This window comes from Durio zibethinus, chromosome 8 (assembly GCF_047325235.1).
Source record: "Durio zibethinus cultivar Kanyao isolate XHJ-2024 chromosome 8, ASM4732523v1, whole genome shotgun sequence".
NCBI lineage: Eukaryota > Viridiplantae > Streptophyta > Magnoliopsida > Malvales > Malvaceae > Durio > Durio zibethinus.
In genome coordinates this window covers 26581008-26725186 of record NC_143169.1, presented here as the reverse complement: position 1 = coordinate 26725186, position 144179 = coordinate 26581008, and the positions used below count along the sequence as shown (strand labels likewise).

The 144179-nt window shown below is 32.5% G+C and overlaps 10 protein-coding genes and 2 pseudogenes across 23 annotated transcripts; 2 read left to right on the top strand and 10 right to left on the bottom strand.

Moving 5' to 3' along the window:
- Positions 1–35996: 35996 nt before the first annotated feature.
- On the bottom strand, positions 35997–41624 carry LOC111278332 (myb family transcription factor PHL7-like). 7 transcript variants are annotated; one of them, XM_022865001.2, is made up of 9 exons: positions 41343–41409; positions 40814–40879; positions 39296–39445; positions 38940–39170; positions 38423–38499; positions 38220–38262; positions 37972–38029; positions 37014–37083; positions 35997–36755 (listed from the first exon to the last, which is right to left on the bottom strand). In XM_022865001.2, the coding sequence occupies exons 3-9, from the start codon at positions 39378–39380 to the stop codon at positions 36216–36218; spliced, it is 1104 nt and encodes a 367-aa protein (XP_022720736.1). In that variant the 5' UTR covers positions 39381–39445; positions 40814–40879; positions 41343–41409; the 3' UTR covers positions 35997–36215. The 7 variants fall into 7 exon arrangements, with proteins under 7 accessions (XP_022720736.1, XP_022720735.1, XP_022720738.1 ...); XM_022865000.2 differs by lacking the exon at positions 40814–40879 and having other exon boundaries at positions 41343–41480; XM_022865003.2 differs by lacking the exon at positions 39296–39445 and having other exon boundaries at positions 41343–41447.
- A 7211-nt stretch (positions 41625–48835) lies between these two features.
- LOC111278331 (putative galacturonosyltransferase 4) lies at positions 48836–53092 on the bottom strand. 2 transcript variants are annotated; one of them, XM_022864997.2, is made up of 9 exons: positions 52829–53092; positions 52645–52679; positions 52529–52570; positions 52366–52438; positions 52096–52268; positions 51117–51379; positions 50557–50914; positions 49729–50304; positions 48836–49384 (listed from the first exon to the last, which is right to left on the bottom strand). In XM_022864997.2, exons 1-9 carry the CDS (start codon positions 52929–52931, stop codon positions 49109–49111), a joined length of 1899 nt encoding a protein of 632 aa, XP_022720732.2. In that variant the 5' UTR covers positions 52932–53092; the 3' UTR covers positions 48836–49108. The 2 variants fall into 2 exon arrangements, with proteins under 2 accessions (XP_022720732.2, XP_022720734.2); XM_022864999.2 differs by lacking the exon at positions 52096–52268.
- A 2707-nt stretch (positions 53093–55799) lies between these two features.
- On the bottom strand, positions 55800–58541 carry LOC111278330 (Tetratricopeptide repeat (TPR)-like superfamily protein). Its single transcript, XM_022864996.2, has one exon. The coding sequence runs from the start codon at positions 58490–58492 to the stop codon at positions 56423–56425; it is 2070 nt and encodes a 689-aa protein (XP_022720731.2). The 5' UTR covers positions 58493–58541; the 3' UTR covers positions 55800–56422.
- A 3555-nt stretch (positions 58542–62096) lies between these two features.
- On the bottom strand, positions 62097–75852 carry LOC111278524 (enhancer of mRNA-decapping protein 4-like; annotated as a pseudogene). Its single transcript, XR_016344201.1, has 13 exons — positions 75255–75852; positions 75105–75155; positions 74868–75024; positions 74517–74735; positions 73991–74021; positions 68179–68276; positions 66374–67959; positions 65836–66195; positions 65154–65273; positions 64269–64427; positions 63379–63543; positions 63043–63171; positions 62097–62564 (listed from the first exon to the last, which is right to left on the bottom strand). The product of XR_016344201.1 is annotated as an enhancer of mRNA-decapping protein 4-like (transcript).
- A 10548-nt stretch (positions 75853–86400) lies between these two features.
- LOC149517715 (uncharacterized) lies at positions 86401–93282 on the bottom strand (annotated as a pseudogene).
- A 7642-nt stretch (positions 93283–100924) lies between these two features.
- Positions 100925–103357, bottom strand: LOC111278329 (ras-related protein RABB1c-like). 2 transcript variants are annotated; one of them, XM_022864994.2, is made up of 6 exons: positions 103207–103357; positions 102946–103085; positions 102771–102853; positions 102399–102603; positions 102221–102289; positions 100925–101347 (listed from the first exon to the last, which is right to left on the bottom strand). In XM_022864994.2, the coding sequence occupies exons 1-6, from the start codon at positions 103250–103252 to the stop codon at positions 101255–101257; spliced, it is 636 nt and encodes a 211-aa protein (XP_022720729.1). In that variant the 5' UTR covers positions 103253–103357; the 3' UTR covers positions 100925–101254. The 2 variants fall into 2 exon arrangements, with proteins under 2 accessions (XP_022720729.1, XP_022720730.1); XM_022864995.2 differs by lacking the exon at positions 100925–101347 and adding an exon at positions 101429–101588.
- Positions 103358–104917: 1560 nt separating this feature from the next.
- LOC111278328 (calcineurin B-like protein 3) lies at positions 104918–109456 on the bottom strand. Of its 5 annotated transcripts, none has more exons than XM_022864990.2 (9): positions 109337–109456; positions 108260–108414; positions 107452–107534; positions 107205–107264; positions 106946–107054; positions 106636–106688; positions 106107–106187; positions 105512–105624; positions 104918–105317 (listed from the first exon to the last, which is right to left on the bottom strand). In XM_022864990.2, exons 2-9 carry the CDS (start codon positions 108381–108383, stop codon positions 105260–105262), a joined length of 681 nt encoding a protein of 226 aa, XP_022720725.1. In that variant the 5' UTR covers positions 108384–108414; positions 109337–109456; the 3' UTR covers positions 104918–105259. The 5 variants fall into 5 exon arrangements, with proteins under 5 accessions (XP_022720725.1, XP_089621203.1, XP_089621200.1 ...); XM_089765077.1 differs by lacking the exon at positions 109337–109456 and adding an exon at positions 108723–109189; XM_089765074.1 differs by having other exon boundaries at positions 105260–105396.
- Positions 109457–113281: 3825 nt separating this feature from the next.
- On the top strand, positions 113282–115655 carry ALKBH2 (oxidoreductase, 2OG-Fe(II) oxygenase family protein). The gene is made up of 4 exons (XM_022864989.2): positions 113282–113835; positions 114525–114641; positions 114734–114923; positions 115211–115655. The coding sequence occupies exons 1-4, from the start codon at positions 113629–113631 to the stop codon at positions 115402–115404; spliced, it is 708 nt and encodes a 235-aa protein (XP_022720724.2). The 5' UTR covers positions 113282–113628; the 3' UTR covers positions 115405–115655.
- A 2997-nt stretch (positions 115656–118652) lies between these two features.
- Positions 118653–120853, bottom strand: LOC111278696 (trihelix transcription factor GT-2-like). Its single transcript, XM_022865322.2, has 2 exons — positions 120312–120853; positions 118653–119692 (listed from the first exon to the last, which is right to left on the bottom strand). The coding sequence occupies exons 1-2, from the start codon at positions 120671–120673 to the stop codon at positions 118834–118836; spliced, it is 1221 nt and encodes a 406-aa protein (XP_022721057.1). The 5' UTR covers positions 120674–120853; the 3' UTR covers positions 118653–118833.
- Positions 120854–122641: 1788 nt separating this feature from the next.
- On the top strand, positions 122642–125293 carry LOC111278695 (SNF1-related protein kinase regulatory subunit beta-2-like). The gene is made up of 4 exons (XM_022865320.2): positions 122642–122954; positions 123596–123774; positions 123885–124047; positions 124806–125293. Exons 1-4 carry the CDS (start codon positions 122781–122783, stop codon positions 125130–125132), a joined length of 843 nt encoding a protein of 280 aa, XP_022721055.2. The 5' UTR covers positions 122642–122780; the 3' UTR covers positions 125133–125293.
- A 393-nt stretch (positions 125294–125686) lies between these two features.
- LOC111278326 (oligopeptide transporter 3-like) lies at positions 125687–130052 on the bottom strand. Its single transcript, XM_022864988.2, has 6 exons — positions 129529–130052; positions 128846–128943; positions 127472–128041; positions 126978–127233; positions 126703–126885; positions 125687–126600 (listed from the first exon to the last, which is right to left on the bottom strand). The coding sequence occupies exons 1-6, from the start codon at positions 130024–130026 to the stop codon at positions 125983–125985; spliced, it is 2223 nt and encodes a 740-aa protein (XP_022720723.2). The 5' UTR covers positions 130027–130052; the 3' UTR covers positions 125687–125982.
- Positions 130053–136425: 6373 nt separating this feature from the next.
- On the bottom strand, positions 136426–142598 carry LOC111278325 (transcriptional adapter ADA2b-like). Its single transcript, XM_022864987.2, has 13 exons — positions 142145–142598; positions 141239–141294; positions 140286–140464; positions 139939–140004; positions 139673–139798; positions 139511–139586; positions 139054–139117; positions 138924–138970; positions 138664–138768; positions 138006–138228; positions 137493–137703; positions 137084–137350; positions 136426–136885 (listed from the first exon to the last, which is right to left on the bottom strand). The coding sequence occupies exons 1-13, from the start codon at positions 142195–142197 to the stop codon at positions 136694–136696; spliced, it is 1665 nt and encodes a 554-aa protein (XP_022720722.1). The 5' UTR covers positions 142198–142598; the 3' UTR covers positions 136426–136693.
- Positions 142599–144179: the final 1581 nt, after the last annotated feature.

The following is a 144179-nucleotide window of genomic DNA, read 5'->3' as shown; positions in this document are numbered from 1 at the left end:
ATAAGTTTATTTGAAGTAAAATAATATTAATTTATTAATATTTTGAAAATAAAAAAATAAGAGATTTAAAATATAAATTTGTTTACTAAACTAATTCAATTAGTTATAACTATTTGAACCATTATTTACTTTAAATTGTGATGACCATTTGTTTTGTCATAAAAATTATTTCTATTCATACAGTCTTATTCAGAATAAAGTAATGCTACTTTATTAACATTAAAAAAATTAATAAGTAACGGATTTAAAAAATGAATTTGTTGGACAAGTGCAAATAGTTATGACTATTTGAAAAATTATCTATTTCAAATCATTATGACCTTTTGTTTTATCACAAAACAATTGTTTCTATTCATACAATCTTATCTAAAATAAGATAATACTAATTTATTAATAAGTAAGAGATTTAAAAAATAAATTTGATTATCAAACAAGTTCAAATAGTTATGACTATTTGAACAAGTATCTATATCAAATTGCTGTAACTTTTTGTTTTGTCATAAAAAAAATATTTCTATTCATACAAGCTTATTTTAAATAAAATAATACAAATTTGTTAATATTTCAAAAATTAATAAGTAAAAATTTAAAAAACGTTTTCTGAGCACATTCAAATAGTTATGACTATTTGATCAATTATCTATTTCAAATAGTTATGACCTTTTTTTTTGCCATAAACAAATTGTTTCTATTCATACAAGCATATTTGAAATAAAATAATACTAGTTTATTAATATTCCAAAAATTGATAAGTAAAAGATTTTAAAAAATAAATCTGTTTACCGAGCAGGTTCAAATAGTTATATCTGTTTGAACAATTGTTTATTTAAAATAGTTATGATATTTTGTTTTGTCATAAAATAATTATTTCTATTCAAACAAGTTTATTAGGAATAAAAAATACTAACTTATTTATATTTTTAAAATTAATAGGTAGGAGATTTAAAAAATAAATTTGTTTGTTAAACAAGTTCAAATAGTTATGTCCATGTGAACAATTATCTATTTGAAATCATTATAACATTTTCTTTTGTCATTAAACAATTGTTTCTGATTGTGAAAAATTTTTTAGAATAAAATAATACTGATTCATTAATATTTTAAAAATTAATAAGAGATTTAAAAACTAAATTTGTTTATGAAAATGGTTCAAATAGTTATGATTATTTAAACAATTATCCATCTCAAATCGTTATGATCTTCATTTTGTCATAAAACAATTGTTTCTTTTCATACAAGCTTATTCGGATTAAAATAATACTAATTTAATAATATTCCAAAAATTAATAAGTAAGGGATTTAAAAAATAAATGTGTTTACCGAACCAACTCAAATAGTTAAGACTATTAGAACAATTTATTTCAAATCTTTTTGATGTTTTATTTATTCATAAAATAATTATTTCAGTCATATAAGCTTATTCAAAATAAAATAATAGTAATTTATTAACATTTGAAAAATTAATGAGCAAGAGATTAAAAAAATGTTTACCAAACAAGTTCAAATAGATTTAACTATTTAAACAATTATCTATTTAAAGTCGTTATGACCTTTTGTTTAGTTATAAAACATTTCTTTCAGTTCGTAAAAACTTATCCAAAATAAAATAATACTATACTAATATTTTGAAAATTAATAAGAGATTTAAAAGCTAAAGCAATTTTTCGAGCCAGTTCAAATAATTATGATCCCTATTTTCTCATAAAATAATTGTTTCTAGTCATACAAGCTTTTTTGAATGAAAATAATATTAATTTAATAATATTTCAAAAAATAATAAGAGATTTAAAAAAAGTATGTTTATTGAACCAGTTCAAATAGTTAAGACTACTAAAATAATTATCTATTTCTAATCGTTTTGACCTTTTGTTTAGTCATAATAATTGCTTTGGTTTATACAAGCTTAATTGAAATAAAATAATACTAATTTATTAACATTCAAAAAATTAATAACCAAGATATTTGAAAAAATAAACCTATTTACTGAACAAGTTCAAATAGTTATGAATATTTGAACAATTATCTATTTAAAATTGTTATGACCTTTTGTTTTGTTATAAAACCATTGTTTTAGTTCATAAAAGCTTACCCAAAAATAAAAAAACACTACTTTATTAATATTTCAAAAGTTAATAAGAGATTTAAAAAATAAATTAATTTACCAAAACAGTTTAAATAATTATGGCCATTTGAACAATTACCTATTTCAAATCATTATTACTTTTTGTTTTGTCTTAAAATAATTGTTTTTCAACATACAAGCTTATTCGAAATAAAATAATACTAATTTATTAATATTTAAAGAATTAATAAGAGATTTAAAAAAATAAATCTTTTTACTAAACCAGTTCAAATAGTTACGATTATTTAAACAATTATCTATTTCAAATTGTTACAACCTTTTATTCTATCATAAAACAATCATTTCTATTTATACAGGCATGTTTAGAATAAAACAATACTAATTTAGTAATAATAAAAAAATTAATAACTAAGAGATTTAAAAATAAATATGTTTGTCAAACTAGTTCAAACAATTAAGATTATATGAACAATTATTTATTTCAAATTGTTATGACTTTTACTTTGTCATAAAATAATTAATTTAGCTCATATAAGCTTATCCCAAAAAAATAATATTACTTTATTAATATTTCAAAAGGTAATAAGGGATTTAAAAAATAAATTAGTTTACCAAAATAGTTCAAATAAGTATGGCCATTAGAACAACAACCTATTTCAAATCGTTATTACTTTTTGTTTTGTCTTAAAACAATTGTTTTTCAACATACAAGTTTATTCAAAATAAAATAAAATTAATTTCTTAATATTTCAATAATTAATAAGAGATTAAAAAAGTACATCTATTTACCAATTCAATTCAAAAAGTTATGACTCTTTGAATAATTATCTATTTCAAATTGTTATAACCTTTTGTTCTATCATAAAATAATTATTTCTATTCATACAAGCTTATTCAAAATAAAATAATACTCATTTAGTAATATTCTAAAAATTAATAAATAAGAGATTTTAAAAACTAAATACATTTGCCAAACTAGTTCAAACAATTAAGACTGTATGAACAATTATTTATTTCAAATTGTTATGACCTTTTGTTTTGTCATAAAACAATTATTTTAGCTTATACAAGCTTATTCAGAAGAATAAAACTAATTTATTAATATTTCAAAAATTTATAGAAGATTTAGAAAATATTTTTATTTGCTGAACTAGTTCAAATGATTATAACTATTTAATAATTATCAATTTCAAATCATTATTACTAATTTATTAATATTTAGAAAATTAATCAATAAGAAATTTAAAAAGTAAATCTATTTACCAAACCATTTCAAATAGTTTTGACTATTTTAATAATTATCTATTCCAAATTGTTATAACCTTTTATTTTGTCATCAAACAACTGGTTCTGTTAATATTATTTCATTCAAAATAAAATAATACTAATTTAATAATATTTTGAAACTTAATAACCGAGAAAATTAAAAAATAAATCTAATACTCAAACGAGTTCAAATAGTTAAGACTATATGAACGATTATTTATTTCAAATTGTTATGGCATTTTGTTTTGCCATAAAATAATTATTTTGTTTGTACAAGCTTATTTAGATTAAAATAATACTAATTTAATAAGAGTTCAAAATAAATAAGTAAGAGATTTAAAAAATAAATTTGTTTACCACATCAATTCAAATGGTTAAGACTATTAGAACAATTATTTATTTCAAATCATTTTGACCCTTTGTTTAGTTATAAAACAATTGTTTCAGTTCATATAAACTTATTTAGAATAAATTAATACTAATTTATTAACATTCAAAAAATTAATAAGAAAAAGATTTAAAAAAATAAATCTATTTACTAAACAAGTTTAAATAATTATTACAATTTGAACAATTATCAATTTAGAAGCTTTAAAACATTTTTACTTGTCATAAAACAATTGTTTCAGTTAATACAAGCATATTTCAAATAAAATAATACAAATTTATTAATATTAAGACAATTAATAAGTAAAAGATTTAAAAATAAATATGTTTACCAAATAAGTTCAAATTATTCTGACTATTTGAGCAATTATTTATTTTATCTTGTTATGACTTTTTGCTTTATCATAAAACAATTTTTCTGTTCATACAAACTTATTAGGATTAAAATAATTTTAATTTATTAATATTTTGATAGTTAATAAGTAAAAGATTTAAAAAATAAATATGTTTGCTGAACAAGTTCAACTAGTCATGACTATTTGAATAATCAGCTATTTCAAATCATTATGACATTTTTTTTTATAATAAAATAATTGCTTCAGTTCATATGAACTTATTTGAAGTAAAATAATACTAATTTATTAATATTTTAAAAATTAATGACTAAAAAAATTAAAAAAGGAATCTGTTTACAGAACAAGTTCAAATAGTTATGACTATCTAAACAATTATCTATGTCAAAACATTATGACTTTTCGTTTTATCTTAAAACAATTGGCTCTATTCATGCAAGCTTATTTTTGAATAAAATAATATAAATTTATTAATATTTCAAAAATTAATAAGTTAAAATTTTAAAAAATAAATCTATTTTCTTAACTTGTTCAAAAATTTATGACTATTTGAACAATTATCTATTTTAAATCATTTTGACATTTTGTTTTGTCATAAACCAATTCTTTCTATTCATACAGGCTTATTCGTTATAAAATAATACTAATTTATTAAAATTCTAAAATTTAATAAGTAAAATATTTAAAAAAAATATATGTTTACCGAGCAAGTTTAAATAGTTATAACTATTTGAACAGTTATTTATTTCAAATCATTATAAACTTTTGTTTTGTCATAAAACAATTGTTTATATTCATACAAGTTTATTTGAAATAAAATAATACTAATTTATTAATATAATAAAATTAATGAGTTGGAGACTTATAAAGTTAATTTGTTTATCAAACAAGTTCAAATAGTCATGTCAATTTGAACTATTATCTATTTCAAATTGTTATCACATTTTGTTTTGTCGTAAAACCAATTATTTTTATTCATACAAAATTGTTCAAATAAAATAATACTAATTTATTAATATTTCAAAAATTAATAAGAGATTTAAAAACTAAATCTGTTGACCAGACTACTTCAAATTGTTATGACTATTTGAACAATTATCTATCTCAAATCATTATAATCTTTGTTTTGTCATAAAATAATTGTTTTTGTTTATACAAGCTTATTCAGAGTAAAATATTTCTAAACTAATAATATTCTAAAATTAATAAGCAATAGATTTAAAAAGTAAATGTGTTTGCCGAATTAGTTCAAATAGTTAAAATATTAGAACAATTATCTATTTCAAATCGTTTTGACCTTTTGTTTAGTCATAAAATAATTGTTTCAGTTCAAACATGCTTATTCAAAATAAAATAGTATTATTTTATTAACATTCAAAATTTTAATAAGCAAGAAATTTAAAAAAATAAATATGTTTACCAAACAAATTAAAATAGTTATGACTATTTGAACAATTACCTATTTAAAATTTTTATGACCCTTTGTTTTATAATAAAGCAATTATTTCAGTTCATAAAAAGCTTATCCAAAATAAAATAATATTACTTTATTAATTTTTAAAAATTGAAAATTTGAAGATTTAAAAAATAAATCAATTTATACAGCAGTTCAAATAATTATGGCCATTTAAACAATTATTTAGTTTAAATTGTTATGAACTTTTGTTTGGTCATAAAACAATTATTTTTCATCATATAAGCCTATTCGAAATAAAATAATACTAATTTATTAATATTTCAAAAATCAATGAGTAAGAGATTTAAAAAATAAATCTATTTAGCGAACTAGTTTAAATAGTTATGATTATTTGAACAATTATATATTTCAAATCATTATAAGCTTTTGTTTTATCATAAAATAATTATTTATGTTCATACAAGCTTATTCAAAATAAAACAATACTAATCTAATAATATTATGAAAATTAATAACTAAAAGATTTAACAAATAAATTTGTTTTCCAAACCAGTTCAAATAGTAAAGGCTATATGAACAACTATCTATTTCAAATCATCATGACCTTTTGTTTTGTCATAAAACAAATGTTTTTGTTTATATAAGTTCGTTCGAAATAAAATAATATTAATTTATTAATAGTTTGAAAATTATTAATAGATTTAAAATATAAATCTATTTACCAAACTAGTTCAATTAGTTATAACAATTTGAATAATTATTTATTTTAAATCGCTATGACTATTTGTTTTGTTATAAAACAATTCTTTCTATTGATACAATTTTATTTGGAATAAAATAATGCTAATTTATTAATATTCTAAAAATTAATAAGTAATAGATTTAAAAATGAATCTGTTGGCCTAGCCTGACCAGTGCAATCTGGAATAAAACAAGATTAATTTAATAATATTTAAAAAATTAATAGGTAAAAGATTTTAAAAAATAAATCTGTTTACGAAACAAGTTTGAATAGTTATGTATGTTTGAAAATTATCTTTTTCAAGTAGTTATGAACTTTTATTTTGTGATAAAACAATTCTTTTTGTTTAAACAAGATTAGTTGGAATAAAATAATATTAATTTATTAATATTAAAAAAATTTATAAGTTTAAGATTTAAAAAATAAATCTGTTTACCAAACAAATTCAAATAGTTAGGACTATTTGAAAAATTATCTATTTCAAATCATTATGACTTTTTTTTGTTAGAAAACAAATGTTTTTATTCATACAAGCTTATTCCAAAAAAAAAATAATATTTCTTTATCATTATTCTAAAAATTAATAAGGGATTTAAAAAAAGAATTTCATTTCTCGAACCAATTTAAATAGTTATAAATTTTTGAACCATTATATATTTCAAATTGTTATGATATTTTATTTTGTCATAAAGCTATTGTTTTTGACTACACAAGTTTATCCAAAATAAAATAAAACCAATTTATTAGTATTCTAAAAAATAATAAGAAAGAGATTTAAAAAATAAATCTGCTTATCAAACAAGTTCAAATAGTTATGACTATTTAAACAATTTTATATTTTACATCATTATGACATTTTGTTTTGTCATAAAATAATTTATTCTGTTCATACATGCTTTACAAAATAAAATAATATTAATTTATTATTAATCCATAAATTAATAAGCAAGAGATTTAAAAAATAAATATATTTACCAAATAAGATAAAATAGTTTGACTATTTGAATAATTATTTATTTCAAATATGACCTTTGTTTAGTCATAAAACAATTGCTTATATTTGTATGAGCTTATTCGAAATAAAATAATACTAAGTTACAAATATTTCAAAAATCAATGAGTAAAATACTTTTAAAATATAATAATTTACCAAAACAATTTGAATAATTATGCCTATTTAAACAATTAACTACTTTAGATCACTATTGTCATAACGATTTTTTGTCCAAGGGGACTCAATTGCTAGACTTGGTAAAAATTTTCGGAGTCGTCACCAATCTTTTTATAGGGTGTGATTGGCCACCCAAAATATCATTTTTTTAGTAAAAATCTTAAAATTAATTAAAACTTACTAAAAGAAGTTTAGGTCTACAAAATCAAGACTAGGTTCAAGAGTATGGTTATGAGCGAGGAAGGTATTAGCACCCTCACGTCGCCTGTTCAAAGAATGGTACCATTTAAATATGTGTAATTCTATAATTTTGATAACAGGGTCTTTTTTATTTAAGTTTAATTTTAAAAAATTTATTTTAAAACATTTTTCTCTATTTTGAAATTAACATTATTATTATTATTTTGTATTTTATAAATTCTTCAATGCTTTGCTGGAATTTATATAAAATCACTATTTAGAAAATATTTTCATGAAAATTGACCATTCATAAAATTCTCAAAATTTCATCATAAGATATTTTGTTTATTTGTTTTAAAAAGGATTTTAGGAACATCTTGACTCTTTGGTGAGTTCCCAAAATTTATTAAACAAATTTTAAGATTATCCTGACTCTTTGGTGAAATCTTAAAAATTTTAAACAAGTTTTAAGATTATCTCAATTTTGGCGAGCCCTAAATAAAATCATTTTTTTATAGGTAAAGGAATTAATTAATTAATTGTTGTTATGTTTATTTTTAAAAATTTTATTATTTATTCTTTAATTATTTTTTTATAAAAAGAAATTTAAATTATCCTGACTCACTGGTGAAATCTAAATATTAATCTCTAGTTTGAAGAAAATCGAACTCTTTCAATTTTATATATATATATATATAAAAATTCAAGATATCAATTATTACTAATTTCATTCTTTATTATTTTTTATTACTGTTTTACATTGTTTAAATCAATCTTTGCTTTAGTAAACATATTTTTGGATTATCCTAACTTTATGATGAAATCCGAAAAAATATTTTTACTTGCAATAATTAAAGAAAATTAAACTCTTTAAACTTTCTCTAAAAATTGCATTTAAAAGATTCATTTCAACAATTTATTTTTTATTTTTTATAATTTTTTATTTTTCAGCAAAAAATATTTTTTAAAATTATCCCAACACTTTGATGAAATTTAAATAATACTTTTGCTTGTAATAGAATTTATTTCCTTTAAATAGTTATTATTATTAAATTTTTTATTTATATCTTTTTTTGTCTTTATTTTATTTCAGTTTCATTTTTTATTCTATTTACTTATTTGTTTTTTGGAAAAATTATTACTAGTAATAATATAAAATAATAATAATAATAATAACATCATAAAAAATAACATAAAAAATAATATAAAAAATCAAAATCAAAACGAAAAATAAAAAGGAAAAACCTACGAAACGGGTCGGGTTGGCGCGTGGGTCGACGTGCGGATCCTGCGTTGGTTGAGTTATATCCAGACGCCCAAAACGATGTTGTTTTAGGGCACCTATAAAAGGCTTATTTTAGCTTTTTTCTTTATTTTTTTCTTTCTCCTCTCTCTCTCTACCCCAGAGCCTCTCTCTCAAAAACCCCAGCACCCCTCGCCAACCATCGTAAAACCCAATTTTTAGCGGGTCGTCGCCATGGACCAGTGGCCGAAAACTTCAACCTGCATCGAAAAATTTAAAAATTTCTAGATTTCGATGATGAACCCAGATTTCAGTCGTCGAAAAATTCAAATGGTTGTTAGAAAATTCAAACGGTTGCTGAAAAATTCAAATAGTCGTTGGAAAATTCAAATTTTCCCAGATTTTGGTGACCCAAAAAAATTTTAAAAAATTCCCCAGTGATGCTTTTCGCTTTCTAAACACTTCCCAAGCCTAGATTTTTTTTAAAAAATCTACAATTTCCTAGATCGAGAATTTCATTCTCGAAAAAAAAAATTTTTTTGTGTTTGCTATTTTTTTTTATTGTGTGTATTCCTTCTTATTATTCTTCTTTTTTATATATGTTCCATGCAGAGATTAGCTCTATTTATAGAAATTTTGAGATTCAAGATCCCAGATCTTTTGAGATCCTTTAGTGAAAAATTTGGGTGTCTATCCGGTGACTTTTGGTCACCAAATTTCATGCTACCATATTAGGCAGTGTCAGGGAAAATTTTGGACCACTTTGGCAACTTGATTTTGGCTACCAGAGTTGAAATCAAACAATTTGTTTTTACTTTTTTTCCCTTTTGTTTTAAATAATAATAATAATAATAAACAAAATTATATAATAAAAAAAAGAAAAAAATTAGTTCCTACAGCTGTCCCTCTTTACTTATTTCAGAGAATCAGGAATAAAGCAAAGATAAAAAGACACCAATTTTGTTCAGGTAGACATATAGAAAGAATGAAACATTGAACATAAAGTTTTTTTTTTTTTAAAGAAAATTTGAAAGGCTCCTCTAAACAAAGGCTATAAAACTTTAAATTCAAAAGGCTCCTCTCACTATAGGTAACAAACTTTAAGTTAAAAGCTCCTTTAACCAAAGGCAACGAACTTTAAATTCAAAAGGCTTCTCTCATCAGAGGCAACAAACTTTAAATTCAAAAGGCTTGTCTCTCCAAAGGCAACAAACTTTAAATCCAAAAGCTCATTTAACCAAAGGTAACAAACTTTAAATTCCAAAAGCTTCTTTAACCAAAGGCAACATACTTTAAATGTTAAAAGGCTCATCTAACCAAAGGCAACGAACTTTAAATGGCTCCTTTAACCAAAGGCAACAAACTTTAAATTAAAGACCTGAGAGGACTTACAGATTATGCCACTTGGTCTTACAAATCATGCCTAATTTTGATAGTCTTTTGACCAGAGGCTCTTGAAATTTAAAAAAAAAAAAACTCATCTGACCAAAGACAACAAACTTTAAATGTTAAAAAGATCCTCTCATCAGAGGCAACAAACTTTAAATTCAAAAGGCTCCTCTGACCAAAGGTAACAAACTTTAAATGTTAAAAAGCTCATTTAACCAAAGGCAACAAACTTTAAATTAAAATCTGAGAGGCAATGGTATTTGAAAGATTTCTCTAAACAGAGGGTTCATATCTTTCCTACTTTTGACTTTTTCTTTTATTGGTCTTGGATTGTCCTAGACCCATACATCTGTCATGTCACATGAATGCGTGAATGACATTTTCATGTTTTTGAAATGCCATGCAATAAATGATGATCATGATGCAAATGCACTTATTATGCAAATGAAAAGACCATCTTCTTTCTCTCTTTTTTCATTGTCATTTTTCTTTAATCCTTAAAATTTCTCAAAGTTTGTTTCCTTTTTTCTTCTCTTGAATCCTATGCATTCAGTAGTTGATTAAGTTCAGATAAAAAAATTTTCTCTTCATATCCCATATTCCATGTCAACCACTTTATGACTCATAGGCCACCCTTCTCATTGACCTTTGTTCTTTAATATTTTGCATATCATTTTAAATATTTTTTCAAAATAATATGTGTCTTTTATGGTCACTGTTATTCCTTCATCATCTTTTAAATTTTACGACAATTATAACATATTGCACATTTCTCTTTTTAACGAGAGGGATAAAAAGAAGGATAAACAAAGAGGTATTTTATTCAAAAAAAAGGAAAAATGTTTCATGCATTATCAAAAAGGATATACCAAGGACAATAAGTAATCACATAACAAATATTCAGATCATCATGAACTAATTCATCATGGATTCTTTTCTAAAGACTCCTAATTGGTGCCCTTGACTTTTTGAAAATGTACCAAACCAAACTAGCCCAAAACCATTGAGATCTTCTGGCTTATATTGAGAATTGAGCCACTCCATTCACTATCCCCTTTTATTTTTATGTAAGCTATCCTTTTAGGTTTTCAATTTAGATATCTTTTAAATTCATTTTTTTGTTTTTTTAAGCATAATACATTTTTACTGCATCGGTATTGACTGGATTTGGTAGATCATCTCCATCCATTCTTGCCAAGATCAGTGCCTCACCAGAAAAAGCTTTTTTCACCATATATGGGCATTCCCAATTAAGAGTCCATTTTTCTCGAAGATCCTATTGGTTAGGAAGAATCTTCTTCAATACTAATTCTTCCTCTCAAAATTATCATGGGTGAACTTTTTTGTCATGAGCTCGCATCATTCTTCTTTGATACAGTTGGCCATGGCAAAGTGCAACGAATCTCTTTTCTTCAATGAGATTTAATTGTTCATATCGAGCATGAACCCACTCGATTCTTTTAACTTAACCTTCATGAGAATGCATAAGGAAAGAATTTCAACTTCGATGGGTAACACTACCTCAATCCCATATACCAATGAAAATAGTGTAGCTCCCATAGATGTGTGTATCAAAGTTTGATAAGCATGTAATGCAAACGGTAGCTTTTCATGCCAATCTTTATACACATCTATCATCTTTTTAATAATTCTCTTTATGTTTTTATTGGCCGCTTCAACTGCGCCATTCATCTTTGGATAATAAGGTGCTGATTTATGGTGTTTGATTTTAAACTGAACACAAACCTCAATCATCATTTTATTATTCAAATTAAGAGCATTATCTAAAATGATCCTTTCTGAAAGGCCATATCAACATATGATCTCTTTCTTGATGAACTTGCAAACCACCATTCTTCTCACATTGGCATATAAAGCCGCTTCTACCCACTTTGTGAAGTAATCAATTACCACTAAAATGAATCGATGTCCATTTGAGGCTTTTGGCGTAATAGGCCTTATCACATCCATTCCTCACATAGAGAAAGGCCAAGGTGTTGACATGACATTTAAAGACATTGGAGGAACTTGAATCTTATCTGCATAAATTTGACATTTGTGGCATTTTCTAGCATAATCAATGCAATCTTTTTCCATTGTCAACCAATAGTATCTTGCTTTCATTATTTGTTTAGTCATCATGTGACCGTTTGTATAAGTTCCACAAACACCTCCATGAATTTCTTCTAGTAACTTTTTAGCTTCAGCTGCATTCACACATCTCACTAGTGTTTGGTCTCGACTTCTCTTATATAAAATTTCTCCATCTAGAAATAAACCCATTGCCAATCTTCTTAAATTTCTTTTATCATTCTCTGATATGTGCTATGGGTACTGTTGATACTTAACATATTGTAATATGTCAAAATACCATGGTTTTCCATCAACTCCTTCCTCAACATTTGAGCAATGAGCTAGTTTCTCTCACAAGCTCAATTTAATGGGTCAAATTTTAGCATTTTTATTTAATTTAAACATTGCTGCCAATGTAGCCAAAGCATCAACCATCCGGTTCTCTTCTCGGGGTAAATGATGAAACCCAATACTTTTAAATTTTTGATCAATTATGATACGTACTTTTAGCATAAAATCAACTTTGAGTCTCTGGTTTCCCATTCTCCTCGTAATTGGTATATGACCGAAACAGAGTCTCCATAAACTTTCAATGCATGGGTTTTCCTTTCAAGAGTCGCTTGAAGACTAAAAACACATGCTACATATTCTATCATATTATTGGTGCAATCAAAATTTAGTTTTGCAATGATTGCGTAGTAATCAAAACTACTCCTATACCATGCCTCAAAGCATTTGATGCACCATCAAAATACATCTTCTATATATCTTCATTATGCTTTCTTTATCTATGTGTAGTACAGACATTAAGTCTTCATCTAGAAAATCAAATGTCACAGGCACATAATCTTCATGAGCATATTTTGCAAGAAATTCAGTAATAGCACTTCCTTTTATTACCTTTTGGGACACATATAAAATGTCATATTCAAAAAGTAACACATGCCATCTTGCTATTCTTCCTGACAATGAAGGTTTTCAAAGATGTACTTGATGGGATCTAATTTTGCAATAAGCCAAGTGGTATGATACAACATGTATTGTCTAAGTCGACAAGCCATCCAAGCTAATGCACAACACATCTTTTCCAATGGTGAATACTTTGACTCGTAATCAGTAAACTTTTTGCTCAAGTAATAAATGGCATGTTCTTTCCTTATTGTTTCATCATGTTACCCTAAAACACATCCCATTGATTTTTCATTCACCATTAAATACAGGATAAGAGGCTTTTCAGAGACAAGTGGCATTAATATTGGCAGGTTTGATATGTATTCTTTAACTTTTTCAAATGCCATTTGAAAATCTTCATCATATTCTCTTAACCCGTGTTTTCAAAGAATCTTAAATATGGGATCACATTTAGCTGTAAGTTGAGAAATGAAATGAGTAATATAATTCAATCTCCCTAAAAATCCCCTTACTTTTTTTTGGGTGCACAAAGGTGGTAGCTCTTGGATGGCGCGTATCTTATCTGGATCCACCTCTATTCCTCTTTTACTAACAATAAAACCCAATAATTTTCCTCAGGTTGCACCAAAAGTGCATTTAGTTGGATTAAGCTTGAGCTAAAACTTTCTTAATCTCTTAAATAGCTTTCTGAGATTAGTTACATGATTTTCTTCTTCACGAGATTTAGCAATCATGTCATCCACATACACCTCTATTTCTTTATGCATCATATCATGGAATAAAGTTACTATGGCTCTTTAATATATTGCCTCAACATTTTTCAAATCGAAGGGCATGACTTTATAGCAAAATGTTCCCTATATTGTCATAAAAGTAGTCTTTTCCATATCTTCTTGTGCCATCTTAATTTGATTATAGCTTGAAAATTCATCCATGAATGAAAACAGAGAATGCCTAGCGGTATTGTCTACTAAAGTGTCAATATGAGGCAATGGAAAATTATCTTTTGGACTTGCTCTATTCAAATCCCGATAATCAATACACATTCTCACTTTGCCATCTTTCTTGGGTACTGGGACTATAATCACCACCCATTCGAGATATTTAGAGACTTCTAAGAATCTTACATCAAATTACTTTTTCACTTCTTCCTTTATTTTCAACAATATTTTAGGTTTCATCCTTTTCATCTTCTGTTTAATTGGTTTGCACTCAGGCTTCAACGGTAGCTTATGCACTACAATTTTAGTATCCAACCTCGGTATATCTTGATACGACCAAGCAAACACATCTACATATTCATGTAGTAACTTTATCAACTCCTGCTTTATTGGTGATGACATTAAAGTACAAATAACCTTTTTTTTAGTTTCTTCATCCTCCAAATTAACAACTTCAGTAGCTTCTTGATGAGGCATGATTTGCTTCTCTTCTTGTTCCACTAATCTCAATAATTCTGGGGATATTGCATGGTCTTCCACATTCTCTTCATCATCAAATTCACTAATATAAACAGAATTTTCAAAATCAAATCCTGGAATATTGTCATGATGATCTTCATATTCATTATTCAAATACCTAAAAATAAATGAAATGGACGAAATGTAGAAGGATGTATAGTAATGTAGGGAATTAAAATGAAAGAGGGCAAAAAAATGTGCTATACTTGTCATTTATTCAATTGAAAATGAGGAAACAAACACACATAAGACATTTAATGCTTTTAACAAAAGTATTTAGGTTAGGTTCAACACATTACTTTGGAGAAAATTTAAAAACACTAAGTAGCTCTTCAACATGCCAATTTTTCAGTTTTGCACCAGAAGAAGTAAGATAAACCCATGAACAGCTTGGATCTTCATTCTTCTTTTCTTTACCCAACATTTGTATCAAAAATTCAATGAAGATATCTTCCAACAATGGTGTGAACTCTTTTTCTATGTTGCTTGCTACATCTGGATAGATATAATCAGTTGAGATGAAAGTCTCATAAAGGGAAAGAGAAGATAGGCTTTTAGTTTTTACTTTTTACCTTAGAAAATGAGCCAACCTTTTTTCTCTTTTTTCTTCTATGAACTTCATTCTTCCTTTTCGAGTTGGCTTGTACTGTAGCCCAAACCTATCATCTTTCTTAGGCATCATCCATGGTTATTATATCCCTTACAAGTCAGCCTACACTTGTTGTCTTTTCCCTATCACTTCTTTAAGTGCCATCTTAGAAGCTTTGGATAAACATGGAATAGGCCCTTTTGATCCTTCACTCACATAGGTTGCATTAATGAATTCAAAGGATCTGAAAGAACATTCTGGAGCTTCCTCAATTGCTTCAACATATAATGCGGTAGAGGGTTTAGTCACCAATAGGAGTTCTTCACTAGCAACAATGACCACCTTTTCATCAATTATGAATTTTACCTTCTAATGCAGAGTGAAAGGAACAGCTCCTGCCATATGAATCCATGGTCTTCCCAAAAGACAACTATAGGAAGGAGCGATATCCATGACTTGAAAAATTATATCAAAAGTACATGGTCCAATTTGGATTGGTAGCTCAATATCGCCTATCACTTCATGACGAGTCTCAACAAAAGCCCTCACTATCATATGACTTATTTTCATGTAAAACATGTCAACTGGCAATCTAGATAATGTAGTCATAAGCATGACATTCAAAGAAGATCCATTATCAATGAGCACCTTTACTAGTGTATGATCCTTATACTTGTAGAGATATGTAAGGCCTTAGAATCACCTCTACCACCAGGTGGAATTTCATCATCACTAAATGATATATAATTTCCCACTATGATATTTCCCACTATGCGATCAAGTTTCTCCATAGATATATTATGAGTTATATAAGCCTCGTTGAGTACTTTGAGCAAAGCATTTTTATGAGGTTCAAAATTTAATAATAATGAGAGCATAAAAATCTGAGCTGGTAAGCGATTTAATTGCTCTACCACACTATATTCACTATGTTTAATAAGCTTCAAAAACTCACAAGCTTCTTTTTTTGTAACCAAATTTTTACTTTCTCAATCTAAAACTGGGGCTGGGTGAGTCTCTTAATTGTTAGGTGTTTTATCTTTTTTTTCTAAGCTCTTTTCCCCTTCTTTTGCTTTTTCTTTTGGTGCTCTCTTAAGTGCTTCTAGGGTATAATACCGCCTACTTTGAGTTATGCCCCTAATGCCAATTATGTTTGCTGTACTTACATCACATGAGCCATATTGAAGATAACCATTATCCAAACCTTATGATATGATATTACAATCATATTTCCAAGGGACTACCTTATCTGATTTGTACGAGAATGGGCTAGAGACCTCAATTGTCACCTTTGACATAGTTGTACAAATTGGTTCATCAATTTTAGCACTCAATTTTTCATCATAAAAGATCATAATAGGCTCAAAATTCATATGAACTGGCTTATTAACCTTAACACTTGGTTTCTTTCTATAGAATATGGTAACAGGCTCAAAATTCATTCGGTAAGGCCTATTTTTGGATGAGAATTTCGTCACAACATTCACTGAACTTTCTTCATGTTCTTCATAAAATTCAACCAAGAAAGAATCCATCACTCTTTGCAACTCCTGTTGAAATGCTTTACAATCTTGAAGCGAATGACCAACCATCCCTATATGGAATTCACAAGTGTAATCTGAATTATATGATAAATTTCCATCATTTGAGTTTTCAGGTATTGGATGAATCATATTTGCTTTCACAAGGGTAGCAAATATTTCATCCATAGAGGTTCTGATCTTGCTTACTTCTCTTTTAATATTCTGAATTGTCTTACTATTTAAAGCATTTATTGATCTTCCACCATGATTAAGTAACGGATTGGCCTCCACACTTAGTCTGACCTTAGTTGTGAAATTTAAAATTATATTATCAATCAAGCTTTGCACCTTACATTTGAAAGCTATACAATTTTCCAGGGAATGGCCTTGAATTCCATAATGATAGTCGTAAGAAGCTTCAGGATCATACCACTTCGGACATGGAGGTTTCAAAGGCTCTATGGCCTATCGAGCCACTAAGTGTTTCTAGAATAACTAATGGAACAATTTCGTGTATGTCATAAAAATTGGATCAAATCATTGTTGCTCTCGATTATTTTGAGGTTCCCTTCGATTAAAGTCTGTGGTATTTGCCTGAAGGGAAGGTCGTGGTGAAGGTGCTTAGAGGTGAACATTAACTTGGAAAGTAGGTGTCTGGGTTTGCATTAGTTGGTAATGGTATGGGTTTTGGGAAATATTAGAAATGATTGGGTAAGAAGGTTGGTATATAGGATACGAATGGTATGGGATAAAAGGTCTTGGTTTTGGTTTTTCAGTGGTGACAGCTTGCACTTCTGTTTTTTTTTTTTTTCTCGAATGATCCTTCTTTCTTTGATCCAAAAATATCACCTCCATCAATCTTTCCATTTTTAATGGCATTTTCTATTATCTCTTCCATAATCACCATATCAGTAAAGTTTTTCATGGCATGACCAATAAACCTGTCATAGTATAGTGCTCGAAGAGTATTGATGAACAAAATAGTTGTTTTTTTCTCAATGAAAGGAGGTTGAACCTGAGCAACAACATCTCGCCATCTCTGGGCATATTTTTTAAAATTTTCATTAGCTTTCTTTTTCATATTTTGTAATGACAGTCTATCTAGAGCCATGTCTGTGACATGCTTGTATAATAAATTCTTTGGCCAGATCTTTCCATGAATGAATATGACTCCTATCTAATTGAATATACCATATGGCAGCAGATCCAGTAAGACTATCTTGAAAATAATTGATAAGGAACTTGTCATTGTTTGTATGCCCAGTCATTTTTTGACAAAATATAGTGATTTGTGACGAAAGCATTTGGTTCCATCATCTTTTTCAAATTTTGGTACTTTAAACTTTGGTGGAATTACCAAATCTAGAACCAAATAGAGTTCACTAGCATCAATTGTACCAAAAATATTTACACCTTCAATAGCTCGTAACCTTTCTTTCAAGATATCTAACTTTTGTTGTGCTTTTGTATTATCATATTATTTGGGCATGCCTTTCTTTAGTTTTTCCTATTCTTCTGGGTCATCTAAATCTGGGACCATAATGGGTTCAACATGACTTGCTCCAATATTTAAACCAACATGTCCTTAACTACGTGGTTGAACCGTAAAGGGAGGTAAATTAAACTAAGCATATGGCTGCCTTTCAGGCTGTGTCATTTGTGGATGCATTTGATGAGAGGTTTAAGCATATGATTGAGTAAACCCTAGTGGATACAACAGACCTTCCCTATCATTGGAATTTTCTTAAGCTTAAGGCTCTTTCTTAGTAGTTACTTCTTCAACTACCCCTTTTCCTTTGGTCATTTTCCTCATCATGTCCATCATTGCAGCCATTTCTTTTCGAGTCTCTTCTTGAGCCCTAGTCGTTTGTTCTATCAACTCTTGTTGAGACCTAATCATTCTCTCCTGTAAATCAAATTGAGCTTTTTCTATCCTTTCTATTCTAGATGCTTGCTCGCTTTCCATGATTCTGACTTGTGAACGAGTGTTATAACGATGACGAGTGGTCTGATCTATGTTTTCTTGATGGCCTAATTATCCTTGCATCTAATTGAGTTAAAGAAAACTCTTTGAGATTTGTTATTTTGAGGTCTCTTTCTTCTAGTGCATTTTTTTAAATGAAACACAAATATGATGCATGAATGCATAAATACAAAGGATCTGCTTATTATATATCCAATATTTGTAAAAAATTCTAAGTCTAAGCTTGAACCACCATATCATAACTTTACATTATCCTTACTAAATATTTCTTTCATTACAATATTAAAATTTTCAAAAGAAGCGTCCTACATGCTTGTACTACTCATAAGCATTCTCTAGAAAATTGGTCAAGCGTTGGCTATGCTGTCTTGGGTAAACCTCTTTTTTCAATTGTTTAGCTTTTTGGGCCATGTCTCTTGCTTTGAAGTTGACTTCTCTTATATGTTCTACTAAGCGAATGGCTTAAAATTCTTTCAACTGATATTCTTTTTTCCAATACCATGCTCTATGTTCAAATTGATCTCATTCCTCTCTCAAAACTTGAATGGCTTCACGTCGATAATGCATTTGCTGTTTCAAGTCATCTACGAGACCTTGTAGTACTTTCTTTTCTTCCATAGATTGACTAAGCTCTTCTTTCTTAGATAATAAATTGGACAGAAGCTGTTCTGCAATCTTTTTGAATTTTTCAAGCTCTATAGTCGTTGTGGTGATGGACTTAGCCAGCTTTCAAAAATCTTTTCTTATTCTCTTTCAAGCCTTCAAGATTTTGCTTCACTCTCATCAGTCTTGTCTTTTCACTCATTAATCTCATGCTGAAGCCTCTTCTTTTCAAGTGTTAGCTTTATAGGTTAGATGGTGATCCAAGAGAAGGGGTGAATTGGATTTCTTCAAATTCTTTCCAAACAAATGATTTCAATATAATTGAATGGAAATTAAAACAATAAGCACTTTTGATGAAAATATAATGCAAACAATAACAATTAATGAATCTAAAATAAAATATAAACAACACTAAATTGTAAGGAGATAAGGATAGAGAAATCAAACAAAATGATTTATAGAGGTTCGGTCTTTCTTCACAAGGCACCTGCATCCTCTCTTCTTAGTTGTCCACACCAAGGCTTCAATCCACTATTCTTAAATTGAAAATACAACCTATCTTTTTCTTTCTAAGGATTAAGATAGAAATCTTTACCCTTTGTAGTATTTTACCCAATCTCACTACAAAGCTCTCAAGAGGATACCTCACTTCTTGTTCTCTTCCACCCTTGTATATCAAACTTAATTTCGTAAACAATAGAACAACCTTTCTAAGGCTAAGTGTTTGATAAGTTTAAGTACAAGAAAATGATGAATGAACAACAAAAAAAAATTGGATACAATAAATACAAAGATATGGACTTTGAAGCTCTAAAAACTCTTGATTCTTTGAGAGAATGAAAATGTGGCTTATTGGCTCTTGCTCTCTTGAGTCATCAATCTTTTTGGTGTGTTGGAGTGCCCAATTTATAGAGAAATTGAAGAGGTAGCCGTTGGAAGTGTTTGGGAGAAGAAAATAGTCGTTGGAAGCACCAAAAAGTAGCCATTGGAGTGTTTTCGCCTAGAACCGATCGATCCCTTGCTTGAGGGGATCGATTGGTTCATGTTTTGAACCATTTTTCACTTGAAAATCATGACCCGATCGATCCCTTTCCATGAGGGGATCGATCCTATTAGTGGTTGGGTGGTTATCTTCTATTTTGCACTCTACCCACTAATTTGATCATATCTTGTGTTATATAAATCCAAATCACAAATTGTTTGAATATTTAGAAACTAGACTTAAAGTGCTTTCTATCCATATAAAATTAATCATCTAATTCATTGAGTATGAATTATAGTGAATTTTCAAATTTACGTCTTATGCAGTTTTTTTTACAACTACAGAGTGTAGTAAAAATTCAAAATCTTTTCTTAGAAAATTTGGATTTTGATTTTGTTTATCCATTAGAAAGTAGACTCAAAGAGCTTTCCAACTATATAAAATTCAAATATTAAGACTTTGTGAATTAATACAAAAAAATAAAACAAGTTCAATGTTGGAAAACTTTGTTCTTGTAAAACAGCTTTCTTAAGTTAATCTATTTCTCAAAACCAATATTATTAAAATTGTATTAAGTCCAAAATGAGTAAGTTCACGTTAAAAACAACAATTGGAATTTCATTTAAGCTCAAATAAATAATCTTTAAAGATAGATTTGGTTTGAAAAATATGACAACAAAGAAAGGTTTATTTAAGCTTTGAAAATCATATTATTTATTTAGTACCAAAATATAAAACTTAAGAACATATACTAAATAAATCCTTTTCAAAATCTTGATCAAGTTTATTTAGCTTTAATGTTTTGTCATTTCAAAATAAGGATCGATTCAAGGCTAACATCAAGCTCCCATATTTCTTTTTCTTTTTCAAATTTGTGCTTCATAATCTTCATATCCTCAGGAATCTTTTCACAATGGGTGCCTTTTTGGTGGCATGGTTTGTTTTCTTTATGACCAACTATGCTTGTGACCCGTTGACTTCTCCATATCAGATATTTAGGTATGGCTTTGTTTGTATATCCCTCATGATCTACTCTTCGAGTCTACTTCCACTTTCTGATAATCTCTTTTATCTTTCCTAGAAATCCTGATTCCTCAAAAGAGAATTCCAATTCTTGAAGCCTATGAGTCATTGGGACAAATTACTCTGACCCTAATTGTTGACGAACCAATGCCGAAGCATAGCTTATACCTCCCCACGGTCCTAAAAGTGGAACCTATGGCTTGTCACCACACCTGTATAACATGGCTTCTCGTGGCATCCATGGAGCTGCTACATAACCTAAACACTAGTGAGATCTTACAAAATCAATACCCACACTTCCTTGGTCTTTGATTCTGGCCACTCAACATTGCAACATTCTTAAATTGGCCGACTTTTATTAATATAAGTAGGATGAAATTTACCCATAAGATGTTGAAAATGACTTTTTGCCCAAATGTAAAGTAACTATACACACCCTATGAAGCGCCTTCCTCTTTTTTGATAATGATTCAATGATCTAAAGGTCTCTGCTAATATAGAAGGAACAGGATTAATTTTATTATCCACTTGCTCGAAAAAGTCAATCACCGATACCTCAATATGCCCCAGAACGATCAAAAAGATGATCAAGCCATAAATTGCCAAAGCTATCATTCTCATGCCTCGTTCATCCTCTAAGTGTTTGATGATGTAATCATGTAAGATTTCCTACTGGATGCAATCACTTTTGCCTTTTGTTTGGATATACGAGTTCACATTATAAGTGGGAACCTTTATCATATAGGCGAGTTTCTTTCGAAATCCAAGTTTTTGACCTCGCCAATAGATTTTGTCTGGATTGGAAAGATGCAACCATAACAATGTAGTATATTCTTTGATCGTCGGGGTCATATCTATTTCATTGAATATGAAACATCTATATGCAGGATCCCAAAATTGAACTAAAGCTCTTATCAACTGATTTTTCATAAGCATCTTAAGCAGTGAAGCAATATGACCGCATTTTTCCTTCAAAGCCATCTTCCTAGAAGTTGTTACACAGAGCCAGATCTCGACCAACTCAGAGATGCTATTTTCTTGAAGTCCTAATTTGATTTCTTCAGGCAAAATTTCTTATTCATATTCTTTCAAACAATTTCCCATTCTACTTTGGGCTTCTAAGAATAGAGCTATCACCACATTAGTCTTTTCACACACAGTGAGCTTCAAAGTTGAGAACATCATGATGGTGTTTTTGAAGCAAGACTGAAGATCTTCTTACTGATATTGGCATATTGATAAGCACATCCCATATGCAAGTGTTTATAATGATGCATGATCATGAAACAAAAGGAGAGCAAAACAAAATAGGGTTAGTAATCACATTAAAATAAATATTCCATTATTTGTCCTAATTTAGGGTATAATCAAAAATGGTATGGCCCTATCTAAGGTTAGTTTCATAAGGTTCACTATATGCATGGTTTGGTAATTAACATAGACTAAAAACGTTCCCAAATTAATCTTCATTATCATCCACTCTAGACTAGTAAGGCCCCCGATCCTTACCCATAACGGGTTATCAACGGAAAGGGTTCAACTTGAGTGGAAATATTTCTCTAGCCTAAGTAGAGGCATTATAACTTCATGAAAGCGTAAGTACTCTACTCCCTCCTAAAAAGGGATATATTCAGGAGCCTGGGTATAGAGCTCATGCATGAATGCAAATGTGCACGTGTGTGAGGGAACGTAACAATTATTAATAAAATTAAAAATATAATTAGCAATAACATAATAACATATCAAAACCAAATGGAACAAAAAAAAAATTATTTTGAGATAAGAAATTAAAATTAAATATCAAAAAGACCATAATAGAGTCGCCAAGCTGTCATAACGATTTTTTATCTTAGGGGACTCGATTGCTAGACTTGGTGAAAATTTTCGGAGTCGCTACCAATCTTTTTATAGGGTGTGATTGGCCACCCAAAATATCATCTTTTAGTAAAAATCTTAAAATTAATTAAAACTTACTAAAATAAGCTTAGGTCTGTGAAATCAAGACTAGGTTTAGGAGTACGGTTACGAGCAAGGAAGGTATTGGCACCTTCACGTCACTCGTTCGAAGAATAGTACCATTTAAACATGCATAATCCTATAATTTCGATAACGGTGGCTTTTTTATTTAAGTTTAATTTCATAAAATTTATTTTAAAACATTTTTCTATGTTTCAAAATTAACATTATTATTACTATTTTGTATTCTATAAATTCTCCAACATTTTGGTGGAATTTATAGAAAATCACTATTTAGAAAATATTTCGAGAAAATTAACCATTCACAAAATTATCAAAATTTCGTCATAAGATATTTTGTTTATTTGTTTTAAAAAGGATTTTAGGAACATCTCGACTCTTTGGTGAGTTCTTAAAATTTATTAAACAAATTTTAAGATTATTCCGACTCTTCGGTGAAATCCTAAAAATTTTAAACAAGTTTTAAGATTATCTCAATTTTGGCAAGACCCTAAATAAAATCAATTTTTTTATAGTTAAAGGAATTAATTAATTAATCGTTATTATCTTAATTTTTAAAAATTTTATTATTTATTCTTTAATTATTTTTTTTATAAAAAGAAATTTAGATTATCCTGACTTACTGGTGAAATCTAAATATTAATCTCTTGTTTGAAGAAAATCAAACTCTTTCAATTTTCTATATATACATACATATATATATTTAAAAATTCATGATATCAATTATTATTAATTTCATTCCTTATTATTTTTTATTATTGTTTTACATTGTTTAAATCAATCATTCTTTTAGTAAAAATAATTTTGAATTATCCTAACTCTATTGTGAAATCCGAAAAATTATTTTTACTTGCAATAATTAAAGAAAATTAAACTCTTTTAGCTTTCTCTAAAAATTGCATTTAAAAGATTCATTTAAACAATTTATTTTTTATTTTATTTCTTATTTTTTTTATATATTTTCTTATTTTTTAGCAAAAACTATTGTTTTAAATTATCCCAACACTTTGGTGAATTTTAAATAATATTTTTGCTTGTAATAGAATTTATTTCCTTTAAATAGTTATTATTATTAAATTTTTTTATTTATATTTTTTTAAGTCTTTATTTTATTTTTATTTCTTTTATTTCTATTTATTTATTTGTTTTTTAAAAAAATTATTACCAGTAATAATATAAAATAACAATAATAATAATAATAATAATAATAATAATGATAATAACATCATAAAAAATAACATAAAAAATCAAAATCAAAACGAAAAATAAGAAGAAAAAGAAAAGAAAAAACCTGTGAAACGGGCTGGGTTGGCGCACAGGTCGATGTGCAGATCTACGCGGGTCGGGTTCGGTCTAGACACCCAAAATGATGTTTTTTTAAGGCGCCTATAAAAGGCCTATTTTAGCTTTTTTCTTTATTTTTTTCTTTCTCCTCTTTCTCTCTACCCCAGAGCCTTTCTCTCTAAAATCCCAGCACCCCTCATCAACCGCCATAAAAACAAGTTTTCGGCCAGTCGCCGCCATGCACCGATGGCCAGAAACTTCAATCGGTGTCAAAAAATTCAAAAATTTCAAGATTCCGGCAATGAACCCAGATTTCGATTGTTGAAAAATTCAAACAGTTGCTGAAAAATTTAAATTTTCCCAGATTTTTGACGACCCAAAAAAAATCTAAAAATATTTTAAAAAATTTCCCAATGATCATTTTCGCTTTCTAAACACCTTTCCAAGCCCAGATTTTTCAAAAAAATCTACAACTTCCTAGATCGAGAATTTCATTCTTGAAAGTTTTTTTTTATGTTTGCTATTTTTTTTTATTTTTTGTTTTCCCTCTTATTGTTCTTCTTTTTTGTGTTCGTTCCGTGCACAGATTAGCTCTATTTATAGAGCTTATGAGATTCAAGACCTCAGATCTTCTGGGATCCTTTTATGAAAAATTTAGGTGTCTATCCGGTGACTTTTGGTCATCGGATTTCATGCTGCCATGTTAGGCAATGTCAGGAAGAAATTTGGACCACTCTAGCAACTTGATTTCAGCTGTCAGAGTTGAAATCAAAGACTTTTTTTTTACTTTTTTTTACCTTTTTTTCCTTTTGTTTTAAAGAATAATAATAATAATAATAATAATAATAATAATAATAATAAACAAAATTATATAATAATAAAAAAAGAAGAACAAAATTGGTGCCTACAACTATGTTATGAAATAACTGTTTCTACTCATATAAACTTATTCGAAATAAAATAATACTAATTTATTAATATTTCAAAAATTAATAAGTGAAATAATTACAAAATAAATATGTTTACTTAAAAAGTTCAAAAATTTATGACTATTTGAACAATGATTTTTTCAAACAGTTCAGACCTTTTGTTTTATCATAAAACAATTATTTCTATTTATACAAGCTTATTTAGAATAAAATAATAATAATTTATTAATATTCTAAAATTTCATAAGAAAGAGATTTAAAAAAATAAATCTTTTTAATGAAACAGTTCAAATAATTATGACTATTTGAACAATTAGGTACTTCAAATCTTTAAGACCTTATGTTTTGTTATAAAACAATTGTTTCTATTAATACACACTTATTCGAATTATAATAAAACTAATTTATTACGAATGAAAAAATTAATAAGTAAGAAATTTAAAAAAATAAGTTTGTTTATGGAAACAATTCAAATAGTTATGACTATTTGAATAATTAAATAGTTCAAATAGTTGACTATTTGAACAATTATTTATTTTAAATTATTCTAACTTATTGTTTTATCATAAAATAATTGTATCCATTCATACAAGTTTATTTGAAATAAAATAATATTAATCCCTTAATATTATGAAAATTACTAAGATGTTTACAAAATAAATTTGTTTACCAAACAAGTTCAAATGTTATGACTATTTGAATAATTGTTTATTTTAAATCGTTTTGACCTTTTGCTTTATCATAAAATAGTTGTTTCTGTTCATAAAAGCTTATTCAAAATAAAATAATATTAATTTATTAATATTCTGAAAATTATTAAGTAAGAGATTTCAAAAATAAATCTATTTATTGAAGCAATTCAAATAGTTATAACTATTTGAACAATTAACTACTTCAAATCATTATGAAATTTTATTTTGTTATAAAATAATTATTTCTATTCATACAGGTTTATTCAAAATAAAATAATACTAATTTATAAATATTTCAAAAATTAATAAATAAGAGACTTAAAAAATAAATCTGCTATCAAATAAATTCAAATAGTTATTACAATTTGAACAAATATATATTTCAAATTATTATGACCTTTCTTAAGCAATAGAACAATTGTTTCTATTCATACAACTTTATTTAAAATAAAATAACACTAATCTACTAATATTCCAAAAATTAATAAGTAAGATATTTAAAAAAACAAATCTATTTACCGAACAAGTTTAAATAGTTCTAACTATTTGAACAATTATCTATTTCAAATCATTATTGCCTTTTGTTTTATCATAAAACAGTTATTTTATTCATATTAGCTTATTTAAAATAAAAAAAAACTAATTTATTAATATTCTGAAAATTAAGAAGTAAGAGTTTTAAAAAATAAATCTAATTACCAGAACAATTCAAATAATTATGACTATTTAGACAATTAACTACCTTAAATCATTATTACCTTTTGTTTTATCATAAAATAATTATATCTGTTTATACAAACTTATTTAGAATAAAATAGTACGAATTTGTTACTTTTCTGAAAATTAATATGAGATAAAGAAATAAATCTATTAACTAAAAAGTTCAAATAGTTATTACTATTTAAATAATTATTTATTTTAAATCATTCTAACCTTTTGTTTTGTCATAAAATATTTGTTTTTATTCATACAAGTTTATTTGGGAATAAAGTAATACTAATCCACTAATATTTCAAAAATTAATAAGTAAGATATTTAAAAAATAAATATATTTACTGAAAAATTTAAATGGTCATAACTATTTGAACAATTATTTATTTCAAATCATTATGGCCTTTTCTTTTATCATGAAACAATTTTTTATATTCATATAAGCTTATTCGAAATAAAATAACACTAATTTATTAATATTTTAAAAATTAATAAGTAAGAAATTTAAAAAATAAATATGTTTACTAAAACAGTTTGAATTGTTATGACTATTGGTACAGTTAACTACTTCTAATCATTATATCTTTTTATTTTATCATAAAACATTTATTTCTGTTCATACAAGTCTATTCGGAATAAAATAATTTTAATTTATTACTTTTCCAAAAATTAATAAGTAAAAGATTGAAAAAATAAATATATTTATCAAAACAATTCAAATAATTATAACTATTTAAATAATTATCTATTTTAAATCGTTCTGACCTTTATTTTTGTCATAAAATAATTGTTTTTATTCATACAAACATATTCAAAATAAAATAATGCTTATGCATTATTATTCCAAAAATTTATAAATAAGATATTCAAAAAATTGAATAAGTTCAAATGGTTATAACTATTTCAATAATTATCAATTTCAAATCGTTTTATTATTTTGTTGAGTCATAAAACAATTGTTTTTGTTCATACAAGTTTATTCAGAATAAAGCAATACCAAACCATTAATATTTCAAAATTTAATAAGTAAAATATTTAAAAACATAAATATATTTACCGAATAAATTCAAATTGTTATAACTATTTGAATAATTATTTATTTCAAAGCATTATAACATTTTGTTTTGTCATGAAACAATTGTTTTTGTTCATACAAATTTATTTGAAATAAAATGACACTAACTTATTAATATTCTGAAAATTAATAAGAGATTTAAAAAATAAATCAGTTTACTAAAACAGTTCAAATATTTATTACTATTTGTACAATTAATTACTTCTAATCGCTATATATACAAGCCTATTCGAAATAAAACAATTCTAATTTATTACTTTTTCAAAAATTAATAAGAGATTAAAAAAATAAATCTGTTTATTGAAGCAATTCAGATAGTTATAATTATTTAATCAATTATCTATTTAAAATTGTCCTAACCTTTTTGTTTGTCATAAAACAATTGTTTCTATTCATACAAGCTTATTCAGAATAAAATAACATTTATCCCTTATTATTTTAAAATTTTATAAGTAAGAAATTTAAAAAATAAATTTATTTTTCAAACAACTTCAAAAGGTTATGACTATTTCACCAAATATCTATTCCAATTTGTTCTATCTTTTTTTATCATAAAATAATTGTTTTTATTTATATAAATTTGTTCAAAATAAAATAATACTAATTTATTAGTATTCTGAAAATTAATAAGTCAGAGATTTAAAAATGAATTTGTTTATCAAACAAGTTCAAATAGTATGATTATTTCAACAATTATCTATTTCGAATTGTTTTGACCTTGGTTTAGTTATATAACAATTGTTTCTGTTTATACAAGTTTATTCAAAATAAAATAATAATAATTTATTAATATTTCAAAATTAATAAGTAAAAAATTTTAAAAATAAATCTCTTTATCAAAACAGTTCAAATAATTATGACCATTTGAATAATTAATTACCTCAAATCGTTATGACATTTTATGTTATTTACCATAATTAGTTTTGTTCTTACAAGCATGTTCTAAATAAAATAATATTAATTTATTAATATTCTAAAAATTAATAAGTAAGAGATTTAAAAAATTAATCTATTTACCGAATAAGTTTAAATAGTTACAACTATTCGAATAATTATCTATTTCAAATCATTATGAGCTTTTTTTTTTGTCATAAAACATTTGTTCCTATTTATACAAGTTTATTCGAAATAAAATAAGACTAATTTATTAATATTCTAAAAATTAATTAATAAAAGATTATTAAAAAATGCTAATTTATCGAAACAGTTGAACTAATTATGACAATTTAAACAATTAACTACTTCAAATCGTTATGACTTTTTATTTTGTCATAAAATAATTTTCTATTCATACAAGTTTATTCATAATAAAATAATATTAATTTATTAATATTTTAAAAATTAATAAGAGATTTAAAAAAAGAATCTGTTTACTGAATAAGTTCAAATAATTATGATTATCTGAACAATTATTTATTTCAAATCGTTAGGATCTTTGTTTAGTCATAAATTAATTGTTTCTATTCATAAAAGTTTTTTCAGAATAAAATAATACTAATCTATTTATATTCTGAAAATTAATAAGTAAGATATTTAAAAAATAAATCTGCTTATCGAACAAATTCAAATGGTTATAACTATTTTAACAATTATTTATTTCAAATTATTTCAACCTTTTGTTTTGTCCTATAACAATTGTTTCCATTCATATAAACTTATTTGAAATAAAATAATACTAATTTATTAATATTATGAAAATTAATAAATAAGAGATTTAAAAGATAAATTTGTTTACTAAAATAATTCAAATGGCTATGACAATTTGAACAATAATTTATTTCAAATCATTTTGGCCTTTGGTTTTATTATAAAATAATTGTTTCTATTCATACAATTGTATTTGAAATAAAATAATACTAAGTTATTAAGATTCTAAAAATTAAAAAATAAAATATTAAAAAAATAAATATGTTTACTGAAATAATTTAAATAATTATGACTATTTATACAATTACCTACTTTAAATCACTATGACACTTTATTTTGTAATAAAACTATTATTTTCTGTTCATACAAGCCAATTAAGACATTCGAAAAAAAAAATCTTGATTCACAACCTAAAACCAAAAAACTAGAAAAAGTTTGCATGGAAACACAATTTAAAAATATTTTAAACCACACATGCAAGTGATTGGGGAAATCCTGCAAGCACACAGGCCGTTCAAGTAATAATAAAGACATGTCAACCCCACAAGAATTAGTTAAAGGCATTCCTAAGCTAAATACCCATTATCCCCATACCCATCTAAAGTTGGCTCAATCAAACAAAGAAAAACATGGCATTAAACAAACTAAAAAAATAAAATCAACCAAAGCATGTAACACAAATATAGTATGGTATAAAATTACAAAATGTAAACTAAATAAAATAAAGTGCAAAATAATAGGTAAATTGAAATGCAATGAACTAAACAAGAATTAAAGTAAAAACATATTTGAAATGCAAGCAATAAAAATAAAAATGCAAAATCTAAGCTAGAACATAAAAATCGAAAGTATAGCAAAATCTAGAAACTGAATTAGAAACTAATATTCTAACTCTAAATGATGCAAACTAAAATTAACATGAACTAGAAATTTAAAGTTTGACTAAGGAACATGATGAGAAAGTAAAGAGAAAATGAAAATTTTCAAAAAAGTCACATGAAAGAACTAAAAAATTAACCAAACAGCAGCTATGCTAAAACAAAAGTTTAACGATTCACAAAATAAAAATGCAGATTTAAAATTCTCTAATGAACATGAGCTTAAATTGAACTAAAGTAAGATCAAACAACAAGTTTACTAAAGATTTCAACAAAAAATTCGTAGCAAAATAAAAGAAAAATAGCTCAACCAACTAGCAAACTAAATAGCACTAAAAAATGCAAAAAATAGAGCATGCACTACAAATGTGATCCAAACAGCTATCAAATGCAAAAAAAATAAACTGGATAAAGCAAGAATCAATAAGTAAAAAAGTAAAACTAAGAATTTAGAATGAAAAGAAGGCAAACAACACACCAAGGAGAGAGCAACTCCATGACAAAGTGATTGATCACATCTAACCTACACCTATCATTTGCATCCAGATGAATATTCCAAGCTTGATTAGAATGCTGTGGTGATAGTTTGAGGATGAATTTTTAATATGTTGTAGCTAATTGAATTAGGAAACTATGAAAAAAAATTGAACAAAAACAAGCAAGATTTGAATGAGATATCATAAAAAAAACCACAAGTAGGTTAGAACTGGCAAATTTAAAAACATATTATCAATGAAAAATTAGTAGATTTGAGCTAGAAATCAATAAAATTTGTAAGTTTCATTACCAAATCATAAAGAACACTGAAAAATACTTAAGAAAATGTAAAAGTACAATCAAAATCAATGGAAAAATATGAAAATCAAGGGTTGTTTGGTCGTTACAAAAATAAAATACAATAAAGGCAAATGCAAAAATTAAAGAATAAGAAAAATAAAATTCTAAGCTAAAGTCTCTCTACAATGGCTGGCTACTCTCCTATTTATAGGCAGGTAAGTGCTGAATGAAACCCCAAAAAATCTCTCCAAAATATCCATAATGAGGTGAGCTTCTAGAGACTTCTTTCCTCCTTACTTTCATACTTGGTGTATGGCTGTTTGTAGGCTTCTTTATTCTTCGTCAAGTGCAAGCCTTCATAATGCTTTTTGCCACTTCTAAAATGTCAAAGTTATTACCAATGAAAGCTCTCCAATATGCCATGTCTTCACCTCTTGAAGTTTTCCTTTGAATGCCACAATGTGATGTCCAATTCTGATGCAAATAAAGGTTGCATTCCACGCCACTAGTGCACCATCATTTCCTTGTTAAGCCTCTTGCATGCATGTATGTTTTCATTTTTTGCTACAAAAAATTCAAGTATTCCATGAGCAAATTTAACAATAAAATGATTAAAAAATGCTGAAAATAATGCTAAAAAAAATTCAAGAAAGAAAATTAATGACATTAGTTTTAGGTTATTTTCACAATTTGCATCAAAAATCCTTCAAAATATATCTAAATTGACCAAATTTCTCATTTTCTCTATTTTTACCTATATATGAGAAAAATGTGCATTTAAGAATAATTTTACCAAAAATCTTAAAGAATAAACCAAAATATGAATTAAACTGCACCAAGCTAAAATTTTAGTGCAATCAACAAGCCCTAAAACCGTCAAAATCCCAAAAACCACTAAAAAGTCCAAAAATTAAAAACTGCAATCAAAGCCCCAAAACTATTGAAACACCACCGTTTGACCCATCCATCTCCGTCTGTCCCTATCCAGACATCCTTGTCCATTCATCACAGCCCATCCGTCAGTTGATCTCGATCCATCTATCCCAATCTTTCCATCCATTCTAACACATTCACCTTTATCTATCCAACTACCCCCGTCCATCCGTCTATCCCCCTATTTCATCATCCTCATTCGTCCATGGCCATCCCTATATGTTCGTCCCCATCTATCTTCTTTCATCATTTGACCTATCTTTCTATCACTAGATAGTCGAATAGGCAAATAGACAGACAAATGGGTAGAGCCAGATAAACAGGTAGAGCCACACGAATAGGTGGAACCAAACCAATAAGCGAAGTTAGATTTACGGAGTGGGATAAACTGATAAAGTCGAATGGAGCCAAACAAACCAACGGAAGGATAAAGCTAGACGAATAGAATCGAACGAACTGGCCTAGCCAAACAAATAGAGTTGGATAGAAAAAACCAAATCAACTAGTAGAGCTGAACTTATTGAGTAGGATGGACGGGCAGAGCCAGACGGATAAAATAAAATGAATGGATGGAACCGGATGGATAAATGATCAAATGTAGTAAAAGCTAGACGGGCGAAGCCAAATAAAGCCAGACAAATAGGCCAAGCTTACAAAAGGACTGACTGAGGTGAATGAATGAACGGACGAAGCCAGATGGACTAATAGATGGAGCCAAACAGACAGACTTAGCCAGACAGACAAATAAAGCCAGATAAAGTCGATCAAAAAAAGATAGATTGATGGAGCCAGATAGAGTAGGGCAGATAAATGGATCCAATCGAAGTCTTAAGGATAGAGTCAAACAGACAAAGTAAAATGAAAGCAGATAGGATTGGACAGACGAACAAAGTCCAATGGACTGTGCCAGATAGAGATGAGCAAATGGACAAAGTTAGACAACCGTACTTGAAAGGACATACAAACGAATCCATACAGTCGAACAGAGTTCGATAAAAAAATGGGTAGAGCTGGATAGACAAACGAGGCCTCACAAAATGAGTCAGATGGATGGACAGAGCCTCATGGATGAAGTCGGATGGATGAAGCTGGATGGATGAGCGGGCGAAGTTGAATGGACAGACGAACAAACACACGAAACCAGACATTTGTAATTGGGCAAACAGTGACGGACAGATGGACCAGAATGTGACCCTAGGTTTATAGTTTAAGGTTTAGGTTTTAAGGTTTAGAGTTTAAATTCCTAGGTTTAAGGTTTGAAAGTCTCATATTTAAGGTTTATGGTTTGAGATTTAAGGTTTTGGGTTTTGAGTTTCAAGTTTTAAGGTTTTTAGATTAGGGTTTTAAAGTTTAGGATCTCGAGTCTCAGGTTTAGATTTTAGGATTTTTGGTTTATGTTTTTGGATCTTGGGTTTAAGGTTTAAGATGTAATGTTTTAAGGTTTAAGGTTTTGTGTATAGAGTCTAGGGTCTTTGTATTTAGGTCTCGAGTTTAGGGTTTTAAGTTTTAAGATTTTGGTTTTAGGGTTTATAGTCTTGGTGTTAGGGTCTAGGTCTCTAATCTCGAGTCTCTAGTCTTGGGTTTAGGGTTTTGGGTCTCTAGTCTCGATTTTAGGGTTTAAGATTCAAAATTTTAGAGTTTAGGTTTTAGGATTTAAAGTTTTGGTTCTATAATTTTATGTTTTAGGGTCTCGGGTTTGGAATTTAAAATCTAGTGTTTAAGGTTTAAAGTTATAGGGTTTAGGGTTTTAGGGTTTCATGTTATAATTTTGGGGTCAAGTAGTTTTAATGTTTAGGGTCATGTGTGATTTAAGATTTGATGCTTTGGGTTTCAGGTAATGATTTTAGGGTGAAACAATTTTAAGACTTTGAAAGGGTTAACAGGTTTGGTGTTTTTAGGGTTTCAAGTGGTAGATTTGGGGTGGAGTAGTTCTAATATTACTGGTGTCAAGCTAGCAAGTTTGGTGGCTTTAGAATTTCAGGTGATGATTTTGGGTTGGGTCAATTTTAAGATTTTGTACAGGGTTAGTGAGTTTGATGTTTTTATGGTTTTAATTGATGATTTTTTGGGTGAAGCTATTTTTGGGTTTCAGGTGTGGGTTAGCAAGTTTGGTGGGTTTAGGTTTTTAGGTATCAGTTTTGGGACGGAGTAGTTTAAAGGTTTTGGGTGATAGGTTATCAACTTCGGTGTTTTTAAGGTTTTGCTTGGCGATTTAAGGCTTGGGGTCTCGAGTATTGGGTTTAAGGTTTATGATTTAGAGTTTTAATGTTTCAAAGTTTAGGGTTTAGGTTTTAAGGTTTAAGGTTTAAAACTTGGGGTCTCGAGTATTAGGTTTAAGGTTTAGGATTTAGAGTTTTAGTATTTTAAGGTTTAAGGTTTATGTTTTAAGATTTAAAGTTTAGGTTTAAGGTTTATGGTATTTAGGTCTCAGGTTTAGGGTTTGAGATCTAGGATTTGAGTTTTAGGGTTTAACGTCTAGTGTCTCGAGTCTTAGGTTTAAAGTTTACATTTTAAGATTTATGATTTAGGATTTAAAGTTTTGGGTTTTGGGTTTTAAGTTTTGAGTTTTAGATTTTAAAGTTTAAGATTTAGAGGGTAAGGTTTTAATGTTTAATATTTACGATGTTGAGTCTCAAGTCTTAGCTTTAGAGACCACTTCAAACCCTAAAATTGCTTTACTCTAAAATTATCATCCGAAGCTCTAAAAAAACTAAACCCGTTAACCCCTCACTCAAAACCCTAAAAATGCTCCATCTTAAAATCACTATCCAAAACTCTAAAACCATCAAACCCGTTAACTTCCCACCAAGTGTCTTCAAAAACTAATATATGAAATTAATACATTAAGCACATAATTCATATTATTTGATAAAAATATTTATGTTTATTTATGTTTATCTATGAACGTTAAAAGAACCCACCAAAATAATATTTAAAAATTAACAAATACTAACATTGCATATCTAAATTTTAAAAAAAAAATAGATATCATATTATTATTTTATATCCCATTTTTTTTTAATTTATTTATATCATGTTTTTGTCTTATTCTTGATTTTTCATAACCAATTTTTAAATTCTTTTTTTTTAAGAAAATGATAAATCAAAATGAAAAAAATTATAATTTTATCTACTAATAATTTAAATATTTCATAAATAGATTTATTTATACAATTTAATTTTTATAAACTACTGATATAAAGTATTAAAAAGACAAAACAACATCCATTATATAATATGAATAACATAAAATACAATTGCAAACCAACAAACTAAATTCATTTATTACATTTACGTATTCGTACAATATAATACATTAGTGTTTACATGTCATGTCATGCTGACACAATATAAGACATTAGTATTTATGTCATATCATGCTGACTCATTTATCATGTGCTAACACTAACCCTTGATAAATCAAATCATGCCAACTCAATGAATCCAAAATTTCTAACCTATCAATACATAAATATATGAATCATACTTACATAACATATAATTATAAAAATAAATCATACAAAACACAATTCATATCATATCAAATCGGGTCATATCATGAGTTGTCGAACCGGTTCGATAGCTCTACAATCAACCCATCCACAGATCAAATGGAACCCATGCTAGTTGACAATAAACAATGAAAGCCATCAAAGTCCAAGACCGTCAAGCAAAACACAACGATCAGGGTATTTGATAGACATTGCAGGATATGCGAGCCAAGACGCCACCATTTTTTCACAATAATTTCTCATTTCTAATTAAAATTCTGGTACACTATATGAAAGCTAGAAAAATTACTATAAAGAGACAGATTTACTTGAGCCTAATTATCGCGTAAATCAGACATTAACAAGTATTTTTTTACCTAATCGGAAATCTCCTGGAATACACAGCCAAAATGAAGTGGAGTAAAATATAAGCACATAAAACTACAGCTCGGTTCCTGAAGCCTTCCCCAATTGATCTTCATTTCCAATCGCCACCCCAGATGAAGGATCAAATTGCTTTCCCATGAAAACTGACTGCATTTGTTGGTGGGAGGCACTAATGCTTGACTCTAATATCTGGTGTGGAAGTACCATCTCAGGTTTAGCAAATGCTGCAGCCATGCTCACCCGTTGCTTCTTCAACCTCTCCCCCTTAGGACTCCCTGCAGGGGAACCAACATGGCAACCGGAATCCGGGGTCAAAGGTTCATGGTGAGATGAGAAAGACTCGTCAACAGAGTGGCTCTTGGAAGGGGCTCGTTCTTTGGCAGCCTTATCTTGTAGAGGGAATTCTGAAGTTGGGGCTGGAGTTGCAGGGTCAGTCTTCTTGTCAGATTCCACGCCATTGTCACCCAATGCTGGGACTGAAGTTCCTGAGCCAGGTGCTTCCGCAAGGACTCCACTAAGACGTTGTTGCTCTTCAATAATTTTCTTTAAATACTTTCCTTGAGCCTCTATCCGCAACTGTAGCTGTCTCTGCACCTGTTGTACATCACAGGTACAGAAATTGTAGGCTTAGAGCTTAGAAATATGTGTTTTGGGAAAACTCAACAGGTAAATACAACACCTGAAACTTTATGCACAGAAATATAGCACATTGTTATAGTTTAATAAAGAACACACAGAAAATAGTGAATGTTGTTGACAACCCTCAATACCATGCTACTCTGAAATAGCAAGCAGAGCCCAGTAATAACATGATAATTAAATTAATACTAATTTTGCATTGAGAATACATGCCTCCAATTGTTCATGCAAGCGCTTTTGCACCTCCATCTGCAACTTTAGAGCTTCAGTAATTTGCACTCCACTGCAAACAGGAAAAAAAAAAAACCCTCTCAACTCTAGGCAATTCAAGTTGATCAATCAATTTAAGATGAAGAGATATTTCATCATTTAAAGAATAAAATTCCTTGGATGTTTAACACACTCTGGGTTTTATCCATTGGTGGGATAAAATATGAAATTATTAAAATATCCATTTTGATTTTGGACACAAGGCATAGGAACAAGAGATGGCAAGAGGTAGGCTGCCTCCTACTTTTGAACTACTCAGAACGAACAAGAATTGAGGTAACCAACCCAGGCAGCCAATACCCAACTAAGTAGCTGAACCGCATATTCATTAGAGAATGATTTGTGCACCCAACTCCAAAACTAAAATTTAATGAACATTAGTTTTATGCATTTTATTCATCATTAATAAAAATAAACTAAAGTAACCAGAAATAAATTATTATATTGAACAATTAAAACTTCAAAAAGTAATCTATTAACATTAGGTAATAGAGAAATAAAAATAAAATATTACAACTAAAACTTACAATATTCATCACTAATGGCGGGTTGGGATAGCAGGCAACCTATAGTCACTACAGAAACCCAATATGGATTATCGTTTTACTTTACTGATTTATAGGGTACCCAAACCCTATTTAATCACATTAGATGGTGTCCGGTGCTGGGATAACAGTATCCTTTCCCCTTCCCTAAGATTATTTAGCAATTTTCATATGCATGACAACTTCCAACATGTTTCTTTATTCCTGCAAGTCTTACGGTTTTCTTCTGCATGTCAATATGAACTCTTCCATCTTAAACCTCAAGAAACATGTTGAAACTAACAAGAACTATTCTGACAATTGATATTTTAAAAAAAATAAAACAAAAAACACAAACTGAAAAAGCTGTCACTTACGATGGACCATCCAAATTAGAAAGCATATCCCCAGTTTCTTTCTTGTCAGGCTTTTTACCTTCATTAACACATAGAATAAACAAGCAATATTAAGAAGAGAAATTTCTTACGAAACAACTCAAGTTATAATGAACTTGAAGATTTCAATGCCGCATGAAGAATGAACTTAATGGGAGGAGAACAATTCTAACAGTACCAGTTAATTTCTACATAAAAAATAAAAATTATAAAGAAACAGATAAACCTACCGTCAGAAGAAGAATCAGGAAGATATTTTGCAAGTCGGTATTTCTGGATGCATCACAAAAGTAGAGTCAACAAAAGCCACAAACAATAATTGGGAATATTAAATGAACCACTCAACAAAAACCCCACTCCTCTTGAGGCAACTCCGAACCAATGTGCATAAATAAGTACACTTCTTCATTAGGTTGAAAAGAGAACTATATACCTGTAAATGGCTTTTGACATGGTATATTGTCAAACCCTGCACACCCATTACTCTGAGAACTCCTTTTGGTGTAGCTCCTGAGAGGGGAAAAAAAGAAAGAAACTTGATCACCATTATACACTTTTCCACATATAAATGTTCAAATTTTAAGGTATTTAAAATTTCTGAATAACCATGTTCATATAAAAAATATAGCCACCACAGCAATCCTTTTTATGCAATTTACCAAGAAAAGTTTTTATAGATAATTCTCAACAGACACGAGATTAGATGAAAGAGAGATGCTTCAAGTTACAGAATCCCACTAACATTTTAAGTTTCCAGGAATGTAGAGAATTAATTTCCTGTTGTCTAAAATACCTTGTTTCATTAATCTTGCACCAAAAGAAAGGCAGCAGCATTTACAACCTTTAACAAACCATTTTTTTTATCTAATGGCCGACTAGTCAATCACAAGCACATACATATTCAGGCTAAGAATTAATTATTAGTTAGGGTGATCTTTGATGAGACTCACGATCTGGCCCACCAAGTTGGGCTACAGCATCAACAAAACGTTCATGAAGGTCATGCGTCCAGCGCAATCGTTGCTTTGATGCAAGATTAGGGTTGTTGGTGAGACTGTTCCCTCCACTTATGGGATCCATTGGGCTAGCACCACAATCTAAATGCTGACCATGAGCTAATGAGTTGTTACAAACTAAACTTGAGCCAGGAACAGTCTTCGGTTGATACATTCGCTGTTCATCTACAAACAAAAGGGAGTACACAGACTCATAAAGAGCAAAATAACCGAAAAGTGTTGATAGATTCCACATTGGTCTACAATCATAGTTAAGAAAAAGCCAAAAGCATAATAGATGCAATTCTCACCATCTGAACAGAAAGGAAAGAGGAAGGGCCAGGAAAGCATGAATGGAAGAATTATTAGCCCCATTAGCCAACCAACACCATACATGCATTCTCTTCTTCTTCTCTAGTTATTATTTTAGTGTTTTGCTGAAGAGTGCCTTTCCAAGGTTACTATTTAAAGAAATATCATCATTAAATGCATTCAGAATCATCAAATTATCTATCAACTGCTGCAGATAATATGAAAATATTTTCATAATAGCATCTTAATATCGTTTGCTAGCAAAAAACCTTATTGTCATTATAATTTTTATGATATGACTGAAACTAAAGTATACACTTACCAAGACCATGGTTGAAATCAAAAGTAAAAGCAAAGACACAACTAGAGCAAGCTGTGAAGAGTCATAAAATATATCCATAGTAGAGGAGGGGAACCATAATCTCCTTGCAATCAGAATCAATTCAAATTTTCATCACCATTTCCATAAGCACTGAGTCTTCCTTATTATACACTAATATTGCATATAATTATCCATTTGGCTTTTCCTAATGCAACAGAGAGCACAGCATCTCAAACCTAAAATTGCTACCCCAACTTTCTCCAACAAACAAGCTAAATCATAATCTTTTAAAGAAACCACTACCAGAATATATGTCCATAAAACCTTTTTTATAATGTTTTGAAGCCAGCTCTCAAAGAATCTAGGAAGTGGAGATGTCTCATAGAAATGAAAACCTAATTTTTTTTCCCTATTGGAAGAAAAGATTAGGCACAAACGTCTTTCAGTCTTTCACTTGATGTTCTTGAGTTCTGCTTTTAATAATGATATGCATATCTGAACCGTTATAAACTAAAGATTTCATTTGTTTGACATGCAAAACTTTTATACAGTGAAATCAGCATTTATGCCAGTAAATAAACAAAATGGTTAAAGATAGTTGCATCCTATTTTAAAAATTCAGTATGAATCAACGAAGAGCAATAAAAAAAGCCTTCTTTGTTTTTTGGGTTTGTGGTGGAGAGGAATGATGATGGGCGCTCTTTAATTTTGAAAACCAGGTTGCTTCAGCTTTAGGCTGCATGTAGAAGCAAAGAGTTCTTAAAATTCCAAATCTTTGTAAAACATCCTCTTGCAATCTAAAGGGAGATCTAAAGGGCAAAGGATTATGTAGAATAAGGTCTAAAACATGAAAAGGGCTGGCCTGGGGAAGGCACAAGCAGCCGTATATAACATTAGCAGTTTATAAGAGGGAAAAAGATGGTAGAATATTCCCACTGCCATACTATTAACCCCGTCCCTAAGAGGGAAATGAGTATTTGAAAAGGGAAAGAGAAATTAACATAAGAGTGACAAAAAAACTGGAGTGCGGTGGTTGTACAAATAGAAAGGGGTGTGGAGCTGAATGATATTGTATGCATACAACACGTAACTGAAATGAGAGATGAGAAAATGGATACTATACAATAAAAGTGAAGAAGAAAAGATAGGATTTTTTTTTTTTTGTTAGGCCAGAAAAGAGAAGATGTTGAGTTACCGTTGATTAAAGGCATTGGGAGTTGGGGAGCAGATTGTCCAAATATGCTTGATGTAATCCTCTATCCTTTAAAACCACAATTATCATCAAATCACAGGTTAAAAAAACATAATTCCTAATTCTGTTCTATTCTATTCTATTCTATTATACTAAATCTCTAAACCAATTGGGAGTATAGCAAACCGAAAGCCCAAAAACCAGGAGGAAATATCGTTTTATATATGTAGTAAATATTCCTTCTTCTTTTTTCATTTACTAATAAAAAAGGAAAGGAAAATAAGAAATGCAGCGATTAAGATGTCAGAAATAGAAATTAGGGAAATTAGTTAGGGTCATGTGGGTGTTTGTACATATATATGGAAAGAAAGAGGAATTGAAAACAATTTTTTTTGTTTTTGTAAAAAAAATAAATAAACAAGGTAACCAAATGGAGCGCAAAAGGCAGAGGAAGCTGAGAGGAGGACGTAGAAAGAAAGTTGGAGAAGAAGTAACAGCTAAAGTGCAAAGAGAGGGAAAGAGGAGAGCATACCAGAAGCAGATCTAAAAGCATCCCACACCTTAAAATTTCGCCCCTCACTCTTCGACGACGTAAATATAATTTAAATTTTAGTAATTTTCATCGAAAATGATTAGTAATCTACAAATATTTGGAGGCCAAAGTCGAGGGGAAAGAAAAAGTCCAAAGAGGCAGAGAAGAAGCTTACACCCACCCAACCACCCCACAGGCCAGGCCCCACAACTACGATTTCTTCTTTCTTTTTTTTTCTTTTTTTTTTTTTTGGCTAAAATGCTGTATATACAAATAGTATGTACCGTACGTAAGCAGATAGATAATTTAAGTAAGAAAAAAAATTATCTCTATTCTCTATATTTCTGTATTTCACTATTTTTCTTTTTTCTTAATTTTTGCAGTCTTTTTCATGCCATATTTACCAAACTCCTCGTTCTCGTATTCGTATAGCACTTTGTTTTCCATTTAATTTGTGCAATTTATATTTGGCCTTTACGATTCCCTCCCTCATTTATTTTTACTTTATTTTCTTTTAAAGAATTTATTATTTTTACTTTATTGTTGATTCCTTGTATAATATATACACAAAGACAGAGGTTAGGTGCTTAAAACTTGCTATAGGAAACTCGACGGAACAAAACAAAGAGCAGCCAAAGCCATGGTGAGCAAAACAGGGTAGCCATCCCTAGTTAACTGACTTAACTATAGTTGTAGTTGTAGGTAGGTATTACCCTTGATCTACTTCTCTATTAGTATTATCAGCATTTTTGTGCTTTCCTTCTTTTCTCTCTCTAGTACTTGCATCCTCGCCGCATGCTTATATTAGATGTCTTAAAACTTGTTAAGAAAAGAAAATCATTTAACTGTTACATATGTTTATACGATTATGATAATACCGAATTATACAGGTAAAATACAAGGCAGAATTGCTTTAGTAAGTAGTATTATTTATTTATTTATAATTACAAAATTCAAGATTGACATGTAGCGACCGGCCTCTCACGGAATCTACCAGTCATATTCCGTCACTTGTCCGAATGATTATGGTAATTCTGTCTCTTTAGTCTTGATTGTTACGTGAATGAACGACGATTTCAATTCTTTTATGGATTTTCTTCGCCCCGCCTTGTTAGTTTCTTTTTTATTTTATTGTTCCTACTATAATCATTCTTAATGAATAACTAATCATTATCAACATTCTAAACTAATCAAACAGATGCAATGACTCCATTCGTCTAACCTTCCTAAAATCCTAATCATTGACGAGTACGATCTCCCGTGATTTAAATGATATTTCTTAAATAAAATTTATGAAATTTTTTATTAAAAATAATTAAATAAAATTTTAATAAAAATTTCAAATCGATAGATTTAATCTTAGAATATCTTTATATATTTGTCTTGCAGTGTGCGTGAAAGAAAAAATTGCGATTCTGCTCACATGATTTGGTATTCTTATTTGTTCATCATTTATTTCTTCTGCAGGAAGTTTGTAATCTGAGGGAAGTGCTCAGATGGTTGATAATTCCCTAAATACCCATGGAGATGAGATTCTTTACGTTGGCGGTCATGTTTATGCTGAGGATAGCTAATCCAAAAGTCCATTTAGGATGGCCAACTGCATATTTGTCAAGAATTGGAGGAAGAGGTATGATTATGTTATTCTATTATGCTTAAGATTTTTTATTGTACATGGAAGCAGAAATTTATGTGTTTCAAAAGTTCAGTTATTCTATTTTGTGCCAATGTTTTATGCAATGATTTGCTTACACAGTAGTCTATTGAGGATGACTATAATCAGAACCATAAAGTAGAGCAAAAGGGCACCATTGAACTTGAAGTAATGTTAATTATTGAACTGCTGCTGTTGAAAATGACGTTAAATTTGAAAAGTAAATTTGGACTATGGATAATACTAAGTGGTATCTAATAATTTTAATCCTCAAATGCTGAGTGCTGAAAATGGTTTTTTAACTACAGTATGATGCTTTAATACATAATCATAGTCATCGTGCAACTCTGATAAAGCTTATAAATCAAAAAGAGGTTATGGTGGATCTTTTTAACCAACTACATCTGGCTTTGCAATGGCGAACCAAAGGACGTCCAGCTCAGGTGACTTTTAATAGAATGGCCTTTTTCATTTTTTTTGTTCAAAGGAGGTCAACGCCCTGTTACATGAAAAGGAAAAAGGGGATGCTTGATTCGAATTCAAATTCTAATATCTTTCTTAAGGTTTCTTTTATCACTAGGTTAAGAAGTGAAAGATAAAAGAATGGCCTTTGTGATTTATGCTTGGATCCCTGCTTCTTCTACATGCTACAGTGTAATCCCTATTTAGTATAATTTGCTTTGTGAAATATTTGATAGAAGATACCTTTTTACTCTTCATACTTTAGTCTCCCCCTTATAAAGTGATGTTCTAAAATTTTGCGTGTCAAACTAATTTATACCTATTTTTCTATCATAAATAATCTCCTCAAGTGGCCACGACATTTACACTCTCTCTGGCTTTTGCAGTATTTCATGTATTTAATCAAAATTCCACTGTTAGAAGCAGATAGAGAGCTGAGCAATCGTGGTCGTTGATTTTTAGTTTTAGGCTATGTAAGTGATTATTAGTATCATCTACCACAACCATAGCCGAAGAACATTTTAATTTACATTAAAATGTTACATGTCCTTCTTAGGCTTTAATTTTGACTGTGATGTTTTCTAGCTGCAAAGTTATTATGCTTGTTGAATGCTAAGAATTTTGGAACTTAATAGAACAGTTTTTAATAGAACAGTTTTTTAAAAAAGAAGTACAAATCTGATGCAGCTATTATCATTTTTATGTTGTTAAATTGTTTTTTCTTTAGCAAGATTTTTATGAAAATATCAATTATTTTATTATTACATATTACAATAATTTATGTATATCGATTGATAATACAAAGAATTTCACCACAAAAAATATTTGATTTTGATATGAATCATAGGATGTCTTAGTGTCACGGATCGAGAATTAAGCTCTAAACTCACGCGACTCTGGGACTCAAACATCCACACATCCGACGCTCCAGATCAACCTACCTATCACAGTTCACATCTTTATGAGGTATTATTCGCTCTGACCCCCTCACCTCAAGGTTTTATCCTACAAAAAGTACCTCATAAAAAAGAGATGGTGTAAACGCTTATATACCACAATGATTTTTCTATTATGTTCGATGTGGTATTCAGGACTTCTCCTTAGGTCCGTGACATTCTCCCACACTTAACCTTGTGACGCCCTCGTCACGAAGGCTGGTCACATTGCCTACCTCCCTTGAGGCGCTTGGTGTGGATCGAACAGTTTAGGGCTGACTCTGATACCACTTGTCACGGGTCGAAAATTAAGCTTCGAACTCGCGCGGCTCCGGGACCCTATCATCCACTCATCGACATCCCAAATCAGCCTACCTGCCACGGTTCATACCCTTGTGAGGTATTGTCCGCTCTGGCCCCCTGACCTCACGATTTTGTCCTACAAAAAACGTCCCACAAAAAAGATATGGTGTGAACCCTTATATATCTCAATGAGCTTTCTATTATATTCGATATGAGATTCAGGACTACTCCTTAAGTCTGTAACATTAAAACTTACCTTAATAAAAGAAAACAAATTATTTGAGTTTATTTATTCGATATTTAAGTTTGTTTATTTAAACTTATTAATTAGTTCATTTTCATTTCAGAACTGATTGATTGTCCTTCATTACAATAAATAAATTTATTATCAGATATTTTCTTTAATTTTATATATAATTCTAAGAAAAAATGACTTACTAAAATTAAAAATATTCTTTTATTTCAAAATTATATATCCTTTAATAGATTAACTACGAGTCTCATCAAATTTGATTGAAAATGAAAATTGGACATACTTTCTCTTCAAGTTTGACCAATTACCAATTAGTAAAAAAAAAATTTCTAAGTTTTTTTTATTAGGTAAATAAAATTTTTTTTTACATTTTTCTATTTTAATGTATTCTTCATGAGTAAATGGAGATGCATAAATTATAAAGGTGGAATGACAAAAAAATTATATGCATAGATAGAAAAAGAAAGACATTTTTTTACATTTTTTTTATTTTTTTAGTTCAATTTATATGTCATAATAGATCTTAATTTATCTTATAGATTTGAATAAAGATATAAAAAAGAAACATACCAATAAATTAAATACAAATTCTTTTTTTTTTTTTTGGATAGTGCATGGAATATAAATTAAAAAAAAAGGTTATATCATTTTTTTTGTTATTGAATAGAAGTATTTTATGTTATTTTTTCATCTCTATTCATTTTTTATGAAATTTGTATAGTAATATATAGATAATTATAATCTAAAAAATCTATAGGATTAAACAAATAATGGCATAAAAACACCTATTGTTTTATTTTTGAAAGTAGATGTCATTGGCATTCAACTATAGCTTTGAGTAAACTTTTTTTTTTTAGGGGAAACTAAAAAAAGTACTTTTACATCATATATATATATATATATCTAATTATATATTTATCTCTTAAAATACTTTTTAAAAGTTTTGATTTATTTTTCTATGGCAACAAAAAAATTTTAAACTGACAGTAACCCGTAGTAGGTATGTTACTACTTATTTATTTTTCTTACATGCTTATACAAAAATAATTATATGTTATAATTGGAAGTATTCATGGCCCGGATCAAATTGAGTTTAGATTGGGCTCATGCATAATATTAATAATTTATATACTTACTCAAATCTGATCTAAAATTTCAAGTCCAACCCAAATTGAAAAACAAAAAAATCTCAAATTCACTTATTAAACTTAATTTATATAATAAAAAATAAAAAAAATATTGTTAAATTAAATTTAATGAAATTATATATAATTCACATAAAATTAAAAATAAAAATTATATATGTAAAAATTAAAAATAAAAACTATATAAAAAATTAAGTTTAATAAAATACATATAATTTTTATTTTTAATTTTTATATTTATGTGAATTGATTTATATATAATTTACATGTACAAAAATAAAAAATTTATATATATATGAATTCAGGTAGAGTCAGATTAAACTTAAATTTTAATTTTTTTATCTAAAATTGATTCACAATTTAAATGAATCTAAAAATTATGTCCAAATCCATTTAACGAGTTTAAATTTTTTATCTAAATTTTTTCAAAATTTAGACCAATCTTCGAGCTTAAACAAATAGCCTAAACCCTTGAAAAAGTTTAGTTATAACTTACAAATAAAAAAATTATTATTATATTTCATTTTTTATATTTTAATTTGTTTAAATTATTTTTTTAAAAAAGAAAATAAAACTTACAACAACACGTAAGATAGTGATAGATCTTGACAATTAATTTTGAAGAGGTCAATTAATACTATATTTTAATTTATTTTTCATAAGATGTATTTTATTATATTTATTAATATAAATATATATAAATATACAAAATATAAAAATAATGAGCTTATAAAATTATAAGAAAATATTACTATGACACATTAAACGTTTAATAAAATAAATTTTAAATTAACAATAAAAATACTAATTACACAAATTTTCAATGAAGCATAAAATCTTCCTTTATTCTTTTAATAGATTAAACATGAAATAAAAAGTGCACAAATCAATCATTTTTATAGGCATAATTCAATTGTTAAAAATATATTTTTTTATCAAAACAAGAAAATTAAATACTTTTAAAAAATAAAGTTAAAATTTTTTAGATTAAAAATTTATAGTATGTTTCTAACTTTTTAAAGTGATTCTAATATAATTTTTTGTGTTAAAAATATTACAAGATAACATGAAACAGAAACTAGAGTAATTAAAAATAAAATATAATACAAATAGAAAAAATTGTAATTAGTTAGAAAGAAAAAAAAAAGTGCATGATGATTTGGTATACTAATAGAGAATTGAATAAATAAGATTAATCATGGGCAAAGAAAATAAACATTTAATACTTGATTGGAGTAGATAATATTTAAAAAAAAAAGAAAGTAGATATGGCTTTTATTAAAATAGCATAATTATAATTTAAAATTTATAACAAAATTTTTAATTTTAAAGATTTTTAAATAATGATTAGTGGTACAATAAATAAATAAATAATAATACAATTTTAATTAATGCATAAAATTAAGTTATGAAACCATAAAAATAAATAATACTAATATTTTTTAATTTGAAGGAATCAATTGAAATTTATATAACATAAATATACATATCATCTTAGGTTTTCAAAAGTTTGGCCACCTCAATGTTCCACTACCGTCCGCCTTTGGCGCGAGATGTGATTTTGTTATTGTTTATATTAGAATTAAACCTATTATTTTGTTAATTTTAAGATTAATCGTTTTCTAATGCTATAATTGAAGATTTACTTTTAAGGGAAGATGAAGCGTGTATTTTACTTGTCGTTTAAGCACATAAATAATAGACATGTCATATTTTAATTGGGTCTCATTACATGTGGAACAAGAAGTCAGGTACTAAGCATGCGACTAACCCAAAAAAAATTAAGAAAATCAAGATTTAAATCAAATTATAAAATATTTTTTTCAACCAAAAGATAAAAGTAAAAGATGCAAAAAAAATTATCCAAAATAGAAAATCTCTATTCTTTCTGCTTTCTTCTTTCTTTTTCTTCTCTTCATAATTTTAATCTCATCTCAAGCATCTATCCCTTTGCATGATTTCTCCGATTGTTGATACCTCTCCTGCGGCGAGTTCATCACCAGAAAGGTTTGTGAGTTCTGATAGCGGGTTATCTTTCTTTTTTTTCATTTTCTGAGTCCAACCCCTTTTTCTCATCTTTCTTTTTTCGTTTTCTAGGTTCAACCCCTTTGTCTTGCTGCTTCCTATTCCTTCTCTCTAGCCTTGTCTCACGGCCCCAATCCAGCATCACTAACGTGATTTGATCCACCTCCTATTACTATTTCTCCTTTCCTTCGTACGCTTACGTTCAGAACCTAAGTTTTTCCATCTTTGGGGCAATTTATATATTTATATCGTAAAAAATTAATAATTTATATATTTATATAATATTTTATACAAAAATTATATATCAATATCATAATTTATATGAATATAAAAATATAAAATATATTATTTTTATTTTATTAAATTTATATAATTTTTATAAAAATTTTAATCCATCTCCTTTATTTTTTTGTATAGTTTATATATATATATATATATATAGAGAGAGAGAGAGAGAGAGAGAGAGAGAGAGAGTGAAACTGGAAATTTGACTAGTTCACCGTATCCATACCACATGACATGGGTCAATAGCTAACCGTTAATGTTTATTTAATTAATTTATTATTTACTACCACTAATGAAGGAATCCTAACCAATCCGCGCAAGCTGAGCTGTGAATTCTGATGAACGAAACAACACTGTGATCATAATACCGATAATTATACAGCTGCAATGCAAGAGATGAAATTTTCTAATATTACAATGCAAAAAGAGAAGAAAATAAAAAGCAGCATCTCGATTACCAATCATATACGAATACACCTGCATTTCCACCTAAGTAGCTAAAAATAGCCATATCAATGTTACTTGTCACACATTGTGGCAAGAAACCAAAAAATCAAAAAACAGAATTGACAATGTATACAAGAAAAATTCAACCCGATACCTCCGAACAGAATAACCAACAAAGTGATGTAGACTCGCAAATATGCATACCCAAAATAGGTCACCACGAAACTTTAATGTTAAGGATATCCCATGTAGACTTTCTACGGATTGATGTTGCAATCTCGCAAATACGTAAGATCATAATCTATATATTTTGCCCAATAGTTTTTATACTTGGATATGCCTATCTCCAGCCATGGTTTCAAGTTGCCATTATAGTGTATAACAGCAGCTCGCTCAATCTCCCTCTGCTTGACATTAGGATTGTAACCAAGCCCGAGCACATGCCAATATCTGTCAAGGGGAAAAGTGCGTTTCCAAAATGTTATGAGGCCAGGAGGCAGCGTCCCCAAATTCCACAATTGCCTGTCATGATTCTGCAAATAAAATTTCTTTCAAAATAATTTAAAGAAAAAAAGATAATACACCAGCATAACACCACATACTCTTTAAGTATAGGGTACATCCACAATGAACTCAAAAAAACTTAAATAAAACTCACAACCTAGTCTTTTGCATTTATGTCAGCACTCAGAAACAAGTGAAATCATATTCATGACAGCGGCTGAAAAAAATTGTCAAACAAGCTTCCACTTAACAAGGGTAATTATGTGATCACTAATTAAGACTTGCAAAGCGAACAAAATAAACTAACTTGGTTTCTAAGGAACTCTCATGCCTATTTTATTATCTGATCAGCCAGGATTTAAAGATCACTTACCAGCTTCTGCCATCTATGATATAACTCTGTGATGTTTTGCCGCCTCCACTCCTCCAAATCAAAAATATTCATTCCATATGCCCATCCACAAGCATGTGGGTCAAAGTTGTTTGAGATTAAAGGATTTGAGAAGTTAAGGTACCGATCAAACCGATGGAAGCTTTCTCCACAAGTCTCAACAGCACCATTAACATTGCCCTTCAAATCAAGAGACCAAAGACCACTAAGGTCCTTCTGGACAACAATATCATCATCTAGGAACAACACTTTATTGAGCTTTGGGAAGATCTCAGGTAGGTAAAACCGAAGATGGTTCAGGATAGACAAATATTTTGGGTTCCGGAACTTCAAATTTGAATCAGAACTAGCCCGATATGCCCTGAAGTAATAATCAATCATGGAAGGAGAACCTAACTGCTTAAGGACTGGACTGTAGCTTGAGTTTAACCATGTAAATTCTTCAATGCTCTGCACCTGTATAGTGGCTTTCCCTGGTGGATTACCTAGAAACCACATCTTCATTGCCGCATAATTAAGCCTATCCGTAACAATGTGGAAAACATGACTTGAAGGGTGCTGCCAGGAATTAGGTGAATTTGATGAGTTCAACTTGTCAACCAAAAGCAGGGGCTCAAATGTCCTTATTTACATATCAAGTTATTTTATAAACATGCATGCACGCACATGTGCTCCAACATACTTCCCATGGGTGAAAAATTAAAAATAAATGACAATGGCAATCTTAAGATTAAAAGTGATAAACCATTTCTCTTTCTACTAGCAACCAAAGGAAGTACAAGCTGAGTCTCTATAGAAGAGAACATTTACCTTAGCATGGGAGACAGTTGAGTTTACAACAACTGCTGCTGCTAAAACATTATCCGAGAAAAGTGCATAATGGTACAGCCAGGGGTCTTCTAATTTCTCTTGATTTAGAAAGTTCTGTTGTGAAGAATTCAAGGAATAATACTCGGTAGTAAGACGCAAAGGTAGGCAATGAAGACCCTTGGGAAGTGTTTTTGCATTTAATTGTGTTAAGAACATGGTCTGTTTTTTGTGCACTCGGAGTTGCTCTTCAGTTGAGTGGAGCATAGCCCGAAGCTTCTTGATCATAGCAGCACAGTCATCTTGAATCTGCTTAACTTTTTCTAATGATTGCTCCATTGCTTTCAATTTTTCAAAGGCACTGCAATAAGATCCACATTAACAGATTAAAGCAATGTGGAAACCACATTCTACACCTAAAATCCTTCAAAAGCTTGGGTGGCTGAAAATGAAAAAAGAAAGAAAAAGGAAAGCATGCCAAATAGAATTTGACAAATGAAAAGAAATTAAGATTTAAAGTTTAAACAGAGTGCAGCAGTCATTCGGTCAGAGAGAAGACTTACATTTTCGGCAGATCAGTGTCATTGGCTGCATCACCAAGAGCACGTGAAACTTCCTTAATCCGCAATCGAAGCTCCCTTGTAACATGTGGGTTGTTCTTAATGGCTGAAAGAGAGAGGTAGACTTTTGCACGGATGAGCTGGTCCTTGAGGTGGCGTACCTTAGCATCTGCTGGTTCAGTCAATCTGTCAGATTTGTTATCTGAATGCCCTTTCTGATCAATCTTGCCAGACGACTGAGTGGGTTGTTGCTCAAGTTTTATAGCCTATTGATAGAGTAAAGAGGGTAAAATTGTTAACTAAGTCCATATTTAGGTTCAAAGTTTCCTTTTTTTATGAAACCTGGAAATGTGCACCATTGAGAAACTGGTTTTAACTTAAGAGAAACAATTATTTTTAAATACAAAGCAATTATTGGTAGAAAAAAAGCAGTACAAAGTGCCAACAATCTAGAAAGGGTTAGTGAATAACATCTCTTCGAAGTTAAAGCTTACACGACCTTTATCAATGAAGTATTAGTTTTGATATGCAATCCAAAATTGAAGGAAACCTTTAACATCAAGACATGGAAAGAGAAATTATAAGGTAGAAGTAGAAGATTAAGGGTAGAGTCACATCTCCCTATTGCTAACAAGTAAAGCACCTTATATAGCCAATGTTTAGAATTTATAGAAGGGGAAAATTGGCATTTCCATTGTAACCAAACGAGCTCTACCTACTGATGCACAAACAGTGTCAAAATCCTTACAAGATGAGAGGCAACCAACCAGAGAAGTAGGTTATAATAAAATTAAAAGAAACGGGGCTATACAGAATTCAAAATCAACAGAAACCGGGATGAAAAGCAACATGCTATAGCAATATGAAAAGAAGAAAAAGTGGGCCGATTTATAGTTGTCGAAAGCTAAAAGCAAAGCTCTGAACAGGTTCAGAAAATGAAGAAATGAAATGAAACACAAAAAAAAAAAAAGGAAGAAATTACCAAGTGGTTAGATGCACTGGAATGGGAATCGAGGGTAGGGGTGAGATTCGCAGAAGCAGGATCGGTGACCTGTCTAATTGCTACGGGGTTGTGTAATTGGGTTTGACGTTCTTCATTTGTAGCAGAAAGCATTCGTGTTGATTTATGCTCCCTCGTCTTTGTCGTTTGGAAATCTAACACCATCAATTCACATTCGCATTGCCCAAATTAAAAGTAAAAAAATTTGTTCTTTAAATGTACAAAGAAAAAGGAAAAAGAAAAATCATTTACCTTTGGAAAAGGAATTGGTAGAGTGGTCAGAATATACGATTCCAACCGGTTCTTTGAGGACGGTGGAAGTTTCCTATGACGAAAAATTAGAGATTGAAGGCGTTAGATCTGAAAGCAATCAACGAAATGCCTGCCCTGGGCAACAAATCTGCTATATTACTACCTGGGGAAGAACATTGAGATGCCTAGTATCGCCGGACAGCGTCTGCAGAGAAAAAAAATTATTGTGGTTCACACTATTATTATTGTGAAACGCAAGGAAAGACGAAAGAAACTTACAAAAGCTGCAATATCATCAAGAAAGTTGCGTCTTGCTGCAGAAATTGCCGTTAAATTTTTCAAAAAAAAAAAAAAAAGAAAGAGAGATCAGCGTCAAAAAAGGGAAACAGGAAAAATGAAAGGCAAGCCCATAATTACTTTTAAAAAAAAAAAAAAGGAAAAAGAGTAACAGAAATATACATACAAGAAGAGAGGCTGAGGAAGGTGCCGACCCTATCAGTGTAAAGAAAGATGGGGGCAATGACGGAAACCGACAGCAAACACAACACTATATGCCTAACCTTCATCTTTTTCCTTTATATTTTTACAATAATTTTCGCATTTCTTTAACACAACAACAAGCAATAAAAGAAAATAAAGAAAACAAAAACCCCTGTTCCTGTGTGTTTAGTAATTTGTTTGCAAAGATGAAAAGAAAGTACAACAGAGAGAGAGAGAAGAACGGCTCTAGTTCTAGTTCAGTTGTGGATTAGATAAACGATCTGGATGATGAGAGAGGAGAGAGAGAGACAGATGCCCTTTCACATTATTTACTGTATATATGTATTTATTTATTTATTTATTTTTGGATGAGGAGTAGCACTATTTTTTTTTTTTTTTTTTAATTGGTCAATGGTCAATCATTGCTGTGGCATGTTCGTGTCGTGTTGGACAACTTTTTTATGCAAAAATTTGTAAGCTAATTTTTGGTTCCACGTACTTCCAGGTATTGAAGAAGCAGGGCTTAGCTTATGATTCCTGATTCGGGTGATTTTGGCACTTCAACCAATTGCAAACCCCGCTGATACGCGTCATTGTTATTGTGATTCTCTCATTTTCCTTTTCTCCTTACTCGTTGCTAATGGAATTTTTAAAACTATTTCGATTAAATTTTTATTTTAAAAGGTAGAATATATTTTATATGATTATCAATTCAAAAAAAATGATATATTAAAAATGTATTGTAAATATCAAATCAGCTTAACTAATCACTTTTCATACTTTTCTAAACAAAAATTGATAATTTGATTAACACTATTATTGGAAGCAGTAGTATTTCATATTTTATTTGGGGGTTTCTTACTCCCACTTTGATTTTTCAGTAGCATTTCATATTCAAGTCCTCGTCTACTGTCGACTAATATCATCATCATCATCATCATCGAAAGCTTTCGGTATTCGAAATTAAAAAAGTGATTAGGTCCCCTCAAAAAAACTATCAGGTCATTTATATATTTACAACATTCTACATTGCATGTTAATATTTACCAAGATAATCATAATATTAATATAATCAAAAAAATAATCGGTTGAATCGGAATCCAATTATAATCAAACCACTACAAAGTACACTAACAAACGTGTAAATATTATTAGACATTGGTAGTAGTAGTAATATAAAACTTCATTTCGGCTAAATAAAAACGTAAGAGTTGCCTTTTTTTCGGCAATGGGGCTAACAACTCTCACTCTTGACTTATTTGTCTGTGTTGCTGCGTGCCATTGAGTTGGGTGTCTAACTGTAGTGAGCTGTCAGTATTTGTATCGATATCTATACGTGGCATTAAAAACAAAGGTGTCGGCAGACTGCTCACTTTTTTTTGTTACCATGCTTCTCTATATCTATTTTAGAGAGATATAGAATACTCAAAATTAGATACGATAACGGTGAGTTTGAAATTGATTTTTGTATGTTTTGATTTTAATTTGATTTTATAAAATATATATTTGTTTTGTTTGAGTTTGATATTAAAATATTATTTTTATATTTAAATCATATATATATATATAATGATTCAATCTAAAGTTAATTTAATAATTTTAATTTAATATAATATTAATAAAATATTTTTAGGGTTTACGTAGATAATATTTGTAATTGTTGTACGTCATCGCAGTAAAAATCTCCCGCTCCTCCTCCTCCTCTTCTTCTTCTTCTTCTTCTTCTTGTGCCGTTCCATTTATTCCAGATTTCTGTCAAGAAAGGGATATGTTCAAGTCAACTCAGAGATGGCAGCCCCAATTTAACATGCTTTCCCAGGAAAAGGACATCTTCTGAACAACACATCCCTATGCTTTAATTTCCAATATAATCTAACATTTTACAACAAAAGCTAAAAAATGAAATACATATGCAGCATGCGGCTGTAATTTTTTCACAACAATAACGATCCAAATGATAGTGTGATTAGAGTTTTGCTGAATGTGGGCAAGAAACTTGGAAAATGGGATGAAGTGAAAAGTGTGAGATGAATTCAGATTGCAATGTAAAATGAAGCCCAAGGACTAGCATCACACTATGAAATAGGAACTAAAAAACATCCATATACCGGAGCCTGAAGCCTGTAGTGGTAGGGCTGGACGGAAAATGTGGAAAAATGACAGAAATGGAATGGACCCAATATGCTGTCCATCTCATGTCGCTCTAAACTACAAGCAATATAACATATTAATAGGAAATGTATTTCATCTATAAAAAAAAAAAAAGAACATATTATTAGATGATAATATAGTGAAATAAACCATCTTGGTTGTAAATCTGAACCCTTTTTTGTAACTCTTGATGTTCAAGGGAAGGTTTGTTTCCATACAAGTGATTGGTCTTGTGCTCACTGAAAACTGCAAACTGAAAACGATGATGATTAAGCTTCACTCCGCTCACACGCTACGCCATTTTAAGCTGAACCGTCTCAACCACAAATGCATGCACGCGGCAAACATTCTGCCTGTCACGCATTTCGCAGTTTTGCCACTCTTGCTTCTCACTACCAGCATCAACGAAGCAAATTGCAAATGGGTAGTTTCCTGGTTTTGTGTTATTTTTCCCCCTGCTGAATCCTCATCCTTTCATCTCTCCATCCTATTTTTAGCACCAGAGGCCGCTTGCCATAGGCCACTCTCTTCGTTCTATTCTTAATCAGATTTCTCCACTCACACCTCCATTAATTTTGCTACAACGTTAATGGCAACTACTTTGTTTGCAAACGTGAGACGATAATGCCAGCCTGACGGAATTGAAGGGATATCAACCTGAACTTGAGAAAATCTTGCACAGAAAGAGGGATTTTGCCTTGCTTGTCGAACTCACAATTGGGTCTTGAACGTTACATGAATACAAGGTGAAGCGATGATTTATATCTAATTTGTGGCAATTTTTTTCTTAAAGAGTTATGAAGTAAGGAAAAGTGAAAAAGAGTTTCATAATGTTCATTTATAAGGAAAAAAAAAAAAAAAAAAAAACCTTATCTATTTTCCCATCCTGGCGAGTCCACAATTTTCCGCTTAGCTTCCTATTCATATCACCGCTACAGATGTAAAACTCCAGATATGGTATTCAAATTCATCACCAGTATAGGAAATTGCATAGTTCACTTTGATGATTTACTTTCAAAGTGAAGGACCCTATTTTATCCAACATCTAACCACCTTTCAGATGATTATCCTGGGTTTCCACATTTGCTTTTAAACATTATTGAGCTTTCAGCAATTAACTATATCTGTACTTGACAGTTAAGGGCACGTATGAAGTTTCACTCTACCTCGAGCGGTTGAGTCCGAATCTAATAACCATCTCATTTTATGGTCTAACAGACGTCCTTTTCCCTTGAATTTTGCGTCCTATAATATCATCATGTCAGGACAGGACTTGCTTAACCACCGACTTATTTTCATTGCAAAGCAGGAGAACAAGGTCATGTCAACATTCTGTCTACTCGTAAGCTCGAAACAGAGATCGGTGATGGGTCAAGAACCAGCATCCATATCAACATTCATTTTTGGTTCGTAATAACCACCTGCATTACCAGTAGTCACCACAAGAACAGGAGCCATCATAGAAATGATGGAATCGATTGGTATCCCTTACAATGATTTCCCTTCTCACCACTTGCGACACAAATTTAATTGCTGAATGGCAGTCACCACAAACTCTGATATTCTTCTTGATACGAATTGTGGATCCAGGAGGAGCGTTGAGAAGTGCAAATGCCAGCGCAAGCTTCTCGCTGTGGTACTGCAACTTTACTTCCCTCTCCTGCTGGTCCATATAGAAAAGCACATGGCTGGTGTCCGGGACATATCCGATTTGCTTGATCCTCACACTAATCTCCTCCCACATCTTACGGATTTCCTCTATCTGCGGGTGGGCATCATCATTTGCCACAAACACATGGAGTGTATTCTCAATTTCCACCCAACTACAGGCAGGCTCCTTCTTTACCCCGCTCTCTTTCATCATTTTTCTCACTTTAGCAGCATCACTCCATCTACCAGCAGAGGCATAAATATTAGAGAGCAAGACAAGGGGTCCTGAATCATGGGGATCAAGCTCAAAAACACGTTCAGCAGCATAAGTGCCCAACTCCATGTTCTTATGCATCCTACATGCGCCAAGCAAGGCTCCCCAAACAGCTGCAGTGGGTTTGATTGGCATTTCTCCTATAAACCTCTTGGCTTCATGAAGATGACCAGCTCGACCAAGAAGATCAACCATAGTAACATAATGTGAAATCTGAGGTTCTATGTTGTAGTCCCTCATCAATTTGAAAAAGTATTGGCCTTGGTCCAAGAGTCCAGCACGACTACAAGCAGTAAGAAGGCACAGAAATGTTATGTCATTAGGCACAACTCCAGTCCTCAGCATTTCTTGAAACCATTGCACCGCTTCCTTGCCAAGCCCATGCTGGGCATATGCAGTAAGCATGGAATTCCAAGAAACCACGTCACGTTGTACCAACCTATCGAAAATCCTTTTAGCATCTTCGATGCTACCAGATTTTGCATACATGTGGAGAAGGGTATTCCCCATAAAAGCAACGATCTCTCCACCGGATTTGATCACATGAGCATGAACCCATTTGCCTTGTTCCAGACATCCCGTGGAGGCACAGGCACCAAAAATGCTGGAAAAGGTGAAATGACTGGGTTGAAATTCTTGCCTAAGCATCTTCCAAAAGAGCCAAAGTGCATGGTCAGCTTGGCCCTTCCTAGCATAGCCAGCAATCAAAGCATTCCATGAGACATCGTTCTTGGTATGTAGGGCGTCAAAGACGAGGTGGGCCTCATCCATGCAACCACAGCGAGCATACATGTCCAAAAGGGAGCTGCCCACGTAAACGTTGGACTGGAAACCACACTTGAAACAAAAAGCATGAAGTTGGGTACCGTGGTAGTGGATGTGGGGTGTGTTAGTGAAGGCAGCGGAAGCCTTTAAAAGGCTAGACAAGGTGAACTGATTGGGAAAGAAACCCAGGGAAAGCATGTGAGGAAACAAAAGGAGAGCATGGAAAGGGCGATCACGCTGAGAATAGGCAGTGATCAAGGTAGTCCAAGTAACCATGTCTTTTAGAGGCATTTCGTCGAACAACTTGCGGGCATCGTCCAAGCAGCCACATTTGCCATACAGGTTAAGGATGGTGTTGAGGATGACTAGATCATGTCGGAAGATGGAGTCGAGAAAGTGGGCATGAACGATTTTGCCTAGTTTGAGCTTTCTCAAGCGCGTGCATTTTTTGAGCAAGAGATGGTAGAGAGTTGGGTGGGGTTCCAGAGAACCCCGATCGAGGAGGTCCAAAACGTGAAGGCCAGTTCCTGAAGGATGCAAACTCCTACAGAGAAGGTCCTTGTCTTGGATGATGCAAGAAGAAGAAGAAGAAGAAGAAGAAGCCCATGGCATTTGTTTGTGAGGGAGTAGAGCGGGTGCAATCGCAACCGCAGAGGTGCTAAATTGGGAACAAGCATAAACTACTCTACAATTCAATTTCATCACCATTTTACGATTATTATATATAATATAATAAATATTTATACAAGCAGTGCTCTTGGGAAAGCCATTGACGACTTGCTGCTTAGGAGTTGCTCCGTCCATCATCCACGTTTCATTTTATACTAGTAAATTCCCCTCGCGTAACGCTGCGAGGAATTGTAAGAAAAAGAAAATTTTTTATTTGCTCTATTTATTGTAAAATGACAAATATTTAATTATTAAATTATTTAAATCTAATATATATATATATTATATATAATAACATATATATATATATATATATAAATAAGTTTGTCACATAAATACGAATAACTCTCTTAGATGACACATAAGATAATTTTTTAAAAGAATAAAATAATTTTGATTAATTACAAATTAAATAATTTTAAATTTATTCAAATTATAATAAAAAATTAAATCAATTTAGAGATATATTTTTTAAAATTAAAAATATGAAATATGAATTTTATTTTCTTAATCGATAATTTTAATTGTTTATCAAATAACCTTATTTAAAAAATTATTTAATTATAAAAATATTTTAAATATGTTTAAAAATTACAAAGATTAAGTTTACTCAAAATTTTTAATAATCTTGTTTTATTTTGATTTAAAAAAATTATTTTAAAAAAAAATTTATATAAGATATTAAAAATTCAAATAATTTTATATAAGATTTTGAAAATTTAAAAAAATTTCATCTGAAATTTTTAAATAATAAAATCATCAAATTAATTATATCCATTTGAACTTTAATTATCAAAATTATATTTCAAATAAATGTAAAAATTTTAATATTATCTTTATTACATATTATTTTCATTTTAAATTTTAAAAAATTAATTTAAAAATTATTTATTTAATCCTAACTACCATTAAAGAATATTTTTACAAATTTAAGACTACAAATGTAATGTGTTATATATTAATTTTTTTATTTTTTCAATAACTTTTTTTCAAGGTATATTCTATTACTATTGTAATTTATTTTTTTTTTATGTATAACTTTTTTTTCAAAATATATTTTATTGTTATTACAGTTTTCATTCTTATGAAAAATCATATTTTTTCAATTTATTTTTTTTCACATATTTTCTAATATTTTTCCTATTTTACAAAATAATTTAGTTAAAATTACTAAAGTAAAAGTATGTTAATGTTTCTTTTATTATTTAATTTATCATTCAATAATATGTATTTTTATTTTTTCAAGAAAAGCATAATTTATTTTTATTTGATATAATCTTACAGGTATATAAATATTATTGTAAACAAAAATTTTTTAAAAAAAGATATAATTTTTTCTTATTATTTTCATAAATTTATTTTTTAATGACAAGTTAATATATATAAATTTTATATATACTATAAGTTTTAAAGATTTAAATAATTTTGAAAAAAAACTAATTTATAAATATATTTATATTAAATAAATAAAATTATTTTATACATTGTACGAGTTATAACCTAGTTCTCTTTAATAGTAATAGTATTTATCCATTTCATTTTGAGATTTGTTTTCAATATTTTTCAATAAAAACACTATTGATGAACAACATATTTACATTCTCTCAATATTTTATTATAATATTTTTCATTTTATGTATTATTATATTTTTTAATTATAGAAAAAAGTGTTATGTTATATTATTATTATTACTATTATTTATCGTTTCATTTATCTAAAAATCTAAAAAAAATTCTTAATTTTGATAATAATAAAAATTATTATTATTATTATTATTATTATTATTATTATTATTATGATCCATTGAAATTAATTCTTTTATTCGAACAAATTGTAAGAACTCTCTTTACACTTTGTTAAAGTTTACTATTATTTTTTTTCAATTTAACAAAATATTAAAAGAATATTATTACGAATAATTTTCATTATTGGAGAAATTTCAAATGATTATTTTTATAATTAATTTTATTTTTTTATTTATTTTCTTCCTTTTCTCTCTCTACCAACAGTTTCTTCTCCTTTTCTAAAATCTAGAAACATAACCTTTAATCTTACTGGATTCCAACCTTTTTCATTGATCAACCCACCATAAAAGCTCCATTACCTTCCTCATTTCATAACTTTTTAGTTTTCTATTGATTATCTTTCAAGAAAACTCGAAAAAATCTAAAATCTAACAATTTAAACTCTCAATCCTTTTTTTTTCTCTCTATGATCTCTTTTCTCTATCCTTTACCTAACACATTATTTTTCTCCGGTTATTTTGCCTTTAAAAAGCTTTCTCCTCTACAAAAAGTCCAAAACTCAAAAACCTAACCATAATTGCCGCCATTATCGCTGTTAGAGGTGGATCACTCTTTACTCGGATTTCTTTTCCAATTTTGATTTTTGGTTAGATGTTTTTTTATTGTTGGTTGACTGGTGGCTGATTAATGTTTTTAGTGTTATTTTAAATATTTTCTAGTTTCAAAAAAAAATGAAATCTAGGTTTTATGTTTTTAGTATTATTTTGTTGTGAATCTATTGCTGATTGGTTTTTTTTTTTATTATTATTTTTGGAATTCGAAATATCAAAAAAATTACTTAAATTTATAAAAAAAATTCTTTTAAATTTGTGTTGTTATTTTTGTTATTTTGTTGGTGTTTTTAATTGTATTTTTTACTTTTAAATATAACTATTTTTGGAATTCAAACATGTTCGACTTTTTGTTTATGAGAAAATTTTAACTTTTCAAATATATTTGTATAACATTGATCTGTGTTTTTTTTATTGATGTGCTATTGATTTTGTTGGTTTTTTGTTTTATTTTATTGTTGTGTTGTTGATTTATTGATTTCGTTGGGGCTTTTTTTTTTTTTTTTTATATATATTGATCTGTGATTAAAGTATCCGTGATTAGGGGTAAAATAATCTTTTCTTGTAACATTAGAATGGCTTCTTATCTCATTTTAGTTTTGTTTTAATCATTTAGGGAGGGACTGGCTCAGTTCACTCGTCCTCTATAACAGAGCTTATTCAACAAAACCAATCCCACTTCCTAGTTTCAACCCTCCATTTTTTAGATTTTTTAGTATTGTCCTTCTCACTTCTTCAGGCTTAGGATTATTTGCATGGGTCATGAAATTAATTTTAACGAGATTAAAATTTATAATAGAGGTAAGATTAATTATTTTAGTAGTGAGATTTAAAATAAATAGTTAGATATTTGTATAAGATCATAACTTATATAAGATGTCAAAAATCACTTTTATATCATATCATGATTGAGTAGAGATGTCAAGGAATAAAATTTATATGCTAAATAAAAAAAATTTTGTTTTAAATATTTTAATATTTCTTGATGGTATAAGTATAAAAAAAACTCTTAAACTCTTTTAAAAAAATGAACAATTGACAAATTATTAGACTATTTCACTTATTAAAATACATGCTAAACTACTCATTTAGGATTATTTTTTTAGCTTCGACAATGATAAAACTCGATGATTCTTTTGTAATTTTGGTAACTTTGTTGAAATTAATGAAACATCTCTTTTGGACACATAGGGGTCAAGTTAATATACGTCCATTATGCTCTGTATTTCATTGTCTATTATTGAGATTAACTTGTTACTTATTTAAATTTTGAGCTATTTTGATTGACTTATGTAGAAGCATCCAAGTAAGACAATCTTCCGAACTAACCAGCGAATAGCTATCTCTTGGAGGAGCTTACCTCCATCACACGAAACATTGAAGAGTGCATGAGAAGAATCCTAAGTAAGAACATCGAAAACTTAACTATTGCACACAAATTGAACTCATACAAACTGAATTTATGAACTATTTCCTAGATTTCTATACAGAACAAATTATTCTAGCAAATTTGCACAAAATATCGAGATGAGGCCAGAAGGCAATAATCATTTGCAGCTCAACACACTGTTTATGACAAACATAAGAACTCGGGTGCCGGCGGATTCTGATACAGATGTGCTAGGCAAGCTATGTAGATGATCCACAATCTGACAGACCAGCCTAAAGATGGGTAGCACGTGTAGGGCAATCATTGGATATGAGGGGTTTATGGCAACAGGTACATCAGTCATCCATGCCAGCTTTCTAGATGTTTCCTTGTTGACATCACAAGCCAGTTGCTGGAAAAGAGCCAGCAAAACTCCTTGGCGCAGTGCGCATGGTTTCATCGACAAAATCCCTTGTAGATCAACCTAGTGAATTAAGAGCAAAGTAAGGTCTGAAAGTAGAGATTTCTGTTATGCGCATAATGGCTTCCGGAAAGTAATGTCATCACCAATTAGACTAAAAAGAATTCAAAGTGCAAGATCCTTCAGCTATTCATAGCTAAGGAAAACAATTAAATTTCCATGTTATCAAATCGCTCCAAATACACATATATACAATTAGCATGATCCCTTTCCTGGCCTGGACCAGCAATCTTGCATGGTTTATCCAGTCATCAATCCCAAAAGGCTTAGAAAGTAAATGCTTTATGTTGGCATATTCTGAGGCAAACATTGGTTAGATTTATTACCACCGCATCAAACCATAGACGAGGGTCTCTGATGTGCAAAATTTTGCTATAATGAAACAATATTTACAGATTGTATGAACACATGCATGTTATTAGCCACTTACAATGAGAGTTCGACTATTCAGTGGTGTATACAAGCAAGAAGCAGAACTTACCTGAGAACACAACCAGGAAACTATCGAGACATCCCTTCTGTGTAGGGCTGCAGTGAATGCTTCATCATATTTCCTCTCAGCTATCATTCTTGCTAGTTCTTTTGTTGGATCCATATGTGCCTCAGGCAGCTACACACATATAAACCTCTCAGAGTGAGGCAAAAAAACATGAATGCTTCACAAGTTGTAAATACAGTCAGATTTACTCTTTATTTATAACAAATTACATTTCTTTGCATCAAAGATTTTCTTCTTCTTTCTCTATTTCCTGGGTTTTTTTTTTTTTTTTGTTGGGGGGGGGGGGGGGGGGGAAGAGGAAAAGAAAGAGGAGCATACCATCTCATGCAGATAAGCCAATGGTCCATTACTCAACTGTGTCACCAAGGAATTTCCTGCCTTGGAGTTGGCACCTGCAGCTGCTATAGCTAGTAGTTTACGTTGCCTATTGGCCAATTCTCCACTTCAGGCATGTGTGATTGAAGTTGCCGAGTTAATAGCATCCTGCAAATATAAAGCAGGTCATTTTAAAAAACTTTGTTTTTCCGGCAAAGTCTATAATACGGGGCAAAATTTTACATAAATGTAAAAAGCCGCCTTTGTACATTTCATCATATTGCACATCAGTAAAACCGGCTGGTGACAACACAATATTCCCTAAACAATCATCCATCAGAGATGTTCATGGCAACAGTGAAGTCCATGCTAAAGCATAATAATTAGCATAAATATTAAAGGCCATCCTTTTGTGGTTTAATTCTATGAATGTCAGAATAAAAGCACCAGGTTATGATACTATATTCCTGGTAATCTTCCATTCAAGTACAAATCCTTATATTGGGCATAAAGACCTACCTTCAGAATTTATCTTGGTAGCATACAATTTAAACTGGCAACATGATTTTGCAGAAACATATGGTTGGGTAAAGACACATCTATCACTGCATACAACTCATTATGCAACACCATTCAATCCATAGCTATAACTAAATGGTAAAATATTCTACCGCTGCTCATCCTAGAAAAGATATTGACTTCAGCCAGGAACTTTTACCAAGCCTAGTAAAAATGACATAAAATGAGAAGTATATTTAATTAAATTTGTTCGTAGTTTATACTACCAAGAAAGGTAACATTTAACATTTTTAACACATTAAATTGGGAATTAAGTTATGATCAGAGAAACCACTGAGCTTGTTGTCACTAATCTACCATATCTGTAAAGCAACAGCAAGGTGACAATGTGAATTTTCAAACTGCTGCTGAGCAGCAGTTGTATGTTTTTTTAGCCCTTTCTGAAATGTGACATCAATTTGCTCGAACAGAGATTTGCATGACATCTCAAATGCAGGAATAATGGAAGATTCCAAGCTAGATCTCAGTGCATCCTGCAAGGTCAAATCCAGCGGATGACCAATAGAAAGGCAAATCTGAAAGACTGAGTGTAGTGACACCAAGAACAATAAGAAATAACTAGAGATTTTGGCATTCATCTGACGGTTTCTAAAGCCAAAAAGATAAGGAATATCCTTCTTAGGAGACATTGGGCAGAGTTGTCTGCTCTCCCCCCCCCGGTTGGGGTTTATCAACTTTAAATCCAAAAGAGGATAACATCTGCCTTTTGCAGCCGGGTAAGTTCAACCACACGCATCCCACATAAACTAGAGGGCAGATAATGGAGCTAAGCTTAAACTTAGAAAAACAGGAACAAGAATTTCATACAGAAGGGAGTTTACAGTTACTACCACTCCATAAAGGAAGCTTATCCATTGAGTAGAGTACAACTGATCTGATGAATTTGGTGATATTGGACACTACATGTAACTGCATTCTTACAGTAGAGGTAGACATCCGTCGGAAAGATTATGAATTTCTTTTAGAACTGTCCGTGAGACATCTGAATGTTTATTTGTCAAAGAAGAATACACCAATTTAAATGCTTATGAATGAACCTTTATCATCTAGAAATAAAGTATCCTTCATCGTCAAGCTCCATCGTCAAGCTCCATATAAGGGAAAAAGAAATCCACGGGAAGGTTCAAATGAGTTCAATAATGAAAAACAACAGCCCATATAACTACTGTAAAAAAAGGGATATAGGAACAAGATATCACCTGAAGTGCTTGCCTTCTAGAAGCATGAAATTGTGCTTGGATCTGCCTGGCAACTGTAGCTTCAAGCTTTGAACTAACTGGCTTCTCTAGTTGATTCACTGCCCTCTCTCCAACTCCTTTCTGCAAAATATCCAATTAAAAATCCCATTGAGAATATAACAACCACTGTTCCAGTGGCAGTTGGGAATTGTATACCATATTTTACTAAATTTAAAGGAGAGAATTCAAAATAAAGAATGAAGCAGATTGATGAAAGAAAGCTACCACAGCAACAAGTAGTGTAGAAATATTTGAGGTTTAACCAAAATTTACCCAGAAACAAGGAAAAAGATAGGATAAGATAGAAGGAGATCTTTACATATTTTTAAGAATAAGACAAGGGTCCGGTTAACACCTATCAGCTCTTTTTAAGATTAGTTAAATTACTGTTTAGTAGTTAGGTAGGCTTTTATTTAATGCACATAAAATTCAAGAGAAGACAATACATTAACTACAAAATTCTTTCTAGAAATATCACCTTAACCAGTGCCAAGAGGCACCAGTTAACATTTCCCATAAGACAAAATTTCTGCATTACCTCTCATGGCTTCATTTATAATGGTGCATCTGTCCAAACAAATAAATACTTCACTCCAATGGGACACCAAACAATCTGATAGGTCAACACATTTGGCTTTTTAACCTGGAATGACTCAGTAATAGCTGAAGATATACTTTTCTTCAGAGTGGGACCACTGGCACGAGCCACAACAGGGCCAACTGCAGCTATTTCCTTCTTTAAGGATTTCTCAAACATAGATGGCAAGTCTTTATTTATACAATTGGTTATCAAATTTGTTATCTGCTGCATGCGGTCTCTTTCTAACTTCTCATGTTTTGCGTTTTCATCTTGGAAACGAGCCCACAAAGCATCTATATTTGCCTTTACAACTTTCATAATGCTCCTGCCCAAGGATGCTTCCAGTCTTTTTCCTTCTTTGTTAACTGGAGCAGAGAAAATTACATTCATCTGCTTCTGTATTTCCTTTTGCACGCTAACTACCTGTTTGATGCAACGAAATCATTATATTAAGAAGATGATATCACAAAAGTTAACACCCCCCCCCCCCCCCCCCCCCCCCCCCGCATTTATAAAGAGGAGATTCTTTAATTTAAAGAAAGAAAAAAAGAAAAGCAATTCTTCTTCAAAAAGTTGTTTAATTTATTTTTAAAAACACTACCTGCTAGAGCACATCCTGCATGGCCAGCAATTGTGGAAAAACATCATCAGCTGACAGAGCCCTGGAACTGCAACCTGGTTCATTAGATGAATCTGTGGAATTATATGGGCTGCCAGATACTTGAGAAATTTTCCCCTTCTGCTTTTTCCCTTTAGCATAAGCTAGATATGGTGAAAGAGTGATGGCGGTGTCTGTTTCACCAACCTTTGGAGGGACATTTTTCATCACATTCTGGTCTTCCCAATCACCAGCATTAGTAAGTCTATCTGCTTGTCCCGAAACACCAACAATATGAGCTTGTTGAGCTCCCTCAACACCATAAGTTTCTGCACAAAAATCTCTGGCCATCTGAATGCCAAGATCTGATGCTTGAGAGTAGAAGGCCTTTTCTTTGTTATCTGCAACGGTAGTATGAGAGTCTTGTGGACATTCAGTTTCATTAGTTCGACAAAATCCTGTCTCACCAAGAACTTCAACTTCTACCTCTATGCTTTCAGCATCATTCTTGACAACTACATCTTCGACTGTCACCTTGCCCGCATCAATATCCTGACGAATCTGAGCATTCTCTGACGATGAAGCCACAGTAGACAATATCTCTGATGGCATTGCCAGAAGGGTTGGATGTTTGAACACCACATGAGGATCAGGAAAAATTCAAAAGTCATTTTGGGCAATATCTTCACCTTTCTGCAAGTGTTCATCTGATAAGGGCATTTCAACCTTATTCTCTTTGACTGCATCTACTTTGCGGTCAACAGAATGTTCATGTGCTGAGTGGTTACCAACATGCTCAGCACTTGATGGACTTCTAAAACCAGATGACTTTCGTGATAACCTTGGACTTAATAGAAGCGGAGGTGATTCAGTGTGCATATTTTCGGCACTACTACGAGACTGCAAAGCACTTGGCTTACTTTCCATACCTGACACAGCACTCTCAGATACAAAAGTACCCTCTGAAGAAGCTAATTTTTGTGGACGGCTTGCCGTGGAGGTTCTTTCAGAGCTGCTGGAGTGTATAGGTGACATTGGAATTGAGGAGCTTAGAGTCATCTCAGTTGGTTTAAATCCATGAGATAATTCCACATAAGCAGAACCATCAGAGTTCACGGCATCAAAAACACGAGCAACATTGGAATCTGTTTTCTCTAGGTCTATGTTTTCCAGGAGTGGTGGCAAGCATTGAGACAAGTCCAGAGCATATCGCTGAATAGCCTGTGTTTGAACGCAGTAGACTTGGACAGTATGTTCTCCACTTGGCAAACTATCACTTGTTCCAGTGAGACTCAAAATAGGCATTGTGACAGTGAACTCAGCCATGTAGTCTATGCGGGTTGCTGCTGGATTAGGCCCACAGTCTATGTGCACAGCATATATAGCATTCTTCTTGGCATTTGAAAGCAGAAACAAGCCTGCACAGGGAAGTGCCACAACTTGATTAAAGAATGCATTGCCAACCTTGGACTCAGCAGAACTCCTCAATTCCAATGTCTGGGAACACTGCCATGATTCACCATCACTAGGCAACAGCCACCCTCCTCACTTGCAGAGGGCCATATCTTCATTTCGTGGTTTAGTAGGCCCTGTAAATGAAAAAAAAATGCAAATTAGACATTTTGCAAGATGAAAAGAGAAATGATGCCACATTACTAGCAAAAACACGTAAAAGGAACATAACCAATAAGTATACCAATGTCCAATATCACACCACATTACTAGCAGAAGTGATGTTTCGTAAACATCCATAAGCTTAACATGGTCGTAGAAAATGTTCTATAAAAATGAAAAGAACAGAAGCATACTCCTGTGATAAAAACAATGTGATCAGGGCGATGTAAGGCAGTCAAGAATGCTGCTGAGTTAACAGGATGACCATCATGTGGTCTCAACACTACAAGTGATAAGCAGAAATTTAATAGTGGTCACGGTCACGTTTTCGGTCGCATCACGTTTATTATGTTTTCAGATATAATGAAAATCATTGCAGTTACTACAGTCATTGCGATCGTAATTTTTTTTTTTTTGCACAATTTATTATAAAATGTAATAATTATAATTATAAAAACTCTTATTCAATGATTTTAAAAATAGTTTATGACACTCTATGTTTTTTATTTTCTAAAAAAATTATTCACAATTTTATTTAGATTATAAAAAGCATTCATATTTGGTTTATCTACAAAATTTTTTTTGGCCAAGTTCATATTCAATATTAATTCTAGACAAATCAAATATTAATAAAACATAATATGTTAAATACCAAGCATCTATATTTAATAAAATTACAAACTTAAAAATATAATAATTTCAAATTTCATCAACTAAAATTATTGATATATATTTCAAAATTTACCACATGATAGAATGACAAGGAGGATCAAATTCTCTATCTTCACTTTGAGAGCCAAGTTGACTCCATCTCCATCCCCAAAGCCTTTGTTCTTGATACATTTGAGGTGGAGGATATATTTGAGGATGATACATTTGTGGTGGAAGATACATTTGCGGTAAATGATACATTTGAGGTGGAGGATACATTTGAGGAGGTAAAGGATACATTTGAGGTGGATAATAACCATATGGAGGTGGATAACCATGAGAAGGTTGAAAATTAAGTTGTTCCGGTGGATAGGAATGTCCTTGAGTACTAGCAGATGATTCACTTTGGTCTTTCACCTAAAGATGAAGAATCTCTAGAAATATCATAGTGGTATTTCTTGGCTTTTCTTTTTGATCGAGTTGTACGTGCACTTTGACCCTTACTAGATTCAGCAAATGGATTTACTCCATATTCTGTCATATTAATGAAAAGCCTATCAATAGTAGCAAGGCCAAATTCTCCTTCAAGTGGGCTGTAAGGTTGATTTGCATCCATATTATCACCAAAATTCGCGCCATCACCATCACCATTATCATCATTATCTAGACTTAAACCCCCACCATCATTACTCTGACTTGGTGTTGGACTTGAACTTGAATGAGACACATTCCTTTCTTGAGATTAGCGTGATTGTTCAACATTCATTTCATTATCAGAATTATTTACGGATAACCAATCAGAGTTTTGACCATCTAACAAAGGATTTTCTTTCTCTTGCAATCATTTTGTTAGTGGATCATCATCTTCAAAAATATGGTCAAGGCTAATAGGATTAAAACTATTATTTATCTCATCAATGCTCATTCTTTTCTGATGTCTCATCTTCAGCCTCATGTTGTAATAAGTATATACAAGTTTCTGAAGTCTTTCAAACTTCAATCTGTTTCTTGCTTTAGTGTAAATATAGCTAAATGTGCTCCAATTACATTCACAATTTGATGCAGATATTGTTTGACTAAGCAATTTGATTGCTAGTTTTTGTAATTCAGGAGCACAAGTACCATATATCATCCACCACTCAGTTGTATAAAATTATTTAAATTAAATTTAAATGTGCTATACAATTAAATAATATAAATAAATTATAATTATTTAATTTACTATTTACCTAGATTCATTTGCTTCCAAGCTCTTTGTGCCTGTGGGACTACATCGATTGAAAATACAATAATAAATGAATAAATAAAAAATAATTCAATTTTTAATACATAAAATAAATGTTAAAGTTATAAAATAGCATTAAATACTAACCTGATTAATCATTCTGATTTGAGTATCTATCAAAGGTTCTAATCTTTCAATAACTGCTTTTATACCTTTTAATATTTCTTTAAATACATTTGCAAAATGTTTCACTCCAAATTGAAATTGTGGATTTAGATAGTAACCTAAACATAATTCATAATAATATTACATTAAAGTAATAAAAAAATAAATATATAAGCAATTTAAGTATAAAAAATAAACATATTTTTTAAATACCATCTATATTCTTGGTTTACTTACTAGCTGAATGCAAGTTAGAGTGTGTAAAACTCCATCTATTGTCAATAATCTTTTCGTATTTAGCATAATAATGACAATTTTGTTGAATTGCTTGTTTAGCTCTATCCACAGCCTCATAAATAAAGTCAATTGTTGGTTTTTCATCATCATCCACAAAGCGCAACACTTTTACCAAAGACTCATAAATTTTTATTATATCGCTTGCTTTTTTTCAAAAATCTTTTTCCAAAATGATTTTTTTAACTTCATAAGTAGGTCCTGATTTTTGTTGTCCCCATTTTGAATCTTTAAATTCTTATATATTCATCAATAAATTTTTAAAGTAATATATTTTAAATTAATATTTTAAATAATGATATCATAAAAAGATGCTAGATTTAAATAGTTGACTAATTATTAAGTACTAACTTTTGAATTGAACATCTCTCTTAAAATTTGCTTTTGCATCGTTATTTCTTCTAACTGTATGAAATAAGTGGTAAATCAAGCAAGAGCATGATGAAGCGTTTGCTTCCCTAATGTATATTTCTTCATCAAATTAATAGTCCAAATGTGATTGTATATAAAATAAGTCACTTTCTTTACATCATCCAAAACTTTTGCCACATTTTTTTTCTTCCCAATATCTTCAAGGCACAAGTCCAAACAATGAGCTGAACATGTTGTCCAACATAAATGTTTTCTCTTCTCCATTAGTCTTTTTTCTGTGGCCTTAAGTGCTGCCTCGTTATCAGTGACTATTTGAATAATGTATTTTTCTCCAATTTCTTCTATAATTTCATCTAATAATCTATAGTAAAAGTTTGCATCACTACTACGAACACTTGAGACATCTACAAATTTTTAAAAAATAGTCCATTTACTATAATAAACAAGGAAATTAATAATATGCATTTAATTCAAACTATTGATCCAACCATCACACATCAAAATGACACCTAATTCATTTCAATGAGCTTTTAATCCATTAACTCATTCATAAACTTGTTGATACTCATACTCTAAATACACATCTAAGACCTCATAAAGTGTTGAAAATTTTACATGTTGGCCAACTTCTACTGCCATAAAAATCAAATTATGCGACCATGGAGAATTTGCCAACTGAAAAAGAAGTCGATCATATATAAATAATTTTGATACTAATTCACCCATCTTTCTTCTTAATGTCTTTAAAAAATGAATCACTTACTTTTGGTTGCTTTGAACTCTTACTTCTAACCAATTCAGGTATAGCTCCCTTTAATGAAAATTCAGACTCATTTGGAGTTAATTTCCTTGTTCTTTCTTCAAAATATTCAGCAACTGATCCATGAGAGCTTCGTCCATCTTCATATATGTTACTCCAACCACTAGTTCTTTGTCTGAATTCTTGTCTTCGTGCCACTCATGTTGTGATTGGATACTATCTCGCACAACTTGTCTAGTAGTGATGTCTTTATCAATAAATCCTTCATAATTATCTTCCCCCCTTAACTACGATAAAAATTTATTTTTTCTCCTTTTGTTGTCAACTTTTTTTTATTTTCTTTTTTGAAGAAGTTTCATCATACTTTCTCTTACTATACCTATTAATAATATAGTTAAAAAAAAAAAGAAAAAATTAGTTGCACATGCTTATGTAATTTTATAATTTTTATTGAGAAATTAATAATAATATTTTCAAAGGAATTATAAAACCATAACGTACCAGTAACGTTGGGGCATGGTGCAACATTGCCAGTTTTATGAGCAATGTGTTCCTTGAAACGTGTTATTCTTCCTTTTACAACTTTACCACAAAATTTATATGAAACATTTTCTCTTGTATTTGGCATACGTGTTCCAAAATGCCAACCTATATGATCACTTGGCGCACCCTCTACTCCTTTACTTGAGAAATCTTCACATAATGGCATACTTGTTATTTTGTATAAAAATAAAATAAACTTATATTTAAAAATATTAATATTACTTATTACATCATTAAAATTTGATTTTATGCTAAATTTTTTAATTTTTAGTTTTTAATCTTAAGAATATTATTAAATAAGTTAATCATTTTGATACACTAATTGATATAAATTTTTTTATCACAAATAACTTTCAATAATTATATAATAAATACAATCTTCAATAATTACACAAAAATAACAAGAATTAATCTAATATCAAAAGAATTGACAACAATATAAATATCAAAACAACAAAAAACAATTATTAAATTTCATATATAAAATTATAAATTAATATATAACACAATCAAAATATAATATTTAATTTTAATTAATTTTCGTCTAACTTATACAAAAAAATTTATCAAAATTTTTCATCTAAAATCTCTATATATATCGTATTAAATTATTAATCCTTTAATTTTTTTTAATCATAAATCTTCAATCCTTCTAATTAGATTTTATCTAAAAAAATTTTTAAAATTAAAATGTTTCAAACTTATATTTTAATAAAATTTTAAAACCTATATTTTTTATTTTTTAGTTTTTAATCTTAATAAGAGTAATAAATCATAAAATGCTAAATTTATTAAGTAACTTAATCTTTTTGATACATTAATTGATATAAATTTTTTTTATCATAAATAACTTTCAATAATTATATAATAAATTCAATCTTTAATAATTACACAAAAATAATAAGAATTAATCTAATATCAAAAGAATTGACAATAATATAAATATCAAAACAACAACAAAAATATTAAAATTTAGATACAAAATTATAAATTAATATATAACACAATCAAAATATAATATTTAATTTTAATTATTTTTTATCTAACTTATACAAAAAAATTTATCAAAATTTTTTATTTAAAATCTCTATATATATTATATTGAATTATTAATCTCTTATTTTTTTTAATTATAAATTTTCAAAACCTCTAATAAAATTTTATCAAAAAATTTTTTAAAAATTAATTACAAAATTAAATAAAAAATTCAACCCTCACCCCCCAACGCCCTACCCTACCCAATCCCAATCCACCCATGTGCCCCAATATCCCCCAATTTGTTTAATTTTAACAGATCCATCTAGGAAATGCAGCTTGCTCTCTTCTGTTCATTTTTTTCGTGCTTCCAGAGCTTGGCCTTCCAAAATTTTCTTCTTCTTTCTTTTTTTTTTCGTCTCTTATTTTCTCTCGCATCCTTTCATCATTATCACTTGCTTAGTACCTACAAAATACCTCGTTTATCTCTCTCAAACTCTCACAACAGACATCATTTTACAAAAAATTTGTAAAAAAAAAAAGGTAATTTAACTTTCTTTTCTTACCTTATTTGATCTTGAATGTTGATTGAGAACTTGAGGTTGATTTAAATTTGGGTGTCGAAGTGCTGATTGAATGATTGATAAATAATTCATCTATTTTTTAGCTCATTTTTAGATTAATTTTGATACTAAAGATCTGAGATTCTGAGTTTGATTTTTTTATTTTAGTTTTACTTTTACTTTTACTTTTATAGGCTTATTGCTTTATTTTTCAATGTTGAAATTTTGTTTTTTTTTCTTAAACTATTAGATTGTGAGTAGAAAAATGAAATAGCGGCAATAATAGTTCATTATTGCCGCTATTTTTTGTTACACCTTTATTTTGTGATCATTACGCACTATTTTACTGTGAATGAATTTTTCAATTGTATTTTGTCTAATAACGATAACGAGTGATGGTGCTATCACAATTTTGTGATCGTTATTCTATTATTAAATCGCTATTTGAATATTAGGTGGTAAGGCCTTTTGATCTTCCCAAATTTTCCCCTATCATAGAAATTTGGGTCTTCACGAAAATCAGTGCCAAAAAGAAGAATGAAATAGAGCATCCACTCTGGAACTAAGCACATAAGCCCAATGGAACAATTGACACAAGTCAGACCAAAATTTTAGTTTTTTAAGCCTTAAAAAGGTCATATGTAACAATAACGTAGTAATGGCTGTCAGGAACTTAATTTGCAGTATTCCCACATCAATTATAATCAGAAAAGAACACTTTCCAAGAATATTAAATTGGATAACCAAAAAACTTCTACACATTCAAAATGGCCCAACATGTATGAATACTGCCATCATGTTACTTGGAAATAAAACATGATTAGGTTTACATGTCAACTTCTGCCATGATAGGAAAGCCTTTAAAACTCAAGGAGATTGTCCGTGTTCAACATATGTCATTCAATCGTTTGAAAAAGCAATTACAATAAAACCTAAAAATAGAGGACATGAAATCGATAAATAAGGAAAATAATTTATACGAACCATGCCATCTATTGAAGCTAAAGCTAAACGGGTGGTCAACCATTGGCACATTGACAACTCTATAATCTCACCATCATGTTTACCAACAAAATGAACCCTATCAATAAGCTTATCAACATAGCACTTAAGAGGTTCCTCTGCTAAAAACCTTTCAAGTTTTCCAAATTTCATGGTATCAATTTTCAAGGTACGATTTCTAATAGCAACCATCATAATTTCCTGTTAGATAATATTTGTTGAACATTTAACTCAAGGAATAAAATATATGGCTAGAGAAAACAAATAAAGAAATACAAAGACATGGCATAATAATTATTATTTGATAACATAAATTATAAACCAATTTATTACTTGTTTGTGAGGATGCCTGCAGACTCGTGGATGTATTGATTCTTCTTGTCTGGCAATCTGAATGGCAATAATAACTTGGCCAAAAATTTATGGCTTATCTTCATCATCAGGGCCTTCATTGATCTTTCATACAAAAACTCGACCATCAACATTTGCACTGCATAAAGTAAAGATGAGCATGTTATGATAACAAAAAATGAAATCAATCTATTCCAAGAAATAAGTAAAAAAGAGTACCTGGCAAGAAAGTGGACATCCTCAGTAAAAAAAAACCATATATGTTACTCTCTACATTTGGATAAACAAAGTAATTAAAAAGATTGAGCAGGTAATAAGATATTATACAATAAAACTTCATAGAAAAAAGGTAAGAAGAAAAAAAAGTACTTGAGTGTGGCCACGAAGCAAGGATCGGAGAGTGGTGTTGATGTTAAGGATACGAATATTTCCAAGCTTGAGACCATAGCAAATGTAATTCGTATTAACAACAATCTGACGACCAAGAACAAGGTCAAGATCAGAAGCATACTTGGTAATGAGAGTGACCTCGAGTTGGGGTTGAACTTCACCTAATAGTTTGACATGAACATCATAAAGGAGATTGGTGCCAAAAAGATGCCTGCCCTTGGGGGCCTTGCTGCTCAACAATCGAATGAGAGTGGGAAAAATGACAGATGGGGTAACATTCATATTAAGAAGTAAGGCAGAAGAAAGAAGAGTAGAGACTTACGACTGAGTTTGAGTTTGAGTAGGTATGCCAAAAAAGGCCATCAAAAGGTCACTTCCCGAAATAGGAGTGGTGAGTGATGAGGGTTGGGCTTGTTAAGGAATGGGTCGATTGATATTAAGCTGTGGCTGATGAGGATGAGAATGAGAATACAAAGGGTGTTGGTGCTGAGAAGATGGGTAGGGATGGTAGTGAAGGTGGTGAAAAAGGTAGGGCCTAGTGGAAGGAGGATAGGTCGAGTATGACGTCAGATAGGGATGAAGAGAAGGCATGGAAGATTGGGCTGAGAACGATGGGGATATGGTCAGATTTATGGTGTTAGTGTCACGGACCTAAGAAAGAGTCATAAATCTCATATCAAACATAAAAAGAAGGTCATTGGGGTATATAAGGGTTCACACCACCTTTATCTTGTAAGGTACTTTTTGTAAGATAAAACCGTTAGGTCAGGAGGCCTAGAGCGGATAATATCTTACAAGGATGTGAACAATCGTAGGTAGGTTGATCTGAGACGTTGAAAGGGCGAATGCCTGGGTCCTGAAGCTGTACGGGTCGAAGCTTAAGTCTCAATCTATGACAAGTGATATCAGGCTAGCTCTAAACCGTTCAATCTACGTCAAGCACTTTGAGGGAGGTAAACAGGGTGGTTAGCCTTCGTGGTGAGGGTGTCACGAGGTTGGATGGGGAAGAATATCACAAACCTAAAGAAGAGTCCTGAATCTCACATTGAACATAATAAGAGGGTCACTGAGGTATAAAAGGGTTCACATCATTTTTTTCTTGTAAGGTACCTTTTATAGGACAAAACTATAATACTAAGGGATCAGAGTAGACAATACCTCATACAGGTGTGAATCGTAACAGGTAGATTGATCTGGGATGTCGAATGAGTAAATGCTCGAGTTTTGAAGCCGCATAGGTTCGAAGCTTAAATCTCGATCCGTGACATTAGGACTTGGATTTAGAATTATAGGAGTCACTATTGCGCTCATGTTTTGAGGAAGATGATGGTGATGATGCTGCAGAATAGAGCTGGAAGAGGGCTTAAATAGTTTGTTCATATCTAACCCTCTATTTCTGCCTCCACCTCTACCATTACTTTATGATTATGGATTTGAAGTCCTATAAGAAGGCATCCAAATTTCAAATCCAATAAAGATAAAGTGACTACATTAAGGAAGCCGAGAAAGGGACTTGTTAAGAGTTTACAATAAGTGGGATATGATGAAATTGCATGGTGATCATATTGACATGGTGGAGTCAAGGGCGCGAGGTGAAGCTGAAGTGGCTAAAAAGACTGAGGTAGATAAAAGGGTTGTGTTGGTTGGAAACACTGAAATAAAGAAAAAAGTTGGTTATGAAAGGATGATGAAATATTTGAGTCAATCGCACAACAAAAAGCAACAAAAATGAGTATGCTGAAGATGATTATGGAAGCTGACAGAATATAAATAATTGGTTGATTTCTAAATTGTTATTACTATGTGCTTAATTTACATTGGACAGATTTTAGAATTATGATGTCAGCACATGTATCACCTTGTACACGCTATTGAAGAGTATGAATGAAAATTTACAATTTCTTTCTATTTCCTCAAACTCTCTGTTCTCTCTATTGCGATTTAATCTTTCATTTATCTTATTTCCCTTCCTTCAACCGACTCGTTACATAACAAATTGGTATCAGAGCTTCTTAGATCCAATCTGGGTAAGCAAAACAAATTCAAATTCATGGCAAAAGGCATTAGGCTTACTAACTTACAAGAACAAGTCTAGGCTCTTCAAGAAAAAATGAAAACAAAACCAAAATGGTGGGAGGCTCAACGGAGTAACATTGAAGCTACGCTAGTCAAAAATCAGAGTATTCATTTTATGCTCGAATAGAAAAGTATTCTTGAATCTTAGTTAGTTGAAAATCAAAGATTTATTACCCAGGTCCTTGAGCTATTATCACCACAGGGAGTAAAAACTGGTCAATCTGAGTCAAGAGGTGCTAGAAGTTCCATCAATAATCAACCTACTCCATTGTCTTAGTTCAAAAAATAAGGTAAGGCCCTTATTTAGATTACTGCGATAGATGATCAAGGTAAATATACTTACAAAAGTGATGAACTTAGAATTTTAGCTAAAAATCAGCCTGAAAACAAGAGCTATTTTTTTTTCAAAATAGTGCTAGACAATATAAAGACGGTGATTTTGATGCTAGGAATAGCTCTAATTCTATAGGAAATGTATATGCCCCAAGACCCAAAATAAAACTTCATGTATTTAATGGTAGCAATCCGATAGGGTGGCTTAAAAAATATCAAATATATTTTGCTATATTCTCCATTGTGACTATTAGAAGCTTGAAATTGCTGCTATGTATTTTACTGGAAGAGCTGAAGTGTGGTTTGATGGTTATGTTATGCAACGGAATATGGTGACTTGGCAACAATTTACTAGTGATCTGTGTCTAAGGTTCTGTGATAGAACTTTTTCTAATGTTGTGAAAGAATTTAATAAGTTAAACCAAAAAGGGTTAGTGGATAAGTATCAAGAGAAATTTAAGGAATTAAAACCTTATATGTTGCAGTTCAATCCTTATTTAACAGAAAAATATTTTGTTTCTAACTTTATCAGTGGGCTTAAAGAAGATTTAAAGCTTAGGGTTAAAGCAAATGAGCCTAGTAACCTTATTGCTACATATAGACAGGCCAAGCTACATGAATTGTCCATTGTATTTGAAAACAAGAAGTTTAGACAGTTTTTCAAAACCACCATTACTTCTAATATTAAACCTTACCTGAAACCAATACATTCAATTACCAACCAAACACTAAAAATCACCCAAAATGCTTCACCTATAACCAATAAACAACAACTGATAGAGCAAAGGAAGGCATAAAACTTATGTTTCAAATGTGGTGAATGATTTTCTCATGGACATGTGTGTAAGTTCAAACAACTTAATGCTATTAAAGCTAATGAGATGTCTAAAGATAAGGATTGTGGTAATCTTGATAAAGATGTGGAACTAAAAATGATAAAAGAGCTAGATACTACTGAAACATTACAAATATCCATAAATGTTATAAAAGAAAGTGTGGGGTATAGTACTATCAGAATTGTAGGAACTATAAGAGGGAAACCACTAACCATCCTTATAAACAATGGCAGTACTCACAGATGGCATTGAAGTTGAACAAACTAAACGACTAACCATTACAATAGCTAATGGTGAAAGACTTTACAGTAATGTCGAGTGCAAGAAGTTAACATAGGTGATGTAAGGTCACATGTTTACACATAATTAAGGGTCTTGCCAATGGGGGGTAATGTATGGTTCTTGGTGTTGATTGGATAAAAAAGTATAGCTCTATGGTATTTGAATTTAATAACTTGTCAATAGCATTTCAAAAGGAAGGGCAACAAGTGATATTGACAAGAAGTCATAAACAACTAGAATTCAAACTTATTTCTGGTCAAAAGTTACAAAAACTAATAAGGTAATTTTATATGATCAGTATGGAAAGTAGAGAAGATGAAAAAGTTCCAACAAAATTATAAGAACTATTGCTTACATATTCAAACATTTTTGTTAAACCAACTAAGCTTCTACCTAAGAGGTCTCATAATATACCTTTTAATGAGGGAGCTCAGCTTGTAAACCTTAGACCTTACAGGTTTCCTCATTACCAAAAAATTGAAATTGAAACACAAATTTCTAAAATGCTCTTCTCATCAATCATCCACACTAGTAGGAGTCAATTTACCTCACCTTGCTTATTAGTTAATAAAAAATATGGTTCATGAAGGCTTTGTGTTAATTATAGGCAACTCAATACAGTGATAATCAAGGATAAATTTCCAATTCTAGTAATAGAGAATTTGCTTGGTGAACTCATAAGAGCTAAATTTTTTTCTAAAATTGATCTGTGATTAGGCTATTGGCAAATTAGAGTTTAAGGTAAAGATATTCCAAAAATAACTTTCAAGACACACCATGGGCATTATGAGTTTAATATAATGCCATTTGGGCTTACTAATGCTCCAACTATTTTTCAGTCCCTGATGAATGCTGTTTGTTCTCCTTATTTAAAAAAATTTACGCTAGTTTTCTTCGATGATATACTTTTTTATAGTACCACATTGCAAGAACATGTGTTACACTTACAACTTGTTTTTAAAATGTTAAGGTGTAATCAGCTGTTTGCAAAGAAAACAAGTGTTTTTTTTTTATCAGAAACAGGTTGAATATTTTGGTCATATTATCTCTGTGTATAGAGTGGTCCTTTTAAGGTGGAATGCATGAAAAATTGGCCATTACCTAGCAACTTGAAATCCTTGATAGGGTTTTTGAGGCTGACTAGTTACTACAGGAAATTCATCAAGGGGTATGGAGTTATCAACAAGCTTTTAACAGACATGTTGAAAAAAAATGGGTTTAATTGGATGCCTAAAGCAATGGCATCTTTTCAACAACTTAAAAAAGCCATGAGTACAGCCCCAGTACTAGCCTTACCAAAATTTTCAAAACCATTTTGCTTAGAGATTAATGCTTGCTTGATTGGTATATGAGCGATATTATCCCTAGAATGAAGGCTTGTTGCTTACTTAAGTAAAGCTTTAAGACCTAGACATGCTAATTTGTCCATATATATGAAAAGGAGTATTTGGCCATTTTAATGGCTGTTACTAAATGGAGGCACTATTTGGAAGGAGAGCCGTTCATCATTAAAATAGATCACGAGTCCCTAAAATATCTGTTAGAGTAGAAGTTGTCCACAACCATACAAAAAAAAAATTAACTAAGCTATTAGGCTTGAATTATACCATTCAGTATAAGAAGGGTACGATGAATGTAGTGGCAGATGCCTTATTAAGGCAACATGAGGAAAGTGGAAGCTCGTAATTTTTAAACTCCATAACCATTATTCCAAAATGGATTACTAAAGTGAAGCAAAGTGATGAAAATGATGCACTGGCTCAAGAAAAAATTACTCTTCTTACATTTAAACTAGTGATGATCCTCAATACTCATTCACTAATGGAGTGCTTAGGTTCAAGGGTAAGGTGTATCTGGGAAGCCAAAAACCAATACATGATCAGGTACTACAACTATTGCATGATTCTCTTCAAGGTGGACATTTTGGGGTGCAAGTAACTTACTACAGACTGAGGCTTTATTTTTACCGACCATGAATAATGAAGCAAGTACTAGAATATGTTCAACAATTTGAAGTTTGCCAAAGAAACAAAGATGAACATGTTGCTTATCCAAGTTTGCTACAACCTATAACTATTCCTAATCAAGTTTAGGAAGTGATTACTATGGATTTTGTGGAAAGTTTACCTTAGTCACAAAGATTCAATTGCATCATGGTTGTTATTGTTAAACTCACTAAGTATGCACATTTTTTGCCTTTAGCTCATCCCTATACTACTATAGATGTGGCCAGACTATATCTTAACCAAATTCACAAACTTTATAGGACCTTAAAATTAATGATATTTGATAAGGACAAAGTTTTTGTTGGTTCAGTTTGGCAGGAACTAATGAAGCTGTTAGGAGCTTCTGTACATCTGAGCACAGTGTATCATCCTGAGTTTGATGGACAATCTGAAAGGTTGAACCAACGTTTAGAACAGTATTTATGTTGCATGTGTTTCTTTAGACAAAAAACGTGGGTTCAGTGGTTATTTCTAGCAGAGTGGTGGTATAATTCGAGCTACCATTTTACTTTGAAAATGACACTCTTTCAGGCTCTCTATGGTTATCCTCCCCAATGGTTTACTTGGGATGTTAGTAGCAAAGCTAAGGTGTCTACTGTTGAGGAGCTGTTAAAGGAAAAAAAGAAGTTAAGCAAGCTACTAGTGGCAATTAAAAAAAGCACAACACAGAATGAAGTTTTATGCTAACAAAAATAGAATTGAAAGAGCATTTAAGGCTGGGGATGAGGTGCATTTGAAGCTTCAACCATACAGGCAGACTTCTCTAGTACTTAAAAAAAACTTGAATCTTTCAACAAGATACTATGGTCCATATCCTATAGTTGTCAAAATTGGTAAAGTAGCTTATAAACTCCAACTTCCTGAGACTTTAAAGATACATCTAGTGTTTCACGTGAGCCTTCTGAAGAAAAAAATTTGAAGTAAGGTTGTGCCTCGGATAGCTCCTCCTGAAGTGGGTGAATATGGGCAACCATTAGTTTATCCTACCGAGGTTTTTAACAAACGGGTGGTTAAAAGAAACAAAAATGTTGTCACTCAACTATTGATAGAATGGTGTAATCTTGGACCAGAGAATGCTACTTGGAAAGATTATTCAGTTCTTAAGTCCCAGTTTCCATCATTTGATCCTTGGGGACTAGGATCAATTAGAGAGAATGGCAATGTAATGAAATTGCATGGTGATTGTCGTAACGGTTTTGAGACCGCTAGACGTAAAAACGAGTTGTTTTAAAATTGAGAAAAATAAAAAAAAGAGGGAGTCGCCATCAATCTTTATTAGGGTGTGATTGGCCACCCAAAAGTTTATCTTTTTAATAAAACTATAAAAACGGGTTGTTTAAAGTTTATCAAAAAGATATATTTCGGTTTACGAAAAATCAGGTTGGGTCCGAGAGTCGGTTACGCGTGGGGAAGGATTAGCACCCCCACAACGTCCATAAATTGGTACCATTCAACTATGCACTATTTTCAATGTCGGATAAAAATGGTTTTAATTTGAAATTTAACATTAATTTCCTTTATTTAAAAAAAAATTTTTTTTTTGCTAAAATTTTTATTTAGGAATATTGAGAAAATCTTTAAGTTAAAGAATTATCTTAAAATTCTCCAACATCTAGGCAGAATTTAAAGTAACCCTTTTCGCTTAAGATTTAACACAACAATCCTTAAAATGAAATAACACTCTTTACAGAAAATTGTTGGTGACTCTCCAACATCTAGGCAGAGTACCATGAGTAAATTAAAGAGAGAATAATGCAAACAATTATTGATGATAATACGATAACGTATGTATGCTAATGAATGTCATGTAAAATGAAATGCAATTTAAGAGTTGGATTCTTAAATATAATGAGACCACCCCGACTCTCCAACATCTAGGCAGAGCTTAGGTGCAACTGTTTATATTTAAGATCCCAATTTTATTATACTTTTTTTATTTATTAATCTTATTATTAATAAAATGCAATTTAAGAGTTGGATTCTTAAATATAATGAGACCACCCCGACTCTCCAACATCTAGGCAGAGCTTAGGTGCGACTGTTTATATTTAAAATCCCAATTTTATTATACTTTTTATTTATTAATCTTATTATTAATATGAATTATGAACTCATGTGAAAAGACTTAATGAAGTAAAATTTCCTAAATACCCCATCATCTAGGCGGCATTCGGAAACAAATTGCTTCCAATAGAATTTTCACACGCGTCCTTAGGATTTTTCGGACTTTGGACTTCAAGGATTTTGGATTTCGAGCGGTTTTGGATTTAATGGATTTTGGATTTTTAAGGGTTTTAGAAACCTAGGATTAAGAAATAGCGCTTAAGGTTTCGTTTTTAAGAAAAATACGAACATCTCTAAAAATCCCCAACATCTAGGCGGATTTTTGAAGCAAGTTCGATTTTAATAATTTTTGAAAATTAATTAAAAATTTCTTATATTTATTTATTATTAACAATAATTCCACAACATCTAGGCAGAATTATTGTTTTTAGAAAAATATTTTTATTCCCTCCAACATCTAGGCAGGAAAAATTATTATTATTATTTTAAAGCATTTTAATATATTTTAATTATTATTTATTTTTAATTTTATTATTATTAAAATGATTAAACATTTATTCTAACAAATTTATAAATTTATCATGCATAAATATAAAAATATATTTAAAATAACAAAATAATAATAATAATAATAAAAAATTAGAAAATTCAAAAAAAAAAATTTTTTTTTACCTGAACCGGACCTGTAAACGGTCCGATCAACGGTCCAATCAACGCTGGTCCGGGCGGTCTGACCGGTTCGACGGTTGGATCGGCGGTTCGATTCGGTCTGGTTGGTTCGACGGTTCAATACCGGTTCGGTTTTGTCTGGCGGTTCAGTCCGGTCCAGTCAGACCGAGCAGAGCGAATGAAGGCAGCAGGTCGCGGGTCTGACGCGCGGACCCCGGGTCGGGTCGCGGGTTGACGCGCAGATCTTCGGGCTTAAAACGACGTCGTTTTGGGCCTTTAATGAAACGACGTCGTTTTGATTTTGGCAGTTTATATAAAAGGCTCAAATTTTTTTTGGGTCAGTTTTTCATTTTTCCAAAAAAAAAAAACTTTTTTTTTCTTCTTCAGCAGATCGTCGGTCAACCGTTGGTGCCGCCGCCGTCCGTCGTCGCCGCCGGTCTCCAGTCGCAGTCTCCGGTGGTCGAAAAATTCTAAAATTCTCCCACAAGCTCTTCTCGACCCCCTGAGCGTAGATCTGACCTCCTTTTCACCAAAAGAAGTCTCAAAATTCCTAGATCTGCCTTCACAGTTTCGGCCAAAAAAAAAATTTTTTTTTTGCGTTCTTTTTTTTTTTTTTTTTTGAAGCTGACCTTTCTTTCTCTTCTTCGTGCAGGAAGCTTGGTACTGAGGTTCCTCTCCGTAGGCGAGGACTGTGTTTTTTTTTTTTGTTTCTGTTTTGGTTTTTTTTTTGTGGCGGTTCTGTTTGTGGTTGTTTTCGGTTGGTTTTTGTGTTTGGGTATTTTGGGTGTTTGGGTGGGTAGATCGAAATTTTTCGTTCCTGAACCCTCAAGCTGGAAAAAATTTTTTTGTTTCAGAGCTCTCACCTGAAAATTTTTTTTTCGTTTTCTTTCCCTTCTTCTTTTTTGAGTTTATGTGTTGATTTTATAGAGTTTCAATTAAGTGGGATTTTGCTGGCTGTAGGGTGGTTAGTTGGTAGCTGTAGGGTGGCTGGCAGGAAGCTGGTCGGGGGGCTGGTTGGGTTGTTGATAAGGAATTGGTCAAGGAGTTGGTCAAGGCGGCTCGGCATCGCACCAACTCCTTGACTTCTTGCTTTTTTTTTGTTTGTTTACTTGTTTTGTTTTTTTTCTGTTTTGTTTTTTTTCTTTTTTGTTTTGTTTTGTTAAATATTATTATTATAAAAAATAAAACAGTAGACCCGGACAAAATCGATGTCTACAGCTGCCCCTCTTTGCACGTTTCTGAGAATCAGGAATAGGGCAAAGACAAAGACAACGATTTTGTCCGAAAATAAATCGTGTTATCTTTTTTGGTTTTACAGAAAATGGCTCCTCTTAGCAGAGGCTCATCAACTTTAAAATTCTTCTTGAAAAAGCTCCTCTCAATAGAGGCTCCACAACTTTAAAATTTCATTTTGGAAAGGCTCCTCTCAGCAGAGGCTCAACAACTTTAAAATTTTTTCTTGAAAAAGGCTCATCTCAGCAGAGGGTCAACAACTTTAAAATTCTTTCTTGAAAAAGCTCCTCTCAACAGAGGCTCCACAACTTTAAAAATTCTTATTTCGGAAAAGCTCCTCTCAACAGAGGCTCCACAACTTTAAAATTCTCATCTTGGAAAAGCTCCTCTCAACAGAGGCTCCACAACTTTAAAATTCTCATTTGAAAAAGCTTCTCTCAGCAGAGGCTCAACAACTTTAAAATTTCTTCTTGAAAAAGCTCCTCTCAACAGAGGCTCCACAACTTTAAAATTTCTTCTTGAAAAAGCTCCTCTCAATAGAGGCTCCACAACTTTAAAATTCTTTCTTGAAAAAGCTCCTCTCAACAGAGGCTCTACAACTTTAAAATTCTTTCTTTTTGGAAAAGCTCATCTCAGCAGAGGCTCAACGACTTTAAAATCTTTTCTTGAAAAAGCTCCTCTTAACAGAGGCTCTACAACTTTAAAATTCTTTCTTTTTGGAAAAGCTCCTCTCAGCAGAGGTTCAACAACTTTAAAATTCTTTCTTGGAAAAGCTCCTCTCAGCAGAGGCTCAACAACTTTAAAATCTTTTCTTGAAAAAGCTCCTCTCAACAGAGGCTCCATAACTTTAAAATCTCAGCTGTTTTCAACTTTGAGTTTTCATCTTTGAACAAGTAAATTTCTCTCTTTTGAATTCCTTTGTTTGATCATTGTCTTTACCAAAATCTTGTTTTTTCATTAAGAAAAGGAAATTTTCTATCTTTGTTACAACTTTTCATGGATGCATGTACTGAGTGCTCATGATACAATGCATGTAATGCAATCAAAATCGTTCATTGTAGTAAAAGGTTCTCGAAATCTCTCGCTTTCGGCTTCTTTTATCCGAATTCTTATATGACCAATCTGTCTTCAACATCTGACCATAATATTTTTTCTTCAAAAGTCTGTAACATCAATGTCTTGTCATGCTTTTCTCATCCTTTTTCATTTGCCTTTGTCAACTTTAAAAGTAATGCTGAGATCTTTCATGTTTATTTTTCTTTTCATCATTTTAAGTTCAAGACAAATAAAATGCAATCACACATTTCTCTGATGGACAAAAAATATCAAATAAGGATAAAGGAAAGGATAGGCATTATTTTAAATGAAGGATAATGTATTTCTTATGGCTGATAACAAGTGTATGTCAAAGTGTTTGAATTGAAATAAAGGTGTCAAAAGAATGATCACAAGATAATCATGAACAAAATATTCTCAGATTCTTTCTCTAAAACTAAATCAGATGACTTCCTTGATTATTCAGAGTTCATCAAACTACACTTGCCCCTGCATTGTGAGATCTTTTCTTGATGATGCTTTTGCTTCACATCTAAGCCGCCTTTTCAGGTTTTCAACTTAGATAAGTCATTATTTTTTTTTCTTTTTTTTAAGCAAAATATTTCTTCACAACATCTGAATTTATTGGGGTAGGCAAATCACCTCCGTCCATTTCTGCCAAAATCAATGCCCCGCCAGAAAAAGCCTTTTTCACCACATACGGGCCTTCCCAATTTGGTGTCCATTTCCCCCGATTATCATGTTAATTTGGAAGGAATCTTTTTAGCACTAAGTCTCCTTCCCTAAAGCAACGGGGACGAGTTTTTTTGTCATGTGCTCTCATCATCCTCTTTTGATATAATTGACCATGACAAAGTGCTGACAGTCTTTTCTCTTCAATAAGGTTTAACTGCTCGTAGCGATTTCAGACCCATTCTGCTTCCTCTAACTCCACCTCCATCAGGACTCTCAGTGAGGGAATTTCCACTTTGACTGGTAGCACAACTTCCATACCATATACCAAAGAGAACAGTGTGGCTCCAGTAGACGTTCTGACTGATGTTCTATAAGCATGCAAGGCAAAAGATAACTTCTCATGCCAATCTTTGTAAGTTTCAGTCATTTTCTCCAGGATTCTCTTGATATTCTTATTCGCAGCCTCCACTGCCCCATTCATTTTTGGACGATATGGTGTCGAATTACGATGGCGGATCTTGAACTGAGTGCATACTTCATTCATCATTTTATTGTTCAAGTTTTTGGCATTATCAGAAATAATTATCTCCGAAAGCCCAAATCTGCATATTATCTCTCTTTTCATGAACTTACATACCACAGATCGGGTCACGCTAGCATATGATGCAGCCTCTACCCATTTGGTGAAGTAATCAATCATCACAAAAATGAATCTGTGCCCATTCGAAGCTTTTGGAGTGATGGGACCAATGACATCCATGCCCCACATTGAGAATGGCCAGGGAGGAGCTAAAACATGTAATGTTGATGGTGGAGCATGAATCTTGTCAGCATAAATCTGACATTTATGACATCTCCTAGCATAATCAATACAGTCACTCTCCATTGTCAACCAATAATAGCCAGCCCTCATAATTTGTCTAGCCATCATATGACCATTTGCATGTGCCCTATAAACTCCATCATGCACTTCTTCAATAATCTTTTTTGCTTCAGCTACATTTACACATCTTAAGAGCACTTGATCTCGATCTCTTTTGTAAAGGATATCTCTATCAATGAAGAAATGCATAGCTAATCTTCTAATAGTCTTCTTATCATTTTTTGTTGCATGTTCTGGGTACTGCTGGCTTTTAATGTATTGCATGATATCATGATACCATGGCCTTCCATCAATTTCTTTTTCAACACCTGAGCAATGTGCTGGTACATCTTTCACATCCAGCTTGATGGGTTGGATTTCAGTATTTGTATCTATTTTGATCATTACAGCTAGAGTAGCTAGTGCATCAGCAATTTGGTTTTCCTCTCTAGGTAGATGCTCAAACTGAACTTCTTTAAATTGCTTGACCAACTCGGAGATGTAGTTATGATACCGAATCAACTTAGAGTCTCTTGTTTCCCATTCACCTCGTAACTGATAGATGACTAAAGCTGAATCTCCAACCACATCTATCACTTTGATCTTCTTTTCAATTGCTGCTTGTAAACCCATAACACAGGCCTCATATTCAGCCACATTGTTTGTGCAATTAAAATTTAATCTGGCTGTGATGGGGTAATAATGTCCATCAGGAGATATCAAAATTGCCCCAATACCATGACCCAAAACATTAGCAGCTCCATCAAAATACATCCTCCATGATTTTTCAACAGGTTCATTTTTTTCAATGGCCATCACATCCTCATCAGGAAAATCTAATTTCATTGGCTCATAATCTTCGACTGCACGATCAGCAAAGAATTTAGCTATTGCACTCCCTTTAATAGCTTTTTGAGTCACGTAAATGATATCATATTCTGAAAGCATAACTTGCCACCGTGGTATTCTTCCTGTCAACGAGGGCTTTTCGAAGATATACTTAATAGGATCTAGCTTTACTACGAGCCAAGTAGTGTGATAAAGCATGTATTGTCCAAGCCTTCAAGCTGTCCAGGTTAATGTACAACACATCTTCTCTAATGGTGAATACTTTGACTCATAATCAGTGAACTTCTTGCTCAAGTAGTAAATTGCTCGTTCTTTCTTATCAATTTCATCTCTTTGCCCCAGCACACATCCCATTGAATTTTCATGCACTGTCAAGTACAAAATCAAAGGTTTTCCTGGCATTGGTGGCACCAACACAGGTGGATTTGATAAGTATTTTTTGATCTTATCAAAAGCTTCTTGGCATTCATCATTCCATTCTCCAGGATCATGTTTTCTGAGAAGCTTGAAAATAGGATCACACTTATAAGTGAGTTGAGAGATGAAGCGAGCAATATAATTTAATCTCCCTAAGAAACCTCGCACTTCTTTTGAGGTATGAGAAGGAGATAAGTTTTGAATGGCTTGTATCTTATCTGGATCAACTTCAATTCCTTTTTCACTGACTACAAAGCCCAATAGTTTTCCTGATTTGGCTCCAAATGTACATTTGGCAAGATTCAACTTCAACTGAAATCTTTTTAACCTGTCGAACAGCTTTTTGAGACTAACTATATGATCCTTTCTTTCACGAGATTTTGCAATCATATCATCTACATACACTTCTATCTCTTTATGCATCATGTCATGAAAAAGAGTCACCATTGCTCTTTGATAAGTAGAACCAGCATTTTTCAACCCAAAAGGCATGACTTTGTAACAGAATGTTCCCCACATGGTCATAAATATAATTTTCTCCATATCATCTCGAGCCATCTTGATCTGATTATGGCCTGAGAAACCATCCATAAAGGAAAATGTGGAGTGCCTAGCAATATTATCCACTAGAGTATCGATGTGAGGTAAAGAAAAGTTATCCTTAGGGTTTGCTCTATTCAAATCTCGATAATCAATACACATTCTCACTTTTCCATCCTTCTTAAGAACTGGCACTATGTTGGCTACCCATTCAGGATATTTTGCCACTTCTAAAAATCCAGCATCGAATTGTTTCTTCACTTTCTCTTTAATTTTTAGCAGCATCTCTGGTTTCATGTGCCTTAGCTTTTGCTGCATCGGCTTACATCCTGGTTTTAAAGGTAACTGATGCTCTACAATATCAGTGCTAAGTCTTGACATATCCTGGTAAGTCCATGCGAACACATCTATATATTCTCGTAGCAGCTCTTCTAGCTTCTGTCTTTCAGCTGGTAAAAGAGATGTACCAATTTTGACCTCTTTTTTATTCTCACCATCTCCCAAATTTACTGATTCAGTAATTTCTTGGTGGGGTTCAATTGGCTTATCTTCATGTTCTATTAATTTTAACAAATCAAGAGGCAGTGTATAGTTATCTGAATCTTCCTCATTATCAAGTTCATCAACATGAATTAAGTTTTCAAAATCAAATCCGAGATTAATGCCATGATTATCCTCATGTTCATTGTTTGAGACCCTGCAAAGGGTAATATGGAGAGAATATTGGCACACAAAAATGGAATGGCAAGAAAATGTAAGAAAGAAAAGGATGAAAGGTAAAACGAAAATAAAAATGACAGAAAAAATACGGATGCATCTTCTACGTCTTTTATTAAAATGACAAACATAAACACACCATAAAAGATCTCCTAATACTCGTAGAAAGTAATTAGAGATTTTAAGTTTCACATTACTTTTCCAAAGTTTTAAAGGTAACAGGCAGCTCTGTAACTTTCCAATTATCCAACTCAAAATCTGAAGGACAAGGGTACACGAATAGCTCTTCACTTCGACTCTTCTTTTCTCCATCATCCACCATTTGAATGGCCAGCTATGAAAATTTTTCCATGAATCCTGCACTTGGGGCTCTCGGTAAATCTGAATAAATGTATCCTCCCGAGTGAAAAAAATCATAAAGGTATGGAATAACTATCGGCTCTGACTCCAGCTCATATCCCTTAAGATTAGCTATCCTCTTATCTCTTTTCTCATTCATCATTCTTACTCTGTCCCCTCTTGTTGGCTTATATCCCAAGCCAAACCTGTCTCTCTTTTCATATATGGCCGATGGCTTCGTAATTCCTTGCAGGTTCTTCCCAAGTCTGACTTCAGGTCGCCATCCCATCTTGGTAAGCTGTTTGACTACCATTTTAGTAGTCACAGATAAGTGTGGTGAATATAATTTAGATCCTCCAGCTATATATGTTGCATTGGCAATCTCGAAAGATCTATAAGAGCATTCTAAAGCTTCATCTGTCGATTCCACATAAGGAGTATTTATCGGTTGAGTTACCAATAAATCTTCTTCTCCTACCACACATGTTAGCTTCCCTTCAACAATAAATTTGACTTTTTAATGTAATGAGGATGGGACAGCACCTGCCATATGGATCCACGGTCTACCCAATAAACAACTATATGAAGGAGAGATGTCCATGACTTGAAATTTCACGTTGAAAGTACATGGGCCAATCTGCAATGGCACTTCTATATCTCCCAACAAGTTCTCTTCTGGTTCCATCAAAGGCTCTCACTATCATATGACTAGGTTTCATATAAGATCCATCAACAGGGAGTTTTGCCAGAGTAGTCGCAGGTATAACATTGATGGATGAGCTATTATCAATCAAAACCTTAGCCATTATATGACTTTTACATTTCACAGTAATGTGAAGAGCCCTGGTACTTTCTCTACCTTCAGGAGGAATCTCTTCATTACTGAAAGAGATATAGTTTGAAATCGTCAGATTGCCAATAAGCTGTTCCACATATTCAACAGAAGCATTATGAGACACATATGCTTGATTTAACACTTTCAGTAAAGCATTACGGTGTGACTCTGAACTGAGCAATAATGACAATAGCGAAATTCTAGCTGGCATCTTGTTAAGCTGTTCTACCACGCTATACTCGCTATGTTTTATTAACTTTAAAAATTCACCTGCTTCACTCTCAGATACTGGCTTCTGCCATTCTTTTTCTAGGGTTGTGTCAAGATCACTCTGACTTTCATTTTCTTCTCCTACCTTGGCTTTTTCTTTTCTAGCTTTTTCTAGAGCTTCTGAGGTATAACACCTCCCACTTCGAGTTATGCCTCCTACACCCGTTATGTTGGCAGTATCTGGGTTGACTACGACATCATAATCGTACTTTCAAGGTACTGCTTTATCATTCTGATATGAAAAAGGACCAAAAACTTTAATTGTCACCACTGGTCGAGAGACGGGTTTTTCTAGCTTCGATGTTGGCTTCTCATCATAATAGATAGTTACGGGTCTACGCCCAAACTTATTCTTTGAATCAATGGTAGACACTTTCACCAACTCTTCTCTCTCTTGGTAAAACTCTATTCGACCTTCATCCATCAATTTTTGCACCTCTTGACGGAATTGGTGACAGTTTTCGATAGACTACCCCAGAGCACCTCTGTGATAATGGCAGCTTTCAGTTGAGTTAACCGCTTCAGAGTAATTTTGAGGTTCTATCGATTTCAGCATGTCAGCTTTGACCAAGGTTTCAAACACTTTAGTCATATGAGTTTTGACCTCTTCTATTCTTCTTTTCACGTAACTTGTTTGCCCATCAATCAAAGCATTTATTGATGGTCTGGTATGATTTGGTAGAGGGTTTCCATTGACATTTGGAGTCCCTTGTTGGCTGGTATCAAAATTTAATACTCCTTCATTGATTAACCCCTGCACTTTATGCTTTAAAGCAATACAATGCTCAGTGGAATGACCTGGATTCCCATAATGATAATCACAATGTGCATTGGGGTCATACCATTTGGGAAACAAAAGTTTCAAAGGTTTAATAATAACAGGAGCAAGCAGATGTTTTTCAACAAGTCGAGGATACAAATCTGTGTATGTCATGAGAATTGGGTCAAAATGAGGTCTTTCTCGATTGTTATTATTCTGTGAGTTTCTTTGATTGCTGTTTGGGTAGGTTGGTCGAGTAAATGGTCGAGCTGGAGGTGCTGGGGTGTAATTGGATGGCTGAGGGCTAAAACTTGATCTGGGTAACGATTGTTGGGGGGCTCGGTAATGGTATGGTTGTTGAGAGATTTGGTTTATGGTAGAGTAGTAATGGGGGTGTGGGTTATATGAAACAAAAGGATGGTGTGGGGGATTTGTGTGAGTGACAACATGTGTCTCCTGCTCTTTCTTCCTTAATGTAGCTATCTTCTTTTCAGACCCTTCAATTTTACCACTTTTGATAGCATTTTCTATCATCTCCCCTGAAATTACCATGTCAGAGAAGTTTTTCGTGGCATTTCCCACCAATCTGTCATAATACGGGGCCTTTAGTGTATTGACGAATAGCACGGTTATCTTTTTTTCAGTCAATGGTGGTTGTACTTAGGCTGCTGCATCTCTCCACCGATGTGCATATTCTTTGAAGGTTTCCATCAACTTGTTCTCCATATTTTGTAATGATAGTCTATCAGGGGTTGTATCCAAGACGTGCTTATACTGAACAAGAAAAACTTTGGTCAAGTTTTTCCATGAACTAATCTTATTTTGATCTAATTGCACGTACCATTTAGCTGCTGAACCAGTCAAACTATCCTGAAAATAGTGTATCAATAGTTTGTCATTATGGGTATAACCCGTCATCTTTTTACAAAACATGGTGATATGAGCAGATGGACACTTTGTCCCATCGTATTTCTTGAAATCTGGGGTCTTAAATTTTAGTGGGATAACCAAGTCAGGCACTAGGCTAAGCTCATTGGCGTTAATAACCCCATAAGTGTCATTACCTTCAACCGCTTTAAGCCTCTCTTCAAGCTGGTCATATTTGTCTTGAATTTTTAAATTTATAACAGGATCTGACATTTTATGAGACTTCTCTTGCTCAACAAGGTCGTCAAGATTTGGTATCATGATGGGATCGACTGGGATGGGTCCCGAATTGGCATTCAAGTGGGTCGACTGCTAATTTGCAGAATGATTAACATATGGGTATGGCTGCACACTTGGTGGTTGTATGTGTATACCCCGAGGAACTTGAATCTGAACTTGAGGTGGATTGAATCCAGGAGGGTATAATGGCTCTTCCACATTAACCTCATCTCCTGTCCTAGATACACCAGCGACTCATTTTCCTTTCATTGATCCAATCAACAGTTGTCTTAATTCAGCCATTTGTGCTTCAATTCTTTGTTGTATTTCCATCACTCTTTCTTGTATCTCCTCTTGTACCCTTTCGACCCTTTCAAACCTAGCTGTATTCTCTTCTGCCATGGCTCGAGTCTGGGAACGAGTATTATATCTATGCGAAATTGACGGGTTGTGGTTCCTTGGCTTTGCTATCCTTGAACCTTAGTTTATCAACCATGAATTAGATCGCATGATATAATGTCGTTGATATTATTGTTAGTATGAAAATGCATGCATGAAATGAATGAAATGCAAGTTAGGGTATTATCTTGGATCGATCGAAACAAAAAGAAACTTTCATTAACCATGGGAGTCTTTACACATCATCCAATCATTCTTGCATTAAAGCCATAAAAACATTTGATTTGAGCATATTGCTCCCTAGCTTCATGAAAAAAGTGTAATAATCTTTGACTGTGGCCTTGGATTGGTACAATCTCTCGTTCCAGTGCTTTCACATTTTCAACCATGTTGCCTACTTTTTGAACAGCCTTGTAGATTTGAGCAGTCAGGTGTTCGATGTATTGCTGCCTCCCTAAACTTTCTGCTCTCCACATCTCTCGAGCATCTACCTCCATATTACAAGTGCGAGCCCAATAATCTTCTCTATCTTGCCACTCAGTCAAAATCTCATTTATGTGCCTCTGATTGCTTGTTAATTGAAGCTCCAAACTCATTAATTCATGCTCTAAGGCTTTTTTCTTGCTTTGCAAATCGGAGTTCTTGCTTTGTTCCCTCATTAGCTCAGCTTTTAGCTTTTCACTTTCTCTTTGGTGCCTTGTTACCTTTTCAAAGGCCCCTGAAAGTTTTTCTTTCCATTCATGTTGCTCTTTGGTGAGTGTGAAGATCATTTCTTTGTTCTCTCGAGCTCTGTTCTTCCAATATTCCACCATGTCTCGTAGTTCTTCCACATCCTTCTTGGATCCCTTCAAAGGTCTACTATCCAACCTTAATTTCTTATTTTCTTGATGCAAATCTTGCAGATCCTCTGTCAATACTTTTCGTTCTTTAGTCAACTTCTGTACTGCATCATTTTTCATCATCAAATCATATCTTAATTGGTTAACTTGATCCATCATAGCCACATTTTCTTTCTTTAACCTTTTCTTTTCAATCTCAAACTCTCGTTGAGCGATCTCAAGAGTCGATAATACCGATACTGAAACAGGAGCCGACAACTTCTCTGAAACATCAGCTAGTAGAGGCCTAATTTCGTTAACTCTTTTCATCCTCCACGCAAGGTAACCTTCAGCAACATTATCAGTGAGTCTAGCTGGGCTCATTCGATTGACCTGCTTTCATGCTTTGATGATTTCACGAACCCTTTTCATATAACCGGGTGTTCCATAATCAAACTCGAGTGAACCAAGCCTATGAGTCATAGGGATGAACTGTCGTGAATCATATTGTCTTTGAACCATAAGGGGCGCGTAACTCACTGCCCCCCATATTCCTAACAGAGGTACCCATGACTCATCTCCACAACTATATAAGATAGCCATCGGAAGCATCTATGGTGCCCTCCATGTTACATCTTCGCTAGTGAGCTTTAAAAAGAATGCCAACCACTGACCTTTTGTCCAATCTTTTCTCCATTCTTTAGTCATAAACTCCTCGATAGGACTGAAATGCACGGAGAATGGTCGAAATGATGTCTTTTTTTTTCCCCAAAAATGGCTTCTGAGCCAGAGAAATAGTAACTGAGCACACCCCATAAATCGTCCTTCACCCTTTCTTCGATAAAATTAAGTGATCTAATAGTTTCTGCCAAAATAGTTGGTGAAGGGTTTATACCTTTATCTAATTGCTCAAAGAAATCAACCACTGATGCTTCTATATGTCCTAAAACCTTAGGGAATATCATCAATCCATAGATGGCCAAAGCAAACACATCCGACCCCTGATCGGTATCAATATACTTTCTTATGTACTCGAGCAGAAAAGCTGATGGAATGATGTCAACCCTATTTTTTTCTTTCTTGTGCTTGTCTATCTCTTCAACCTCCACTTGCATGATCTTGGCTAATTTTTTTCTATATCCAGTGGTCTTATGCTCTTTCCAATAGATCTTGTCTTGATTGGTAGACTCTATCCGGAGTAAAGAAGAATATTCTTCGATCGTGGGAGTCAAATCTTCTTGGTTGAATACAAAGCATCGATAAGATGGATCCCAGAACTGTATTACAGCTCTCATTAGCTGTTCATCAACCTTCACAGACATAAGCAGTGCCACATCCCCGTATTTTTTGGAAAAAGATTCTTTTTTCTCTATTCTCCACTGTTTCCAAATGGCTTCCAATTCTGATATATTATTCTGACTGAGATCCACATGCACTGACTGTAGTAGCACCGATATGTGACCATCTACTAAGCAATCTCCTTCTTTCCTCTGAATACCTTCTGAATGGCTCTTGACCTCTAAGTAGCTCTTACACACAGATGACATCCTTTAGGTTTTTTGAAAGTTTTTTTTTTTTAGATTGGTCCAAAACAATACCCTTTTAAAAATGGTACCTATATGATGCATGCAACAAAATTGAAGACAATAAAACAAATCAATAATGTAAATAAAACAAATAAATAAAACTAAGTAAATGAATGAACAAGCATAACAGAATATACATAGTGTCCTAATTTAGGTAATCTTTTCACAAAAGGGACAGTATGGCTCTATCTTAAAGTTGGACTTTACGGCTCATTATATGCTGGGTTAAGATTTGCATGTCTAAAGGTTCCCAGACTATTCCTCACATCATCGTCCATTATAGACTAGTAAGGCTCCCCGATCCTCACCCATTACAGGCTACTAACGGAACGGGTTCAATCTGAGTGAAAGTGTTTCGCTAGCAAATGCGGAGGTTATCACCTCACGAGAGCGTAGCTACATCACTTCCTCCTAAAAGGACGGAGCCCGGGTATAGAGCTCATGTATGCAAGTGAATATGCAAAGTGTGTGCAAGGTAATGTATTAATCATGAATAAATCAAAAACCAAAATCAAAAATGAAGTAATAACTAGCACATAATTTATTTCATTTATTAACATGACTGTTTTTAGAAAAAAAAAATTAAAATAAAAGAAATTAAATTAAATATCAAATAAAATCAATTAAATCCAATCATTGTCAATAGCGCATAATTAAAATTTTGGCCTGACTCTCAAATAATTCTCCAGTGGAGTCGCCAAGCTGTCGTAACGGTTTTGAGACCGCTAGACGTAAAAACGAGTTGTTTTAAAATTGAGAAAAATAAAAAAAAGAGGGAGTCACCACCAATCTTTATTAGGGTGTGATTGACCACCCAAAAGTTTATCTTTTTAATAAAACTATAAAAACGGGTTGTTTAAAGTTTATCAAAAAGATATATTTCGATCTACGAAAAATCAGGTTGGGTCCGGGAGTCGGTTACGCGTGGGGAAGGATTAGCACCCCCACAACGTCCATAAATTGGTACCATTCAACTATGCGCTATTTTCAATGTCGGATAAAAATGGTTTTAATTTGAAATTTAACATTAATTTCCTTTATTTAAAAAAATTTTTTTTTTTTGCTAAAATTTTTATTTAGGAATATTGTGAAAATCTTTAAGTTAAAGAATTATCTTAAAATTCTCCAACATCTAGGCAGAATTTAAAGTAACCCTTTTCGCTTAAGATTTAACACAACAATCCTTAAAATGAAATAACACTCTTTACAGAAAATTGTTGGTGACTCTCCAACATCTAGGCAGAGTACCATGAGTAAATTAAAGAGAGAATAATGCAGATAATTATTAATGATAATACGATAACGTATGTATGCTAATGAATGTCATGTAAAATGAAATGCAATTTAAGAGTTGGATTCTTAAATATAATGAGACCACCTCGACTCTCCAACATCTAGGCAGAGCTTAGGGCGACTGTTTATATTTAAGATCCCAATTTTATTATACTTTTTTTATTTATTAATCTTATTATTAATAAAATGCAATTTAAGAGTTGGATTTTTAAATATAATGAGACCACCCCGACTCTCCAACATCTAGGCAGAGCTTAGGTGCGACTGTTTATATTTAAAATCTCAATTTTATTATACTTTTTATTTATTAATTTTATTATTAATATGAATTATGAACTCGTGTGAAAAGACTTAATGAAGTAAAATTTCTTAAATACCCCATATCTAGGCGGCATTCGGGAACAAATTGCTTCCAATAGAATTTTCACACGTGTCCTTAGGATTTTTCGGACTTTAGACTTCAAGGATTTTGGATTTCGAGCGGTTTTGGATTTAATGGATTTTGGATTTTTAAGGGTTTTAGAAACCTAGGATTAAGAAATAGCGCTTAAGGTTTTGTTTTTAAGAAAAATACGAATATCTCTAAAAATCCCCAACATCTAGGCGGATTTTTGAAGCAAGTTCGATTTTAATAATTTTTGAAAATTAATTAAAAATTTCTTATATTTATTTATTATTAACAATAATTCCCCAACATCTAGGCAGAATTATTGTTTTTAGAAAAATATTTTTATTCCCTCCAACATCTAGGCAGGAAAAATTATTATTATTATTTTAAAGCATTTTAATATATTTTAATTATTATTTGTTTTTAATTTTATTATTATTAAAACGATTAAACATTTATTTAACAAATTTATAAATTTATCATGCATAAATATAAAAATATATTTAAAATAACAAAATAATAATAATAATAATAATAAATTAGAAAATTCAAAAAAAAAAAAAATTTTTTTACTTGAATCGGACCGGTCAACGGTCCGGTCAACGCTGGTTCGGGCGGTCTGACCGGTTCGGCGGTTGGATCGACGGTTCGATTCGGTCTGGTTGGTTCGGCGGTTCAGTACCGGTTCGGTTTTGTCTGACGGTTCGGTCCAGTCCAGTCAGACCGAGCAGAGCGGATGAAGGAAACAGGTCGCGGGTCTGGCGCGCGGACCCCGGGTCGGGTCGCGGGTTGACGCGCGGATCTTCGGGCTTAAAACGACGTCGTTTTGGGCCTTTAATGAAACGACGTCGTTTTGATTTTGGCAGTTTATATAAAAGGCTCAATTTTTTTTTTGGGTTAGTTTTTCATTTTTCCAGAAAAAAAAAAAAAACTTTTTTTTTCTTCTTCAGCAGATCGCCGGTCAACCGTTGGTGCCGCCGCCGTCCGTCGTCTCCGCCGGTCTCCGACCGCCGTCTCCGGTGGTTGGAAAATTCTAAAATTCTCCCACAAGCTCTTCTCGACCCCCTGAGCGTAGATCTGACCTCCTTTTCACCAAAAGGAGTCTCAAAATTCCTAGATCTGTCTTCAAAGTTTCGGCCAAAAAAAAATTTTTTTTTCTGCGTTCTTTTTTTTTTTTTTTTTTTTTTGAAGCTGACCTTTCTTTCTCTTCTTCGTGCAGGAAGCTTGGCGCTGAGGTTCCTCGCCGTAGGCGAGGACTGTGTTTTTTTTTTTTTTGTTTCTGTTTTGGTTTTTTTTTATGGCGGTTCTGTTTGTGGTTGTTTTCGGTTGGTTTTTGTGTTTGGGTATTTTGGGTGTTTGGGTGGGTAGATCGAAATTTTTCGTTCCTGAACCCTCAAGCTGGAAAAATTTTTTTTGTTTCAGAGCTCTCACCTGAAAAAATTTTTTCCGTTTTCTTTCCCTTCTTCTTTTTTGAGTTTATGTGTTGATTTTATAGAGTTTCAATTAAGTGGAATTTTGCTGGCTGTAGGGTGGTTAGTTGGTAGCTGTAGGGTGGCTGGCAGGAAGCTGGTCGGGGGGGCTGGTTGGGTTGCTGATAAGGAATTGGTCAAGGAGTTGGTCGAGGCAGCTCGGCATCGCACCAACTCCTTGACTTCTTGCTGTTTTTTTTGTTTGTTTACTTGTTTTGTTTTTTTTCTGTTTTGTTTTGTTTTGTTAAATATTATTATTATAAAAAATAAAACAGTAAACCCGAATAAAATCGATGTCTACAGTGATCATATTGACATAGTAGAGTCAAGGTCACAAGGTGGAGCTGAGGTGGCTAAAAAGGCTAAGGTAGACAAAAAGGTTGAGCTGATTGGAAACACTGAAATAAAGGAAAAAGTTGGTTATGGAAGGATGATGAAATATTTGAGTCAATCGCACAATAAGGAGCAACAAAAATGAGTATGCTGAAGATGATTATGGGAGCTAACAGAATATAAATAATTAGTTGATTTTTGAACTGTTATTTTTATGTGCTTAATTTGCATTGAACAGATTTTAAAATTATGATGTCAGCACATATATTGAATATAACCATATTGTATACGCAATTGAGGACTATGAATGAAAATTTACAACTTTTTTTTATTTTTTCAAATTCTCTCTTCTCTCTGTTCTGGTCTGGTCTTTCATTTCTCCGATTTTCCTTCTTTCAACGGCTCATTACATAACATGGGAGGGTTTCATGGATCTGACTGCTTGGATTCAGATCAGAATCGAATTTCAAGATATCTAATCACTACCAAAATCTGTCTGTCATGAGGGTGACCCAGACACGACGATGACTCAAAGACGCCAATAAACTTAAAAAATAAATAAATAAAGGCTTTCAGTTTTATTAGTATAATAATTTATTAAAACATTTCTGAATTGCTGCAAGGTCAATAGCACTTGTACACACTGACACATACATTAATTTGTATTAAGTATGCAATTTCCTCTTAATCTCAAACTCAAAGCAGTGAACCAAAATTTAAAAAAAAAACACAGAAACTCGCAATCAAAGCCACATGGACTCTACATAGGTATTATTAGGTACTTGCTTCAGTTCGTTTTTATTACTTATATTACTTTTCACTTTTCATCCGATCCTCTCCTTGTCTCTGCTTCGCTTCCGGTCGCCACCTCCCACTATACCTACTTCTCTGCTGCTTCTATTTCTATTTGCTTGCTTTCTTTTCTCTTGCTCTCACTCCTTCCCTTGGCTTGCTTCTCTTCTCTGAGCAACCAATCAATAGTAACGCATCATCACTGGGAAATTGGTGATTAGCTTCCTAAGCTACCAGAACTAGCTTAGAAGCTATACCGCAACACAAACCCTATCCACCTGTCATTCCGTACTTGTGTATTACAAATGGCTAAAGCACTCTTCCCCCGTTCTAAAAAAAAAGAAGCAGCACTCTTCCTACTCTTCTCAAGGCTCACCCACACACCTGATCTCATCGCTTCACCCTAGCAAATTCTGCATTCACAAAAGATAAAATCTCAAACATTTTGCATAATCTTAGACATTACAAATATATCTTTCCCATCAATGCTTGAAACACAGAACGAAGCTCCACTTTTTCATCTGCTACACAACACTACATTCCTGTGCTGAAACATGTTAAAGATTCACCCGATCATAATAAACATATAAATATCAACTTACTCTATGAAACAGGCCTGACAAAGGCAAGCTTTTATGCAACTAATATTCAAATATTAATACAACATTAAAAAAAGAATCAACTCCCCATATGTTTACAATTTCTCTTCACCATAGTTATCCACCAATGAAACTACAATAGCTATCAAATTTACAACCACATGGAGAACACATCTAGCAGGATTATACAAATTTCTCTCCGAATGGACATGTATAAGAAATCAGTCGCAATATTCAGCATAAACAGATTATAAAAATTAAACAAGGAACTAAAACTATTAAGAATGAAGTTAAACAAACAGGCTGTATTTCATTTTCTACAATGAGAACTCGAATTTCAATTGCAGCAGCCTCCACCTTGAGAAGAAGTACCATCTAGGCCTCCTGATGGCCCCGGAATTCCACCATATCCAACTTTTATGCCATAAGACTTCAAATCAACATGAACAGAAAGTTAACAACAGAATTGACACATTCTATCTATTCAAAATGGAAAAGAAAATGAAACAGAACAATGCTTCTTCTTTTTGTTCATATTCAAAGATAAGGGACTATTTAGTCTGCATCCTGTGTTGCAATGTCAAATATTTCCTAAAGAAGATGACTTTGCAACTTGCACTTCCACACTGTATTCAAATTTCAAAATGCTCCAGTTAGATTAGTTGAAACTCCTGAAAGAAAAAAATTGATGATGGCATCAAACCAGCCTGGTAAGTATTTTCTTTCCAACTTTAATTCTGCATGAGGTTTATGCTTATCTTATCTAATGGCTGGAGCACCTGGACCCAATCAATATGCATATACCTATGAAAGCAATGACAATAGACAAAGTGGAAGCATACTCGTTTCATGCACAGAAACAGCGACCTCATTCCTTTTTAGCAGTTGTGAATTTTAAAAATTTACTAGAAGTATGGCACAGAAACTATTTTCTTAGTAACAAGTATGTTTGAAAAATTGCTGAAGCCATATGATTAGGGGAGGCGATGATGCAAATGTAATAGACTATTGGTTTTTGGAAATTATTGCATTGGCTAATAGAGCTTAAAATTGCCAATTAGCAGAAAATTTTCTAATATATTCATCCCTTCTGTATTTCAAACTACCGTAGAAGTTCATAAACTGACCAACTCTTTTATGTACTAAGCAGGCATAAATATCTATATCCTATATGGTTGGAGATAGGTGTAACTGAATAAGTGATTAATTTGATTAGGAAGTAGAAACAAAAACAGCAGTATTCAAAAAGAAAAAGAAAAACAAATGTGAGAAGATGTAAGAAAGTGGTTAGGAAGAGGTAAACCTCATTTGAGACATCAAAAACTCCATCCTGAATCTTTTTGTATATGGTTGCAGCAGTTTTTATAAATGCCTGCATAAGAAGAGAGTTGACCGATTAAGTTAGAAAGCGGTAGAATAATTGGCATATAAGATTGACATGCATATAACAAGAAAGAAGAAAGTTGTTAGGTATAAAAGACCTCCTCGACATTCTGAGCAGTTTTAGCAGAGGCCTCCATGAAGATCAAACCATGGTCCTTGGCAAATTGCTCGCCTTCCTCAGTGGTTACAGCCCTTCTATGAGCAAGGTCACATTTATTGCCAATGAGCATAATGGTCATGTTAGCATTAGCATGCTGCCTGGCATCCTCCAACCAGCTAGCCAAGTGATTAAAAGTTTCCCTCCTGTATGTAGAGAGAAATGTTAGTCTTTACTCTTTAACAGTAATAATATTAATTATGAAGTAGTGTTGTAAATGGTGATGGTGAGATAGTAACAATGATATGATAGAGAAGAGACTGGATAAAATAAAATACAAAAAAAAAATAAAAAGTGGTGGGTGGGGGGCTACCTGGTAATATCGTAGACAAGCAAAGCACCAGCAGCCCCTCTATAGTAGGACCTGGTAATGGATCTGAAGGATTCTTGACCTGCCTGCCCAAGTTTTAATTTTGAAGGGAAACAAAAGTCAAATCAAATTATACGTGGGGCACAGAAAAGATGGAGAAGAGAAAAAGGAAAATTACGGTGTCCCAGATTTGGAGCTTAATGGGTTTGTTGTCGATGGTGATCATCCTGGCCCCAAATTCAACGCCAATGGTAAGATCATGCACTGGCTGAAACCGCTTGTCGGTGAACTGAAGAAGAAGGCATGATTTCCCCACTCCTTGGGAAGATGATCAGATGGCACAGACAAGAATTGCAGATTCATCAATATTTGTACCAAAGCAAATATGCAATAATAATAGAGATGAATAGAAAACCAAATGCTAGCAATATGTATGTACCAGTGTCCCCGATGATGATGTACTTGAAAAGGTAAGCGTAGGACATTCTGTCGAGGGAAAAAAAAAAGCTGATGTCTTTGGATGATCTGAATTTAATTTTTATCAAGTGAAAAAGGCTCGAGGCTGAAGGCCCGAGCTAGCCCATACATACCTAAAATTTGTTTAATTTTTAGATGTATTAGGTCAAAATTTTTTTATTTTATAGTTTTTATTTATTAATTTTTTTTACAAAATTTACCTAATTGAAAAAAAGAAACAATAAAAAATTAAATAGAGATGACAAGTAAATATTTTTATCGGTATAAAATTTATTTAATAAAAAGTTAAAAAATTAAAAATAACAAACACAAACACAAAAAAAAAAATTATAAATAAAAGCTCATGCAAAGAGACACATGTACATCTATGGAATTTAAAATATTAATTTTTAAATTTAGTTTAAAATATAAATAAATATAAAATTAAATTAATAATAAAATATATAATTTTATATATATATATATATTAAAATACGTTATGAATCAAGCTAAATCTTTTTAAATATGCTTATGCTCTGATCTTATTTTTCAATAACAATTCGATTCATTCTAATTTGATTTTGATTTTAAAAAATTAATTTTTATCTAAACGAAATGAATTTAAACTTATCAGATGTGAATTGCTTTAACATTTTTATCAATTGATATTTTTTATTATAAAATTTATTTAATAAAAAAAAAAGATGAAAGAGAGAAAAGCTAAATGGGATTTATACTTCAATCAGTCTTTTTTTATTTTACAAAATTAATTGAATATAAAAAATGTAAAAACAAAAAAGGTAAAAATTAAAAAGAATAAAGAAAAAGGAAAAGAGAGCTCATTAAGGTACTTTATGACATCTAGCTGAGCTTAAAATTTTAATTTTTAAATTAATGTATCAAATAAATTTTGTTAATAAAAAATTCAAAAAAATAAAAAAATATAAAAATAAAAAAAGGAAAAAATCATTAACATGTCATTCGAAAATTAAAATTAGATTTAAAATATTAATATCTTAAATAAATATATAAAATAATAACTTTATTAATATACTAAACATATATAACTATAAATTAAAGAGATAATAGAATATATGATTTTATGTATACTAATTAGGGACAGTGCACCCTAAAATAGCTTTTGAGCCACCCTGCTTTCTATAAAATGTGAATCCAACTTAATTAAATACTGATTTTTATAAAAATGTTCATATCAAATCCAAATGAATTAAAACATATGAAATACTATTTGTTTTCTCATCTCTATCAACTGAATTATTTTATTATAAAATTAATCTAATAAAAAATATCTATAATTAAATAAATAAAATAATATAAACACCTCCAATAACATTATTTTCTCGCAACTTATAAAAAAAAAAAAAGCAACAAGAAAAAAAAAAGTTGCATCCAATCAGATTGACCATGTCGTTATGTTTGCTTTATTTTATTGCTGATTTGGCTTGACTGCTACTTTCACTTTCATGACTAATAAGGGAGGCGACTTATCCGTCCTTTCACCCCATTTTCCTCGTCCCTTCATGAGCGGTTTCTCTCTCCTTTCCTTTCTTCCCAAAAGGACTTAAAATACCCCCTCCGAAATTTAAATGGCGAGGCCAGATGTCGGCACAAGCTTTTGCATGCATGATGTGGCTAACAACACAATTATGATGGCAGGCAAATCAACACAGTAATTTCAAACCAAAGATTCCAGCTTTACCAAGTAAGCACCGCATTTTGGTTGTTGTTTACAATTAGGGAGATTAGAAGACTTCCCCCTTTCATTTTCACCAATGAGATGATGCAAAATAAACAAAGCAAATTAACAACTATTAGTAAGAGTAACCCACTATTGACTTCAAAATACAAAGCTTAATCTATCCAAAAAAATAAATAAATAAAAAGAACACCATGAGTTCACATTGAAACACAAAAATTCGCTCTTCTCTCAAACTCTGAATGACCCTTCCCTTTACACGCTGCTCTACCCCGTAAACCTCACTGCACCTACAACAAACTTCAACTGGGCCTCAAGCTCAGGTATCATCCACTTGTGAGTGAAAAACAAAACTTGGGAACGTAGTGGTGATGTCTCTGTTCAGCAAATTATCAAACTGATGTTACATTAAGTCCAAATTGAGGAGTAAATTGAAAGAGTTTATCACATTCCCTCCTTCCCTCAGAAAAATTAGAACCAAAAAAAAAAAAAAAACCAATTATCAACATGGAGAATGTTATATCACTACTTAAAGAGTTTATCTTATAGTAAGTGCTAATAACTAACATACTTGAGATATTGAAGAGTCATGTTCTTCAAAAGAGAAGGATGCCGCAAAACAAGGCTTCGCCACTCTTCCTTGTCAATCTTTCCATCATGTTTAGTATCAGCTTCCTCAAAGGTCTAAAATAAACAAATTTACGAGAAATATGGTTACACCACCACACATGTGAATCAATTAGTTCATTAAGTTAAAACTAAAAACAGCACTGAGGTGTGTGCTTATGGTACTTCTAAACATCAGTCAGATCTGCAGCATAATGCAATTGATTATCTATTAAAACAAAACCAGCATAAATTTCAAACCTAATCGCTGTTTTATGAAATGTAACTTAGCAGCACAAATATAATGTCTCCATTAATGTTTCCGTTTAAATGTGACAACTCTGTGTATCTAGGATAGGTAACATTCTTCATATTTGTTCAAGGAAGAAGTAACAACACGCCAGAAAACATATAACAAGGAACAACATCTCCCACTAGCAAGATATAAATCAGAGAACACAAATACAGAAGGGCAGCCTCGATTAGCTATATTAGAGGAATAGCTAAATAACAACATGCTGGCTAGACCAACAAATTAAAACAATCAATTAAGGAGGCACCTTGTCAATGATACTCTCGACAACATCATCTGAAAGATTCATACCAGATTCAGCAAGCGTGGCCACCACCATTTGCTTTACCTATACATTAAAGATTTATGGTCACCTATACAGTATTTTAGAGATGTCTAAGAAAACATAGAACATACTACATTGAAAGAAACAACTATGTTGGTCATATATATTGCTTCATTACACAAATTTGCCTTGTTCAAAAATAATACTATAGAATAACACGTTACTTCGTTCCAGACATTGCTGAACCTAGTGCAAGAACATAACTAAAAATAACAGTAACATTATCACCAAAAAGAAATTCCAGTAATTCGCTCTAAAGTCAGATTTCTGGTGTCTACGTATAACCTTCAAAAAATGAATTACAATATGGAAATCTACTTAAAAATTACAAAATAAAAAATCTTAGAAACTTTTGTAGCTTGTAATAATTTCAAACTGATTCTTTAGAGTAATGATTAATGCATTTAGCAAAGTTCACTGTAGTTAACAAGTCTCAAAAATAATAAGATACCTCCTGTCTCTCTATGAACCCTTGCTGTTTGAGATCGTACAGCTGGAATGAAACTGCAATTCCAATATACATTCATAAATGCAAATCACCATGAAATCAGGAGGTAAGCTAATCTAGAAAGTTCCAGAGATGACTAAAAGTATAGAACTTAATTATATATCATAATGTAGGCACTCCACTTCAACGGCACTTGCATGCCAGCCCTCCCCAAAAACCCAAGAAGGGTTTATATCATAAAGTATAGAACTCATATATTTTCTTAAAATTAGCTCCAAATGCAATAAAGTCTTTGAAATTTAAGTAGACTTACACTCAATTTTATCATCAATTGGTGCATTGGGATGAAATACAGACAAAGCACGGGCAAACTCTTCAAAATCTAGTATTTCATTGTGCTTGGTGTCAAACAAGTCAAATACCTACAAAGTTTTAATAGAAATCTCAAGCGTCATGAGTATGTGTCTAAATTATATAAAACATACAGAGCAAGACCTATCAAAGGGGCAAAAATCCAGGAGGAAAAAGCAGTAAAGCAAATTAAGACTCAATTTTTCACAGCAGAAAGATACCCGATCTGCAAATAAGCTTTCCTTCTTGTTTGTCTTAAACAATGCCAATTGAAACTCTTCCTGTAACATAAAATAAGTAAAGAGAAAGAAAACTAAAATAAAAAACACATCAAGCATTCAGAAAGAAATATTTCTGCTTAAAGGGTTGCCTTCAGATTATATTGAAATGAAATAGAAAGTCCATTTTCATGCTGAAGCACAAATACTGTAACAGCACAAGCATATGTAAAAATCTGTGATTAGTTACCTTGTTGATCAGCCCATCATCAATCACCGCACTGCTGATCTTTTTAAAAAGCTCATACAGGGCTTCAATTTCACTTACACTAACTGCATTTGAAGGGAAAAAGTAAATATCTAGGCACTGTCAATATCTCTCTTTTCCAATGAAAATCGAAAAAGTGCAACAGGAAATCACAGAATAAAATTAAAGAAAAAGCAAAAATAAAATAAAAATGATCAGGTTTCTCTTAAAACATCAGACAATAGTTGCATCATGCAGAACACAAGAAGTACCCCTGGCTATTAAATAAGACGTGAGAAGTTTATTCAAATCAAATCTTTGCTTCCTGTTTCTTTTAATTTGAAGACAAGAACATTGAAAAATCATCCACAAAGTCATGCAAATTCACCAATTGGCCAGCCCACCAGTTCTACCATCCATTAAAGCAACATACCCCTATCTACTCCAAAATAAGAAAACCATCCTCATTTAAAAGAAAAAAAATCTATTTTCATTCAATGTCTAAACTACCCAAGTACACCTTGGCAAGAAGAAATAGAAAAGTAAAAATGCCCGCAATGGAAGCATCTGGGTTTCTCAAAACACCATTAAGCATATAAAGAAAAAGGCAGAACTATCCTAGTAAGTGTACATTGAATAAACTTTTGGTCCCAAACTTAGAACTATGGAACTCTCATCGATATTTAATAAGCCTTTTTGACTGATATAAAGGAAAAAGAAAATAATGTAGACGCTTTTTCTAGAATTGTAAATAGAAAAAAGTAATCATTCTTCAATTATGACTGAAAATATAACAAAAAAGTACACATACACACAGTCTCCCTTGCCAGAGCTTCTGGATCATCTAGACCCTTAGGTTGCTTATATAAATCAGCATCACAACAATGAATGACTGCAGCACATAAATGCTTTAATCCGTCTACGCACTGCATCATGATCTTTTCAAGATATCAAAATACTCCATAACTGCACACACGAGGAACCCAACTCTGAAATTTTGCGAACTTTATCAAGAAGAAAACCCAAGAGAATAGCAAGTTATTAACCTAATATATAATTTCCCCAACAGACCAAAGATTGAATAGTAGATAGCCTTTCAGTTAACCTTTTGCCCACAAGCAAAAGAAGGGGGGGGGGGGGGGGGGGGATTTTCCATAACTAGTACTTATCAAAACAAGAATACGCTTAACTTTGATAGTAAATGTAACTTTTGAGCTACAAAATATCAATACAAATAAAATTTCAAGTCACGAGCAAAAGATAGCATTTCTCACCACAAAAAAACAGAAGAAGAAGTTGAGAATTCCCTCTCACAATTAAAAACTCTAAGTGAGCACGTAGATTGGAAGTCGTAAACCAAAAAGTAAACTCAGTGCATCGCAATAAACTGAATGCCTCAAATAAGTAATTCAAAGATTCTTCCTCTCCATTCTAATTGATTCATGACAAAGTGAAAGTTTCACATCAAGTGGCGTACTAGGCATTCCAAGAATTAGACAATAAAAAAAGGGTCCAGTGGGTACAAGTACATATGGGCAAGAATTTTGATGGTAAAGTGATGAGAGAACACCATCATTGAAATCGATATCAGATACCAAAGGAAAGTAAGACTAAGACGCGTAAAATTCGAATGAGATGCTTATATCTTTCTTTGCAAGTGACCGTATGTATGAATATGCAGCAGTTTATAAAGTCATTGCAAATCGAGCATCCAAATTTCCGATCCGGAAACTCCAATGCCAGTGAAAAAAGTTCAGACATGATTTACGCAATTACAACAGATCATACAAAAGAGACAAAAATTAGGGCTTTTAATAAATAAATAAATAAATAAATAAATAAAAGAGAAAGATAGAATTTATTTTTAAAAGTAAATAGTAAGTATTACCTTTCAGAAGGGGTAGAGAGGATAAATGAGGAAGAGAAAGGAAGATGAAGAGGTGCAGTCAAGGTTCTGATTCTGAATTTAAATGTCAAAACTAAATAAATTAGAAATATTTATTTTTCCTTTTATGTCCAAATACATTAAATATTCTTATTTAAGATGTACATATTTGATTTTTGTCATTCAAATGTAAAAGCTGTATCAAATAATAAATTAGTTCCCTTTCCATTTTCTATTTACTTGCCTACATTTAATATAATGCAATAAGTTTGTATTTTTTTTCTTTTTCTCAAAAAGAAAATCCAATCTCCGAACAATTTGCTCTACCATTTGTGCAAACAACGGTTGCCTTATCAAATTACAGTATTATGCTCCCCTAATTTTTTGAATCGAATGCTTAAAAGGTACGATTTGGAAAAAAATAATAATAAATAGTTGTTAATCAAATGAGTAATTGATGCAACTTATTAATTATCAAAAAATCTTTTTGATTTACTGCATGATTAAGTATAAGAAATGTATTATATATTCTTTATATTTACTATTATGCCTAGATATTTACGTATATACGTCTATTTTTTTTTTTTATAAGTCAAAGGCTTACAGTTTTATATTTTACATGTAAATTTTTTTTAAAATATAATTTCTAAATGTTCCATTTTATCTTTTTCTTTTTTGTGAAAATTTAGATGCTTTTTATAGAGGTGTAAATGATACATTAATACTCGCAAGTTATTCGAGTTCGATTCAAATAAAATTCGAATTTGGTTCGATTATTATCAAGTCGAGCTCGAGCTCGAGTAGCTCGACTTATTGATCTAATCGAATTCAAGTATTTTTATACTCGACTCGAGTAATTCGCAAGCCTAATCGAACATTTATATTTAAATTTTTTTATTATTTTAATCAATAAAATATCTCGAATTCGAGTTCGAGCTCGAGCATAAATAATCGAACTCTTGTCGAATATAAGAATCGAACTTATTTTAACATATTAATCGAGCTTAATCGAGTGAGTTCAAGTAGCTCGATTTCGATCACGAATCGAGCTCAAGATATGAAAATAAAACTCAATCAACTTCAAGTCGAGTATCGAGCTTCGAGTTGGAAGCCAAACTCGAGCTCAAGCTTCTTACTCAACTCGACTTGATTACACTCCTAACCTTTTAGAATACTATTAAATGGCAATTGGTATTACATTCCATATGTAGATTATTTACATTATTTTCATTTTTAGTTCTTAATCAACTTAAGTTTAAAATTTATGATTTTAAAATTTATTGTCATAAGTACCTTTAAGATCTTACTAATATAAATGAGAATGTTCTGTCAGGATCCACGCATAATTTATTTACAGTGTTTCGTTTAAAATGGCTTAGTTGGATTATTCTTTGCAAATTCTTTTAATTGCGTTGATTCTGTTTTTTTTTTTTTTTCTTTTATTTTCAGATAATAGCCCCTTTTTTTAATGGTATACAATTATATTTTAATATCTTTGTAATCATCTTTTGTAGGATTGAGAATATATATATATATATATATTCAGCTTTTGCAGTAATGAGGGACCTTGTTTTTCTATTATGGATTTGCCACAGTTTTGATCTTATTTTGAGAAGATGAGTTCAAAGATGATAGAAGTTTGATGAAAATTTTCTGAGGTGTATAAGTCCAATATCTGCAGACTGACCGATTAGACACTCATTTGAGAGCTGTGAGATTGGTTGGAGACCTCTTTGCTCTGCCAGGCTCTTCTATATGTGAAGCATTTCAGCCAATATTTTCAGAATTTTTGAAAAGGTTGACTGATAGAGTTGTTAGTGTTCGAATGTCTGTTCTTGAACATGTTAAGAGCTGTTTGTTGTTGAATCCCTCCAGATCTGAGGCTCCTCAAATTATCTGTAAGTTTCTTTGTTTTTTTACATATGTATTCGACTGTTACTTTGCTAATTTTGGTATTGTTCTACATTTTCTGCACTCTGTGATCGGCTGTTAGACTATGATGAAAATGTTCAAAAGCTAGTTGTGGCAGTAATTTGTGATGTTGCTTGTCATTCCCTTTCTTCCAATCCTGTTTAAACTGTAAAACTAGTTGCAGAGCGTCTTTGATACAAATCTGTATGTTCATTTTTCCTGCACTTCTTTGACTGTTTTTGTTACCCATTGTATTTCGAGTGATCCTTATCTATGGCATTTAACTTTTTCTTTGGTTTGGAAATTACAGCTGCTTGTTAAAAAATTTACTATGGAAAGGCTTGCTGAGATATTCAGAGTTTATTGTGCTAGCTGCTTTCATGGCTCAACCAATCCCAATAAATTTAATTGGATACCAGGGAGGGTTTTTAGGTCCTTGAGTACACTGCTTTGCTGATGTAGTGTCCTATAAAATTGATCTTAGTGAGCCTTTATTCTCAGAGAATTTGTGTTAACTCATGTTTTGCGTTGGCAATGCTATCTCTCTTTAGTTCGTCCTACGATCCTGAATCAAAAGTTATGTTTCATGTTGCTCTATGTATTTTGAACTGATATTAAAAGAAAATATAGGGACAAAGAGAGAGAGAGCCATGTGATTTGCTCTTTTCTGTCATGTTTTTATCAGCCATAAGGGCAGTTGGAATTCTCTATTTTTCTAGCAAAGTGGGTCAAGTTTTTAGTGCCAATTTTTTGTGACAAAGGCTTTGCAACTATAGGCAGACAGTATTCTTATGCCTTAACTATCTTTTCTTTCTCATTTGCTTTTGATTGGTTGTGCACGATTTTTGTGTACCATTTACTTTTTCTTCTACTCTAGGTGGAAAAGACTAATGTTATCAATGGTTGTCCTAATTCGTTATAGAATGAAGAGCTCACTTTCTCCCTCACTGATCCTGTCTTAGTTTTAAATTTGGTAAGTTTATGATATTTGTACTCTTTTAAGTATCTTGTTCAACGTGTTTGATTGCCTATCTTATGAAAACCTATTATAGGAAGTTAGGAACATTTACCTTTTGTTCATTATTATAGGAACTATAATTCTTTTGAACGTTCCATTTGTTCTGACCTTTGCCAGGATTGTAAGGTTTCTGACGCCCACGCCCAGTTATCCGATTCAATATTGTTTGATTAGAATCCTTGTATTTGCAAATCATTTATTATTTTTTTAAGCATATGCTTTTGGTTTACCTTTTGCTTTATGGTCAATGATCACCTACGCAATACCTAAATTTATCCATTTATCTGTGTCTGTTAGAGTTATTCGTATTTTCAGAATGTTGCTGAGTAAAATGTTATTAGGCCATATGGAAAGTAAAGAATTTGAGAAATTTATTACCTGGAGATTCCTCTAAAGAGTAAGAGATATAGGAAGTTTTGGTGGAATCTTGTTGATTTTCACATGCTTCTGATTACATCGTATTTAATAGTTTTCAACTGTTTTCTGAGTTTCAAAGTGAAGCAGACAACAATCTTCGGCGTGGAGTAAATGAAATATATATTTTTTGGTTTCATTTATAAGCAGACTGGATTATTTCTGCATTAACTCATTTGTAGCTAATGTTTAAAAAAAGAAAAATCTTGTAGTTATTATATATGGCTGATGAAATACTTTGGAAGATGCTAAGAAAATTGTTAGTTGAAATACATTTTTAATGAAGAATTGACCAAAAATGCTTCTTCTTTTTTTCCCATAGAAGTATTTGACCTTCAGCCACTTGTAGTAAAGTATATGTGTTTCAGCAATTGGTTTTAATAAAATGGAGAGGAGAAACAATTTGTTGTTTTGCTTAAATGCCCAAGTTTTACAGTACTATGGTTAGGAGTAAGAGTGAGGAAGTAGGTTTCAAATTCAAAATGTAAAATGGACCAATTCCAATAACTAGAGAAATTGCAATGCACCTTAATAATCACTCACGGTCATCGGTTACAAGATTTATTTACAAAAGTGATTTTTTTTCATTATTATTATTATTATTTATGTAAAAAATAGTGTTGCTCCTACAATCCTACCACTGCTGCCTGGTTACTGGTTAATAAAGAAGCAACTCATTGATGGAAAAGGAAGCAAAGGCCCAAACGTAAAATGTTAAGCGTTTTCTTGTGTTTAGCATAAAGCCCAAAAGCCAGTGGTTTTGTGTCGTAAATTGTGGTGAATGAAACAGCCCCTTCTTCCCGTCCCATCCCTTCCACACCATCGCCATATATATTCCTTCCATTTTCATCTTTACCAAAATACAACGCCTTGTTTGTTTGAATAGAAATCGGAAAACCAAAACAAAAAAAAAAGGTCTCTGCTTTGTCTGACTGGTAGCTGCTCTGCTCCCATGAGTTTGTTGAAGTTGAAGGCGAACCCCAACCCTCGCGACAATGCTAGAAAGACCCAAAGAATCGATCTTGGATACGGAAGTGAAGTAGTTTACGTGCCCAGGTTTGTAGCCTACAATGACGCCTGGAAATTCTTCAATTACCTCGATAATCACATTCCTTGGACGAGGCCCACCCTTCGCGTCTTTGGTCGATCTTGCCTCCAGGTTCTCTTCTATACATATACCTTTTGTTTTTCTTTTATAATTTCTTGTAATTTACTAAAATTTTAGGCCATTCCCCCTTTGTTTTAATTTCTTTCTTTTTTTTTTTTTTTTTTGTTTTTTAATGTGTGGGTTTTGGAGTTTTCTTGGTTTCTCAGCTGAAGCGAACTTTACATGTTTTTTAGCCACTAATTCCTGATTATTTGATGATGAAGAAAAAGGTTTTTCTTGATTGAACTGTTGGTAACCTGCCACTGCAAAGTTTAGTTTCTACACATGCTTTGATTGTTAGTGTTTGTTTGTTATCTACTTTTAGAACTAGTAAATGACAAGTGCTGCCTGCCTTGAAGTCTTGAAGAGTAGTGCTATATTCCTTTTTCTGTTTGTGTGACCCTGTTTTGCCTTTATTCGTATTTCTCTATGCCACCCTCACCTGTTGCCTTCAAAATGTTTTCAACAGATAGGTGGTGTCATTGTCTTCAACTTTGAACTATTCCTAACTTGATAATCATCACTACGATTTTTGCTTTTGTGATGGTTATGTAAAGTCATTGATGTTTATTGCCTAAGCGAAAGCATGTTTTTTAAGCATGAATGGATGGTAATGCTACCTTTTTGACATTCTTATACTTTCCACCAACAACTTATTATCTTTTCCTCTCTCTAATTCTGTATTTCCCGTATGCATGCAGCATAGAGACACTTGTTATGTAGCAAGTGCTGGATTGCCTGACTTGATTTATAGTGGATATCAGCCTCATGCTTATTCTTGGGATGATTTCCCCCCACTTAAGGACATCTTGGACACCGTAACTATGCAGTCATCACCTCACTATATATCATCATCAGCAGAGTTTCCTATTCCTTCTCCTTCTTTAATGTCTTTGATTATTTCCACAAGGTCCATAAAATGCTTCCTGGGAGTAGATTTAATAGCTTGCTTTTAAATCGGTATAAAGGGGGTGATGACTATGTAGGCTGGCATGCCGATGATGAGAAGCTATATGGATCAACCCCAGAAATTGCTTCTGTTTCCTTTGGATGTGAACGTGAATTTTTGTTGAAGAAGAAAGGTCATAAGTCATCCCAAGGTACAAAAGCTTTTCATCCTTCAGCTTTGTAGAAGCTGTAGTAATTTTGTTAAAAACAAAACCCCAGCGGCTTAGTTGCTCATATACACGTTGATTGTCATCCTGTTCCTGTAACGTCTTTAATCACTCTCATTTTAGATTCCCTTATTATTAGTAATAGTATTATTAATGAAATAACCATAGAGCTTTCATTGATTTCATATATGATTGTTTTTGTTGTGAGTGCTAGAAACACCTGATGAGCTTTCATTGATTTCATATATGATTGTTTTGGTTGTGAGTGCCAGAAAGATCTGATGAGAAACCTCCGCTGAAGAGGTTTAAAAAGAGCAGCCACGTTGATCAGCACTGTTTCACTCTAAAGCATGGATCAATGTTGGTAATGAGAGGGTACACTCAGCGTGACTGGCTACACTCTGTGCCTAAGCGTGCAAAGGCAGAGACAACACGAATTAATCTCACCTTTAGACGTGTTCTGTGATGTTAGGGTTCAAGGAAAATGGCTATGTCCGCCCTGATGTTTAAAATTTTTATGTATTAATGGGTCTGGGGTTGGAAGTAACTAAAGCTGCAGTTGTTGGTAATCAAGGAGACGAGCTTTGTAATTTATGGTATAGTTTTGGTTGTATGGTATGAACAGGGGAATTAAGGACGTGTGGACAAAGACAGGCGTATTAATTAAGGAATGTAATGTATTTGCCCCCGTTTTCTTGGGCCGGGGATCCCAACTTAGCTGGCTTACCAAAATACTTGGGCTTGATGGTAAGAAAAAGAGAAAATGTAGGCCGGGGATCCCAACTTAGCTGGCTAACCCAAATGCTTGGGCTTGATGGTAAAGAAAAAGAGAAAATATATCATATACGTGAAGCCTTAAACCTTTATGATTGTTCTATTATCGATTATTAATGGCGAACAGAACACGCAAAGTAACAGGCATGTGTGTGTATATATATATATATATATAGTCAAGAAGATAATAAAGATAATATGAACTTTTTAATGTTGTACTATTGAACTTCTCCATTCCGATCCAAAACAATAAAAATGGTAACAATGTACTTCTGCTGCATTTGATAAAAAAAATGCAGAAGAAGAAAGCAATTAAATCATATTCATTCACAACGATAACAACAATAATATTCAGTCATAAGAAACAAGAAGAATTTGACCAACTGCTACTACAGGAGTTACCTGTTTAAGCTTTTCAACGTTGTTGTTACATGGACTCACGGAGTATCTGTCTCTAAAGTATTGTCTTTGGTCAACGACACTTTCTTTCTTCCCGTATCATTACATGATAAAATTTAGGTGAAGTTCTTCAATAAAATTTTGCCACGTATCTATATAGCTTAATCACTAATCAGCACATAGCTGATATTGAAGACTTTAAGTGCTCTTGGTTGGTGGTCAAAGCGTTGGAAATCTGCAACGAGGAGCAGAAGAAAGTGTTTTATCAGTTGTCCAAATTTCTGTAAAATTTGACTTGGTTATTGTTACGCTTTGCTTCCAGGAGAACTATGGGAAACCAGACCCTGTCATGTTGGTAAAGCAAAGGCTCTATACGATTAGCTTGATCTCAAGGTTCAGCATATTTCAGGATTTCTTCTTTAAATATCAAAAGAGAGCAGGACATGTTTCATCGTTGATATAATAGTATTCCCCCTTTGCCCTTATTGTTCATCTTTGATCTGAATTGGACAGGGTGTATTTGCGGAGTATGAAAGCAAGAGCTACGAGAAGCTGGTAACCTTAAATTGAAGCTCATCCTAGCAAAGCGATGCAAGCAGTGTTGAAGTCCTTGGCGAAGATTTACAAGAGGCAGAAATATAGTATCCAGTTTTTAAAGACAAAGACACAGACACAGACACAGACACAGATGAAGGTGGGATGATGCCAATCATTCCCACCCTTATTGAAAATAGCATGTATGGAATCTGCCCTGATCATCCTATGTTTTCAGGATCATCATTGCCCTTTTGTAGGACTTCATTTATTTATGGAATGGAATAGAAGTTCAATGCCTGGTGCTTTAATTAATGCCCCATTGGATTATGCAGTTTGCAGTTAGCATTTGCCAGTTGCAACACCATTGAATCTGATGCGTTAAATATATATATATATATATATATATATATATATATAGAGAGAGAGAGAGAGAGAGAGTGTGTCCCCAGTAACAAAGACTGAACTGATAAGGAGAGGTGGTCTGCAATTTGAGGAGGCAACAGTAGATGATATGCTATTTCCTTCAGGAGTTGTCCTCTGATCAACGTTTTTATGATATTGACTTAGTTGCAGCAGTAATGGAAAGTTATTTGGCTGCATTTATGAAGAAGACAATTCGCTGCAATATCCGCAGAGAAGAGCCAATTGCTTAGATGAATTAGAAAGACGGGGAAGCTTATAGATTTGTATATTCAAGTTGTTACAAGGGATGTGAACATGCCAATATCCGAGCTTAAGGAATGCTAGATAGTGCCAGGGAAGATCATGATGCATGGCCTTTATAATTAAGGCGATTAACATTTATCTCAAGAGTGCCAAAATTTTATTTTATGTTTGATGTGAATTCTAATTTGTTTTAAAGCATTTAGGATTAATGCTTTTATTTATTTATTCTTCGTTTTCAATGCAAGTGGAGTCTTTGGATTGTTGAGTTGTCAATTGCTTTTATTTATCTCTAATTATTTTCAAAACTTGAGTTTTAACGCATATATATATTTATATATTTATATAATTGAGAAAAAGAATTTCACCAAATAATGGCTAAAATTGTATAAATAAATAAATATATCCCGTCACGATCGTAATAATAAGATTTAGTTTAAGGACCCATAATTTACTAAGTGGGCTGATTGAATTTGATCTGGAAAACGTTAGAGGGCTGAAATATGAAGTTGTTTTTTCATTATTATTATTACCGGGGGTAAAATTAAATAAGAGCCCAAATTTCTAGTCTATTAACAAGGAATTCATTCCTTCATCATCAAAAACAAAAGAAAAGAATTCCCAAACAGTAAGACACGTGGCCTCGTATTCCGACGTGTCCTTCGAAAACTGCGATCAGTTTTCCATTCGCTTGCGCTTGTGGCTTGGTGGCCAAAACGTCACGTCGTATGCTGCATATGTATATATATGTCGTTGCACCAATCGTTGCAACTCTTGCCAAGGCCACACCAATCCCTACAATACCCTCTTTCCGATTTGGTTATATAAGAAAGTGCCTCTTGCACATCTGTATAGATAGATATAGTTGTAATTACTCGAATATATAGAGTGAAGATGGAAGAATATGGCTGCGGCATTGGTTCGATAGCCATGATGCTGGTAGTGGCCGCTGTGCTGTTTTTGGCTCCGCTTGGAATGGAACCATTGCAGCCTCCTCCCGCTTTCATTCTCCTCATCTTCCTCTTGGTGTTGGTCGCCATTTTCATCTACCTCTCTTATGCCTCCGAACGATGATCGATCCATGTTTCATTGTTTCTTCTTCGTTCTTTTCATTTCTTGTTAATTTCTTAGTAATACTATATTATTTTATTGTTGCTTTCTACAGAATAGAACGTAAATCTCATATCTTTAGGATTGACAGGGCGATTATGTACTTATGAGAAAACTTTTTTTTTTTTGAATGAAGAAAACAGACAAATGAATCGTCATCTTGTTCCTCAGAAGGAAAAATTATGGGCAGATTTTTGGGTCTAATTACCCTCTTTTATAAACAGACAACGATTAACAGAACGAGAGCTTTATGTCAACGACCCAGGATAGTTTTTCACAAAAAATTGGATATGGAAATAGAATCAGAAGTCCAAGGTGCCTACCGCATTCACCTTTCAGAATATACATGGAGGTCCCTGCAGTCACAACCATCCCAATCCTAATGTATTGGCATTCACTACCTTTCAGGCTTTCAACCAACCCTGTCCTCATTCTCATCTTTGGTGCAGTTGTCATGGTTTGTTGGACTCCCACCAAGTCCATTCTTGTGCAGCATGTCCAACTCATGAAAATATGCGCATCTCTTACTATTCTCGAGATGCTTCTTACCACTTGCCATAGACTTTCTGAAATACTTGTTGATATTTTCCCATTTCTCTTTACACTTCTTCGCACTTCGACAGTAGCCCATACCATACATCCCAACAGATATCTCATCCCATATGGAGCATTTGAAGCCCGTAACATGTAATTTATGTTCCAAAGCGCTTCGAAGCATTATCAGGGCTTGCACTTCAGCATCTGGCCATCTTCTATTATTTGGATCACAGTTGAAGCCAACGTCTTTGTGAACATGAATTTCACCCCCATTGGCTTGCATAGTCCCTTCTTGCCATCTATTTATTGGATCACACGGATTAATCATGTCCATTTGAATGTGATCTTCACTCAAGTCTTTGCCTCCATTTTCCTCCATGCATGAAGTAGTTGATTGTATAGGTATTTCAATTTCATGGCCCAAAGCATTCTGGATAAAGGAGATGATAGCTATGCTACGAGATGTCTCTTGAGCTCTTGCCTCCTCATCCCTTTTTATCCTTTCCATCTCCTGCCGTTTCCATGCTTCCTCTCTAATTATTCTCTCCCTTTCCCTCTTCTCAATCATCTCAATCAACTGCTTATGCATCTGTTCCTGCTTCTCCATCACTTTCATGACCAAATTTTCCAAGAAAAGCTCAATTCTTTTCCGTCTTTTCCGCTTTCTATTCCTATTTAAAGGTTCACTTGCATTTGCTGACAAACCATTATCATCACTATCTGAAGATGAGCTGCTGAAATAAGGAAAATATCGCAAGACATTCAGTTGGTTAAAATCAAACTATCAGCAATATTAAATACCATACTATATCTCAAACTTGATCAAGTTTTCACCTTTTATTATGAAGTCTGATTAGATCTTCACACACATTTTTAAAACGCACATTCACAAAGTTGAACAATAATACCATGTCGTACCATGAAAAGCATGACTTGAAGAAAGCGAGCTAGTTAAATTGGAAAATAAAACAAAAAGAAAAAAAAAAGAATATCTCAACAAATTAACTTAATGCTCCAAATTATTATCTTTTGTTCCCAACTTTTGCATAAAAAAGAACACAGCTTTTGCAAGAAAACCAACTAAGACCCACCTAATTATTATGGGTATTATTTAGTATTTTAAAATAAATAAAAAAAAAAAGATTTACGTAATCTAATTAGTTTCTTTTTTTATCAATGGATACTGGATACTTTATTATATTATAAATGTTATTATATATATAAAGATCAGTACTTTCTTGTAGTACATACACACATACATACATACATACATACATACATACATGAAATAAAGTCATATATATATATATATGACTTTATTTCATGTATGTATGTAGTAGTAAACATACAAACCTAGAAGACTCCCCTCCCTGCTCCGAGATTGGCGGCTCCTCTCCTCCGCCGCTGACGCCAGTATCCACCACGTCACCAACTTCTGCTATAATAGGAGGCTCCAAGTACTCACCAGAATCTCCGTTCACCGCACACACGTCATCACCCACAAGTTCAACTGCCTCTATGAACTCCGAGGGATCCTCCGCCAGTGAGGTCGCTGGAGACCTCCCGTTGAACCTGATCGGCCGCAGTTTTCGTGGCGGCAGATTTGGACGGCCAGCCCCCATCATTGAATCCTCCGCTGATTCTATAGCCGTTAAATCAGGGAATGGGGCCACCCGTTGAGGGAACGTTTCCCCGCAGCCGACGAAAAGCTCCATCTGAGTAAAAATGAAAATTAGTAATACTAGTACAAATTCCTAAGTAACAGTAGTATTTTATTCAGAAAAAAGAAAGGGATGCGGCGTGGAGCGAGGGTTTTGTTGGGATGAAGAGGAGGAAGGGTGAAATGTGGCTGGTAAATGGAAGTAAAAAAGAGTAAAATAAAATAAATGAAACCCGGCTTCATCTGTCAAAATTACGGCTCCTTACCTATGGTTTGTATATTTACGGCTTTGTCCCTCCTGCATAAGTTACGTACGTGTGACGAAGCACTCGGCTTGGGCTTCCCTTCCATATTACATAAATACCCCTGAGTTAAGTCGATTAATAAAACAGGGTCAACCACTGCTGCTGCTACTAGTACTATTATTATTATTATTAAAATAAATAAATAAATGCTCATGCTAATTAATTTCTTTTCTTGCAAGCAGAAAGCAGCTAGCTCTGGTATTTTTGTCCTCCGCCAACGACAAAACTAGCCTTTCTTTCCTTCTTCTATCTTATGAGGTCTGCATTTAATTATTGCATGCTCATAATAAAAGAGACACTTACCACCTTCTGTTTTACGTTCTGGTAATTTGTCATTTCTACAACTTTTAAACTTTCTGCATGCTTTCTAGCTACATCATCAGGATGCTTCCTTATCCGTTGAATCATGTAACAACATGTTTTACAGGGTATAAATTAATTAACGGTGTCTGTCTGGATCAAATTGCCGATGTTGAAACTGCTACCAGTCAGCCTGTTAGTTCAAGGTGATGATTTACATATATATATATATATATTGTCATTTACAACCAAAATCATGCTGCTGATTAATTTTTAAGACAGCTCTGTTGAGTGCATCATGTCACTTTTATTATTATTTCTTCTGTTATTACTGTATTGCCACTCAGGAAGGATTTTGCATACTACTTCAAACTCCTTCTAGCAGTTTTTAGCTTCTTCACTTGGGATACTACATCTCTTGTGCATAATTTCCAACCTAGCTAAATATTTGTCTATAGGTTGAATATCAACAATATTGGATGTAGATCATATATGATCAGGATGAAATTTCTATTCAGTAGTGTCTTCGTGTTCGTTCATGTTGAAGATTGAGGCACAGGTGTATGGAAGTTCCCTACAGGAGTTTTTCTTGGTAACAAGTTTTGCTTCCTTTATTATGAGACCAAGCCATATAACTTGGCTACGAGTTGGGCCTCTTTATTCTGATAGTTCTTCTTCTTCTAGACATCATGTGGGCCCATTTTGAAACAAAATAGCAAGCCCACTATTCATTTTTATTTTATTTTACTCTTCTTTTCACTTTTTTATTTTTCATTATCAACTTTATGCATACAGCATCTAAAATAAAATTATCAAATAATGTAATTCTTATTTTTGGCTGCAAAAAGTGGAAAAATGTTTCCATAAAAATCTTGACCGAAACCTTTTTCATCGTAATATTCAGAATTTATTATTGAGAAAAGGAGAGAAATCTATGGCATCCCCACCATCCAAAAACTTGTTTAAGAAGATTTAGAAGTTCTTTCAAAAAAAGATGATTTCGAAGTTGGTTTAAAAGGATTTAGATGTATAATATATCTTTTAAATAAATTAAATAGATTAAAATGGAGGTTAAGTGTAAACTAAAAGTAAAAAAAAATAATGAAAAAGAGGAAGAAGGAACAAAAATTTGAAGTGAAATGATATAAAGAAGGGCTGAAGCTGAAAGCGAGGGAGGAAGAGTAAGGCAGGCATTGGGCAACAAACAGAGACAAGGAAGCTCATGTCATAGCCCCAACCAAAAGAAAACAGAGAAAAGAATGGTTTGTCAAATGTTGACGTGACCATCATCCATTCGTCCCCATTCCAGATTCCACCCCCACTCCTCTCTCTCTCTTTTAACAAACAAAATTCTCCTAATTGTGCATCTGGGTGTTGTTATTTGTTAAAAGGGATGGGTGTGGGTAGGAATCATAAATCAATTGTGAGATTCTAAAAGTTGTGGGTTTTCTCTGCTTTGCCTTGTCTTATGGTCTTAGTGGTAGATAATCAACACATTTAATATATAAGTGATAAATTGATAATCAATACTGAAATAATATTAATAATAATAATTTAATGGGGAATGTGAATGGAAAAGAAGATGGGAGTAGCAGCCCATCGGGGGTTGAAGAAGAAGAAGAAGAAGAAGGAGGAGGTAACAGTGTTCACGAAGCTATGGCTGCACCCTTGGGTCACTCACCTCCCCACAGCCCCACAGCCACCCACTCTCCTCTCATGTTTACTCCGCAGGTATGCTATTTTTATTTTTCTGAAACAAGCAGATTTTTTTTGTTATACTTTAGTCGATTTTTTTATTTTTTTTGGGATTTTGATTTCATGTAATGCGATTAAATTTTGTTGCATTGGGCCTGGAATCGTTTCTTAATTTAACTGGGGATTTACTTCTAGGTTGTATTTAATTCCTTCGAAAAATTCCATGTTGGGTCTGTGTTGTTGCAGGAAAGTTTGTGTTTTTTTCGTTGCAATTTGGGTGAGGAGTCTTACAAGGAATATTCTTACAATCCCCTTGAACAGTTTAGCCTCCCCTCCATTTTCCATATGTAATAATCCTGCATTTTGGGATCCTTTTTCGCAAATTCCAGCAACACATTTTTGCTCATCAGCCCCCCCCCCTTTTTTTCCCCTTTGTAGTCCTAAATCCTAAAATCATTTCTTTTTCTCAACCTTAATCCTGCCGTAATATTCTTAAGCCTAAGCCCTTTGCACGTTACATAGGCTGATTTCTCAAATCTGTTATTTTCTTAGCTCATAGTTTTGGATTGTTTCTGGGTCATAACAAGACAGATAGGAACTTCTATGCTTGTTCATTTTGATGTCTATTTCTTTGAAAAAGCTGTCAATTTTATCCACTGTGCCTTCTTTCTTCCCAGGTTCCAGTTGTTCCTTTACAGAGACCTGATGAGATGCATACACCAAATCAATCATGGTTGCAGGCTACAACAGGATACGAGGATGGCTGCACTGAGAAAGGAATTCCAACAATGATTACATGGGGCTATGGTGGCAAAGAAGTAGCTGTTGAGGGGTCATGGGACAATTGGAAGACAAGGTTCCAGATATTCAATGCCTTCTACACTTTTTATTAAAATAAAAATAGTTAGCTCTTTATGAACTGCTACCTACAGGTCAGACATATAACTTTTTTGCAATCTTGACCAGAATTCCCTTGCAGAGATGTGGAAAAGACTTCACTATTATGACAGTATTACCATCAGGTGTTTACCAGTATAGGTTCATTGTTGATGGACAATGGAGGTATGCCCCTGACTTGCCATGGGCACGAGATGATATGGGCAATGCTAACAACATTTTGGACTTGCAGGTAAATTGCTTTGTCTTTTTATTGTAAACATGCACTAGTATTTTTTGAGTGTTTTCTTTTTTACGAATACCCAATTATTTGTTTTCATAGAATATGAGTGCTTGTTTTTGGTATGCATGAATATAGTCTCTCTAATCCTGATGGGGTGAATTCCCTTTCTTCTGAACTCCTTTCACTTAAGCTATCTGTCTCAAATTAGTTTTACATGCGCTATTGCATTTATGATTCAACTCTATCAAGGTTCATGTGTCGAAGAAACTGAATTTTTCTCTAATGGTTATGATCCATGTTTTCCTTTACTTTTGGCCTAACATGTGCTTCTGAATCTTGGTATTGTTATTGAGTCCAAGGTTATAAAGTCACTCCTTTTGTGGTTTTATCTAATGATTCTGATAACGTGTGCTTTTGAAGCTTGGTATTGTTATTGAGTCCAAGGTTCTATATTGCTAAGAAAAAGCATCAAAACATTTTGTTCCACATGTGATCAAAAGCACCGACTCACATAATAGCTATAACATTCAGTTTGTACATACTATTAAATTGTTATAGTCATCACACAGGTTTGGGTATAATCAACTTCTTATGCAAGTGGCATTGTTAATGTACTTTTGTCAGTTTGTGGATACGCAGGAGTATTAATGTGCGTTCTTGCTTGTATTAGTGTCTTCTTCCTCCTTTTGCTTCATCAAATTTATTAATGCATATCTTTCAAAAACTCTTTAACTTGGAATATGCTAATCGTGAGGAATACCATGCAGGATTATGTACCAGAAGATCTTGAAAGTATATCTAGTTTTGAACCTCCCAAGTCCCCAGAGTCGAGCTATAATAACTTGCCACTTGGAGCTGAGGATTTTGCTAAGGAGCCACCACTAGTTCCCCCACACCTACAACTGCCACTGCTTAATCTGCCTGCATCTCACATGGAGATTCCACCTCTTCTGTCAAGACCTAAACATGTAATTCTAAATCATCTCTACATTCAAAAGGGTAAGAGTGGACAACCTGTGGTGGCACTTGGTTCAACTCATCGATATTTGGCCAAGTATGTGACTGTGGTGCTCTACAAGCCTGTGCAGCGGTAGGATTAGATGGTGACTATGTGGACCTTGTGGTGAATATAATTATCACGGTGCCGAGGACTTTTAAGTAGCTTAGGAAGGAGTCACCAAATGCATACTTTAAAGATTCTATTTTTATCTTAGTGATCGTTGATCCGTTAATAAATATTATTGTTCTTGTTTAATTTTCCACGCTAAGGGTTCTGACTTAATTCGTTTGGTCCCACGCAAATGCAATTGGTATGGGGAAGAAGTTGGACTAAGATTCGCCTTTTGTGTAGTTTTACGGCTGCAATACTACATGCGCTCAAAATTGGGCTGCCCCATCAAATATAAATTGGGACAGTACCTATATGGTTTTTGGACGGTATTATACAAACACGAGCGCAAGGTAGCTTAGACACTTGCGCAATTCATCTCTTAGGTCACGTTGTAGCATCCATTTCCTATTCGAATCGCTTAATTAACTAACCCCGGGAAATTCAAAATTTTGCTTTGCCCAAGCCTCTTCATCAGAGTCGCAGTCCTTTTGGTAACTACACAAGTATTGACATTGTAAATGCAAAGTAAAAGCACAATTACGCAAAATTCTGGGAGGTACCACGGAGCTTCTTATTCATCTATCAACATCCACGAGATGCTAGCAACAGCCACATGAAGAAAAAGCAAACTTCTGCTATCAGGCATAAAGAAAAGCATTACCTCCTCTTCTTCAAATGAGGGGAAAAGAAAAAAAAAGAAAAAGCACGAACATGCACATAAATGGTCATAACATTGTCTGTAGCAGCTGTACCATTTCCCTTCATGTCTCAAAATTAAACCGTTTTCTCTTTGACTTCAAGTCTTCCATCATCCTGTGCATGGTCGATTTGGTCTATTTAAAAACCGGACATCCTTCAACTGTGATACCTGGCGCTGTAGGACATGTTGCCAGAGAACAATGATCAACCTCAGTTCCCCACCATTTCAAGTTATGGCCCTCATTTTGCAAAGCAAAGAACAGTAGAACACCCATGAAAGCGGTTCCAGCATCTAATGCTGCAGATAAAACGTAGTTATATTTCTGCCACCAGCGCTTGTGGTACTTGAACACAAAATAGTTAAAGATGGTTCCAGTGATGAGCCAGCTTGCAATGTTAGTGGGAGTTGCAGGTGGCATTCCAGCAAAACCGTAAGATATAACTGGTATGTTAATCAAGGGAATCCATTTCTTTTGAGGGAAAATTTTGCTCAATATCCAAACAGGAACAGGCAAGACCGCTCCAATGAGGAACAACCACACCAAGTTACGGTACATCCCTCCTGGTCCAAAAAGTCGCCTTGGTCCAATTAGGCCCCAGATAACAGAAGCATCAAAGGTTACTCGGTATTTAGGGCAAGTCCATGGGCTTTCAGGATGCTTTCCTTCAACATCACAGATGTTGTCAATGCTATCTAACATCCACCATGCAACTGCAAGGTTGACAGTACCTGCAGCTAGAGTTCCCACAAGCTGGGAAATATAAAAACAGGTTCAATCATTTTACACTACAGGAACAAAGTTTCCAAAGTTTTGCAAGAATTCTTAATGTACAAGCTCATGGTCAGAAGCTACCTGAGCTGTGTACATGCAGCGGGGAGGGATTTTCATGTAGCGCCCAAGTTTGAGATCAGATAAGAAAGAAAGAGCATGAATTGTGCTGATCCGCCCATAAATCTTGAAAAGTAGGTTTGCAATGGGCTTTCCAGGTAAGACATAACCAATTATGAACTGGGCTATAATGTCATATCCAGGTTGCTGCAAAGTTCCGAAAGTAGAGTACTGTTGTTAGAAACTATATAATCAGGTCCATTCGAGCTACGTCACAAGAAAAGAGAAGCATACTTTACCTGGTTGGTAGTTGCCTGAATGACTCCAATAGGAAGGGTGACAACCCAAGCCAAACCAAAGGCAAAGAGCATACCCCACCATGGCAGCTGTACCTCCTCCTTCCATATGAAAGACATCATGAGTGACAGAGCAATACTTCCGATCAATAAAATGTAAAACCACCATTGAGGCACTTGTTTGTATCTTTTCATCAGCCTTGTATGGATATCCAACTTCACATTCTTCATCGCTGATCTGCTCTGCTTCAGAATATCACTAGATAAAAGTAACCGACAATATTTAGTTGACCTGAATGCGAAATTTCTGGATGACAAAAGCATACACACTCAAGGACTCTGTTTAATCAATCTCTCCTATCATTAACTTGTTCCAAAAGGTTGAAGAAAACAATTACAAAAATGAGTAAATCATGAACAAGAGACAATAGTTAACAAAGGTTTAGCATTAATCACAAGAGACACTGATGATATTACTCAAACAGAACAAAGTGTACCTGCCATGAAACAATGCCACATGAGTGAGGGTTGCTGTGAATCTTGCGAATCCTGATCCAATAGATAAGGCAAAAAGAGGGCTAAGATAGAGTTTTCCATAACTGTTATAAGCAGAAACATTTAGATCATACTGTGCTGTCAAGATCTTAGTCGTATCGTATTTATGCCCACTGGAAGTAAACAGCTGATTAGAGAATATTGGGAATTTTCGAGCATCGAAAGTGTTAAATTTCCAATAACACAGAGGGACAATGATGTAGATAAACATGACAAAGCCTATCCCCACGTTGAGAATTGAGGACCAGGGTGTAACCAGTGGACTGCCATGATAAGCTGAGATCCCAGCCCAATCAAGGGTGAAGGCACCAATGCCAAGTCCATGGTATCCAGACCCGATTTGCTGAGCTGTGATACTATGGGGCCACACCCAACAAACCCATGAGAAGAATGTCAAGATTGGGAATAAATAGCCAGGGAGAGCATAATAAGCAAAGCTTGCCACGAGTGCAGAAAGAAAAAAATGCATTCGAGTCAAGCCTTTCTTTGTCAGGTCCTTTTCATGGAGTGCTCTGTTACAAAAAAAAAAAAAAAAATCTAAATTTGAGAATAAAAAATTACATAGTGATTGAGATGATAGAATTTATTTTGATGGAAAAAGAACGAAAACTAGGTATCACATCTTCTTGTGTGTTCTTTCTCACAAAGACTACCTTATCCATGATCTTCAGAATATAATCAGATGCAAAATCTTAATCACAACGTAACCAAAATAAACAAGTAAATTGTGCAGCATGCATCCAGTTGTCAATACTTTTGTACTTTTGGTATTAAGCCTTATGTCCTCAGGCTCAGAGAGAATGTTGTGACAGCCGTCGAAACAAATTCTCCTTCAGTGAACATAACATGCACTTAATTCGTTTGCAGAGTTGAATTCTTGTCAGTCATTGATTTCTCATTCAACGTCAACTTATTCATTTAAGCCAAAAGCATCATCCAAATTGAAATTCACGGATGCTTGCACTGTTTATTTATGCATTTGATTCATAGCTGTATTTCAAAAGCTTTTGATTGATCTTCTAAATGGAAGGTTGGGGCAGCAATAGAACTAATCAAACTTATAAAAGAATTAATAAACCAGTTGTCACCATCCATTTGATGCTAAGAAGATCAATATAGAAAGAAAAATATCAACGTCTATCCAATACGTAGTTAAATCTTTTGCCTAACTCAAGTAATTGACATATAGTTTTGGCAGGACAGGGAAAAAGGATGGGTTTCTGTTATCTGGGGACCCACCGCACGAAAAGACTAACAAATTTCCTATCGGCCAAGCAGAAAATCATGATAACGACAGGTAAAAGAAGGGTAAATACCTAAATAAAGAAACCTGAGCTAGGTTTGAAGGCCACCACATCTCCGCGGGATCAACCAGGTACCTCCGAAGCATTCCAGCCCATCCATACCCCAAAATCTGCATATCACGATCAACGATATTACAATTAGAATAACCAAATACACTAAATTTATGTTTGAAACAGCCAGATAGACGATCATTTGATTGTGAGACGAAGTTCAGAAAATTTAAGCAATTCAGAGTCTCTGCAATTAACATTTTATCTATCTGCTCCGCTCCATGACAAGTATAAATTGAGAGGGGCTTAACTGAATTCAGCCTCCAAAAGAAAACACTCATAATTGGAATGAGATGTGCAGTGAGCCGTATATATCATCTAATGGAAACCCCCCACATAAAGCTATAAACTGCAACAACTTCAATAGAAATAATAGTACTAATTTCAGTTTTCAGATAACCTTTACATCCCTATCAAGTCAAAGATTCAGTTCATCCTAAAACCAATTTTAAAATATCAATTTTGCAGTATGCTACGGTAATTAAAACCACAACAATAATAAAATAACTTAAAAAGAAGTGAGAAGGACTGATTCAATAATAACTAAGCCAAAATTTTAAAAAAAAAAAAGTAGTTGTAGTAGTAGTAACAGCAGCAGCAGCAGCAACAAAAGAAGTGTCAATAAAAAGAATTTTTTAAAAAACCTGAGTAGTCAAGACAAGGAGGAGGCCACAGAGAAAATTCAAGCTCTGTTTATAATAAGCCTTCATGACAGTAATGGCACCAATGGAGTAAGCATCACCTCCACCAAAAGACACCCCACAATTGGCAAATATGGTGATGATGACATGTTCCTTCATGTTGAAGGGCCCAGGATTCAAGCTAAAGCGCCACCCAAGAAGACTGTACTCCTTGGCTGGCAGAATCCTGGCCATGAACTTGCCAATGGGCAAGACAGAGATTTGCACGAGGATGGCAGAGATGGTGAGTGGTTGCGTACGGTAGGTGAAGAAAGTGTTGAGAAAGATTAGGAGCATGCATGATGTCAAACCGAGGAACCATGCACGAAAGGTCATGACTGGCAGAGTTGGGTCATCGGTTTCGGGCACCACCAACGCCACCTCCTCCACCGGACTCCTCTCTACATCCCCGGTGGCGTCCGCATTTGGTTTCTCTGGGTCCGTGCAGGTCTTGCTGGCCATTGAAGCAGGAAAGATTAAAGAGAGACAGTTGTCAGCAGAGTTGTTGTAGAATCTTATCCCTGTGGTTTAACAAGACTGGATGGTAAGTAAAGTGTAAAGTGTCCAAGTTTGATTTTCAAGTTGAAAAGAAGTGTCCCGGTTATATAAGGCAAGACAAGATGTTGTCCACAGCTTCTGCTTTGTCTTTGCGCTGGGAGTGGGGACTAGAGACTTGAGAGAGGTGTTCTGACAGAAATATCCTTGCTTTCGTTAAGTAAAATAAGGTGTGATTGATAAATTGAAAAACTATTGAATTATTAATATTAAATTTGATAAGTATTAAATTTTAATTATACAAACTGTTTGGTATTTAATTGAAAATTAAATGTTGAATATAAATATATTATTGGATAATTATAAAATATTAAATTTTATTATTTTATTATTTTTTATTATTTTATTTTTATTTTCATTGCACGTAATGAAATAATGTTTTAGAGAATAATAATTCAAAAAGACTCAAAATAAACATTGAATATTTCTACATTAAGTGATAAGTAAGTCTATACCTACTCATTCAACATTTTTTAATTGGAAAAATTCTTTTAAGTATATTTTAAAATATGTTATCACTTGTATTAAAAAAATTTTAATTATTAAAAAATTTTATTTTCAATAAAAAAATATTAATAATTTATTAAACAAAGCCTGGGTAGCAGTAATATTTATTTTAGTTTTTAGTTTTTTTATTTTACAAAAATGGGATTGGGTTTGGGGATATGCAAAGCTTTATCTTATTCTTACCTTGGTCTTGAAGTCTTTTAAGTATTTATTTCCATGGCAATGCAAGAGGGGAGAGGCTGCCGCTGCTCCCTGGTTGGTTCTTAATTTCTTTTAATTTTTGTGTATCTTCTGTTTACTGTTATGACTGATGTGATGACTCAATTATTGACTTTATATCCTTAAAGATAACACCCCTCTTTTGGCGTTGAGAAACTTCCCTTCTTTTTTTTTTTTCCTAAAATTGCGTTAATGCATTAGGTTTGTCGAAGGGTAATTCGCAAAACATTTTTTATGAACAAAATCATCAAACTTTAAAATTAAAGGGAAAATACTTGATATGTTAGATGCAAATTTTCATAAAATATTTAATAATAAAAAATTATATATGTTATTATTATTATACTAATAATAATTACAGTAGAGGAATCTTTTGGGACAAATGGATTATATATGGTCAAATTATTATTATTATTAAATAACAATTTTTTTTTTATTTGGGACAACACCTTCTGTTGTTCCTTCTAAACTCTAGTTGCAGCCTCCACTGGTTACTCTTAGACAGTAGAATTTTTTTGGGGGGTTCTGAAAAGCACTTGATTTGAGTTCTACACTTTTTTTTAGTTGCTACTTGCTAGTTTTTCTCAGGGTCTGCCCCAAAGCCCCAACTTTGACGATACTGACAAAGTATAAGATAAAACATGTACGTAGAGTAGGAGTAGGAGTCTAAGGTTCCCCTTAATTTATTGTCGAATTGTGCTATTTGTGTTTGTACTTGGTTGAATTTATTCTTCTACTATAGCGTTAAATTTTGAAAATTTTAACCAGTTGTTAACGAGTCTAATTTTTATCATTGTCATTGACATTAACTTGTTGGTATGGCGTTGATCATGCTTACGTGACAAAAGTAGAATGAGCTTATTTAGACAGTTGATAACATTGAATTTTTTTTTGTTTATCTACGTGCCCTTTTTTCTAATTTTATTGAGAATCCTCTGCTTTATATAATATTTTTATTATTTATAAAATTCACTCTATCTCTCTCATTGCGAGCTTCCTTATTACTCCAAAATTCATTCTCATATCCTCGAAACATTGTGCTAGCCGTTATCTACCATCATTGGCCACCATTAATCAATATAAAATTTTTTCTAAAACTTTTTCGAATGCTCCTCTTCACAATCTAACTATTCAAATTTTCTTAAACAGCTTTTTTTTTTTGCTTAAAAACCCTGAGCATTCAAATAATTAAAGCCTAAATCTATTTATTTCTTTTTTATTATTCTTTGTTCTTATTGGAAAACTTCACTAAATTCTCCCAAATCAAAATCCTAAAATTTATTAAATCTTTTCTTCTTGTAAATTTTTTACTGTCTATTATGATCTTTTGGTTGTTATTTGTTTTTTTATGAAAATTTTAGTTTTTTGTAGATTTAGGGCTTTAGTGATTGTGATAGAGTCGTGGTGGTGATTACGGGAGGTTTGGGAAGAACTTATTGTAGATTTTTTTGTCACATGAACAGTGGCGATGCTGTCATTCAAAAAATCAAATTAAGTTACTTCCATTGGCCATATTTTACACTACATATATTAATTCATTGTATTTCCAGTTATATTTAAAAAAAAAAAAAAAAACACCGCTTCGCTACGGAAATAGTAGCATCCAAAAATGCCAAATAATTTTGTAAGAAAAGAAAAGAATATTTTGTTCTGTCAGTTTGAAGATACCTTTGATAAACAAAACAAGTGAATCGTCAACGCCATCTCGTACATAATTTCCAGTCCGAGTGTCCGACACAGGGTTTTAAGAGGGATGGAAGGGATGGGAAATATCAAGCTGATCTTAGTAAATTACCCGGGCCACGTGGATAAAAAAAATCTATGTATTAGCTAATTTGAACCATTTCATAATGAAGTTTGTCTCGTTATCAGGGTAATGTCATCCTCGCAAATCAACTTCTATGTCAATGAATTTAATAATAAAAAAATTATTATTGATTGAATCGAAATTTAAATCTTAAAAAATTAAAATTAATTTTTTTAAAATTAATATAAATATTAAATACGCATTTCTCACGTAAATACAAAGAGTAATAGTACAATTTAATCATTTATGTCTTTTTACAACATTAATGGCAGTTTTGTCCTTTTAAATGAATTGGTAAAACTGAATGATTGTATATATGTATATATATATATATATATTTGTTGCTTGATTAATTAATAAAAGTGAATTAATGGACGTGATTGTATTATTCATTCATTGCTCGTTACTCATTACTGCTATCGCCAATGCTACTGATATGGTAGTGGCAGGTAAGGACTGTGGAGGCTGGAGGTGGCCTTTGTCCACGCGTGTGAAATCACGTGGTTTTTGGCGTCTGACAGACTTTTGTCTCGTTCTGAGCAAAACCGAAGCTGTCTTTGCATGTGGCTTTCTGGCCTGGGACCCACACAAGAGAGTCCATGTCGGATAGAGTGAACTCCGATGTGCATCTCTAAGCTGACGAAGTGGTAGCATCAGTCCGTGTAGCTTAGGACGGCGTTGCTCTCCCAACAGTTTGAAGCCACGTAAGACAAAAAGCCCGTGACCGTACTACACGTGTTGTTGGAAAGAGACCAGGAGAGTGGAAGCCACATGGTGGAAGTGATTATGTTTGAAAGCTGTTTTTGATTGGACAATCATGCACTTAAACAGAAGGATTCATCAGTCCGCTGCGAAACACGTGGTAACATATATAATGAATATTGGTCCAAACATCCAAAACTCCCGAAGGCCTAAAAAGAAAATATCTTTAGAACACCTCCATCCATCCATTCTTCCTCCTTATTCCGCAACTTTATTGTATTTGACTTGATTTAGTTACTAGTACATTTTTTATAAAATATCTTCGTATCTTTGAATTTGTTTGGAATAATGTTATCCAGCATCCATGGTGGGTGCATGAGTGTCCCCTTTTTTATGACACTACTACAACATAAAACTCCCCGCTAACTCCAAACCAAAAATTAATCGCATCAAATAAAACGCTTTTAATCTCAAGAAAAAGTGAATTCGTAATAATATCCAAAAAAAAAAAAGCATATTCATCAGCATTATATATATATATAGATACATTTGGATATATATATATATTGTTAATTTAGTACGTATATCTTTAATTTAAAACTACTTTTATATATATACTCTTTCAAGGAAGGTATATATTTGATTGTTTTGCATTTTGAAGCGTTTTTTCAGTCGCAGCAATAAATGTTCTTTATTGATCTATCTATCTATTTATATATATATATATATTATTGCAAGGTGTATGGGAAGTAATGGTATAATATACTATTTATTTATTTATTTATATTATTATTATTATGATGTGGTAGGGTAAAGCAGCAAAGACTTTCGCAAGGGTGGAGGAGAATCCACCAAACAGCTTGCAGACGGAGGACTGCATGCAGAACGATCATTTTCAGTGGTGGAGGGACCCTTCCCTAATTCAATTATATACATAGTCTTCGAAGTAAACATGGAGGAGATAATTAAGGTTACTGCAAAACAGTACTGCAGGCCTCAACAACTTACTGTATGGCCATAGAATGTGCGTGGGAGGACCTGAGTATCGATCACTCAAAGCTGCGGTTCAGCACCATGGGATCATCAAAAGTGATTTACCAATTAAAGTAATTAACTAAGAAGACAATATATAATTGGCATGCATTTGGCAGGAGGTTTTTATTTTGTTTTTCCTTGGAAAAAAAAAAAAAGGGTTGCTTGAGAAAATTCAGATTTCATCAGACTAAGAAAATTAAAAAACAGTAGTACTAATTTTAACTTTAAAGGTTCTTCTTCTTCCTCTTCATTGCCTTCTTCACCCTCTTTCTTCTGATCTCCTTCTAATTTCTCTTCTTTCTTCTCTTCTTCCTTGTTTTCTTCATCCTTCACTATGGATGCTTGCTTTCTGCTTCTCTTGTATAAATCACCAACCAGCTTTGTGCGATCTACAACGCCTTTTATTATTACTTTATCATTTCCCACATCCGTTTCCACTGACTCTACCCCTGTGATTAATTAATGCATTCCCAAGCAATAACTTCGTCAATTAGTCAAACCAATCTTTACTAATTCAATGAATTATAATGCAATGCAACAAGGCTGACCCTAATTAAATTACACCCTCCACCAAAGGTTTTCTTCCTCTTAAGGTCTACTTGTCTGTTTTTCTCTTTCTTCCCCACTTTTGGGTTACAGGCGAAACAGGTTTTTATCTTAGGGCCGGGTAAACGACATCTATTTGAACAACCAGATGTCCCTTCAGCACAGACATCACCTGAATCCTCCCACTATAAAGATAAGCAGCCCGTAAGATGAGACAAATGGAAAGAGAAAGCATAGTAGAATTGAATGAGTGATATGAATAAGGATTATTAATCAAAGTATGCAATGTAATGAAAAGAAAAATCAAATGAACCTGTAAAGCAACGGTAAAAGCTCATTCCAAGCTTTCACAAAATAATGCCAAGGCAGGACACAAATAATTATATAGCAATTAAAATATGGAAAAAGAAAACATAGCAGGAATGAATGAATCAACAGGGATTACTAATTAAAGTATGCAATGTAATGAAAAGAAAAATTAAAATGAGCCTGTCAAGTAATGGTGAATGCTAATTCGAAGATTTAACAAAATAATGCCAAGGCTGGTAAACAAAAATTGATTGTCTAGTAATGACACTAAATGTAAACATGTGCACATTCATGTACCCACCTCATAAGTGCAAGCAGCACCACTCCTTTCCATTAAGCACTTTGTTATGTTAGATGAAAGCTTGATTTCCTTGGTTGCCCTCCTTAGCTTGATCATGTAGGCTTTGCAGTAGGATTGACAGATGGAGCAGGAACACTCTTGTCCATCTGTGGTCTTCTCCCATGGCCTTAACATGAAAACTTTTCCTTGCCATGTCTGGTGGCACCCTTTTAGCTTGAGGAGGTTCTATAGTAGGATTGACAGATGTTGCAGGAAAACCTTGTCCTTAGTAGAACAAATGATGAAGTCCTATGACCAAGATTACCACAACTAAGCTTCATTTGGTAAATACATTAATAAGAGGCAAAATGCAGACGGAGAAATGAGTCGAATCATTCATACACACATTCTTCGGCCAACAAATATCAAAGCTTTTATACCGCAAATTAACCATACATAGCATTACATAATCTCCGGAAAACAAAAGTAAGACTTTTACCAGAGAATCCTCTAAATCAGGGACCAAGAGGCTTGTTGCTCCCGGAATCCTGTACATTTCGAAGTATTAGGGGCAAGAGCGGCGCATAGACGAAGGGGTGCTCTGGACAGTGACGGGGAAAAGGCAGCTCGCACGGAAAGGGAGATGGGAAGGCCAGGTTCGCAATCGATTTGTTAGATGATCTTGAAGGAATCAAGAATCTCCTCCTGAACGAACCCATCGGCGGTTAAACAAGATTTTTTTTTTTTTTCAAACTTGTACAAGAAGTAGTAATCGTAGTAGTATTAGTAAATCAAAGTTGTTAAATACAAGTGTCGTCAAGGGTAAATCAAAGTTGTTAAATACAAGTGTCGTCAAGGATTAACACTTTCGTTTTTCCATGTCTTTTAGAGTTGGATGAAGTTGGAGGTGAAACACTACTTTTATTTCGGAAGATGAAGCTGAAATGCTAGTAGTAGCCTGGTCTAGTAGGACTATAAACAATACTTAAACCACTCCATATTTCAAAGAGCCTGCCTAGTACCTATTGTTTATTATTATTATTTCGTTTTATTCCTGCGGCCCTAAAAAAATAAAATCAAAAGATGAAAACAAAGGTTGTTGTAAATAAACTTAGTATTAGTACTAGTAGCAACAGCTAAACATTGATGTGATATGATGTGATGTGATGTCAAGCCGGAGCAATCCCCTTCTTCACCAGCATATCATAAACTCTATCAATCTTGCTTGCTTCCATCTTGAACAAGCCACGAGCATCAGCTTTCTTGGTAACATTGCCATTGAAGATCTCTTCCGAAATGATCTGTAGCATCCTCAGGTACAGAGGTGGAGGTAACCGAATCTCACCACACAGCCTCTTCTCCTGCCACCAATCCGACACAGCCATCATCAACACTTAATTAACTCCTATACTACTGTAAAGTATGAGTGTATCAAGGTTAAGGATATCAACACCAGTAAAATAGCAACCTCTACTGTACTTTATGAATCCTGTTTGTTTAAAACACACCTTCAATTTTAAATCAGATGAAAATCTATCAGTTCGGAATAACGTTCTTACAGTTTCAGACAGTAACTGGGTTTCCGAGAAACCCATTATGTCCAAATCATTAGCATTGCTTGAAGAAGCCTGTGCTATTGGTCTTGAATTTGACTCCTTGCCTACAGACTCTGAAGCCATGAATGAGTTTGGGCCCCCATGCCCACTTGGACCACCCTGGACACCATCTTTTGCTCTCTGACTACTCTCTTCAGCTTCCCTTTTCCTTTTTTGTTCAAGATATCGGTCTGCCTCAGCTGATGTACGACAACCAGCTACTTGGGCTTCCTGCATAAAATTATTTCCCGTGACAACAATCAATGACCATATTATGAAAATTACATACTTATGTAAGGTAGAAGGAAGGATTAAAAAGTAGTCAAGCAGAATAGCGGGTTACAAAAGCAGCAAAGCCAGGCATGAATAATACCTTGAGTTCTTCAATTCTTTTTAAAGTCCGGTGCTCAGCAATAACAGTCTCAAGCAATTCGTCATGTTCTTCCTTGGAATGAAAGCGCATGAAGACATCATAACGTCGGCAAAGTGCCCTCTCCTCGGGAGATAAGTTCTTCTCAAAAGGATTGGGATATAACAAATTTCTTTCTAGTATGAAATCCTTCCTACGCTTCCTCTCATCCAGCCTGACGGTAGATTTATTTCAAACATGAGGTAGAGAATTTATTGCACACATATTCATATTAACTAATATCAGAATTTTTTTTTCCTAGATGAGAAACCTAAAAGGGTATCAATTGCAACAGAACACAACTTCCAAGAGCCAACACGTTTCAAGGCATAAGTCCTTCCCCAACCCCAACTCCCTTTTTATTCTAATGCAATTTTATTCCTGTGCTAATATGGGCTTTACTTTTTGGCATCTTACAAGTTTATAAGGGCAGAATTAATTATCTCTCCAGCATGAATCAGATTACCAACTGCCTACCTCTTTGAATAGATACGCAACACTCGCAGCTTAAGTTCACGCTCTTCCTCTGTATCAGTGTCTTTAAATTCCATCTCAGCCAGTAACTGCTCAGCATCATTGTCATACTCTGGATCAAACTCCTGCCTTTTAGGGTTGTAACCACTCAACTCAACTAAAGATGGACCGTCATTTCCCAAAGAATTTGGTTTCTTTCCCCCAAAATTTCTGTCAATTTGAGGATCTACAGGACAATAAGAACAATGAGTTAAATACTGGCATTGCAATATGAATATTATGATTATGGCTTCATCCTCAGATAAACTAGACTGGCAAATAACAACAATTGCTAATGTGAAGCAAGTATCATATAAATGTGCCAAAACTTAATCCTTTGTCATGTTCTCTAGTATGTAAATAGAGAAACAGGAGGCAGTCTTTAAGAATGCAACTTTGACATAGACTCAAAGACAGCAAGAGACTCATTAGGATGACAACATCAGGCTTTGATTTATTGGGTCATTATTGCAAATGAAGTCATCATGCCAACCTGGTCATACCAGAAGTTCTTAAATGGTGTAACATGTACAAAACTATGAATGGCTCAGTGGCAAATGGCTATATATTAGAGGAATAATGATGGTAAAAGGGAACAGAGAGAAAGTAAAAGATATCAGACCTTCCATTTTAACATTGCCATCTTTAACCTGGGCCATGTTTGATACCTTCTTAACAGCAGCTGATGCTGTACTGCTACTGCTAGATCTTACCCCAGACTCTACATCTGAAGTTTGCAGAAACAAGGCAGAGAGCACAAGGGTCACAGTGATGAGATCATTTGTGTACATATTGAACAAATCACAACTAGCTTGTCATGAATAAATCAAGAATCTTCCAGCAGGAAAAACAAAAAGAGTATAATAATATATCAAGGCTTACCTGTATTTAAGGCAGATAATAATCGGCCAGAACTACCGCCTTCAACTCTGGGTAAATTAACAAAATTCACATAAGAAATAGCATAGGTGAACAAAGATGATACAATCAGAGAGGAGAATGGTAGTCATACTTGACTCTGGAAGGTGAAAAAGGAGATTCTTCTTTCACGGGAAGCTCCCCTAGCATAGAAGATCCTGAGACAATCACAAGAAATTAATGACAAGAATTTGCATTAACAAAAGGCATCAAATTATAATTAAGAAAAATTTCTGTAGCACATGTAGCCTGCCTCAAACCATGTTCACTCTTGCTAGCTTCTCTAGAGATAAAAATTATTCTACCATGTAAGTGCATGATAATTTCGAGCGAAAACAGAAAGAACATGAACCCAGGTCTTAGCCCAAATGGTTCACTTACCTCTCTTAGGAGATGGATTCCTACAAGGCTGGGGTTCAATCCCTAGCACTTACAAACTTTCATTCCCCAATTCCCCCTGAGCATTGGACCTCATTTGTATCCAAAAAAAGAAGGAAAGAACATACCATTGAAGATTATAGAAAGGAGAATAACTGAAAATTGACACTAACCTTTCTTGTCTTCGGCATGCCCTTTAGCCATTGCAAGAAGCTCTTTTCTATTTTTTCCAACAACATGAGACATATCCTTCGAAGAAGTAAAGTTGTCAAAGCTTAACTATATTCATCGAAGGCACAACTAAAAAGAGATTCAATAGTTTTAAACTCTCATACCGGAAGAGGGAAGAATGGGGACTTCATATAAACATTACTATAGTGGTCAATGCACTTTTCCTTACTCTTTGTGCCCACATGCTCAGCAACTTCTGCCCAGTTTCCAAGGCCATACATTTCAATTCCCTAGAATTAGAAAGGTTAAAACAGAATCAAGATTGATTTCCTTAAATATTCCGCATATGAAAAGCAGTACGGAACAAATCAAGAAGGATCAAATAAAACTTTCTTCACTGATTTAACAATGAGAATGAACATAGAAATACCTCTAGAAGCAACATTTCATCATCTGCGTTCCAGTCAGGACAGATAAGGGGATAACATAAATTGTCCTGTTAATTAAGACTGTTGTCAGAACTGAATCATAACGTAACCAAAGCTACAGCAACAGATATGTGATGCAGAATAAATAAGCAAGAAAAATTAAAATCAAGAAATAGGAATTGTTTCAATACTGCTAAATGGATGTAAAAGATTTGGATAACAGATTTTCCAGCACAGGAAAAAGTTCAAAAAAAGCCTATTCATTAAGGACATAAACCAGAAAAAAAAAATTGACAATTTAGTAAGTTATCAGGATGGGAAAAAATGTTTTCAGAAGGCTTTTACTAACCATGACCCTGTAAGAATGGTTGCTTTTATGAGGTGTAACCTCAGCTCCAACGGAAAAGCACTCTATACATAGGTCGAAATCAGGACAAATAGCACACTTGATACGGATCTTTCCTGTGATATCTTTGTTGCAATAATTGCAGTGGAATAAAGCCCTTTTCCCTTCACTTGTTCCTTGAACTAGCTCCAAAAAGGATATAAGATGGAAAATAAAATGGAAAAAGGTCACAATAGCTTGTGAATGAACAAAGAGAATTATCCCCAAAGGCTTAATAGTTAAGAGTAAAATGGTATTCTGAAGAACAAAAGCATTTAGCATTCTTAGGGAGGGCCAATAATTTTAAAATAATAAAAAATCATCAGTACCATGCCCTCTAGAATCTAGATAACAGATAATAGCAATAATATGCATCTAACCATTTATTAGAACTTTTACACATACAATATATGCATAGCCAATCTGCTTTGGGTAGAACTATGGGTCAATTTTTGGCAACTCTAGCCAGGTCTCAACTAGAGATAGAATATTGCAAAGAAGAATATCAACCAAGTGTTATGAAGCGTCAACTTTGTTAAGTTTTTGGCTGCACACTCTACATTCAGAGGGTATTTACCCACTTAAGGTTCCACTAGGTCCTCGAAGGGGTGATCTGGAAGATTCCAAATATTTAGAAATTTATTTTTCTCATAAAAATAAAATAGCAACTGTTGTCTCTTGAACAGCTAGACAGCTACTGCACTTGTAGTGTAAGACTTCTATCATTGCACAAGAAAATGGCCTTTGACACACTGTCCATAATTGCACTAGTTTTAAATATCCATTACCAGATAAAAACACGGATATGCTGGTTATCTCATTTTTGTCATATGATTGCACCATAAAAAGAACTTTCTGCTGCAAAATTCGCTCTAAGAGGGATTGCATTTTGAAACTACATAATGGTGGAAAAGTACCTGAAGTTGAAGATTCTAAATTTTCTCCAGCAGAGGCATTCTTTTTTCTCCTTGATCTGCATAACCAAAAAAAGGTATTTAAATGAAGCATGCCAAAAAAGAGATCTGTGAATCCTTAATTAACTGATTTTATCAAATAATAAAGATAAAGAAAAAAATAGTGTTAATCCATTTAACAATTAATTATTACACAAACGCAGGGGGAAAAGTTGAAAGCTGTCAAAATAAAGCATGACAACAAATCTCCATCCTTGGTTATCATAAAAATTCATTACAGCAAGAGAAGTTAGATTTCTCAGTATGTAAGATTCACCATAAGAAAGAAACCTTTTAGTTAATGAACTAAGAATCCAGTATAATTAACTGGCAGATTAGATAATCAAATCCATTAACAGCAACTAGAGGTAAGAAAGAAACCTTTTAGTTAATGAACTAAGAATCCAGTATAATTAACTGGCATATTAGATAATCAAATCTATTAACAGCAACTGGAGGAGAAGAGAGAAAATTAATTTATAACAGCTATTCTGACATATAAGATTGTTGTAGTAAATAAATACATGATAATCATAACCTCTTTCAAGTTATCACTTTATATTCTCAGAATCATTAGCAGTAACGAATTTAGGTGAGTTACATTCCATCTTACAACGTATTTGAACACGTTAGTAAACATTTTAGTCATGCCCTTGTGTTCTTTTTTCGACTCAGAAAATGAAGTAACTAAAAATGTAACAGTTGAAACTCAAACCAACAAATCCAATTTCTGTAAAGTAATCTTAGGCCTTCACCATGCAAGCTCAAATGCAGATAACTTTGAACGACAATTTATGTAAAGAACAGTACCTATAATTTAAGACAATGATTCTCCAAAATGGGAAAAGAAAGGAAGAAAAGAAGGCAAACCTCTGAGTGGGATCCTCATCAGCAGAGTGAAAATTCCCGCGAGAACGACCCATTGAAATTTGAAGTTGAGCGAGCTCGCGTTTACCTGTATAAGTAAGTGTTTGTTTTGCTTAATAGCAGCAACAACAGAGGTTGGTATTAATACAGCAGAACTGAACCCTAGTTTCTCAGGAAAGTGTGAAACTTTGACGAAGAATTTTGGTAAGTAAGACCAGCTTGCAAAAATAGGAAACTGAATTTGATGGGTTTAGCTCAATTTCACAGATTTCCCTTTTCTTTTTTTTTTCAATCCTTGTCGGTATGAGTTGTTTTTCTAAAAATTACCATGGAATCGGTGAGGATGTCTATTTGCAATAAGTATCTTAGCTTTTTATGCTTTTTTTTTTTTAACAAACAAACTCATGACTGCTAAAACAGAAACTGGTTAGCTGAGTTTAGGCTGTTTTTTATTATTATTATTATTATTATTTATTGTCTGGTTTTTATACGTTCCAAAGTTGGGAATGAGGATTAGAAAGGCGGGGCGTTTTTGTTAGGAAAGAAACAGCGAGCGACAGGTTTTTTTCCTTTGTTTTTTGGTTGGTACATGATTCCCTACCATCTTTTCCACTCCGTCGCTCACTCAGGTCCGCTTACTGTCTGAAAGTACGTAAAATCCATTCAAGAAAATTTCATGGGGTTGGGCTTTGGAGTTGGGTCAGTGTGTATCAAACGGACTTCGCTGCATATCATTTTAATAATATTTGATAAAAAAAAAAAAAAGAAAGAGCAAATGATATTTGTTACTTTTACCGCTTCAAAATAATAATATACAACTTGATGTGGGTTTAGATTTCAAATCATGCCTTTATTGGAATGAATATATCCAAGATTTAAAATTCATTTTTTAAAAAATAATTTTAAATATGAAATACAAAAATAATTTAATTAGCTGAATTTAACAAATCCAACTACTTGGAAAGTTGGCAGTGGATTGGTCTGAAGCCAAATCCAATTTTTTTTTTTCCAAAATGATATTTTGGATCCCAAAATCCTTAAGTAATGTGGATGAATTACACATAATATTAAACAATTCATTGATCCATATAAAGAGAGAGAGAGAGAGAGAATTTTTTAAGTGCATGCGCATGCTTTGTAAAGGGATATGGGATATGTACCTTTAGTGTATTTTCTTTTACGATTAGAAGAGGCAGCGGATGATCCCGCTTCTGCTGCTACTGGAGGCGTCTCATTGATTAAATTATTAGAACCCAATCTTGTCTTTGAAACCTCATCATCCCCTTTATTTGATATCTCCAAAGCTATCAAAGTTGGTGCCCCACTCATTGCCTCTTCATCACTCAACTTCTCACCCACAGTGGATTGCCTTTCTGCAGTAGATGAAGATATTGGTTCCATTTCAGAAGGTCTTATATTAAACTGATGGCCAGTGAAGAAGACTTTAAGAAAACAAAGGAAAAAAAAAAAAAAGAGATGAGAAATTTGACTGTGGGAGCTAGCTGTGCATGAACTAGAATATATATCACTTTGGCAGGTTAAGGGAGCTAGAAAATACAATAAATCTCTGCGGTGTCTTACCATTTAATTACGAATTTTTATAAAAATTTCTAAAAAAAAATTTAACGATCGTTATCACAGAATTTTATTTTTATTCATAAGCATTCTTATACATGTTAACAACGTTTTAACAGTCATTGAATCACGTGACACAATACATTATTATTTATATTATAATGATGCCAACAACAACAAAAAGAACGAAAAAGTATGTAGATTTATTGCCTTAAATGCATATTTTGATTTTATTTAATTTGAAATTATCTCCATTGTTCATGCTTTCTACTTGGGTCTTCTTCTATTGTAACTAGTTGTTGTGATGCATATGCCCCCCCTTATTACTAGTATAAATACAAACCATGTGGTAGGACTTTGTGAGGTTTTGTTAAATTTTCAATTGAAATGCAAAACATAAAGGAGTGAAAGAAGTAATATTTATAATAGATTCTAAATTGGGGTTGTAGGGGTAACTTGATTG

Excerpts from the sequence above, each read along its gene's own strand:
- LOC111278332 (XM_022865000.2), bottom strand. The coding sequence starts at position 39,380 with ATGTATGGTGTTGGTTGGCTAATGGGGCTAATAATTCTTCCATTCATG. Across the intron at positions 38,030-38,219 it reads TCCTGATTCTTCTTCTGACG|GTAAAAAGCCTGACAAGAAA; the intron begins GTAGGTTTATCT and ends GTGTTAATGAAG. Across the intron at positions 36,756-37,013 it reads GCTTGCATGAACAATTGGAG|GTGCAGAGACAGCTACAGTT; the intron begins GCATGTATTCTC and ends GATGTACAACAG.
- LOC111278331 (XM_022864997.2), bottom strand. The coding sequence starts at position 52,931 with ATGAAGGTTAGGCATATAGTGTTGTGTTTGCTGTCGGTTTCCGTCATT. Across the intron at positions 52,680-52,828 it reads CTTCCTCAGCCTCTCTTCTT|CAAGACGCAACTTTCTTGAT; the intron begins GTATGTATATTT and ends CAATTTCTGCAG. Across the intron at positions 50,915-51,116 it reads GACACTGATCTGCCGAAAAT|TGCCTTTGAAAAATTGAAAG; the intron begins GTAAGTCTTCTC and ends ATCTTATTGCAG.
- LOC111278330 (XM_022864996.2), bottom strand. The coding sequence starts at position 58,492 with ATGATGGACGGAGCAACTCCTAAGCAGCAAGTCGTCAATGGCTTTCCC.
- LOC111278329 (XM_022864994.2), bottom strand. The coding sequence starts at position 103,252 with ATGTCCTACGCTTACCTTTTCAAGTACATCATCATCGGGGACACTG. Across the intron at positions 102,290-102,398 it reads CTGCTCAGAATGTCGAGGAG|GCATTTATAAAAACTGCTGC; the intron begins GTCTTTTATACC and ends CTTCTTATGCAG. Across the intron at positions 101,348-102,220 it reads TTTTTGATGTCTCAAATGAG|TCTTATGGCATAAAAGTTGG; the intron begins GTTTACCTCTTC and ends GTTGATTTGAAG.
- LOC111278328 (XM_089765074.1), bottom strand. The coding sequence starts at position 108,383 with ATGATGCAGTGCGTAGACGGATTAAAGCATTTATGTGCTGCAGTCATT. Across the intron at positions 107,265-107,451 it reads ATGATGGGCTGATCAACAAG|GAAGAGTTTCAATTGGCATT; the intron begins GTAACTAATCAC and ends TTTATGTTACAG. Across the intron at positions 105,625-106,106 it reads TCGAGAGTATCATTGACAAG|ACCTTTGAGGAAGCTGATAC; the intron begins GTGCCTCCTTAA and ends TGTTTATTTTAG.
- ALKBH2 (XM_022864989.2), top strand. The coding sequence starts at position 113,629 with ATGAGTTTGTTGAAGTTGAAGGCGAACCCCAACCCTCGCGACAATGCT. Across the intron at positions 114,642-114,733 it reads TTAAGGACATCTTGGACACC|GTCCATAAAATGCTTCCTGG; the intron begins GTAACTATGCAG and ends TATTTCCACAAG. Across the intron at positions 114,924-115,210 it reads AGGTCATAAGTCATCCCAAG|AAAGATCTGATGAGAAACCT; the intron begins GTACAAAAGCTT and ends TGTGAGTGCCAG.
- LOC111278696 (XM_022865322.2), bottom strand. The coding sequence starts at position 120,673 with ATGGAGCTTTTCGTCGGCTGCGGGGAAACGTTCCCTCAACGGGTGGCC. Across the intron at positions 119,693-120,311 it reads CAGGGAGGGGAGTCTTCTAG|CAGCTCATCTTCAGATAGTG; the intron begins GTTTGTATGTTT and ends TCCTTATTTCAG.
- LOC111278695 (XM_022865320.2), top strand. The coding sequence starts at position 122,781 with ATGGGGAATGTGAATGGAAAAGAAGATGGGAGTAGCAGCCCATCGGGG. Across the intron at positions 122,955-123,595 it reads CTCTCATGTTTACTCCGCAG|GTTCCAGTTGTTCCTTTACA; the intron begins GTATGCTATTTT and ends CTTTCTTCCCAG. Across the intron at positions 123,775-123,884 it reads TGGGACAATTGGAAGACAAG|AATTCCCTTGCAGAGATGTG; the intron begins GTTCCAGATATT and ends AATCTTGACCAG.
- LOC111278326 (XM_022864988.2), bottom strand. The coding sequence starts at position 130,026 with ATGGCCAGCAAGACCTGCACGGACCCAGAGAAACCAAATGCGGACGCC. Across the intron at positions 127,234-127,471 it reads GTGGCATTGTTTCATGGCAG|TGATATTCTGAAGCAGAGCA; the intron begins GTACACTTTGTT and ends ACTTTTATCTAG. Across the intron at positions 126,886-126,977 it reads TTCAGGCAACTACCAACCAG|CAACCTGGATATGACATTAT; the intron begins GTAAAGTATGCT and ends GGAACTTTGCAG.
- LOC111278325 (XM_022864987.2), bottom strand. The coding sequence starts at position 142,197 with ATGGGTCGTTCTCGCGGGAATTTTCACTCTGCTGATGAGGATCCCACT. Across the intron at positions 140,005-140,285 it reads ACCATTCTTACAGGGTCATG|GACAATTTATGTTATCCCCT; the intron begins GTTAGTAAAAGC and ends CTTAATTAACAG. Across the intron at positions 136,886-137,083 it reads CCCAGTTACTGTCTGAAACT|GAGAAGAGGCTGTGTGGTGA; the intron begins GTAAGAACGTTA and ends GATTGGTGGCAG.